Source organism: Oncorhynchus masou, chromosome 33 (assembly GCF_036934945.1).
Source record: "Oncorhynchus masou masou isolate Uvic2021 chromosome 33, UVic_Omas_1.1, whole genome shotgun sequence".
Classification (NCBI taxonomy): Eukaryota; Metazoa; Chordata; class Actinopteri; order Salmoniformes; family Salmonidae; genus Oncorhynchus; species Oncorhynchus masou.
In genome coordinates, this window is record NC_088244.1 from 10,722,670 (window position 1) to 10,866,848 (window position 144,179).

At 42.5% G+C, this 144,179-nt stretch overlaps 4 protein-coding genes and 1 long non-coding RNA gene across 10 annotated transcripts in view; 3 read left to right on the forward strand and 2 right to left on the reverse strand.

The window, feature by feature from the left end:
* Positions 1 to 3,582: 3,582 nt before the first annotated feature.
* On the reverse strand, positions 3,583 to 4,719 carry LOC135527653 (uncharacterized protein DDB_G0271670-like; the record flags this gene model as incomplete). The annotated part of the gene is made up of 1 exon (XM_064956136.1): positions 3,583 to 4,719. A coding segment is annotated over one exon (1,137 nt), but the record flags the coding sequence as incomplete, so codon positions are not given.
* Positions 4,720 to 19,985: 15,266 nt separating this feature from the next.
* On the reverse strand, positions 19,986 to 110,413 carry LOC135527814 (GRIP1-associated protein 1-like). Of its 5 annotated transcripts, none has more exons than XM_064956411.1 (28): positions 110,156 to 110,413; positions 108,966 to 109,032; positions 108,624 to 108,685; positions 108,446 to 108,472; positions 104,887 to 104,994; positions 104,545 to 104,701; positions 104,227 to 104,399; positions 103,747 to 103,807; positions 98,229 to 98,395; positions 97,072 to 97,119; positions 96,923 to 96,954; positions 96,300 to 96,347; positions 96,061 to 96,160; positions 95,736 to 95,813; positions 87,969 to 88,061; positions 87,404 to 87,538; positions 87,128 to 87,223; positions 86,553 to 86,765; positions 86,332 to 86,445; positions 85,326 to 85,403; positions 79,057 to 79,152; positions 77,395 to 77,451; positions 71,689 to 71,788; positions 64,788 to 64,921; positions 63,551 to 63,667; positions 62,175 to 62,268; positions 29,210 to 29,394; positions 19,986 to 23,386 (listed from the first exon to the last, which is right to left on the reverse strand). In XM_064956411.1, the coding sequence occupies exons 1-28, from the start codon at positions 110,195 to 110,197 to the stop codon at positions 23,309 to 23,311; spliced, it is 2,760 nt and encodes a 919-aa protein (XP_064812483.1). In that variant the 5' UTR covers positions 110,198 to 110,413; the 3' UTR covers positions 19,986 to 23,308. The 5 variants fall into 5 exon arrangements, with proteins under 5 accessions (XP_064812483.1, XP_064812484.1, XP_064812486.1 ...); XM_064956412.1 differs by having other exon boundaries at positions 103,747 to 103,795; positions 110,156 to 110,412; XM_064956414.1 differs by having other exon boundaries at positions 98,229 to 98,299; positions 110,156 to 110,412.
* On the forward strand, positions 104,367 to 105,168 carry LOC135527816 (uncharacterized). Its single transcript, XR_010453481.1, has 2 exons — positions 104,367 to 104,427; positions 104,564 to 105,168. It is a non-coding gene; the product is annotated as an uncharacterized LOC135527816 (long non-coding RNA).
* A 1,941-nt stretch (positions 110,414 to 112,354) lies between the features above and the next one.
* Positions 112,355 to 125,529, forward strand: ptpn18 (protein tyrosine phosphatase non-receptor type 18). The gene is made up of 15 exons (XM_064956416.1): positions 112,355 to 112,625; positions 118,705 to 118,813; positions 118,928 to 119,004; positions 119,101 to 119,196; positions 119,488 to 119,526; positions 119,673 to 119,741; positions 120,248 to 120,310; positions 120,514 to 120,656; positions 121,230 to 121,296; positions 121,536 to 121,613; positions 121,754 to 121,843; positions 122,462 to 122,547; positions 123,921 to 124,249; positions 124,604 to 124,693; positions 124,903 to 125,529. The coding sequence occupies exons 1-15, from the start codon at positions 112,542 to 112,544 to the stop codon at positions 124,974 to 124,976; spliced, it is 1,494 nt and encodes a 497-aa protein (XP_064812488.1). The 5' UTR covers positions 112,355 to 112,541; the 3' UTR covers positions 124,977 to 125,529.
* Positions 125,530 to 134,978: 9,449 nt separating this feature from the next.
* LOC135527818 (plexin A3-like) overlaps positions 134,979 to 144,179 on the forward strand; it is a 195,709-nt gene continuing 186,508 nt past the window's right edge. For both annotated transcript variants that reach the window (XM_064956417.1, XM_064956419.1), the window contains exons 1-2: positions 134,979 to 135,160; positions 141,763 to 143,034. In XM_064956417.1, the coding sequence (XP_064812489.1) occupies positions 141,850 to 143,034 (1,185 nt within the window). In that variant the 5' untranslated portion in view covers positions 134,979 to 135,160; positions 141,763 to 141,849. The remainder of the gene's footprint in view (positions 135,161 to 141,762; positions 143,035 to 144,179) is intronic.

Here is a 144,179-nt window from a genome sequence, read left to right on the forward strand (position 1 = left end):
CACACACACACACACACACACACACACACACACACACACACACACACACACACACACACACACACACACACACACACACACACACACAGTGTGACATAGTTAAAGTTGTAAATTACTATTGTAGCTGGAAATGGCTGATTTTTAAATGGGAATATCTCCATAGGCGTACATATGCCCATTATGAGCAACCATCACTCCTGTGTTCCAATGGCACGTTGTGTTAGCTAATCCAAATGTATAATTTTAAAAGGATAATTGATCATTTGAAAACCCTTTTGCAATGATGTTAGCACAGCTGAAAACTGTTGTTCTGATTAAAGAAGCAATAAAACGGGCCTTCTTTAGACTAGTTGAGTATCAGGAGCATCAGCATTTGTGGGTTCAATACAGGCTCAAAATGGCCAGAAACAAAGACCTTTCTTCTGAAACTCATCAGTCTATTCTTGCTCTGAGAAATGAAGGCTATTCCATGCGAGAAATTGCCAAGAAACTGAAGATCGTGTACAGCGCTGTGTACTACTCCCTTCAAAGAACAGCGCAAACTGGTTCTAACCAGAATAGAAAGAGGAGTGGTAGGCCCCGGTGCACAACTGAGCAAAAGGACAAGAACATTAGTGTCTGGTTTGAGAAACAGATTCCTCACAAGTTCTCAACTGGCAGCTTCATTAAATAGTACCCACAAAGCACCAGTCTCAACTGCAACAGTGAAGAGGCGACTCTGGGATGTTGGCCTTCTCGGCAGTTGCAAAGAAAACGCCATTTCTCAGAATGGCCAATAAAAATAAAAGATTTAGATGGGCAAAAGAACAAAGACACTGGACAGAGGAACTATTTTCTTTAAAAAACAAGGACATTTCTAAGTGACCCCAAACCTTTGAACGGTAGTGTCTATAACTTAGAAATACCTTGTGAGCTTAGTTCAACGGTCATATCCAATGAGAACCCAAAATAGGCTTGTTTTACTCCAATGTTTGTAAACAATGTAAATGTAAAAAAAACACTGTATAGCCTCAAAGCATGGTTAGAACTATCATTTTGACACCATATATCGTCAGTACTCGTATCCATAGCTCTGTCTATGAATTTGAGCAGTTACATTTTCTCCATGCTCATCCCTCAGTTTTTTACCAAAAATAAGAGGCAGGGGTGACTGCTTTGTTATTGTTTCAACTAAGGATTCTAGCTTACAATTTATTTCATTAAGACTCAATTCAGAGATCACAAATCAATTAGATCAATAAAGTACCATTAAATGTATTGAATGGGAATAGATTTTTCTTTCGGTTCTGTAATTCATTTGTCAATATAGATTTGTATGTGCATGAGAGTGAGTATACTATCCTACCTCTTTGAATGCAAGACAGATGAGGTGCATCACTGAGTAAGTTGAAAACCTATTTAGTTCATGAAACATCCGATTTGATCAGTGACCAATAGAAACCAGAACAATTGCCCTGCTCTAATTGGACCATACTGCAAAGCATCATGCAGAAGAGACTTGTAGGGCCAATTACTTGATTGTTTGTGACAACTGTTTACAAAATGTTCTCTTTAAATGTATAAATAGATTCAAGTACGTTTCAAACAGGTCAGTAGTACACTTCAAGTCCCCCCAGTTACCATAGTTCCTTTCTGTGTATTTTTACAGTATTGTAGGGTAGGTAAGAACAAGGACTAGTCAGGACATTATTAGAAGGCAATATGATCATGTGCCATTGTGCTTCATTGAAATCAATTAGATCAAATTCCATCTATGCATCAATATCACAGCCATTCAGTGATGAAGACTGTGCCCTGCCTTGCTGTGATATGTGTATCGGTTTCATACCCATGTCTGCCTGTGGCATGTCAACGTTTCTTAAGCATCAGGTAGCCCATGGATAATGGATTGAGCTGGGCACAACAACCTGGCTGGCACTAAAGCTATGGAACCTAATCTGCTAGAACCATGCTGCTGGCAGCGGCTGATACAGCAGACAGGTCTGGTGTTCATTCAGCCAAATGGCCCTGTTGTATTGGCACAGAGGTAAACAGTCAGCCCAACCATTATCTCAACAAACAGTGGGTGATACTGGAGGCCCAAGCCCACAAAAACAGCCAGGTAGGAGTCAGGGTGTTAATGGAGGCCCAAGCCCACAAAGACAGCCAGGTAGGAGTCAGGGTGTTAATGGAGGCCCAAGCCCACAAAGACAGCCAGGTAGGAGTCAGGGTGTTAATGGAGGCCCAAGCCCACAAAGACAGACAGGTAGGAGTCAGGGTGTTAATGGAGGCCCAAGCCCACAAAGACAGCCAGGTAGGAGTCAGGGTGTTAATGGAGGCCCAAGCCCACAAAGACAGCCAGGTAGGAGTCAGGGTGTTAATGGAGGCCCAAGCCCACAAAAACAGCCATGGTGATACTCAGTGATGTAAAGTACTAAAGTAAAAATACTTTAAAGTACTACTTAAGTCGGTTTTTGGGGTATCTGTACCATACTATTTATATTTTTTCCAACTTTTACTTCACTACATTCCTAAAGAAAATATTGTACTTTTTACTCCATACATTTTCCCTGACACCCAAAAGTACTTGTTACATTTTGACAGGAAAATGGTCCAATTCACACACTTATCAAGAGAACATCCCTGGTCATCCCTACTGCCTCTGATCTGGAGCACTCACTAAAACACAAATGCTTAGTTTGAAAATTATGTATGAGTATTGGAGTGTGCCCCTGGCTATCCATCATTTTTTTTTTGTAGGTGCCGTCTGTTTTGCTTAATATAAGGAATTTGAAATGGTTTCTACTTTTACTTTGAGTACATCTGAGCAATTCATTTACTTTTGATACTTAACTATATTTTAAACCAAATACTTTTAGACTTTTATTCAAGTAGTATTTTACTGGGTGACTTTCACTTTTACTTGAGTCATTTTCTATTAAGGTATCTTTACTTTTACTCAAATATGACAATTGAGTACTTTTCTACCACTGGTGATACTGGAGGCCAGAGCCCACAAAGACAGCCAGGCAGGAGTCCGGGTGATACTGGAGGCCAGAGCCCACAAAGACAGCCAGGCAGGAGTCATGGTGATACTGGAGGCCCAAGTCCACAAAGACAGCCAGGCTGGAGTCATGGTGATACTGGAGGCCCAAGTCCACAAAGACAGCCAGGCTGGAGTCCGGGTGATACTGGAGGCCAGAGCCCACAAAGACAGCCAAGCAGGAGCCAGGGTGATACTGGAGGGCCAAGTCCACAAAGGTAGTCAGGGTAATTCTGGAGGCCCAAGACCACAAAGAGCCATGTAGGAGTCACATGTTATCATGATCTGTTGGTTTCAACGTAAAATATTTTTTATTTATCTAGGCAAGTCAGTTAAGAACAAATTCGTATTTACAATGATGTCCCACACAGGCCAAACTTGGACAACGCTGGGCCAATTGTGCTCTGTTCGACGTCCAAGCGTCAGTCACTTCTACTGAGCAAATTAAATTAATCTGCCTTTTTTTGTTGAGTGCTCCAGCTCTTTTCTGCCTTGAATTAGTATTTTTTGAGTAGTAGTATTTACTACAACTACTGGTGCTACTACTAACCCTGGTGCTACTACTTACTGCTAGTACTACTCCTACTACTACTGCTGGTGCTACTACTACTACTAGTATTGGTGCTACTACTACCACTACTACTGGTGCTACTACTACTACTACTGGTGCTGCTACTACTACTACAGCTGGTGCTGGTGCTACTACAGCTACTACTACTACTGCTACTACTACTACTACAGCTGGTGCTACTACAGCTACTACTACTACTGCTACTACTACTACTACTACAGCTGGTGCTACTACAGCTACTACTACTACAGCTACTACTACTACTGCTACTACTACTACTACTACAGCTGGTGCTACTACAGCTACTACAGCTACTACTACTACAGCTACTACTACTACTACTACTACTACAGCTACTACTACAGCTACTACTACTGGTGCTACTACTACTACTACTGCTGCTACTACTAATACAGCTGGTGCTGGTGCTACTACAGCTACTACTACTACTGCTACTACTACTACTGCTACTACCACTACTACTACTACAGCTGGTGCTACTACAGCTACTACTACTACAGCTGGTGCTACTACAGCTACTACTACTACAGCTACTACTACTACTGCTACTACTACTACTACTACTACAGCTGGTGCTACTACAGCTACTACTACTACAGCTACTACTACTACTACTACTACTACAACTGGTGCTACTACAGCTACTACTACTGCTACTACTACTATTACTACAGCTGGTGCTACTACTACTACTGCTACTACTACTACTACTACAGCTGGTGCTACTACAGCTACTACTACTGGTGCTACTACTACTACTACTACTACTACAGCTGGTGCTGGTGCTACTACAGCTACTACTACGACTGCTACTACCACTACTACTACTACAGCTGGTGCTGGTGCTACTACAGCTACTACTACGACTACTACTACTACTACAGCTGGTGCTGGTGCTACTACAGCTACTACTGCTGGTGCTACTACTACTACAGCTGGTGCTGGTGCTACTACTACTACTACTGCTGCTACTACTACTACAGCTGGTGCTACTACAGCTACTACTACGACTGCTACTACTACTACTACTACTACAGCTGGTGCTGGTGCTACTACAGCTACTACTACTGGTGCTACTACTACTACAGCTGGTGATGGTGCTACTACTACTGGTGCTACTACTACTACAGCTGGTCCTGGTGCTACTACTACTACTACTGCTGCTACTACTACTACAGCTGGTGCTACTACAGCTACTACTACGACTGCTACTACTACTACTACTACTACAGCTGGTGCTGGTGCTACTACAGCTACTACTACTGGTGCTACTACTACTACTACAGCTGGTGATGGTGCTACTACTACTGCATTATAGATAGACTCCTGATGGTAAATTGAATGGACTGTTCCTACCAATATAATCACATCTCTAGTGAATCATAAGGCCTAGTTTACAAGCATGGCAGAGTAATGAAGTGGACACGTTGGAATAAGCCATCAGTGGACAGACAGACAGCGCACGTTGGCCCAGAGAAATGGACTATGCAGATTAATGAACTGTCCCGAGAGAACTATAAAGCAATGGTCATTACCAGTGGTTCCTGCAAAAACAGTTCATCTTTAAAATCCATTAAAATCCACCTTCTCATTTGACAATAAGGGCTATTTATTCCTAAGGGGGCAAGAACACATGGGGAAACATCTAAGCCAGCTAAAATAACATTTGATGTAAAACAAATCATTGAGGTTCGTCTAGTATTTTTCTTGACCCTAGGCACAAATGAATCACATCAATTGTTGGGACAGGCATGGGCTGTTCGGTCAGACAGCAGCTAAGCAAAATGTATGACAAATGCTTTACACTCATTCAAAAATATATAATTTGAGTTTGTACAACATGAATAAAGACATGTCCTACAGTATATAGTTATTAACCCTGACCTTTAAGACAAGAGCTATTCTAACACTTATTCCATGGGCTCAGATAGTAGGGGGGAAATCTTTCTCATCTCTTTTGGGATGTGAAAAGGTGATTGAGTGTATAATAAAACTCCAGGGAGGCCGTTTTCATGATCTCCAGACAACTACTGGAATGGATCAAACAGCACAAAGAGACATTTGGCAAATTTGACTCCTCTTTCCCCCCCTCTGATAAATGGTGTCTTCAAGAAAGACTGGATTTAAACCCTTCATTCTGAATTAGGAGACTCCCACACACACTCTCTGACAGCCTCCCACGCCGAATGGCCGTGTGCGTGCACTGCCTCAATGACACACTGCACACCCACTCTGGGGGCCAAAAAGAAAAGAAAAAACAAAGGCAGATTTCATTACACAGACACTTAGAAGGAGAATCAATACAGCCTTAGCAACATGTTACAGTGCTCTTCAAAACATCTCACATTGAAGGGCATGAGATAGCAACGTCTGCTGGTAGTAAGAGGGCACTGACGTAGGAAATTGGTTGCATCACAGGTTTCCCCTCCCTGGCTGGTGTTGAAAGAAGCTTGTGAGAGCTGGGATGATGCAGGGATGATGGCTGAAGAAAATGAAAGAAAACGAAAGAACTGAGACAGGAGCCCATTTAAGATGGTATAGAAGGGCCTACTGCAAATGTCATCATAGATTGCTAGTGATAGCCTATGTGGTCAAACAAAAAGTAATGGATTATATGATGTAATATCTGATATCAAAGACAATAGTCCCCTCCTGTACTCCCAAGACTGAGTGGCCAAGCAAGACTCCAACACCATCATTAAGTTTGTTGACGACACAACAGTGGTAGGCCTGATCACCGACAACGACGAGACAGCATATAGGGAAGTGGTCAGAGACTGGCAGTGTGGTGCCAGGACAACAACCTTTCCTTCAACGTGAGTAAGCTTTAACTTCATATAATGTCTTGAGATGTTGTTCATATAATTTTCCTCCCTCATGATTCCATCTATTTTGTGAAGTGCACCAGTCCCTCCTGCAGCAAAGCACCCCTACAACATGATGCTGCCACCCTTGTGCTTCACAGTTGGGATGGTGTTCTTCGGCTTGCAAGCCTCCCCCTTTTTCCTCCAAACATAACGATGGTCATTATGGCCAAATAGTTCTATTTTTGTTACATCAGACCAGAGGACATTTCTCCGAAAAGTACGATCTTTGTCCCCATGTGAAGTTATAAACCATAGTCTGGCTTTTTTATGGCGGTTTTGGAGGAGTGGCTTCTTCCTTGCTAAGCGGCCTTTTAGGTTATGTCGATATAGAACTCGTTTTACTGTGGATATAGATACTTTTGTTTCGGTTTCCTCCAGCATCTTCACAAGGTCCTTTGCTGTTGTTCTGGGATTGATTTGCACTTTTCAGACCAGAGTAAGTTCATCTCTAAGAGACATGTCCCCTTCCTGAGTGGTATGACGGCTGTGTGGTCCCATGGTGTTTATACTTGCGTACTATTGTTTGTACAGGTGAACGTGGTACCTTCAGGGGTTTGGAAATTGCTCCCAAGGATGAACCAGACTTGTGGATGTCTACAAATTTTTCTGAGGTCTCAGCTGATTTCTTTTGATTTCCCATGATGTCAAGCAAAGAGGCACAAATACATCCACAGGTACACCTCCAATTGACTCAGATGATGTCAATTAGCCTATCAGAGGCTTCTAAAGCCATGACGTCATTTTCTGGAATGGCACAGTCAACTTAGTATATGTAAACTTCTGACCCACTGGAATTGTGACACAGTGAATTATAAGTGAAATAATCTGCCTGTAAACAATTGTTGGAAAAATTAATTGCGTCATGCACAAAGTAGATGTCCTAACCGACTTGAAAAAACTATAGTTTGTTAACAAGACATTTGTGGAGTGGTTGAAAAACAAGTTTTCATGACTCCAACCTAAGTGTATGTAAAATTCCGACTTCAACTGTATATAGAGATGCCTTGGACTAAATAAAGTAATGTTACAGAGGGTATATGCAGTATGAAAGTATAGCAATAAAAGGTATAAACTGTCATTAAGGCACATCCCTGATACAACCTGTGAGACAAACCAACCTCCCAACAAGCTCAGGTTGTTGTGAGTTTGTTGTGACCTGACCTGAATGACCCGATAGGAAAGAACTAAGAGACCTGATACTTCAGACACCTGGGACAGCAACTCTACATCAATCAAAACCTGCTGGTAATGGAGAAGTGTGTGTGTGTAACTGGATAAGTATATTAGTGAGCAATGAGCTTCACAAAGAAAGCTGATTATGCGTCACTAAGGAGTAGGTAAGCTGTGCCTCCCAGTCTGCCAGGAGTGTCCCCTGGTTTGTTGGTTGGCATGCACCATTAAGGTTACATCTATAAATTACGAGTCGTACGCACTGTGTGGAAACACTGGACATAATGCAATGGGACACATGAGAACATAGCAGTAATTTACTAGTGTGTTTTTGACCTCTAAAATAAACTCCATGGACAGTTTATTAGGTACCCCATTCACAAAAATGGTTTGCGCCTACAGACAGTGAGTCACTTGGCTATATAAAGCAGGCAGACAGGCATCGAGGCAGTCAGTTACTGTTTGATTGAATGTTAGAATGGGCAAAACGAGTGATCTAAGCGATTTCGAGTGTGGTATGATCGTCGGTGCCAGGTGCGTCGCTTCCAGTATCTCAGAAATGGCCAGCCTCCTGGGCTTTTCACACACAATGCCTAGGGTTTACCGAGAACTGTGCAACAAAAAAACATCCAGTCAGCGAAAGTCTTGTGGGCGAAAACAGCTTGTTGATGAAAGAGGTCGAAGGAGAATGGCAAGAATTGTGCAAGCTAACAGGCGAGCATGAACAAACAAGTAAAGGCACAGTACAACAGTGGTGTGCTGAACGGTAAACCCGGAATGCACAACTCGTAGGTTCCTGTCACGGATTGGCCACTGCAGCAGACGACCACACAGGGTTCCACTCCTATCAGATCAGAACCAGAAGAAGCGGCTCCAGTCCACAACCACCAACACTGGGCAATTGAGGAGTAGAAAAACATGTCCTGGTCCACCGAATCTCGGTTCCTGTAGCGTCATGCTGATGGCAGAGTCAGGAGTTGGTGTAAACAGCGTGAGTCCATGGCCCCATCCTGCCTGGTGTCAACGGTACAGGCTGATGACAGAGTCAGGAGTTGGTGTAAACAGCGTGAGTCCATGGCCCCATCCTGCCTGGTGTCAACGGTACAGGCTGATGACAGAGTCAGGATTTGGTGTAAACAGCGTGAGTCCATGGCCCCATCCTGCCTGGTGTCAACGGTACAGGCTGATGACAGAGTCAGGAGTTGGTGTAAACAGCGTGAGTCCATGGCCCCATCCTGCCTGGTGTCAACGGTACAGGCTGATGACAGAGTCAGGAGTTGGTGTAAACAGCGTGAGTCCATGGCCCCATCCTGCCTGGTGTCAACGGTACAGGCTGATGGCAGAGTCAGGAGTTGGTGTAAACAGCGTGAGTCCATGGCCCCATCCTGCCTGGTGTCAACGGTACAGGCTGGTGGCGGTGGGGTAATGGTGTGGGGAATGTTTTCCTGGCACACATTAGGTCTCTTGATACCAATTGAGCAGCGTTGGAACACCATACCTTGTAGAATCCATGCCCCGTGAATTCAGGCTGTTCTGGGTGCAAAGGGGTGTCTGACCCGGTACTAAGTAAACTGGCCACTGGGTATGGGGGCTGACAGGGGCATACACAACAACACTGCTAAGGATGCTTAAATAGCCAAGTTTAGCCATTTGTTTGTAATGTGAGTAGCAAAGATCAGTTTCTCACAACACTGATACCAAGAGGATCCACCTGTCTGTACATAGCCATGTAAGTGTAAGAGAGCCATGCTATCACATCTCTAGCCCCCTCCAAAGAGGGACCTGATGGACGACTATCTGAAGAGCATGCAGATGCATCTAGGGATCAAAGTGCCCCTGCTGCAGGACACCGACAGCCTGGAGACTCAGCTCAGCACCCAGCTGACCAGGCTAAAGAACTCCATGCTACGAGACAGTCAGATGACCTCCTGCTTCTTCAAGCACTGAGTGAACGGGGCCGCCTTCCACACCCAGATTCTAATTCACAAGGCTCGAATGGAGAAGGGTATAGGGAACAATCGCATTTTATCACCTCCACTGATCCTCAACACGGGGCCCCCACAAGGGTGCGTGCTCAGCACCCTCCTGTACACACTGTTCACTGCGTGGCCATGCACGCCTCCAACTCAATCATCAAGTTTGCAGACAACAGTAGTAGGCCTGATTACCAACCATTACGAGACAGCCTACAGGGAGGAGGAGAGCACCCTGGGAGGGTGGTGACAGGAAAATAACAAAATGAGCTGATCATGGACTTCAGGAAACAGCAGAGGGAGCACGCCCCTATCCACATCGACGGTACAGTAGTGGAGAATGTGGAAAGCTTCAAGTTCCTCTGCGTACACATCACTGACGATCTGAAATGGTCCACCCACACACACAGTGTGGTGAAGAAGGTGTAACAGCGCATCTTCAACCTCAGGAGGGTGAAGAAATTTGACTTGGCTCCTAAAACCCTCACAAACTGGCTGTATCACAGCCTGGTACAGCAACTGCCCCAGCTGCAACTGCAGGGCTCTCCAGAGGGTAGTGAGGTCTGCCCAACACATCACCCGGGGCAAACTACCTGCCCTCAAAGACACCTACAGCACCCGATGTCACAGGAAGGCCAAACAGATCATCAAGGACAACAACCGCCATTGCCTGTTCACCCCGCTATCATCCAGAATGCGAGGTCAGTACAGGTGCATCAAAGATGGGACCAAGAGACTGAGAAACAGCTTCTATCTCAAGGCCATCAGACTAAAATAGCCATCACTAGCCGGCTTCCACACAGTTACGCAACCCTGCACCTCAGAGGATGCTGCCCTATTTACATAGACTTGGAATCAATGGTCACTTTAATAATGTTTAAATAATGATTAGATACTGATTACTCATCTCATATGTATATATTATATTCTATTCACTGTATTTTAGTCAATGTCACTCTGAATTTTCTCAATCTAATATTTATATATTTCTTAATTCCATTCTTTTACTTTTAGATGTGTGAATTTTTAGATACTAGCTCCAACAGTGCAGTAGTAACAGAAGCTTTTCACGACACCTGCAATAACATCTGCTAAATATGTGTATGTGACCAATAACATTTCATTTGATTTGAATGCACAAAAACAGGTGAGGAGATCCTGAGGCCTATCGTGTGGCCCATTTTCTTTAAGGTATCTGTGACCAACACATGCATATCTGTATTCCCAGTCATGTGAAATCCATAGATTAGGGCCTAATACATGTATTTCAATTGACTGATTATCATATGAACTGTAACTCATTAAAACCAATGAAATTGTTGCATTTATATTTTTGTTCAGTATATACACTACCAGTCAAACGTTTTAGAACACCTACTCATTCAAGGGTTTTTCTTGATTTTTACTATTATCTACGTAATAGCGAAGACATCAAAACTATGAAATAACACATATGGAATCATGTAGTAACCAAAAAAGTGTTAAACAAATCAAAATATATTTTATTTTTGAGATTCTTCAAATAGCCACCATTTTCCTTGATGACAGCTTTGAACACTCTAGGCATTCTCTCAACCAGCTTCAAGAGGAATGCTTTTCCAACAGTCTTGAAGGATTCCCCACATATGCTGAACAGTTGTCGGCTGCTTTTCCTTCACTCTATGGTCCGACTCATCTCAAACCATCTCAATTGGGTTGAGGTCTGGTGATTGTGGAGGCCAGGTCATCTGATGCAGCACTCCATCCCTCTCCTTCTTGGTAAAATAGCCCTTACACAGCCTGGAGGTTGTCATGGAAAATGACATAGTAACCATGCAATCCCGTGTTCTACTGTTTAAAGAATTGTCTCTTGTTATATGCTAGTGTTTTTGCTAACCTGATACAAACTTGTCTTTGTGGGACTTAGCTGTATGACTAAGATTCTTATGACTAAGTTCCGCTTGGGTGCGACATCCCATGGGTTTACTATCTACAGAAAGTCACATGTATGGAAACTTGCAGAAAATAGCACATTAAGGTGTTTTGCTGTTGTGAATGCAGTTAGACGGTTGAGCCCTCGGGTTATCAACCTTGTGCTACCATAAGTCTGCACAGACAACTAATGACCTTTAACACACTATCTGCTGACTGCCACGTAAACAGAAAGGGGTTGTATTTCCTCTATAAAAGCAGAGACCCGGCTATGTTTGTTAAGCTTTCAACTCTGAACCATTCTTGGTGATGGTTGATTTGCTTCATTTTGGAAAATCTTATAATAAAAGTGTTGTTTGAAAGAATCTGCAGTCTCTCTTCCCTTTGATTAGATATTCCACAACAAGGTGTGTTGGGTCATTGTCCTGTTGAAAAACAAAATGATAGTCCCACTAAGCCCAAACCAGATGGGATGGCGTAACGCTGCAGAATGCTGTGGTAGCCGTGCTGGTTAAGTGTAGCTTGAATTCTAAATAAATCACAGACAGTGTCACTAGCAAAGCATCCCCACACCATCACATCTCCTCTTCCATGCTTTACGGTGGGAAATACACATGTGGAGATCATCGTTTCAACCTACTCTGCATCTGCCATAGACATGGTGGTTGGAACCAAAAATCTCCAATTTGGATCCAGACCAAATTTCCACCGGTCTGATGTCCATTGCTCATGTTCCTTGGCCCAAGCAATTCTCTTCTTATTATTGGTGTCCATTAGTAGTGCTTTCCTGGCAGCAATTCAACCATGAAGGCCTGATTCACACAGTCTCCTCTGGACAGTTGATGTTGAGATTTGTCTGTTACTTGTACTCCGTGAAGCATTTAATTGGGCTGCAATTTCTGAGGCTGGTAATTCTAATGAACTTATCCTCTGCAGCAGAGGTAACTCTGGGTCTTCCTTTCCTGTTGTGGTCCTCATGAGAGCCAGTTAACTCTAATGAACTTATCCTCTGCAGCAAAGGTAACTCTGGGTCTTCCTTTCCTGTGGCGGTCCTCATGAGAGACAGTTTCATCATAGAGCTTGATGGTTTTTGCGACTGCACTTAATGAAACTTTCAAAGTTCTTGATATTTTCTGCATTGACTGACCTTCATGTCTTAGAGTAATGATGGACTGTCGTTTCTCTTTGCTTATTTGAGCTGTTCTTGCCATAATATGGACTTGGTATTTTACCAAATAGGGCTATCTTCTGTATACCCCCCCTAACTTGGCTCAGAAGCATAACACTTTTTACTTAAGGCACACATGTTAATTGAAATGAATTCGAGGTGACTACCTGATGAAGCTGGTTGAGAGAATGACATGAGTGTGCAAAGCTGTCAAGGCAAAGCGTGACTATTTGAAGAATCTCAAATATAAAATATATTTTGATTTGTTTAACATTTTTTTGCTTACTACATGATTCCATGTGTTATTTCATTGTTTTGATGTCGTCACTATTATTCTACAGTGTAGAAAATAGTACAAATAAAGAAAAACCCTTGAATGAGTAGGTGTTCTAAACTTTAACTTGTTCTGTATATATACAGTATATATATTTATTTAACAGTGGAAAGCTGCATTTTGTACCATGTACTGCATATGATGGCCAATCTTACCATCACAGAGATGACAGGTATTGATTTAGTTTAAGTATCAACATGTGTTGGGATATCAACATGTCTTACTCTATATTCCTTGTGGTTTCTCCCATCTTGTTGATAAGCTGAAATGTTCAGCTTTTATTTTGTATGGGTTGTGGGCTGGAGGGGAGGGTCAGCTGTTTGTGCTGGGATGCTGTTCAAAATGTAATTGCTCATTTATAGTTGGCAACTACAGCCCTAACTGGCCCGATAAATGTGTTGCTGAGACGACAGGAGGACAGCTTTTTTGTGCAATGTTGTTTTGATGTTAAATCTCTTTTCAAAAGGGAGGCAGTGAGAATAGACGAGAAGCACAAAATACACTGTGACAAAACAGACTGTGTTGTCTGCATGGCACTACTTTATACATCCTATTCATAGATAGATTTTAAAAAAGGTAAAAAAAAGAGGTATTGAATTCAAACACAGTAACACCAGTTGGCGCATTCATCTTGAAGTGGAAGCATAAAGTAGTTTCTCAAACTTTGTGCCAGGGACCGGCAAGGCATGGCCTTCTTCCGTGGGACCGCTTGGATAAAAAAATTGACAATCGCTTTTTTAAATTCAAAATACACATTTTTCTATGCGTTTCTCTATGATATCTACTATCCTAACACAGAATTGCTTAAGATAGTAATAACATGGACCATCAAACAATTTGATTAGCTATTTTAGGATCACCTCAGGGTATCAGAAACATTTTTGGGGATAAAACTAGAGTTTGGCCTCCCTGACATTATCTAAACAAATTCAAATAACATACAAAGATATGTCAAATCAGGTAGGCCAAATTTTAATTTGAAGGAATTATGGTTTGTGATTGAAATGCATCAGAAAGTATTGGGAAGTTCAGGAAAACGATCATCATGTAATTATTGTGTGTGTGTGTGTAGAAAATGCAATTTTCTAACAGTCCCTTCTAGCTTGTCCTGTGCGGCTTGTGAGCGTTAGCAAAGGGAAACAGAAGCAACACACGTGGTCATGGGAGTTACAGCTCTCAGGAATTGCTAATAGCCGACAGCTAAAGTTAGAGCGACATTCGTAGGATGAAAACAGACTCTGCTCTATCAACCGCTAAGCGGACATTGGAGGTTACTAACGTAACTGTGGTTCTATGAACTAAACATTCAGTGGATTTAGACAAACCAGTGCAATCAGCAGGACTTTTACATGAGGGATATGCCGCAGACCAACAGGCATTCCTCCACAGACCAGCGCCGGTCCACAGACCTGAGTTTGAGGCTGATTTCATGGAATTACTCACTATTGGGTGAACAGAGAACACAGGTCCAGAAGTAGCCCTGAGGTCAACATGAAGATATATTAACTGAAAAATTCAACGCTCAAGAGGAACACTTCATTCTACTGTTGAACCACCACTGTATGCCCACGTCAGTCCAATTACAAGAGTCAAGAGCCAGACGCCTCAGTGAATTGCGTTTAATTAAAAACAGATTAGAAAGGTTGGTACCATGACACTACAATTAACCCCAACAACCAAATTGTATTTATCTTTTCTAAATTAACTCAATAAAACTTGTCTTCACCTTTCGATACTTCATTTACCAGGGGGACATAAATACAAGAAAAGCAATTAGTGTAACAAAACATATGCAATTTAGAGACTATGACATAATATATCCCATTTAGCAGACGCTTTTGTCCAAAGCGACTTACAAGTCGGCTGGGGCCACTACTTTTACATATGGGTGGCCCTAGCGGGAATCGAACCCACGACGCTTGGCGTTGCAAGCGCCATGCTCTACCGACTGAGCCACAAACTCAGTGACATCAATAAAACAGTATATTCCATATTCTAAAAAACAACTATACACTAATGGTGGCTACACAACACATCAACTTTACATTTATTTATTCTCGGTCTCAAATCCCATAACTTAAACTGTCACTCAATTTGTAATCCGAACAGTGATTGGCGACAAAGCCAGCTAGTCTGTTTGCAAGTCACCTCCGGGGAACCTTGCAAGGTGGGCAAAGGTTGGGTTGCTTCACAAGCCTCTCTGTCAATCATCACTAAATCCAGTGCACACGCTTAACAAATCAGGCACACTGCTAACAATGTATTAAATCTCACAACGCTTACAGACATGTGTGCTACACGTGTTCACAGGCCAGATGTCTACTTCAGCTTTAAGCAAATCTATGAATTATACATGATTTCGAGATTTGTTTGGAGGTCAGTGAAAAACTCAAAATCTCTTGCACTTCCTGGTTCTATTTTGAAGTAGCGTATGTTTGTGTGCATTACTTTATCCAACTTCCAATGCCAAACAGCTCTCTAACAAGTACAGCATCCATTAGTTCACCTGGGTATGCAATGCCTCTCTATTTTTATGAAATTAGTACCACTACCCATTGTTTGTGTTTACATTTGTTTATTTATGAATAATGTACTCGGTTCACCTCTATGTTAATCTTCAATGGCCTCGCCTACTTCAGTGCTGCTAACCTTCTTCTCGCTCTCTTCCTGCATCCAATGTGTATACCATAAGATAGGTCTCAACCTCAGACCCAGAGGAGTGAATTCAATTCCATGCACCTATGAGGGCTTGCCAAAAGTGAGCCTCTGAAGGGTATAATTATCAGCGCTCAATAAATACACTGAACAAAAATATAAACGCAACAATTTCAAAGATTTTACTGAATTACAGTCAGGGGTGAAAGTAGATGTAATTTCTTACCGATACCGAGCGCGTTTTTTTTTATTATACTACAAAAATGACAGGGTAGCCTACTCTGCTGACACTGACAAACAGATGAATAACAACAATGCTGTCTGATCCATATAAATCGGCCTAAGAAAAAGGGAGACAAATACAACATGACATCCATCTTACCTGGAGGAGGAAATGATTGTTCAAAAACAAAACTATAAAGTGACCCAATGATAAAGACAGTGAATATGTACACTCACCGGAGATATGGGACATGTTCTCAGCTGGTGCCAATAAGACAGGCTACTGTTCGCTTAATTATGTTAAGAATAATGCTAACTAAAAGACAGATTGAAGTCTTTTCATTGTGATCTCTTTACAGCAATAGCTATTTATTTTCCAAACAGTTTTTCCACGATTGTATTTTTAAATATTGCGATATGCCTAGCTGGGTCTCTGCTTTTCACTGACAGTCGCAATTTAACAATCATCTATTTGGTATTTGAAGCGCGTGCTGCACAAATTGCGACCCCTTCCGACTGTAGGCTATGAGATTTAAAACAATCCACAGGTTATTGACTTATTTTAAGAAGCTAATAATCCTCTGTGTCAAAATCATGCTTTCTGGTGCAGTAGCCTACGTTTTAGGATTTGTATTAGTTTCTGTATGGACCAGGAGTAAGCAAATTAGGCGATATAATTTTGGCAATTCAATTTATTTTACTTCAGGGAAAGCTTAGCTTCCTCTAGCCTTATAGACAGCCGCCCATGCTTTATAATGTGGCATAAACAACCAGTCACAATGTTTTCATCTGAATGTCAAACAACCACTTAACAAAAGGCACCTCTGTAGGTAGGTTCCCCATGCACATTTGTTCACTCACAAAATGATTTCAGCATCCGAGCCCCAACAGTGCAGCAATTTGACGAATGGAAAGAAACATTGGTTATAAAACACCTACATGTATTGTACTGACATTTTGCGATTGTCATTAGTCCTACACACACTGAATTGATAGTATCCAAGTGCACCTTGATCTCGGCCACTCATCTTCACCTTGACAAAATGTAAGTGTTCTCCATAAACCACAACGCAATTTGGAGTGTATACCACCCGGTTTATCTGTGAATTCGAAAAATGTTCATGCTGCTTACATGCAATAATGTTAAATAATGGTGTAATCACCAAGAGTTTTTGGGGCATGTTGTGTGATAGGCTCACGTTTTACCAATACGGCAGTACCTGACCATATCGCCTTACTTTCACCCCTGGTTACAGTTCATATAAGGAAAGCAGTCAATTGAAATAAATTCATTAGGCCTTAATCTATGGATTTCACATGACTGGGAGAAAGGGTAGGGCGTGGATCAGAAAACACATCTCCTTCACATACGGTTGATCCGGCTGTTGATTGTGGCCTGTGGAATGTTGTTCCACTCCTCTTCAATGGCTGTGCGGAGTTGCTGGATATTGCCGGCAACTGGAACACGCTGTCGTACACGTCGAACCAGAGCATCCCAAACATGCTGAATGGATGGCATGTCTTGTGAGTATGCAGGCCATAGATGAACTGGGACATTTTCAGCTTACAGGAATTGTGTACAGATCCTTGTGACATGGGACTGTGCACTATCATGCTGATACATCAGGTGATGTCGGCGGATGAACGGAACAACAACGGGCCACAGGATCTCGTGCATTCAAATTGCCATCGATAAAATGCAATTGTGTTCGTTGTCCGTAGCTTATGCCCTGCCCATACCATAACCCCACCATGGAACACTCTGTTCACAATCGATGACACCACACGACGGCATGCATGCTGTCTGCCATCTACCCGGTACAGTTGTGAAGAGCACACTTCTCCAGTGTGCCAGTGGCCATCAAAGGCGTGCATTTTCCCACTGAAGTTGGTTATGACACCGAAATGCAGTCAGGACCCTGGTTAGGATGACAAGCACGTAGATGAGCTTTCCTGAGATGGTTTCTGACTGTTTGTGCAGAAATCCTTTGATGTTGCAAACCCAGTTTCATCAGCTTTCCAGGTGGCTGGTCTCAGACGATCCCGCAGGTGAAGAAGCTGGATGTGGGGGGAATCCTGGAAGGATATTGATCTCATCCCGTCAGTAGAGGATGCCTGGATATTTTTTTTAAATGCCTTCCTAACCATCTTCAATAAACATGCCCCATTCAAGAAATTTAGAACCAGGAACAGATATAGACCTTGGTTCTCCCCAGACCTGACTGCCCTTAACCAACACAAAAACATCCTATGGCGTTCTGCATTAGCATCGAACAGCCCCCGTGATATGCAGCTGTTCAGGGAAGCTAGAAACCATTATACACAGGAAGTTAGAAAAGCCAAGGCTAGCTTTTTCAAGCAGCTGCCCACTGCACTGAAGATAGGAAACACTGTCACCACTGATAAATCCACCATAATTGAGAATTTCAATAAGCATTTTTCTACGGCTGGCCATGCTTTCCACCTGGCTACTCCTACCCCGGTCAACAGCACTGCACCCCCCACAGCAACTCGCCCAAGCCTTCCCCATTTCTCCTTCTCCCAAATCCGTTCAGCTGATGTTCTGAAAGAGCTGCAAAATCTGGACCCCTACAAATCAGCCGGGCTTGACAATCTGGACCCTTTCTTTCTAAAATTATCTCCCGAAATTGTTGCCACCCCTATTACTAGCCTGTTCAACCTCTCTTTCGTGTCGTCTGAGATCCCCAAAGATTGGAAAGCAGCTGCGGTCATCCCCCTCTTCAAAGGGGGGGACACTTGACCCAAACTGCTACAGACCTATATCTATCCTACCATGCCTTTCTAAGGTCTTCGAAAGCCAAGTCAACAAACAGATTACCGACCATTTCGAATCTCACCATACCTTCTCTGCTATGCAATCTGGTTTCAGATCTGGTCATGGGTGCACCATAGCCACGCTCAAGGTCCTAAACGATATCTTAACCGCCATCAATAAGAACTGAGATGAACTGAGATGTTAAACTATATGGCAGGGAGACATACTGTGCCTCAGATAACTAGATCGTTTCAGGTCAACCTTGTGTTCTCTACAGGTATGAAAATAAATCGCTGTTTCGTTCTGAAATTACAAAAACACCAAAAGGGATGAAACATGGAATATATTTGAGACATTTTTATTGACAGTGGATACATACAGTAATCTTAAAGAAATGAATAGTCCACTGGGCACGCTGTTGAGTACTACTGCGATGTGTATTTTGAAACCCCTTGATGATTACATCTGTTATTATTTATGAGGACGTTGCTGCAGCCGAGTTTGGCAGTTCAAACACTTAAAGTAAATGTATAAAGTGGACAAGACTATTTAAATAAAGCACACAATCTTTAATCTACTGAAAAAGTGCAAAGTGTTACTCATCTGCTAAAATGTCTTTAATGGATGACTGGGCTTTTTAAAGACTGTTCCTGAACACATCTTCTGAACTTGCCTATGTAGGGGTATTTCACTGTAAACTGAACGATAGCATTACAAATAGATTACAGGTATAAATAAATGATCAGAAATTTAAAATGTTAAATATAAAAGTCTTAATGTTAAATGACAAATTAACTAATGACATACAATTACTGTATATCCTTGTTGATTTCAGATGGATATGTAGACAAGCCTTGTATTATAGGTCTGGGCGATATGACCTAAAAATCATATCTGTTTTTTTTTCTTCTAATTTATGGGCGATTCACGATATCGCTCTGGAATATTAAAAATATTTTCTCTAAATAAGTGCTGCTTATTTGACAAGTAAATGTCAATACACTACATTTCAAAGAGTCTGGAATAATCTAATGAATTCAGGGCTTTAAAAATTATACCTAAACTAAATGTCTTCCACAACCATAAAACCTACTAATAGTTTGACCAGCATTTTTGCAATAATCACTGACCTGGCTTTCACGTCTGTCAATAAAAATGTTTTGGGATTATTTTTTTGTACACAAAATTAACCAGAATAATGCACAGCCACCAACAATGACCAACTTCTTGTAGCAGGCATTACAGAAAATGAACACAGGTCTCATAAACAATCTCTCAAGCACAAGCCCACGTGCTCGTGAGGAGCCAGCTAATCTTTATTTACTGAACAAAAATATAAAACACAACATGCAAAGTGTTGGCCTCATGTTTCATGAGCTGAAATAAAAGATCCCCCAAATTTTCCATATGCACCAAAAACATATTTCTCTCACATTTTGGGCACAAATGTGTTTACATACCTGTTCGTGAGCATTTCTCCTTTTCCAGGATAATGAATCCACTTGACAGGTGTGGCATATCAAGAAGCTGATTAAACAGCATAATCATTACACCATTGCACCTTGTGCTGGGGACATTAAAAGACCACTCTAAAATGTGCAGTTTTGCCACAACACAGTACCACAGACGGCTTGTCAAATACAAATTTCAAAACACGTTTTTCTGCAAACATTTTGCAGAGTGACTTACATTTGGCACAGTGGTCTAAGGCACTGCATCACAGTTGCTAACTGAGCAACTAGAGATCCTGGTTTGAGTCCAGGCGGAGAGACCTATGGTGCAGCGCACAATTGGCCCAGCGTAGTCCGGGTTAGGGGAGGGTTTGGCCCAGCGTAGTCCGGGTTAGGGGAGGGTTTGGCCCAGCGTAGTCCGGGTTAGGGGAGGGTTTGGCCCAGCGTCGTCCGGGTTAGGGGAGGGTTTGGCCCAGCGTAGTCAGGGTTAGGGGAGGGTTTGGACCAGCGTCGTCCGGGTTAGGGGAGGGTTTGGCCCAGCGTAGTCCGGGTTAGGGGAGGGTTTGGACCAGCGTAGTCCGGGTTAGGGGAGGGTTTGGACACGGTGTTTCCTCCGAGACATTGGTGGGGCTGGCTTCCCGGGTTAAACAGGTGTTGTGTCAAGAAGCTGTGTGGCTTGGTTGGGTTGTGTTTCAGAGGACCATGACCTTCGCCTCTCCCGAGTCCGTACGGGAGTTGCAGCGATGAGACAAGACTGTAACTACCAATTGGATATCATAAAAGCATGGGCTTACCTTGGTCTCTCCTCACAAAATATCACTTTATTTTTATTTATTTTTACATGACAGCATTTCCACACCTTTGATGTGATGCAAATTGTTTGGGAAAAATATGAATTGTATTTTATACCGTTATATTTAAATGAATTTAATTCTTAGCCTATACAAAAATACTGTATATGTGTTGACTGATCAGGGTAGCCTAGTAAGTGTGCCTTGTCTGTTTACAGAACAAAATCACTATTGGTTTCATGTGCATGGCGCAGCCATTTAGAATATAGGCTGCACAGAACAGTTACATAATTTCAACTCAAAATATGCCATTCTATTCTTCTTGAAAACTTATTTTATTAGTCTTATGTCTCTTAGGACCTGCCAAAAACATATTTGTAATGGTGTACATTCAATTAATTTATTCAAATACACCTCCCACTCCTAATCTTGCTGGTATGTGCACGGGAGTCATAAAAGACTTATCTCGGCAAGAACGCAGCAAAAATTGGACTGTATGAATGTGGCTCTAAAAAACATGACCTGATTTTTTTTTTTTAACAAGCAAAATACCGTAAAGTCTGTCTGTAAAAAGGTATGAGATGAAGAAGTTATCTTTCGTGTTTGTTGTGAGTGGAGGGGGAGGGGCTTGGTGTCTGTGGAGTGAGAAGAGACCAAAAATACATCAAACGCTCATAAAAAAATGAACATAAAATAAAAACCTAGATTCTTGTGACATAGGCATTTGAAACATCGCGCCAAAAAATATATTTGAATATATCATATTAATTTGATATATCGCCCAGCCTTACTTACATTCTTGGGGGGGGGGGGCTTCCAATGACCAATCTGTTCGTTCCTAAACAAGTGTTCATGGAGGCCTGAATGAAGTGCATACATTCTCAGATAAGGGAAACATGTCTCAAAGTATAAGAGACTAACACAGGTAGGTATGCACACTGTGTTAGACCATCTGATCTGCCCAGCTACTGCTGTTCAGTCATGTTGAGAAGTTATTTAAAATAAGACATTTGCTACGTGAGTCAAAGACAGGTGAAATAGAAGGCACAGCTTCACATGATTCATGTTTCCCTCATCCTACAGGGCATGGGGCCAGTTCTTCTGACACACAGTAATGGCCAGGTCTTGATGGCAGATAATAAATATTGGTGATGAGTTTCCTGTCCATGTTGAACTCAGCGAGCACACTGATGAGCTTTGCCAGAGTGAAGGAAGAGTTGACAAGACAACTGACACTTGTTAGACCTCAGCCAGGGGGACAAATTAATCTGCTCATCACAGAGAATCCTCTGCTTCCTCTTATTTGGAATCTAATATTTTTAGAAAATATCAAAGTGGAGTTAAGCCGGAATTAAATGTGCAAATCTAACCACACCTGGAGTCTTAATTGGGGATAGAGAAAGCAGCCAAAGTGACATTTTGAAAGCGGGCCACAAAGCAGGCATCCAGCCAGTCTCTGTGGAGTTGGACATCATGTTCATGTTGATACCAGATGCTGAGCTGCCAAGGCCTCCTCCGTGCTTCTGCTGCAGTCACGGGACTGGTGCAGATTAAAAGGAAACGAGCACAGAGATCTAACCCAGTGAGTGGACACAGGGGTGGTGTGGTCCAGCGACCCAGAGATAGAAGTGGTTTTGTCCATTCCCCAAGAAGCAGCGGTGGTTTGGTCCAGTCCTCAACACTATGTTATTGAGTTTTTGTAAATATTTCTTTTTACTACTGGCTTTAGGATACTCACACTTTCCCCAGACAAACTCAAACTGGACATTTCAGCATCTAGAATGTATGACGGACATAAAACCTTTACAATCATTTTGGCTCATCTACAATACTGTAACGACCCTGCTGTTTCATTACAATACTTATTACTCTGAGAACAGTTCAATTACTACAGTTGATTTTTCATATTCATATATACAGGATTTATACAAACAAAAACAAGAGTTGCAGAGTTGAAAGTATAAAGAAATGAATAAGAGTACAGGCAAAACACAACAGCTTAAGCCTCTGTATGAGTAGGCAGAATGTCTCTTGTTATTCGCAACATTAAACAATCTCTTGAAGTCGTGAACCAGTAAAGCACTGTGTCCTGGCATCCAGACATTGTTGCCTTCTGCTATTCTTCAGATCACACCAGAGTGGGGAGGCAGAGAGTGCAGACAGACAGAAGTCAGATCACAATACCATATAAAGCACCAAGACATGTTACAGTAAGTACATTCAGTAGTAAAGCAGCTCCAAGAGCACGAACCCCTTCCTACCACCCTCTATCCCTCTCCTTTCATCTGTGTTCCCCGCCAGAGGTTCAGTCAGTCAGGTAATGTCCTCTTGTTGGCCACAGAAACAGGTGAAGAGAGAGGGGCTTGTTCCAGTCTTTTAGCCCGTAGCTGAGCCAGCTCCAGGACTTGAGTCTTTACTTAAACGGACAATCTCCTGAGACAGAACTTCAAGGTCCTAAAAAAAAGACAAACAAAAATTGCTATTTTAATACCACAAAGCTGAGTAGCAAACCAAAAACCTCTGTTCATTCCTCGCATTTTCATATCCAAAACTCTTTCATCCTCGCTCATTCTGAAGTACTGTAGCTAACGAAATACCAAACATCAGAGAGTTCATGCAAGGTGTTGGGAAACAACTGTAACATTGACAATTGTAGCATGGAGACTATATAATATCAACCGAATCAACATTTCCTCCAGCCAGGGTGCAGGGGAGCCATTTAGCAGACAGACTCAGGTTCAGCTGCAATCTCCTACCAGAAAAAGCCAATGTCCCTTCCTCTGTGTGCTCACTCTAAAGCAAGAGCCATCAAATATTAACAGGGCTGTTTGTTTCTGGGCTGGTGGCTCCAACAGGCACTGAATATTCATGACTCGCTGCTTGCTGCTGCCCACCAAATCCAGAGAGGAGACGGGGGGGGGGGGGGTCTTTGTCATTCTGCACTTTGTGGGCTGCAACACGGCTTCATCATGCTCCAGCACACGATTAGGAGCCCATGGCTGAAAGGCTACTTGGTAGCAGAGGTGAGGGACGGTGAGGGAGGGAGGGATGGGGAAGGAGGGACGGGGAAGGAGGGAAGGAGGGACCGGGGAAAGGAGGGACGGGGGAAGGAGGGACGGGGGAAGGAGGGACGGGGGAAGGAGGGAAGGTGAGAGTCGGACGGGGGAAGGAGGGAAGGGGGAAGGAGGGACGGGGAAAGGAGGGACGGGGAAAGGAGGGACGGGGAAAGGAGGGAAGGGGAAAGGAGGGACGGGGAAAGGAGGGACGGGGAAAGGAGGGACGGGGAAAGGAGGGAAGGTGAGAGTGGGACGGGGGAAGGAGGGACGGGGGAAGGAGGGAAGGTGAGAGTGGGACGGGAGAAGGAGGGACGGTGAGAGTGGGACGGGGGAAGGAAGGACGGTGAGAGCGGGACGGGGGAAGGAGGAAAGGGGAGGTGGAAGAGGAATGAGGGTGGCTCTACATGGTTGCTCTCCCCTACAGCATTCTCTCATAAGTGCTTAATTAGATCAGGATTTTCTCATTTAATTTGGATAAAAGCAAACAGCTACATTGCTGTTAACAAGTCTGGCACAACTAGCCACCAGCGTTGGGCTGCTTATATCAGAGCCTGCAGCCGCTTCTTCCACAACTAGCCACCAGCGTTGGGCTGCTTATATTTACATTTACATTTAAGTCATTTAGCAGACGCTCTTATCCAGAGCGACTTACAAATTGGATATCAGAGCCTGCAGCCGCTTCTTCCACAACTAGCCACCAGCGTTGGGCTGCTTATGTCAGAGCCTACAGCCGCTTCTTCCACAACTAGCCACCAGCGTTGGGCTGCTTATGTCAGAGCCTGCAGCCGCTTCTTCCACAACTAGCCACCAGCGTTGGACTGCTTATGTCAGAGCCTGCAGTCGCTTCTTCCACAACTAGCCTAATTTTTTGGGAACTGTAATTGAGCTCCCCTCCCATCTGCATAAAACAAATGCATGACGACGTTCCCAGAATATTTACCATGCTTAAATGATCATATTTACAATGGAGAACATCAAAGAGGATCATCGGCTGTCTGTAAATCAAAGATCCAGAGGAGGACGACCGGATATCAGACTTGATTTATTTTTATGGACACACTGACAGCTATTCTAAGTTATCTAGAAAATTAGCAGAGCCAGAGTGCCGGCAAGACCTGTCCCAAATTTCTCAGGTGTCTTCCAAGCCAAGGTTAAAGCCGGTTGTTTGTGTAACCTACAACTCCCCGTGGGAGTTACACACCACACAACCAAGAACCTAGACTGTCTCCAAGACCCTACTACAGCACTACATCCCTCACTGTAGCTAACCAGCACACACACACACACACTATAAATATCAACAGAGAACTGTATCATTGATGCAACAATAAACAGGGTCAGTTACCACCCCCACCACCGATTAGTTCAGCACAGTTCCTCAAAAGGCCAGGAGAAATTTGATAGGTTCATGTTCTGAGGTAATAATCTGCATGATGATGGAAACACCACACTGTAATCCAATCAAACAAGAGACTGCACCACCATACTTTGCTTGGAGGAGGTCCATTTCTATTCCTGCATATAAACCCATTTGAACATTAAGGCAGTGCGCCAAGGCCTTGGCCTGTGATGAATAATAACCTCTATGGTGCGCTAGTCTCAGGGCTGGATGACAGCAGGCAGGCAGGCCACCTACACAGTCACACTGACTGACTACACACATCTCTCAAAGTCACACATTTGGCCCTCGGTATGGATCCCCACACATCAACTCATCTGTAGTGCAGCCCGCCTACCTTCCGCAGTGCAGCCCGCCTACCTTCCGCAGTGCAGCCAGCCTACCTTCCGCAGTGCAGCCCGCCTACCTTCCGCAGTGCAGCCCGCCTACCTTCCGCAGTGCAGCCCGCCTACCTTCCGCAGTGCAGCCCGCCTACCTTCCGCAGTGCAGCCCGCCTACCTTCCGCAGTGCAGCCCGCCTACCTTCCGCAGTGCAGCCCGCCTACCTTCCGCAGTGCAGCCCGCCTACCTTCCGCAGTGCAGCCCGCCTACCTTCCGCAGTGCAGCCCGCCTACCTTCCGCAGTGCAGCCCGCCTACCTTCCGCAGTGCAGCCCGCCTACCTTCCGCAGTGCAGCCCGCCTACCTTCCGCAGTGCAGCCCGCCTACCTTCCGCAGTGCAGCCCGCCTACCTTCCGCAGTGCAGCCCGCCTACCTTCCGCAGTGCAGCCCGCCTACCTTCCGCAGTGCAGCCCGCCTACCTTCCGCAGTGCAGCCCGCCTACCTTCCGCAGTGCAGCCCGCCTACCTTCCGCAGTGCAGCCCGCCTACCTTCCGCAGTGCAGCCCGCCTACCTTCCGCAGTGCAGCCCGCCTACCTTCCGCAGTGCAGCCCGCCTACCTTCCGCAGTGCAGCCCGCCTACCTTCCGCAGTGCAGCCCGCCTACCTTCCAGTGCAGCCCGCCTACCTTCTACAGTGCAGCCCGCCTACCTTCTACAGTGCAGCCCGCCTACCTTCTACAGTGCAGCCCGCCTACCTTCTACAGTGCAGCCCGCCTACCTTCTACAGTGCAGCCCTGCCTACCTTCTACAGTGCAGCCCGCCTACCTTCTACAGTGCAGCCCGCCTACCTTCTAGTGTAGCCCGCCTACCTTCTAGTGTAGCCCGCCTACCTTCTACAGTGTAGCCCGCCTACCTTCTACAGTGTAGCCCACCTACCTTCTACAGTGTAGCCCACCTACCTTCTACAGTGTAGCCCACCTACCTTCTACAGTGTAGCCCACCTACCTTCTACAGTGTAGCCCACCTACCTTCTACAGTGTAGCCCACCTACCTTCTACAGTGTAGCCCACCTACCTTCTACAGTGTAGCCCACCTACCTTCTAGTGTAGCCCACCTACCTTCTAGTGTAGCCCACCTACCTTCTACAGTGTAGCCCGCCTACCTTCTACAGTGTAGCCCACCTACCTTCTACAGTGTAGCCCACCTACCTTCTACAGTGTAGCCCACCTACCTTCTACAGTGTAGCCCACCTACCTTCTACAGTGTAGCCCACCTACCTTCTACAGTGTAGCCCACCTACCTTCTACAGTGTAGCCCACCTACCTTCTACAGTGTAGCCCACCTACCTTCTAGTGTAGCCCACCTACCTTCTAGTGTAGCCCACCTACCTTCTACAGTGTAGCCCGCCTACCTTCTACAGTGCAGCCCACCTACCTTCTACAGTGTAGCCCGCCTACCTTCTACAGTGTAGCCCGCCTACCTTCTACAGTGTAGCCCACCTACCTTCTAGTGTAGCCCACCTACCTTCCACAGTGTAGCCCACCTACCTTCCGCAGTGTAGCCCACCTACCTTCCGCAGTGCAGCCCGCCTACCTTCCGCAGTGCAGCCCGCCTACCTTCTAGTGTAGCCCACCTACCTTCTACAGTGCAGCCCACCTACCTTCTACAGTGCAGCCCACCTACCTTCTACAGTGTAGCCCGCCTACCTTCTACAGTGTAGCCCGTCTACCTTCTACAGTGTAGCCCGTCTACCTTCTACAGTGTAGCCCGTCTACCTTCTAGTGTAGCCCACCTACCTTCTAGTGTAGCCCACCTACCTTCTGCAGTGCAGCCCACCTACCTTCTACAGTGCAGCCCACCTACCTTCTACAGTGCAGCCCACCTACCTTCTACAGTGCAGCCCACCTACCTTCTACAGTGCAGCCCTCCTACCTTCTACAGTGCAGCCCACCTACCTTCTAGTGTAGCCCACCTACCTTCTACAGTGTAGCCCGCCTACCTTCTACAGTGTAGCCCGCCTACCTTCTACAGTGTAGCCCGTCTACCTTCTACAGTGCAGCCCACCTACCTTCTACAGTGCAGCCCGCCTACCTTCTACAGTGCAGCCCACCTACCTTCTACAGTGTAGCCCACCTACCTTCTACAGTGTAGCCCGCCTACCTTCTACAGTGCAGCCCACCTACCTTCTACAGTGCAGCCCGCCTACCTTCTACAGTGCAGCCCACCTACCTTCTACAGTGCAGCCCGCCTACCTTCTACAGTGCAGCCCGCCTACCTTCTACAGTGCAGCCCGCCTACCTTCTACAGTGCAGCCCGCCTACCTTCTACAGTGCAGCCCGCCTACCTTCTACAGTGCAGCCCGCCTACCTTCTACAGTGCAGCCCGCCTACCTTCTACAGTGCAGCCCGCCTACCTTCTACAGTGCAGCCCGCCTACCTTCTGCAGTGTAGCCCGCATACCTTCTACAGTGCAGCCCACCTACCTTCTACAGTGTAGCCCACCTACCTTCTACAGTGTAGCCCGCCTACCTTCTACAGTGTAGCCCGCCTACCTTCTACAGTGTAGCCCACCTACCTTCTACAGTGTAGCCCACCTACCTTCTACAGTGTAGCCCACCTACCTTCTACAGTGTAGCCCACCTACCTTCTACAGTGCCGTGAAAAAGTATTTGCCCCCTTTTCTGATAATCAAGCATGTGCATATTTTTAATACTGAATGTTTTTCAGGTCTTCAACCAAAACCTAATAATAGATAAAGGGAACCTAATTTTACAAATAACAAAAAAAGTCCACTTGTTTTATTTATTTAATTAAAGTTATGTAACACTCAATTCCCCTGTGTGAAAAAGTAATTACCCCATTACACTCAATAACTGGCTGTGCCACCTTCAGCTAATGCTTTTTGCAGTTGTTGAGTAGTCTGTCACATCACTGTGGAAGAATTTTGGCCCATGAAGAACTGCTTTAACTTAGTGACATTTGTGGGTTTTCAAGCATGAACTGCTTGTTTCAAGTGCTGCCACAACATCAACTGGGATTAGGTCTGGACTTTAACTAGGCTATTCCAAAACTTCAAATTTGTTAATATTGAACCATTTAAGTGTTTGGAATATTGTATTGCTGCATTCAGTTTCAAAATGTTTTTATTTTTGTTGTTATTTGTAAACTCAGGTTCCCTTTATCTAATATTAGGTTTTGGTTGAGGATCTGAAAACATTCAGTATAAAAATAATTGAAAAAATCAGAAAGGAGGCAAATAGTTTTTCACCGCAGTGTACCTCCCGTAGTGTGGCCCACCTCCCGTAGTGTGGCCCACCTCCCGTAGTGTGGCCCACCTCCCGTAGTGTGGCCCACCTCCCGTAGTGTGGCCCACCTCCCGTAGTGTGGCCCACCTCCCGTAGTGTGGCCCACCTCCCGTAGTGTGGCCCACCTCCCGTAGTGTGGCCCACCTCCCGTAGTGTGGCCCACCTCCCGTAGTGTGGCCCACCTCCCGTAGTGTTTGCCTACCTTCTGTAAATGCATGTTCTTGGTCAGCTGTTCCTCCAGCATGTTCTGCAGCTTCTTGTTCATTTCCCGCATGTTCTCGTCCCCAGGCTTCACCAGGTCCCTGAGCACAGAGCCCAAGCCATGACCATGTCCCCCCACCTGGCCCACGTGATGGGCAACCGCCGTTGCACCATGTGCACCATGTGCTGCAGGGGAGAGAAGGTACACGTTACTCAAAGGGACAATTCACAGCCATGCTTCATTGAACAAGAGCCAGCAGTTGTTCCTCGAGACCAACCCAGGAAATAACCAAGGGCCCTAGTTAAAACTGCCTTATAAATTATATCTAATGTACATTTAATTTGTCAGTGATGCATGCAATTCATTCAATGTGAATCAGTTATAGTACATGTTGAGATCAATGTTCCAAATGCAGCAGTATCACCCATCCATTAGCCGACATCTCAATCACTTGATAACTTTATGCAGCAGGCCCATTACCATATGGTCTGTGAGTTGATTCTAGTCAGTCTATTCTGGGAGGAGTATGCCCTGCTGGAGATCCCTGGTTAGGGATCTAAAGGGACTGAGCAGTTATCTGTCTGACTAATGAGATATTGTTCCTCACGTCCGATACCATTTGAAAAGACAACGCTAGAGATGCTCTACAAGGCAGATATAGATCTATTGCCAAACAATGACAGTTGAGAAAAAATTGTGAACCTCCTGTGTGATAATGTGTTTAGGTCTTCCAGCATACCCATGGTAGACTTAAAAAACATACACTATGAATACAAAAGTATGTGGACACCCTTTCAAAATGCTAGATCCGTCTATTTCAGCCACAGCCGTTGCTGTCAGGTGTAGAAAATCAAGCACACAGCCATGCAATCTCCATAGACAAACATTGGCAGTAGAATGGCCTTACTGAAGAGCTCAGTGACTTTCAACATGACACTGTCATAACATGCCATCTTTCCAGTAAGTCAGTTGGTCAAATTTCTGCTTCGCTAGAGCTGCCCTGATCAACTGTAAGTGCTGTTCTTGTGAAGTGGAAAGGTTTAGGAACAACAACGGCTCTGCCACATAGGGGTAGACCACACAAGCTCACAGAACGGGAACACCGAGTGCTGAAGCGCGTACCGCATAAAAATCATCTGTCCTCGGTTGCAACTACCAAGTTCCAAACTGCCTCTGGAAGTAACGTCAGCACAATAACTGTTAATCGAGAGCTTCATGAAATGGGTTTCGATGGCCGAGCAGCCGCACACAAGCCTAAGATCACCAAGCGCAATGCATAGCATCAGCTGGAGTGGTGTAAAGCTTGCCACCATTGTACTCTGAAGCAGTGGAACCACGTTATCTGGAGTCATGACACGCTTCAGGATCTTGCAATTCGCTGGAGGAATCTGGGTTTTGCGGATGCCAGGAGAACGCCATCTCCATGAATGCATAGTGCCAAATGTAAAGATTGGTGGAGGAGGAATAATGGTCTGGGGCTGTTCTTCATGGTTCGGCTAGGCCCCTTACTTCCAGTGAAGGGAAATCTCAACTCTACAGGATACAATGACATTCTAGATAATAATGTAATTCCAACGTTGTGGCAACAGTTTGAGGAAGGACCTTTCCTGTTTCAGCATGACAATGCCCCCGTGCACAAACCAAAGGTCGACACCGAAATGCATCGGTGCGATTGGTATGGAAGAACTTGACTGGCATGCACAAAGCACTGACCTTAACCCCATCAAAAACCTTTGGGATGAATTGGAACGCTGACGGCGAGCCAGGCCTAATTTTGGTCATTTAGAGTATGATTTTACGGTTCCTTTAAACTAGGACCTACAGTTGAAGTCGGACATTTACATACACCTGAGCAAAATACATTTAAACTCAGTTTTTCACAATTCCTGATATTTAATCAGAGTAAAAAAATTCCCTGTCCTAGGTCAGTTAGGATCACCACTTTATTTTAAGAATGTGAAATGTCAGAATAAATAGTAGAGTGATTTATTTCAGCTTTTATTTCTTTCATCACATTCCCCAGTGGCTCAGAAGTTCACATACACTCAATTAGATTTGGTAGCATTGCCTTTAAATTGTTTAACTTGGGTCAAATATTTTGGGTAGCCTTCCACAAGATTCCCACAATAAGTTGGGTGAATTTTGGCCCATCCCTCCTGACAGAGCGCGTGTAACTGAGTCAGGTTTGTCGGCCTCCTTGCTCACATGTTTTTCAGTTCTGCCCATAAATGTTCTATAGGATTGAGGTCAGAGCTCTGTGATGGCCATTCCAATACCTTGACTTTGTTGTCCTTAAGCCATTTTGCCACAACTTGGGGTCATGCTTGGGGTCATTGTCCATTTGGAAGACCCATTTGCAACCAAGCTTTAACTTCCTGAATGATGTTTTGAGATGTTGCTTCAATATATCCACATAATTTCCCTCCCTTATGATGCCTTCTATTTTGTGAAGTGCACCAATCCCTCCTATAGCAAAGCACCCCCACAACATGATGCTGCCACGCCCGTGCTTCATGGTTGGGATGGTGTTCTTTGGCTTGCAAGCCTCCCCCTTTTCCTTCAAACATAACGATGGTCCTTACGGCCAAACAGTTCTATTTTTGTTTCATCAGATCAGAGGACATTTCTCCAAAAGGTACAATCTTTGTCACCATGTGCAGTTGTAAACCGTAGTCTGGCTTCTTTATGGCAGTTTCGGAGCAGTGTCTTCTTCCTTGCTGAGCGGCTTTTCAGGTTACGTCGATATAGGACTCGTTTTACTGTGGATAAAGGTACTTTTGTACCGGTTAACTCAGCATCTTCACAAGGTCCTTCCTGTTGTTCTGGGATTGATTTGCACTTTTCGCACCAAAGTACATTCATCTCTAAGAGACAGAACACATCTCTTTCCTGAGTGGTATGACAGCTGTGTGGTCCCATGGCGTTAATACATGCATACTATTGTTTGTGCAGATGAACGTAGTACCTTCAGGCATTTGGAAATTGCTCCCAAGGATGAACTAGACTTGTGTAGATTACAATTTTTTGATGAGGTCTTGGCTGATTTCTTTTGATTCTCCCATGATGTCAAGCAAAGAGACACTGAGTTTGAAGGTAGGCCTTGAAATACATCCACAGGTACAGCTCCAGTTGACTCAAATGATGTCAATTAGCCTATCAGAAGCTTCTAAAGCCATGACATAATTTTATGGAATTTAAAAGGCACAGTCAACTTAGTGTATGTAAACTTCTGACCCACTGGAATTATGATATAAATAAATAAATATTTATTTATTTATTTATAAGTGAAATAATCTGTCTAAACAATTGTTGGAAAAATGACTTGTGTCATGCACAAAGTAGATGTCCTAACCGACTTGCCAAAACTATAGTTTGTTAACAAGAAATTTGTGGAGTGGTTGAAAAACAAGTTTTAATGACTCCAACCTAAGTGTATGTAAACTTCCGACTTCAACTGTACGTATTTACAATGCATTACAAGGTCATCGAAAGTGTTTCTGGAAGTTTAAGTTGAATAAAGGAGTGAACTGTAGCTATTTAATGAAACATCAAAGTTGAGAAACTGTTCAAGGCCCGGGATGATACCAGTACTGCGATACTTTTTAGTACCGTGGCAAGAAAACAAAACACCAAGCGGAGTTAACTTCTTTAGGAAAATAGCCCTAGTACTGGAAACATGTTGTCACCCAGTCATATTTATTCATTTCCAAGCTATAGCACACAATATTTTACATACATTCGGTTTTTAAAAGGACCAAAGAGGTCCCCTGTTTTGATACAGGTGCATGATAACGGTAAATTCTAAATCAAAACAAATGTCACATATATTATTTAGTATATGTAAAGAAGATTAAATCAAGAATAGACTGATAGGTGACCATATCCCTTGTAATTGGCAACATTAATGGTTGTGATAAATAAGCCGTCTGATTTGATGGAAGATGGCGTTGAATATCTTAATGTCATTGTGCTTGGCTTTTTGTTGAGTTTAGTCACATCATTTCTCAGTTTGCAGTAAGTCAGCCAGTCAGCTGTGCAGCCAGACTTATCAGCCACTGCTTTTGCCCCATCTCTTTCAACCATACAGTTGTTCAATTCCTCATCAATCCACGGAGCCTGAACAGTTCTAACAGTCAGTTCCTTAACAGGTGCATGTTTATCAATAATTGGAAGAAGCCATTTCATAAATTCATCAAGTGCAGTGTCTGGATGCTCCTTATTAATCATATCAGACAAACAAATATTTTTATCATCATCCACATAAGAGTCACAGCAAAATCTTTTGTATGATCTATTATACACTATTTTAGGCCCAACATTTTGAAATGTGGCTTTCCTGGATATTGCTACTATATTGTGATCACTGCATCCAACGGGTACGGACACAGATTTAGAACAAAGTTCTACAGTATAAGTAAAAACGTGATCGATACATGTGGATCGTGTTGTTCCTGTAGTGTTTGTAAACACCCTGGTAGGTTGATTAATAAACTGAACCAGATTACAGGCACTGGAAACAGTGAGAAGCTTCCTGTTGAGCAGACAGCTTGATGATAACCAGTCAATGTTCAGGTCCCCAAGAAAGTGGACCTCTCTGTTTACATCACAAACACTATCAAGCATTTCACACATCTTATTTAGATACTGACTGTTAGCACTTGGTGGCCTACAGCAACACCCCAAAAGAAGGCTTGCAACCACAACACTTCAACACTTGACATAAGCTCTTCTCTAAGCATTAACTATCCGAGATAAGACACAATACTGAAAAGAGCAAACAAAGCAAGAGAAAAAAAAAAAGACATTCAGCAGTTCATTAATCAATTGGTGTGCGTGCTGTGGGGTTGAAGCTACGAACCCATAGGCTTGGCTCTCTCAATAAGGTTTGTATCACAACAAAAGTGGCCAAAAGGTCTTAAAATTAAGCACATTAATCCGCTTTACAAGGGGTGTAGAGCCTAACTGGCATTTTTAAGCAGCGTGCGAGTTTCAAGTTTGGGGAAGACAATTTTCAACATAAAAATGCACCTTTATAATAAAAGCATTAAATGCATAATTGCATTTGCTGTCAATTTTGATAATGGTGTTTTCCGCTAATGGAACAGTCACGCTTATAACCTACTACCACGTGTGCATCGCTGCGCTTATAATGTGAAGAAATAGCTTAATAGTTTAACCTAAACGTTCTGATCTGTTGTGTCAGCCACATTGCATAAAAAAAGTTTTTTTGATGCTAGTGGTTGTATTAATTTGGGATCTATAGCAACCCACAGCTGTCCCAGACTATGTTTGGAATATTTATTTCTCGCAGAGAATAGGTTGACTATAGGGGATAGTAGATTGACATAGGCTAGTGCTTTTGCTGTTGGTTAGACCTACTCATCTTGTTGGCTGACGAAAAGTAAATGTGGACAGTTCTTCCAATATCTTCAATATGCACCTCTGAATTGAATAAGGGCGTTCACAGTTGCCACAGCCCTAGTCAAAGCAGCTGTAACTCTAAACGCAGTAGGCTTTACTTAAAGATCATGACAGCCGCCATTGACGTGATATTGTAACTGGACAAGCTAATGGCATGATTAATTGAGGACATGTTTTCTATTGGGGGAGTTGATGACATTGTCAGCTCCTTGTAGACACAAGGTCCCCTACTTAAAGGGTGCAGAGAGCTCCGCCGGCCATGAAGTCAGCTCCCTGCTGAACTGTCACACTGCTAGGTTAACTTTCTCTAGACTAAATGTGTGTGTGTGTGTGTGTGTGTGTGTGTGTGTGTGTGTGTGTGTGTGTGTGTGTACATAGGTTCATGCAAGTCATGTGTGACACTTTGGAAATGTGTATTTAATATTTTAGAAAAGGTTCATTTTAGTTCACCGTGTTTCCCGTGACAAATCAATATTGTGTTTCAGTACTGTGGCTGATAAAGGAAGAGCTGTCTTAACAAGAAAAAGCTGCTCAGCAAAGTAAGTGACAACACATTGATAATGGAAACATTAGTTCCAACAGTTAAAGGTATACTTTGGGATTTTGGCAATGAAGCCCTTCATCTGACTCAGAGGAAGTAGATAAAGCCCTTCATTTGACTCAGGGGAAGTAGATAAAGCCCTTTATCTACTGACCCAGAGTCAGATAAAGCCCTTTATCTACTGACCCAGAGTCAGATAAAGCCCTTTATCTACTGACCCAGAGTCAGATAATGCCCTTTATCTACTGACCCAGAGTCAGATAATGCCCTTTATCTCCTGACCCAGAGTCAGATAAAGCCATTTATCTACTGACCCAGAGTCAGATAAAGCCATTTATCTACTGACCCAGAGTCAGATAAAGCCCTTTATCTACTGACCCAGAGTCAGATGAAGCCTTTTATCTACTGACCCAGAGTCAGATGAAATCATGGATAACATTTTTATGTCTCTGCATCCAGTAGGAAGGAAGTTAAGAGGTAGTTTTGCCAGCCGATGCTCAGCACAATGACTAGAAGTCTATGGTATCTACTAGCATCCTAGCAGTTTTATATACTTCCAGTCATTGAGCTAATGCATTGGGGCGGCAGGTAGCCTAGTGGTTAGAGTGTTGGGCCAGTAACCGAAAAAGTGATAGATTGAATCCCCAAGCGGACATGGTACAAATCTGTCATTCTGCCCCTGAACAAGGCAGTTAACCCACTGTTCCTAGGCCGTCATTGTAACAAATAATTTGTTCTAACTGACTTGCCTGGTTAAATAAAGTTTAAATATTTTTTATTTTTTTCAAATGCTAGTTAGCAACATCCTTTAAACTGCACGCAGAGATATAGAAATGGTATCCATGATCCATCTACTGAGGAAGTAGAAAATGGGCTTCATTGCCAAAATCCTGAGGTACCCTTTAAAAACTTCTTGGGGCTGAGACCCTGTTAACGGAATCGATATGACAACAGCCAGTGAAAGTGCAGGGCGCCAAATTCAAACAACAGTAATCTCACAATTAAAAAAATACAAGTATCTTATACCATTTTAAAGGTAATCTTGTTGTTAATCCCACCACAGTGTCCGATTTCAAATAGGCTTTACAGCGAAAGCACAACAAACGATTATGTTAGGTCAGAGCCAAGTCACAGAAAAACACAGCCATTTTTCCAGTCGAAGAGTGGGGTCACAAAAATCAGAAATAGAGATAGAATTAATCACTAACCTTTGATGATCTTCATCAGATGACACTAATAGGACTTCATGTTACACAATACATGTACGTTTTGTTCGCTAAAGTTCATATCTATATAAAAAAAAATCTCAGTACACATTGGCGCATTATGTTCACTAGTTCCAAAAACATCTGGTGATTTTGCAGAGAGCCACATGAATTTACAGAAATACTCATTATAAATGTTGATGAAAATACAAGTGTTATACATGAAACTTTAGATAAACTTCTCCGTAATGCAACCGCTGTGTCAGATTTTAAAAAAGCTTTACGGAAAAAGCAAACCATGCAATAATCTGAGTACGGCGCTCAGAGACCCAAGAAGCCAAAAAGATATCCGCCATATTGTGCAGTCAACAGAAGTCAGAAATAACATAAATATTCACATACCGTTGATGCTCTTCATCAGAATGCACTCCCAGGAATCCCAGTTCCACAATAAATGTTTGTTCTGTTCGATAATGTCCATCTATGTCCAAATAGCTACTTTTGTTAGCGCATTTTGTAAACAAATCCAACCTCGCGAAGCGCGGTCACTAGGAGCAGACAAAATGTCAAAAACTTCCGTTACAGTTCGTAGAAACATGTCAAACGATGTATAGAAACAATCTTTAGGATGTTTTTAACATAAATCTTCAATAATGTTCCAACCGGAGAATTCCTTTGTCTGTAGAAATGCAATGGAATGCGAGTTACCGCTCACGTGAACGAGCCTGTGGCACTCTGTCAGACCACTGACTGACTCAAAGAGCCCTTATGAGCCCCTCCTTTCCAGTAGAAGCCTCAAACAAGTTTCTAAAGACGGTTGACATCTAGTGGAAGCCTTAGGAAGTGTAACATGACCAATATCCCACTGTATCTTCAATAGGGAATGAGTTGAAAAACAACCAATCTCAGATTTCCCACTTCCTGGTTGGATTTTCTTCTCAGGTTTTTGCCTGCCATATGAGTTCTATGAATTCAAATGGTTTTATAAACTTCAGAGTGTTTTCTATCCAAATATACTAATATGCCTATATTAGCAACTAGGACTGAGTAGCAGGCCGTTTACTCTGGACACCTTATTCATCCAAGCTACACAATACTGCCCCCAGCCATAAGAAGTTAAAGATTAGCCAACCTTTGGTGGGATTGCCTTGCTTTTATTGTTCCAGGCTATGTTTGACATTTTTGTCACCCGTGAAGACTGACAGTAAACACCACAAGTAGACTGCCTTTCATTGCTATAATACAGTACAAAGATGCTGCGCTCGTGACGTTAACAAGTCACCCTCATCTTCATGTGATTCTAGTAAGAAATGTACTTAATAGGAAAATAAATACAATAGAAATACACATCAAAAAGCTATACTTGAATATAGCCTAGATGTACTTTATCTCCAATCCCATCTTTCCTTCTAGTACTAATGCGTGGATACTCGTTAAATAAAATAAATAAATCAAATCCGAGTCAAACAAGGCAAGTCAGTTTTAAGAACAAATTCTTAATTACAATGATGGCCTACCCCAGCCAAACCCTAACCCGGACGAAGCTGGGCCAATTGTGCGCCGCCCTATGGGACTCCCAATCACGGACGGTTGTGATGGAGTGACGCCTCTAGCACTGAGATGCAGTGCCTTAGCCTGCTGCGCCACTCGGGAGCCAAATGCAGAGCAGACTGCCATAACACAAAGTGACACAACATCTGCAACACCGACTCACTGATGCTGTAAGCCCAGTTTGAACCAGAGATGGAAGATAGACATTCTCACCTTCCTTTAACTAATGATACCTCCTGTTCAGAATCAAACACTGTTATTCTACTTTGCTCTGGTAAGGTTAGAATTCTACAGAACATTGATAAAACCTCGAAGATCTCTCTAATGGGTAAGAATGGCTCTTTTCTTGAATCATGGAAACCTTCCAGCTCTTTTCCTCCCATAAGAGAGGTTTGCTGCAGAAGTGCACTGAGATGCCAACATGGCCGAACATGGCCATGCTACTAGTCTCAGTGGCCCTGGTGCTACTGAACTGCTGAAGCAACACAGTGAGCCATGGCTGCCAGCCACCTCAGAGGCACTACAACTAACTGCAGCCCAGCCTGCTCTCAACTCCCACAGGATGAGAGTGGGCTAAGTGGAAACACTACCAGGAGATATACAGGCTAGATCTATAGAAACATTGATGCCCTGCCTGTTGAAAGTGTACAGTGTCTTCAGAAAGTATCCACACCACTTGAATTGCTCCTAAATGTGTTGTGTTAAAGCCTGAATTAAACATTTTGTCACTGGCCTTCACACAATACCTCATGATGTCAAAAGGGATTTATGCTTTTCAAAATTATACAAATTAATTAAAAATGAAATGCTGAACTGTCTTGAGTCAATAAATATTCAACCCCTTTGTTATGGCAAACCAAAATAAGTTCAGGAGGACAATTTAACAAGTCACAGACTCACCCTGTGTCCAATAATAGTTTTTAACAAGATTTTTGAACGACTACCTCACCTCTGTACCCCACACATACAATTATCTGTAAGGTCCCTCAGGCTAGCAGTGAATTTAAAACACAGATTCAACCAAAACCACAATGGATTTCCAATGCCTGGCAAAGAAGGGCACCTATTGGTGGATGGGTAAAACTGAGGATGGATCAACAACATTGTAGTTACTCCACAATACTAACCTAGTGAAAAGGAAGACTAGAGAACAAAAATTATTCCAACAAGGCACAAAAAGAAAAATCAGTCTCCTTTCCATCAGACTTTGTGAAATTAATAAACCTTTCAGCAGGACAATAACCTAAAACCCAAGGCCAAATCTACACTGGAGTTGATTACAAAGAAGTCAGTGAATATTCCTGAGTGGCCGAGTTACAGTTGACCTAAATCTACTTGAAAATGCAAGACCTGAAAATGGTTGTCTAGCTATGATTAACCAATTTGACAGTGATCGAAGAATTAAACAAATATTAATGAGCAAATGTTGCACAATCCAGGTGTGAAAAGCTCTTAGAGGCTTACCCAGAAAGACTCATCTGTAATCGCTGCCAAAGGTGCTTCTAACATGTACTGACTCAGGGGTGTGAAAACTTAAGTAAATTAGATACCTCTTCTGTATTTCCTTTTCAATACATTTACAAAAACATTTCTCTATTACATGTTTTCACTTTGTCATTATGGGGTATCGTGTGTAGATGGTAAGAAAACAATTTAATACATTTTGAAATCAGTCTGTAACACTGCAAAATGTGGAATATGTCAAGGGGTATGAATACTTTCTGAAGGCGCTGTACGTGTCGTTTCGTGTTATAGACGCTCAACATTAAACATGTTGTTTCGTGTTATAGACGCACTACATTACACATGTTATTTTGTGTTATAGACGCACTACATTACACATGTCGTTTTGTGTTATAGACGCACTACATTACACATGTCGTTTTGTGTTATAGACACACTACATTACACATGTCGTTTCGTGTTATAGACGCACTACATTACACATGTCGTTTCGTGTTATAGACGCACTACATTACACATGTCGTTTTGTGTTACGGATGCACTACATTACACATGTCGTTTCGTGTTATAGACGCACTACATTACACATGTCGTTTCGTGTTATAGACGCACTACATTACACATATCGTTTTGTGTTACGGATGCACTACATTACACATGTCATTTCCAGTGATAAATCATTCCTCTACAAGAGAGCAGATCTATACAATGTTTACTTGTAACAACTTCATTATTAAAAATGACTTTGTGTGGAGCAATCCCATGACATTGTTTCCATTAACAGGTTCAGAGAAAATAAATGAGGCTTTGTGAAAAAGAAAGGATGCAATAATCAACACGCTTCCCAAATTGATAAAGCACCTACTGTGATTTATCACATCCAATAAAACATCGACCTGTAGGCTGCTTCATTGTAGAAGGTTGGGCGTTTCTGGAGTTGTCCAAGCAGAACAAACAGTGTTGGATGAAAAGGTTAGACAGTGGCCTACGTCACGCAGCTGCAGCAGTGGTGTACAAGACGAGGGGGTTACAGACTGCAGCAGTATAAAACTTCTCTAGCAGGGAAGAGCACTTAACCAGGAGAGGAATCTAGTCTACGAATAAACTCCCTGTCCACACGACTGCAGCGCAGACCTGACTGACTGCCCCATTAACCAACTCCCATAATCCCTAGTACACTCCATCTCTCTCTCGCTCCATCTCTCTCTCGCTCCATCTCTCTCAATTCAATTCAAAGGGCATTATTGGCATGGGAAACATGTCTACATTGCCAAAGCAAGTGGAATAGATAAAAACAAAAGTGAAATAAACAATCAGAAATGAACAGTAAACATTACGCTCACAGAAGTTTCAAAAGAATAGAGACATTTCAAATGTTATATTATGGCTATTTGTAACCTTTGTGCAAACGGAAAATAAATATCCCGATAAATATGGGTTGTATTTACAATGGTGTTTGTTCTCCACTGGTTGCCCTTTTCTTGTGGCAACAGGTCACACATATTGCTGCTGTGAAGGCACACTGTGGTATTTCAACTAATAGATATGCAAGTTTATCAAAATTGGAATGGTTTAAAAAAAATTAGTGTGTCTAATCTGAGGGTGTAACTCACACTCTCTCTCTCTCCATTCATCGCTAAAGAAAAGCGCTGGAGTAATTAACTGACGTTTTAGGTGCTCCTTACCAAATTATATTTTGCATTGATATTTTTTTGCACATAATGTTTTCGCAATCATTTCCTATGACCTAAAAGAGCTTCTGGACATCAGAACACCAATCGATCACTCACCTCGATTTGGATGAGGATTTGTACTTTAATGAGTCGGAGGCAAAGGACATACTACTCAGTTTGCTAGTGCGGCAGGACCAAGTGATGATTTGATACAGTGTTGTTGCACTTCACTAGCAAAAAGCTCAAGTCAAGACAGATGGAGACGGAAGCAGACAGGGGGAGTAGATAGATGAATGTGATTGAAAGAACCTACATTTTCGTCAGGATATTTTCTACTGTTTTTATTTGTTGGCTTAAGGCCTATGTATTTGACTTAGTTGACGATGGAAGTACTAGGCCTACAGCTGCATCTCTACGCTGACGTTTCTTTGGTATCCAGTAGATCAATGTGCCCCTATGGCAGAGGCTAGTGCTCTCGGCATAGTTGAATTTAAACTTCTAGATTTTTTATCAAATTACTTTTGATTTTTTTTTTGATGAACCATGTGACAATGACTGAGAAACGAAAAACGATATTATTGAAATTAAACTATTCCAAGAAATGTCCAATATAAACATAACTGGCACACAGATCGGTAGAAATATTAGGACAAATTGTAAGCTTGCACAAACTTGAAACTCACGAGCTGCCTGTGGTCTTTACTAATAAAACCATTAAAACTAATGTGAAGGCACAAGCACTGCAGTCATAGGAGATCCGTGAAAAAACGTGCCCCCCCCTATGATAACCAAAGGCCCGTCGAACTGATTCATTCTGCCGCAGAGTCTTTACGGTTGTTATCATTAGCATAGTTGATCAGACTAAGAAATTGTCACGTTTATCTTCTCATACAGTTTAGCTGTAGGTTGCTGTATTATTTCTGTTTAGAGTTCTTGCTTGTGTAAATCTGGAGTGATGTGTTATCATGTTTGCTAAATAAATACCGGAGGACAGTGGAGCGGGGCACACTTTGCTAGATGATGCGCTTTGCGCCCACCCAGCGCAACCTGCGATTACCGTGAATCTGATCGGTCAAGACACAGAACAGAATGCACAGAACCTGAAGCACTCCAACATAAAAGGACAGATAGTGTGTAAGATGACAAACAAATCTTGAGTCACGTGACTCAAGTACGCATCTCTGATTAGCTGAATAGGGCCATAAGCAAACAAGAAAATGCTTAACAAGAAGCAGCACTCCTAGTGGCCAGTGATTTTAATGCTGGAAATCTGAAATCAGTCTTACCTAATTTCTACCCGCATGTCACCTGTGCAAATAGAGGCAAAAAAAAACAACAACTCTCGATCACCTTTACGCCACACACGGAGACGCATACAAAGCTCTCCCTCACACAAATCTGACCTTAACTTTATCCTCCTACTTCCAGTTTACAAGCAAATATTCATCTGATGGCATTGAGGAGTTTACCACATCAGTCACTGGCTTCATTAAAAAGTGCATCGACAACGTCATCCCCACAGTGACCGTTCCTACATCGTTCCAACCAGAAGCCATATATTAAAGGCTAGAGCTACCGCTTTTAAGTAGCGGGACACTAATCAAGACGTTTATAAGAAATCAGCGTCAATACAGGACCAAGATTGAATCCTACTCTTTTGGCTCTGATGTGCGTTTGCTGTGGCAGGGCTTGCAAACTATCCCGAAAAAAAAGGGAAACCCAGCCGCAACCTGCCCAGTGACGAGAACCTACCAGACAAGCTAAATGCCTTCTACGCTTGCAGTGAGGCAAGCAACACTGAACCATGCATGAGAGCACCAGCTGTTCCGGATGACTGAACACTCTTCATAGACGATGTAAGAACTTTAAACAGGTCAACATTCAAAAGGCTGCGGTGCCAGACAGATTACCAGGACGTGTACTCCGAGCATGCGCTGACCAGCTGGCCAGTGAAGTGTCTTCATTGATATTTTCAAACTCTCCCTGATATAGTCTATTGTAAAGTGGCTGTTCCACTGGATGTCAGAAGGTGAATTCACCAATTTGTAAGTCGCTCTGGATAAGAGCGTCTGCTAAATGACTTAAATGTAATGTTAAATGTAATACCTATATATTTCAAGCAGACCACCATAGTCCCCGTGTCAAGAACGCCAAGTTAAATTACTATTACCCCGTAGCACTCACATCTATAGCCATGAAGTGCTTTGAAAGGTTGGTCATGGCTCAAATCAACACCATCATCCCAGACCCACTCCAATTCGCACACTGCCACAACAGATCTACAGATGAGGCATTATCTATTGCACTCCACACAGACCTTTCCCACTTGGACAAAAGGAACACCAACGTGAGAATGCTGTTCATTGACTACAGCTCAGAGTTCAACACCATAGTGCCCTCCAAGCTCATCACTTAGCCTAGGACCATGGGACCATTAAACAACACCTTCTGCAACTGGACCCTGGACTTCCTGACGGGCCGCCCCCAGGTGGTGAGGGTAGGCAACAACACAGGCTGACCCTGTTTTGAGGTGTTTGAGCACCCGGAGGACCTCCTCTGCCACTTTCACGTCATCAGACAAGGTGACGATGACTGTTTTTTTCAGGGTCTTGTCTGTCAGTGCAGACTATACAGCTGCCTGCTGCTCAAGATGGCTCCAACATGTCATAAGTGGAGTTCCATGTTGTTGTGACATGGTGTATGAGCTTGTGGGTCGGTAGCTGGAACATTTCTTACTTGGTCTTAAGCACATGAGTGGCTGTTGAGCTTCGGTGGAAAAAGGAAACCACCTCCCTGATCCTCCCAAGGAGGCGGTCCATCTGGTTCACTGAGAGTTGGCTCCCGTCCCTGACACACCAGGGTGATGATTCTTTAGATGTGTGGCCATGCTCGATGTATTTCCATGATCAAGTCAAGATCTCTTGTGGCACAATGCCTACACACCGTAATGGTGTTGTCCACCACCCTTCTTCCGTCATCATATTTGACAGGGAAGCCAAAATTCTCACATATATGAGACTTGAATGAAGCGGGAGGCTTTTCCAGTTCTTCAGCTCCTCCGCTAGCCATGGCTGTCACTGCCCTTTCGTCTTCTTGGCTTTTTGCAACGCGAGCATCCAGGATTCAACAGGCCCCATTAACGTGAACAATACACACAACTGCTTTAAAAAAATAACAAAATCAACCTTCAGGCTTCAGAGTAAAACACAGCACACATATGTCTTGTCTTTATCTCTTCACTGCAACTCTGCATCGAGATTTAGGGAATTATTACTTTAAAAAGTAACCTTAAGAAGTTCTACAGCTTCACCATTGAGAGCATCTTGACTTGCTTTATCACCGGTTGATATGGAAACCACTTGGCATCCGTCCACAATGCGCTACAGAGGGTAGTGAGAAAGGTACAGTACATCACTGGGGCCGAACTTCCACTCATCCAGGTGTCAGAGGAAGGCTCTAAAAATTGTCAAAGACTCCAGCCACCCAAGTCATAAGACTGTTCTCTGTAGTACCGTACAGCAAGCGGTATCGGAGCGCCAAGTTTGGGACCAAAAGGCTCCTGAACAGCTTCTAACCCCAAGCCATAAGACGGCTGAACAGTTCATCAAATGGCCACCCGGACTATTTGCATTGACACCCGTTTTTTGCACTGACTCTCTTGCACTGGCTCTATCCAAAACCTCACACATACTCCAGTGACACTCCAACACACACACACACTCTGCTGCTACTCTGTCTATCCGGATTGCCTAGTCACTTTTACCCCGACCTACATGTACATATTACCTACATTTCTTCAACTGCCTTGTACCCCTTCACATTGACTCGGTACCGGCCTGGTTGGGAGAGTAAGAATTTCACGTTGAAGTCTACACTCGTTGTATTCTACGCATGTGACAAATATGACTCTTTATCGCTCTCTAACAATCACAATACAATTTATTGTCATGGGAGACATATGCCAAAGCAAGTGAAATATACAAAAAAAACTAAATGGAAATGAGTAGAAACGCAGTAGCAAACATTGAAAAGTAAAAAAAATAATAGGCATTTCAAATGTCATATTATTGATGATCTCCATTCGTCTCTCGCCCTCTGCCTTCAGAGCTGTCTAACACGTCAAGACATCTCTATTACACCAACTGATCACTCCTCAAAACTCTTCAGAAAGTATTCATACCACTTCACTTATTCCACATTTTGATGTGTTACAGCATGAATTCAAAATGTATTAAATTGTTTTTTTTTCTCACGCATCTACACACAATACCCCATAATAAACATGCTATTAGAAATGTTTGCAAATTTATTAACTTATGGCTGCAGGGGCAGTATTGAGTAGCTTGGATGAAAGCTGCCCAGAGTAAACTGCCTGCTCCTCAGTCCCAGATGCTAATATATTAATATTATTAGTAGTATTGGATAGAAAACACTCGAAAGTTTCTAAAACTGTTTGAATGATGTCTGTGAGTATAACACATGGCAGGCAAAAACATGAGAAGAAATCCTAACAGGAAGTGGGAAATCTGAAGTTGGTCGATTTTCAATCCAGCCCCTATTGAATACACAGTGGGATATTGGTTATGTTGCACTTCCTAAGGCTTCCACTAGATGTCAACCCATCTTTAGAAACTTGTTTGAGGATTCTACTGTGAATTGGGACCGAATGAGAGAGGAATGAGTCAGAGGTCTGCCAGCAGTCACGTGCTGGTCACGAGCATTTCACATGAGAGGTAGCTGTGTTCCTTTGCTTTCTGAAGACAAAGGAATTCTCTGGTTAGAATATTATTGAAGTTATGTTAAAAACATCCTAAAGATTGATTCCATACATCTTTTGCCATGTTTCTACGGACAGTAACGGAACTTTTTGACATTTCGTCTGCAACTAGGGAATGCGCTTCATGACTTTGGATTTGTTTACCAAATGTGCTAACAAAAGTAGCTCTTTGGACAGAAATTATGGACATTATTGAACAAAACAAACATTTAATGTGGAACTGGGATACCTGGGAGTGCATTCTGATGAAGATCATCAACGGTAAGTGAATATTTATAATGCCATTTATGACTAATGTTGACTGCACAATATGGCGGATATGTTTTTGGCTGCTTTGTTGTCTTTCTGAAAGCTGTACTCAGATTATTGCATGGTTTGCTTTTTTGAAATCTGACACAGCGGTTGCATTAAGGAGAAGTGTATCTATATTTCCTTGTCGAATAATTGTATTTTCATTGACATTTATAATGAGTATTTCTGTAAAATGATGTGGCTCTCTGCAATATCACCGTTTTTGGAACTAGTGAACATAACGCTCCAATGTATACTGAGACTTTTTTTATATAAATATGAACTTTATCGAACAAAACATACATGTATTGTGTAACATGAAGTCCTATGAGTGTCATCTGATGAAGATCATCAAAGGTTAGTGATTCATTCTCTCTCTATTTGTGCTTTTTGTGACTCCTCTCTTTGGCTGGAAAAATGGCTGTGTTTTTCTGTGGCTTGGCTCTGACCTAACAATCGTTTGTGGTGCTGTCGCTGTAAAGCCTATTTGAAATTGGACACTTTGGTGGGATTAACAATAAGATACATGTATCTTTGAGGAATTTTAATTATGAGATTTGTTGTTTGAATTTGGCGCTCTGTACTTTCACTGGTTGTCATATCAATCCCGTTAACGGGATTGCAGCCGTAAGAAATCAAATACAGAAGTCTTCACACCACTGAGTATATACGTTGTAGAATTACAGCTGTGAGTCTTTCTGGGTAAGTCACTAAGAGCTTTCCACACCTGGATTGTGCAACATTTGCCCATTATTCTGTTCAAAATACTCAAATTGATTGTTGATCATTGCTAGACAACCATTTTCAGGTCTTGCCATAGATTTCCAAGTAGATTTAAGTCAAAACTAGCTCGGCCACTCAGTAACATTCAGTCTTCTTTGGTCTTGTGTTTTAGGTTATTGTCCTGTTGAAAGATGATACTGAGTAAGGAAGGACGCCTGTATCTTTGTAGTGACTGAGTGTATTGATACACCATCCAAAGTGTAATTAATAACTTCACCATGCTCAAAGGGATATTCAATGTCTGTCGTTTTTTTACCCAACTATCAACAGGTGCCATTCTCTGCCAGGCATTGGAAAACCTCCCTGGTCTGTGTCGTTGAATCTGTGTTTGAAAATCACTGCTCAACTGAGGGACCTTACAGATAATTGTATGTGTGGGTTACAGAGATGAGGCAGTCATTAAAAAAATGTTAAACAATATTATTGCACACAGAGCAAGACCATGCAACTTATTAGGTCTTGTTAAGTAAATGTTTTCTCCTGAACTTATTTAGGCTCGCCATAAACAAAGGGGTTTATTACTGGAGGTATTCCAGCTTTTCATTTCTAACCGGGGGGGCGTTCTAGCAACTCCTTGTGGCAAGCCGGGCGCCTGCAGGATGACCTCGGTTGTCAGTTGAACAGTGTTTCCTACGACACACTGGCTTCCGGGTTCCGAGGGTGGGAGTGAATACTTTACTGTAGAATCATTCACACACTGTTAATGTGTGGAGAGTTTGGGGCTCATTACCCAGCAACCACTTCCATAAGCTGTGTAAGGTTCCTCAGACAAGTGAATAAAACCACTAAGGAAAGTAGGTTGGAAAATTGATTAATTAAATAATTGTCAACATGTACATTACCATTAGCTACAAGAACCTGACTTTATGTCACTTAGTTGCTGAAAGGACTATGTTACGATGCATGGTGCAGCAGAGCAGAGCAGACAGGCAGTGTGTGTGTGCGGGTGTTGACCAGGTAGGCAGCCAGGCACTAACATTACTGGGTGCTCCTCCTGTCCCGTTGCTGCCTGCGTCTCACCAGCAGTGCTGAGCAGAGGGCTGAGCAGAGGGCTGAGCAGAGGGCTGAGCAGAGGGCTGAGCAGAGGGCTGAGCAGAGGGCTGAGCCTGCTGCTGCATTATTGAAGATGAGTGTTGGGTTCACTGAGGCATGTCTGCATCCTGAATCATTTACATCCTGCTAATGTCAGCTCTCATCTACCACCAACGCCTTACTGCCTGCCTTCTACAGGTCAGGCCCCCATTCCTTAACCATGGCCTCTATAGCCTTCTCTGCTCTGTGGATCTGGCTGATGTTATGGAAGGGCAGGGTTTTTTCCAAAATATATGTTTGTCCTGAATAGAAAATGCTATGCCCCACCCTCACGCCTGTTGTACCAAAAAAACATCTGCACTGACAATACAGCACAGTTGTCTGTAAATATGACCATTGTAAGAAACGGTAGATCATTATAGGATCCAACTAATATCCGGTTTTGAGTGTCTTTTATGGGCTTTCCTTTGCCAGATGTGTACATTTTCATATCTAGCAATGATACAATGTGCTTTTAAATATTTACACAATGCATATTTTGAATACTCTATAGTGTCCCTGCTCTAGCTACCTTAAACAACATGCAAATAAACCAAATCTCAAGTGAAAACCAAAATTCTCTCTTCAAAGACATCGGCTAAGAATTTATTTTTTTCTCTCCCACTTCACCCCGTTGTTTACGCAGTCTGACAAGTCCAGGGAACAGGAGACCTTCAACCTTCATAGCACCACAATATGTACAATTGGAAGATGACAGCCTTAACAGAATCTAGCCTGGCATTCCAATGTTAAATCATTCAGTCGTGAAAGGAAAAACAGGAGGAGGAGAGCACACACAGAGGAGAGAAGGAAGCCACATCATCTCTTATATGCGGGGGATGGAAAGTCCAACTCACTTCCTGTAAATGAGGATGACTATGTTAAATAATGACCTCTTATTGTTAAAACCAAGGTTGTTACAGGGCACAAGAGGTACTAAGGATCCTACCTCCACCACTCTGCAAACTGGAGTCAGCGTGTGCGCGCGCGCGCCAAGCACTGTCCCTTGAGAGATGAGCACAGACTTCTTTATTAGGTCATATTAACCTCCACTCATCTCTGAGCTAGAAAAACAGCACTACTGACCATTGGACTTCTAGGCTCAATCCCGATAACCTCCTTTAGCCCTTCCCCTCCACTTTGCATGATCCAGCATCAAGCCGGAGTGGTGTTGAAAAGTCAACATTGAATGAGAGGTCGTGCCTTTTCAGGCCTCTAGTTGACCCTCCAAATGATGCGAATCGCCAGACTTCCTATCAAGTTGTTATCAAAACTCCCATAAAGCTCTATGAACCAAGGATCTAATGTTGCTTCAGGAAGATGGCTGACAAATGAAATGAAAGCAAATATAAGTAATTATAACTTAATAACAAATTGAAGATGGCGCTGTACTAGATGACCGCTAGCTCCGACCAAACTTTGCTTTTTTTTTTTTTTTTTTTTTTATGTATCCGCTGTCATTTCTTACAACCGAGAATAACTTTGAACATCAGATTGGCAGTTACCTCAATTCTGGTTTTAACTTCAACTCATCTGTCCTGGGCTCTGTCTGTAATTACAACTAACTTTTCGGGCTACCCAAGAGGAAATACCGACGTCACAGAGGCAAGAGAGGGGAGATCCTGGTGAGATTTAGGCGAAGGAAGAACCGGAAACCTCTTCCCCCCCATTCTATTGGCCAATGTACAGTCAGTTAATAAGATGGATGGCCTCAGATCACAGATTTGCTACCAACATGACTCTCGAAACAGAAATATTCTCAGCTTTTCTCAAACAAGCCTCTCAGACAATATATGGGACTTATTTGACTTGTTCCTGTCCTCTGCCGTAGCCTCAGGGTTGTCTGCGGTACCCCTATTCTTTAGCTATCCAACTCAATGGGTTCTTCATTCACCGTTCCGACAGGACAGTGGAGTTGGGGAAATGGGGGGGGTGGGGTTGCCTCTTCATCAACAACTGGTGTGCTGACTCGGGCGACATTGAAGTGTTGACTAACTGTTCACCGTCTTGGAAAACCTTATGGTCAAATGCCCACCCTTTTACCTCCCGAGGGAGTTTTCAGCTGTTATTGTGACTGTTGTATACATTCCACCTCAAAACAAGAAACATAACAGGCTGGCATTAAAAGGAACTGTATGAGGCTATAACCAAGCAGAACAACTTACATCCAGTGGCTGCTTTACTGGTTGTCGACGATTTTAACTCTGCTTCATTGAAAGGTGTGATGCCCAACTTCAACCAACACGCCTCCCTAGACTAGGAGAGATAAAGTCTTAGACTACCGTTAATCCACCCTCAAGCAAGCATACAAGGCTCTCCCTGTTCCGCCATTCGGCAAATCAGATCAGGTACTCCTGCTTCCTGTTTACAAGCCTACGCTCAAACAGGAATTACCCTGACTCACTCCATTGAGAAATGGTCTCCAGAACCAGAGATTATGCTACAGTGCTGCTTTGCTAGAGCTAAATTGGAATGTTTCGGGACTCCACCAATAACATTGACGAGCTAACCACCTCATTAGGAAATGCATCAGTGTTGTTGTCCCCACAGTTAAGGTTCACTAAACTAAAGGATAGGGGTACTGCAGACAACGGCAAAGGACAGGAACAAGAAGTCCCGCTACGACCTCCACAGAGTCATCAAACGACAAAAGGACAATATAGAAGTAAGGTGGAATCATATTACACAGGCTCCGACGTCCACAGCAGGGGCTACAGCCCATTTCGAATTAGAAAGGAAGAGCCAGCCATGATCTGCCCAACAATGCCTCTACTAAACAAACTCAATGCAATTTATGCTAGCTTTGACATTAACATAGTGCAGAGTGTGAGGGCTGCCACCAACCCAGAAGATTTGGGTCCGAGCGAGATCACCCATTGGTTATGGCACACAACGCTATCATCCCAGACCCACTCCAATTTGCATACCAACAGATCCATAGACGACGCAATCTCAATTGCACTCCACACTGCCCTCACCCACCTAGATAAGAGGGTGTGTGCTTAGTCGCTTCTTGTACTCCCTGTTCACCCTTGACTGCATGGCAACGCATGACTCCAACACCATCATCAAGTTTGCTGACGACAAGACGGTGGTAGGCCTGATCACCAGCGACAATGACACAGCCTACAGGAGGAGGTCAGAGACCTGGCAGTGGGGCTGGATCAACGTTTGTAAGACCGAGGATCGTGAACTACAGGAAACTGAGGGGCGAGCACACCCCCATCCACATTGACAGGGTGGCAGTGGAGCGGGTCGAGAGCTCCAAGTTCCTCGGTGTCCAAATCACTAAAAACTTAAAATGGTCCACATGCATAATCAAAAAGGCGGGACAGCACCTCTTCCCACTCAGGAGGTTGAGAACATTTGGCAGGGGCCTATCATGCCAAATAGTGTCCCCCTCTAAGTCACAATGGGATTCGATGAGTTCTAGCTTCTGTTGCTAGGACTGTTACTATAACTTGCAACATTCTGACTGGATTACATAATGAACCAAAGCGTCAGTTGCAATGCTGGTTGCTTGGCTCTATTTTACCTCATAGCACTCACAAAGGAAGGAGGATGCGGGCAGTTTTAGTTCTATTTCACCGCAATAATGCTCACTCAGTCCGCGCAAATAAATGACCTCTGAATGTCTCTCCAAGAACAGTGTTTTGGATGGTACACATTGTTAAATAGGAATAAATAATTTAAGCTGTTTTTAGTTTCCTGTTGCTAGCTACTGTACTTTCATAGACAGAGCCTGGACTCCAACCAGGATCTCTAGTGGCACAGCTAGCACTGCACTGCCTCAGACCACTGCGTCACTTGGGAGTACTATGAAGACACCACTGAGCTCGACGAGAAGCAACATTCAGAGAAAATCACAATTCAGGGTAACGTTAAGCAATTAGATAACTGGATGGATTTAGCTATGTACAACAATTTTTCACAACGATTTCCCGTCTAAGGTTAGCTAGTTGCTAGCTATACATATAGGTCAGTGGAGGCTGCTGATAATGTCTGAAATGGAGTAAATGGAATGGTATCAAACATGTGGTTTCCATGTGGTTGATACCATTCAATTGACTCCATTCCAGTCATCATTATGAGCCGTCCTCCCATCAGCAGCCTCCAACGATATAGTTATTTGTCTGTCATATTGAGGTGTCTAGCTAGAAGTTAAACCTGATCAGGGCAGCAGGAAGCCTCGTGGTTAGAGCATTGGACTAATAACCGAAAGGTTGCAAGATTGAATCCCCGAGCTGACAAGGCAAAAATCTTGTTCTGCCCCTGAACAAGGCAGTTAACCCACTGTTCTTTGGCCGTCATTGAAAATAAGTATTTGTTCTTAACTGACTTAACTAGTTAAATAAAACAATTTAAAAAATGGATAGGTGTAAACAATTATGGTAATTCCAAATGCCCTAAACCTGTTATCTATGGGGGCGCTATTTCATTATTGGATAAAAAAAACGTGCCTGTTTTAAGCGCACTATTTTGTCACAAAAAGATGCTTGACTATGCATATAATTGACAGCTTTGGAAAGAGGACACTGATGTTTCCAAAACTGCAAAGATATTGTCTGTGAATGAGCAGGATTTTTGAGGCTCTGTTTTTCATTGTCTCCTTATATGGCTGTGAATGCGCAAGGAATGAGCCTGCCCGATCTATCGTTTCCCCAAGGTGTCTGCAGCATTGTGACGTATTTGTAGGCATATCATTGGAAGATTGACCATAAGAGACTACATTTGCCAGGTGTCCGCCCGGTGTCCTCCGTCGAAATTGGTGCGTCATCTTCAACTGCACGTCTTTTTCCAAGCGATGCACCGGAGAAAGTAGACTACCACGAACGATATATCAATGAAAAGATATGTGAAAAACACATTGAGGATTGATTCTAAACAGCGTTTGCCGTGTTGTAGTCGATATTATGGAGTTAATTTGGAAAATAGTTCGCCGTTTTGATGACTGAATTTTCGGGGTTTTTTGGTCCCCAAACGTGATGTACAAAACGGAGCGATTTCTCCTACACAAAGAATCTTTCAGAAAAAAACTGAACATTTGCTATGTAACTGAGAGTCTCCTCATTGAAAACATCCGAAGTTCTTCAAAGGTTATTGATTTTATTTGAATCCTTTTCTGGTTTTTGTGCAAATGTTGCCCGCTAAATGCTAGGCTAAATGCTACGCTAGCTATCAATACTCCTACACAAATGCTTGTTTTGCTATGGTTCAAAAGCATATTTTGAAAATCTGAGATGACAGTGTTGTTAAGAAAAGGCTAAGCTTGAGAGCTAGCACATTCATTTCATTTCATTTGCGATTTTCATTTTTTTTTTACCTTTATTTTACTAGGCAAGTCAGTTAAGAACAAATTCTTATTTTCAATGACGGCCTAGGAACAGTGGGTTAACTGCCTGTTCAGGGGCAGAACGACAGATTTGTACCTTGTCAGCTCGGGGATTTGAACTTGCAACCTTTCGGTTACTAGTCCAACGCTCTAACCACTAGGCTACCCTGCCGCGATTTTCATAAATAGTTAACGTTACGTTATGCTAATGAGCTTGAGGCTATAAATAGGATCCCGGATCCGGGATTGCTCGACGCAAGAATTTAACTAGGTGATGTGGACTTGAGTATTTCAACAATTCTTCTCTTCAACTTGTTAGGCAATCATATCTATCTACGTGAAAAGGATGGCCAGCCACACAGGAGGGTGCTTTTTACTAAGGAGGTCATCTTGAATAACCAAAGTCATGGACGCTGGAACATACTTTGAGATCACTGAAACCCCACCTGATCTGGTGGAAGTTGTCGACCCAGATCAGAACACCTTCGAGTACTACCTTCAGGCACGGACTGAGAAGGTTATTGACCAGGTAAAAATTATTATCCGCTGATAATTTATTTTCTGTCCCTCAAAGAAATATCTGAGAAATGTATTTGTAATATGAACCATAATTGCATGTATTCCTGTCATCAATCAAGGTGAGACTGAGCATGGACAAGGTGCAGGAGAAACAGCTACCGGAGCAGAATCTAGAAGGAGACGAAGTGCTACGACACCGGGGCAAATGACTTGGTTTGGAAGAAGGACGAAAGAAAGGCGAGACCTGGGAATCCTCACTGCTCTTTCGCTCCTAACTGGGGTCACCATCTGTTAAAGTGAATATTTAAAAAAAACTCTGATAATAACTATTTGCATTTGCACACAAAATAACCTGAAGCTAGTTTTAGTTTCCCTAACACTGATATTTTTCTCTGTCTACCTAGGGTTACCTCTGTGGAAGCAGCTGGATGGTCAACCACTGGAAGCACTGACGCCCTACACTTTAGTGAAGCCCAATATACAAAGTATGTTCAGCTTTGAATGACATTTGAGAAAGCAGGAAAAATGGTAGTTATGCTAAGCTTATAAAAATGTACCCCTCAATTTCGCTCTCCAAATGACTTTAGGACCATCGAATGTCCGAGCCCCCCTGGAGGTATACCGCCCACCAGAACCAGCGAGTTCAGATTCGTCTGATTCTCTGTGCGCTGAGTCGGAGGGAGACCAGCTTGAGGTAGACTAGATCTTCCAAAAGCGTTGAAAAGTACATATCTCCCATTTATAACACTGCACTAATCCATCAAATTTCCTCCCAGTAAAGTGTAACCTGTGTGTTTGCTTGTTCACGTCTCTGTCCGCTACCCTGTTCCCGTCTCTGTCCGCTACCCTGTTCCCGTCTCTGTCCGCTACCCTGTTCCCGTCTCTGTCCGCTACCCTGTTCCCGTCTCTGTCCGCTACCCTGTTCCCGTCTCTGTCCGCTACCCTGTTCCCGTCTCTGTCCGCTACCCTGTTCCCGTCTCTGTCCGCTACCCTGTTCCCATTGGGTTCTGCCCAACACTCAGGCGTGGATCCACCGGAAGTCCTCAATTATCAACCACCCTCCAACTTTTCATTACATAATTTACAACTACTGTTGTTGTCATTATCTGCTAAGAAAGTTTTCTTGCTCTATCATACTGGGCACATAATATGTAAAATACACAGATTAACTAAAAACACTAGCACTGCAAACACCCATTTTCCCTCTTCGTCCCCCTTCTGAGACTGGCTGCCTGTTGAGAACAAGTAACAGGCCGAACCTCCCACCCACACAGCAACCACCACCTCTATATATTCCACACACCAGAATTCAGTATTTGATTCTATGATTGCCATCTGAGTGCACAAAAAAAATCTGTGAAAATTAATTAATGACACAACTGTACCAAAAACTATTGAAGTTCATGTATTAAAATCTTAAATATTGGCAGGTTGGTTTTCACAGCTGTTGTACGGTATCCTTTGATGTTATTTATTTGTTCCACATTATTCATTGTTGTATCCTGGGACCTACAATAGATCCATATATATTCAACTACAACGGTGTACTAATGAGCTATGAGATTTAAAAACAAACCATAATAGAGGACTGGTGAAATGATATTATTTCAGTGTAGACAAGGGAAGGGCAGCTTAATATAAACATGACAGGCAGACAAGCCTGTGTATGAATCAAACGGATTTGCACATGAATGGAGTGGAAAATAGCTGACTTCCTGGTCTGTAAGGTAAGTAACTAATGTGTCAAGCAGATTGCATGTTTTCTCTGCCATTTCCAAAACATAGCAATATTTAAGACATGGATTTCATGTTTTAATGTTAACACGGTACTCAAAAGTAGTTTGAAGTAATGTTTTCATTTCATTAGCTAAATAAAACCTGTATAAACAGTAACATTCACACGGAAATCAGCCTTGTTTGCATAGCAATGATGAAAAGAACGTCATTACGGCTGTAATGATTTCCAAAATTTTAATCATTAGGTCATCCCACCGCTGATATAGCAACGGACGCTAATAGTTTATCGAATCCCATTGTGACGTAGAGGTGGGCATTATTTGGCATGACAGGCCCTCAAATCCTCAAAAGGTTCTACAGCTATACCATTGAGAGCATCTGCTTGGTATGGCAAGAGCACTGCCGTCGATTGCATGGCGCTGCAGAGAGTGGTGCGGACAACCCAGTACCATCACTGGGGCCGAGCTTCTGGTCATCAAATCTGACTCCAACTGGCTCCTGAACAGCTTATCCCCATGCCATAAGACTGCTAAATAGCTAACTAAATAGCTAACTAAATGGCTACATGAACTGTCTGAGTTGACCTTTGCATTTTATTGTTGGACTGCACACAGGGCCATACATACTATGCACACATACTCCAACACACATTCAAACAATCCATTGTTTGCTCTCACACACATAACATACACACACATTTACACCGACTCTACACACACCCAATCACAATCATCATATACGCTGCTGCTACTTTGTTTATCATATATCCTGATGCCTAGTCACCTCACCCCTATACATATCTACCTCTATCGCTCCAGTATCCACGCACATTGTAAATATGGTACTGGTACTGACCCTATATATATAGTATGCTTACTTTATCGTGTTCTTCGTATTTCTATATTGTGTGTTTTTGTTCTACCTTGTTATTCTTAGTATTACATGATTATTCATTACTGTATTGTTGGGGTTAGAGCTTGCATTTGACTGTACTTGTGCATATGACATTAAAACTAGAAACTCGAATCATGCAACAACAAAAAATGTACAGTTAAGAGGAATGTGTTAGTTAATGTTGAGAAATGCATATTTACGGAAATAGATTTTTAAGTGCTTTTTAATAAGCTAGCTGTCTAGCTAACATTAGCCAACTAGCAAAACATATAGCTTGCTATAGACGTTTCACATTTGTATGAATGTGTTGTATAATGTTTTAGGGACTCCTAAGCAAACCAGTAAACCAGGCTGTCATCTTGTGAAATCCAGTGGATGTAAATAATCTATCCATCTAGCTAGCTACCTAAAGCATTTACTGCAAATTGAATGTACAATTTTGTAAGCTTGCCAACCCCTATCACAGAGTGATTCCATGTAACGTATGTGATTTGTTAAGCTAAATTTTACTCCTGAACTCATTTAAGTTTGCCTAAGCAAAGGGCCTGAATACTTGTTCAACGACTATATTTTAGGTAAGAATGTTAAAATATACATTACATTTTTCTTCCACATTGACAAGAGTATTTTCTGTAGGTTGTTGACAAAAAATCCATACCCCAAGCGACTTACAGCTGTAATCGCAGCAAAAGGTGGCGCTACAAAGTATTAACTTAAGGGGGCTGAATAATTTTGCACGCCCAATTTTTCACTTTTTGATTTGTTAAAAAAGTTTGAAATATCCAATAAATGTCGTTCCACTTCATGATTGTGTCTCACTTGTTGTTGATTCTTCACAAAAAAAATACAGTTTTATATCTTTATGTTTGAAGCCTGAAATGTGGCAAAAGGTCGCAAAGTTCAAGGGGGCCGAATACTTTCGCAAGGCACTGTATGTGGTAGTAGAGAAGTGGCCTGAGGGAACACAATGTGTTGTAGATATGTGGTAGTAGAGTAGTGGCCTGAGGGCACACAATGTGTTGTAGATATGAGGTAGTAGAGTAGTGGCCGGAGGGCACACAATGTGTTGCAGGTATGTGGTAGTAGAGTAGTGTCCTGACGGAACACAATGTGTTGTAGATATGTGGTAGTAGAGTAGTGGCCTGAGGGCACACAATGTGTTGTAGATATGTGGTAGTAGAGTAGTGGCCGGAGGGCACACAATGTGTTGTAGATATGTGGTAGTAGAGTAGTGTCCTGAAGGAACACAATGTGTTGTAGATATGTGGTAGTAGAGTAGTGGCCTGAGGGCACACAATGTGTTGCAGGTATGTGGTAGTAGAGTAGTGTCCTGAGGGAACACAATGTGTTGTAGATATGTGGTAGTAGAGTAGTGGCCTGAGGGAACACAATGTGTTGTGATATGTTGTAACTGTATTGTAACGTTTTTAAAACTGCCTTCATTTTGCTGGACCCCAGGAAGAGACAGCCTTGGCAGCAGCTAATGGGGATCCATAATAAATACAAATAGACGCAACGGAAAGACAATGTATTCCATTGAGCCCATTTCAGCCATTACCGGGGAGTGTTTGCCAGGTCATTATAATCATTTCCACGGTCGTAGATTTAACGGGGAAAAACAGCAGGCACGAGCAAGAAGAGCATGAAAGAGTCGCAGGAGTAAAACGAAAGCAATCAATCCAGCGAGATTTAAATGACAAGAGGTTTCTGCACCCCTCCGTCAAAGGAAATAGACAGATCTTCAGGTGGGTGGGTCATGCGCGTTGCTAGCAGTACAACTCAATCTCCTTTTCTCTCTCCCTCTCTCTGAGATTCATTGAACTGGGTTATAGAAGACGAGCACAGAAAGGATGCATCAGTCAAAGTTAAAAGTGAATTTGAATACTTCCAAGATTTAAGCTAAATATTCCAAGTGTAAGCATAAATGCCAATGTGAAATGAGCTTTAAACACTGTAGCATTTTAGAACATGGTGTAGAGTAAACACATTGCTTGGTTCAGAAATCTTGCCATTGTCCTTGCATCTTTCACCTCATATCTGTACTCTCTATGCCATGATTAACTTATGACACATTTCAACAAACAAGCTGTCTTTTCAGTATCATGTAACTAAGACTTGGCCTATATAAAAAAAGTCTTAATAATTCAATCAATCATTGCAGTAGTTACGGTTAAGGGGCACAGCATCTACAAAGAAAACGGTAATGATGAAAATATCCTCTCTAGCATCGCCAACAGGAGGACCATTATGAAGATCAAGAGAAAACATCCAAGGGTGAACGAGAGCTTTATTTGAGAGTGAACTACTTCAAATGTTTTTCTGCTAGTGCTTTCCTAAACGCATGCCCTGGAGTGTGCCCTCTGAGTGCAGTGCAGCACAGCCCTATCACGATGTTACAGGCCTTCACGAAACTAAAGCCTGATGATATCATTGAGCTTGAGCGCCTGCAGAGCTCACAATAAGGACGCCATTCCGACAGAGACCCAAGTCACTGATGACAAGTCCAGGTGGTGAAACTGGGTCAGTCTCTATTGAGCTTATGATACGTTTTAAAGCCCATCTACATCAGTTTAACGTGAAATGTTGCTAAGGTTGACGTTTTGGATCTGCGAAATATGCCATTTCGATTTGAATTTCTGAAACTGTCTTTACTACCAAGCCAGTAACACCACAGCTAGCATACTTAGCATGACTTTATTATATTTCACTGTGCTAATCATTCAAAAAAAAAGTGCTTGAATTTAATTCTGAATAGATGTTCTTGTAAACTCTGCCAGTTTCATATGGTAATGGAGCTCCATTTACCTCTCCACTCTACATAATGCCTCACGGACCTTAAATTAGCACGGATAATACTTCGAACGGAACTTGTGCTAATCTGGTCGAGGACAACAGCAGAACAGGGTGCAGAGGAATCTCAAATACACAGCCAGCCGAAACACCCTGACCTTATTAAAAGAAATAAACTAAATGTTAAGCAGAGCCCACAGCTTATCATGGAGTTATTATTTTGAACAAAGAGCTTTTTACCGTAAAATGAATTACCGTAAAATGTTAAACGCCGACTCTCAAATAGCCGCCTGTACCTTTTAATAGCCAAGCAATGGCAAACATTTCACCAAATAAACGCGCTGTCTAAATTAATTATTTACAAAGTTAACATGAATTACCATTAATTGTTTGTTACACTAAATAATTCAGTAATGACAAAAAAATGATGCCATTTTAAATCCCCAGTAAGAAACTGCTAGCCATTGGCTACTATCAGCTGAGCACTGCTAGCTAACTGGCAACCATAACAATCAACTTCGGGAGTACAGACCCCTAGAAATCGGCCGATCAACCTCTAAGAACTGCTGAAAAAGCATAGTCAAAGAAAATAATTATTCTGTCAAGGACATTGACTCTATTTAGAAAAAAATGTAATATACTAAGACATGATAACCGTGACAGTGTGTCAATGATAACACATAAGTGTTGAAGAAATTGCTGGAAGGGAATGCTGGAATTAAACAATTAACTATGCAAATGAGCAAAAGCTGTGTGCATCAAGGAAATAGAAGCTTGGCTGAAATAGAAGCCTGTCTCTAAAAAGTATCTGTTGTGTTCAGTGATTTAAGCACATAAACGTCAGGATATTAATTTAAGTTTTACAGAATTATAAATAGGAACAGAAAAGCATTTAAGAGTGGATTATAAAAGCAATACAGTGAGTCAGGTTCAAATGTAATAATATAATTGAATAAATCCCCCACTGTGAAGGAGCAGGATAGTGTCTATTTATGCAAGTAGTTAGAGAATAGGTTATTTACGGTGAAATACAATTTCTACTTTTGCCCTCGAGACATGAAACAAGATGTACTGGAATAATCAACAGTCAAGTCTAATCTTTAACTGCCATTTGTTTTTTGGTTCAACAGTCATAACGATAAACTCACAACTCGAAAAATAAATTACATGAACAGCGAAAATACGCTGTTACTTCCTAGTTGGGCTATATTTCAGCAGACAAAATTAAAGTAACTGGCTTTAAAACTTACATTGCCGTTCGACAGACAAAATACTAAGCAAAATATGTTGGCATACAGTTAACTTGGAAAGTATTAAGAGCCCTCGAGTTAGTCCACATTTTCTGATGTTAGTCGTATTTTAAAATAGATTAAATAAATAGAAACATCAACCAACACACAATACCCCATAATGACAAAGCGAAAACAGGTTTAGACATTTTTGCAAATGTAGTATATATAAAAAACAGAAATACCCTATTTATGTCAGTATTCAATCCATTTGCTATGAGACTGGAAATTGAGCTCAGGTGCATTCCGTTTCCATTGATCATCCTTGACATGTTTCTACAACTTGACTAGAGTCCACCTGTGGTCATTTCCATTGATTGAACATGATTTGGAAAGGCACACACCTGTCTATATAAAAGGTCCCACAGTTGACAGCACATGTCAGAGCAAGAACCAAGTCATGAGGTTGAAAGAATAGTTCGTATAGCTCCAAGACAGGAATGTGTCGAGGCACAGATCTGGGGAAGGGAACTGAAAAATGTCTGTAGCATTGAAGGTCCCCAAGAACACCGTGGCCTCCATCCTTATTAAATGGAAGAAGTTTGGAACCACAAAGACTCTTCCTAGAGCTGGCCGCCCGGGCAAACTGAACAATCGGGGGAGAAGGGTCTTGGTAAGGGAGGTGACCAAGAACCTGATGGTCATTCTGACAGAGGTCCAGAGTTCCTCTGTAGAGATGGGAGAACCTTCCAGAAGAACAACCATCTGTGTAGCATTCCACCAATCAGGCCTTTATGGTAGTGGCCAGACTGAAGCCACTCCTCAGTAAAAGGCACATGACAGACCGCTTAGAGAACTCTTAGACCATGAGAAACAAGATTCTCTGGTCTGATGAAACCTAGATTGAACTCTTTAGCCTGAATATCAAGCGTCACGTCTAGAGGAAACCTGGCACCATCCGTATACTGAAGCATGGTGGTGGCAGCATCATGCTTTGGGGATGTTTTTCAGGGGCAGGGACTGGAAGACTAGTCAGGATCAAGAGAATGATGAAGAATAGAGAGGTCATTGATGAAAACCTGCTCGAGAGCGCTCAGGACCTCAGACTGGGGCGAAGGTTCACCTTCCAAAAAAGACAACGACCCTTAGTGCACAGCCAAGACAATGCAGGAGTGGCTTCGGGATAAGTCTCAATGTCATTGAGTGGCCCAGCCAGAGCCCGGACTTGAACCCGATCAAACATCTCTGGAGAGACCTGAAAATAGCTGTGCAGCGACGCTCCCCATCCAACCTGACAGAACTTGAGAGAGGATCTGCAGAGAAGAATTGGAGCAGCTCCCCAAATACAGGTGTGCCAAGCTTGTAGCATCATACACAAGAAGACTCAAGGCTGTAATCACTGCCAAAAGGTGTTTTTATAAATGTGCAAACATTTCTATAAACCTGTTTTTGCTTTGTCATTATGGGGTAGTGTATAGATTGATGAGGGGGAAAAACACACATTTTAATCCATTTTAGTACAAGACTGTAATAAAATGTGGGAAAAGTCAAAGGGTCCAAATGCACTGTACTTAAAGTAGCTAGAAATATGAACATTTCTTGAAAAAGAACGGTATTGAAAAACCATCCTGTGGCTATTTCAAATTCCCCCTGGTATACAGTACGTCACCCAAGCTCAGAACGTTACCTATCCTGCTGTCCATGACATAGGTCTCGATGATAGAACTTTTCTTACAGATGTCATCAGCCATGGAGGAGCAGCTGACCTCTAGGTGTTTCACCTGCAAGCACAGTAGATACATATTAGATGCACCAGAACCACAGGAATAAATACATACTGTATACAAAGCACCCGTCACAGCTACCAGCATGTACCAAGTCCATCAATCATCTCTCACACAGAGCGGGCAGGCAGGCAGGCAGGCAGGCAGGCAGGCAGGCAGGCAGTGTAAGAATATAACATGATCTCGGGAAAAAATGTCCTAGGCTGCAAAACAGCCAGGCCAAGGCACAAAAACAGCAAAGCACGAAAACAAGCAAAAGGTTCCCGTTCAGTGCAGGTACAGACATATTCTGGTGCATTTCAAAGTGATTTAAAATCACCAGTAAAAGATGGTATCACAATTTCATTGGGAAATAAATCAATTCTAGTGGCCCAAAAATAAGGATTCATCACTGCCGCAGAGTCATAAATTGCAGAGAGGAACATTAACCTTATTCCACAACTTTCTTTCATGTCATCTCATTCTAAAATCATGGCCATTAATATGGAGTTGGTCCTCCCTTCGCTGCTTTAACAGCCTCCACTCTTCTGGGAAGGCTTTCCACTAGATGTCAGAACATTGCTGTGGGGACTTTTAGCATTTAGCCACAAGAGCGTTAGTGAGGTCGGCACTGATGTAGCGCAATTAGGCCTGGCTCGCAGTCGGCGCTCCAATTCATCCCAAAGATGTTCGATGGGGTTGAGGTCAGGGCTTAGTGCAGGCCAGTCAAATTCTTACACACCAATCTCGACAAACCATTTCTGTATGGACCTCGCTTTGTGCACGGGGGCTTTTTAAAGTTGAAACAGGAAAGAGCCTTCCCCAAACTGTTGCCAAAAAGTTGGAAGCACAGAATCGTCTAGAATGTCATTGTATGATGTAGCGTTAAGATTCTATACCCGTCGCGTGTCGCTGAATTAGCCAAAAAAAAGGGGTGTCCACATCATTTTGGCCATGTAGTGAGTATATATAGATAGTAGTATGCTATCTTATACGGTTTATAGTAGAGTAGTATAATATTATATTGTAACCTGGGTGGACCGAGTCCTGAATGCTGATTGGCTGACAGCCATGTTATATCAGACCGTATACAATGGGTATGCTAAAACATGTATTTTTACTGCTCCAACTACATTGGTAACCATTTTATAATAGAAACAAAGCACTTTGTGATATATATTGTGATATATGGCTAATATACCACAGCTAAGTGCTGTGTCCACACCTCCTCGAGCCCTTGCTGCTTATGTATACACTAGTATTATATTATAACTAAGTATGAACAGCGTAGAGATTCTACCTTCTCCTCCAACATCCACTTCTCCTGCTGCACCCCAGCCAGCCTCTGGAACAGCTCCCCAACCTCACCATCAGACAGGTCAGCAGGCCGCTGGGACTGGGGGCTGCCACTGGCGGACTGAGGACACACAGGACCAGACAGCACTGTTACACCTTCCCTACATGAACTTAGAGACAGAGTCAGACGGAGCGAGAAGCTATTTTGTGCAATCCGTTTATTATACTTCTCTCTTTATCAGTGACTGGGAGCTTGACAAGTCTAATGGAACAAGCTTATCTCTGTATTATACACACAGAACTGGAATACGTATTTGATCTGTTCAGTGGAAACAATTGGAGGATTCTAAATTGTATGGTTTAGATATTTTTTTTCTTTCCCTTTCCTTAACAATCCACATCCCTGGCAGAGAAACATTACAGAACATGTATTTATTCAAAGGATTCTAATTATAGTATTCACATTTCTTATAAAGCTATTCATAGCAGAGGAGCACATAAACATGAAATGCATGTGAGCTCCCTGTTGAGCTACCTGTCATGACTGTGGTTGCTGAAAGTTCAGCCTCTCATCTCTGCCTCGGTGTGTACTGTTTGTACTCTGTGCAGTTACCAACGCAATGTAAGAGGTAGTGTGTTGCTGCAGACAACATCATTGGTTCTCCTTGTGGTTCCATATATCAAAACATTTCTTATTATTCAATGGGTTGATTATGCAGTTTCATAACTCTTTCCCACCTCATTTGTACTCTTTACTGTCAAACATCGAGCTCATCAATACTCTGCGTACCATTGCTTTCACAAACTACATTGTATGTGCCTTGGCCAGTTCTGTGGACCCGTGTGCAGACTTGGTTTCCTGTCTCTAGCTGACTAGTGTAGTGTACTTTGTTGGTGCTTTGATGACTGATGTAGTCTACAGTACCTCGTTGGTGCTCTGTGCTGACTGATGTAGTCTACAGTACCTCGTTGGTGCTCTGTGCTGACTGATGTAGTCTACAGTACCTCGTTGATGCTCTGTGCTGACTGATGTAGTCTACAGTACCTTGTTGGTGCTGTGCTGACTGATGTAGTCTACAGTACCTCGTTGGTGCTCTGTGCTGACTGATGTAGTCTACAGTACCTCGTTGGTGCTCTGTGCTGACTGATGTAGTCTACAGTACCTCGTTGATGCTCTGTGCTGACTGATGTAGTCTACAGTACCTTGTTGGTGCTGTGCTGACTGATGTAGTCTACAGTACCTTGTTGATGCTCTGTGATGTGGCTCCCTCCTTCATGATCTCCCCGTAGCTGAAGGACGAGACACTGCTGCTATCTCCCCTCTGCTGCTTAGGACTAGGAGAGATGATCTCTGACAACACCAGCTCTTCCAGGCCTGGAAACACACACAAACACTCTCTCAATGGGGGAGTCTTACTGAAGAATTACAGCTGAAGTAATTATTTCTAAGTGGTGAAAAAAGTAGTCACCAAACACCTTCTGACGTGGTTAATATTCCCTTTCAGGACAAAGCAAGGGCACCCTGCTAACCATTTCAACCAGCTTACGTATGGCTGGTTTCCATAAGCTGCATTACTGTCCTCCCAACTGTAACTACAGAACATTGTACCACTACCAACATCCATTATGTGGCTTGGATAAGGAAACAAACACAGTAATTAAGTTAGGACCCAGGACATTGTGCATAGAGGGAAGCCTCAGTCCGTAGGCACTTATGGATTTCCATAGAAAACTAATGGCTGCTGTGGGAAGAACTTCTTGGCAGGCATATATATAGTTGAAGTGGGAAGTTTACATCCACTTAGGCTGGAGTCATTAAAACTCGTTTTTCAACCACTCCACAAATTTCTTGTTAATAAACTATAGTTTTGGCAAGTCGGTTAGGACATCTACTTTGTGCATGACAAGTAAATTTTCCAACAATTGTTTACAGACAGATTATTTAATTTATAATTCACCGTATCACAATTCCAGTGGGTCAGAAGTTTACATACACTAAGTTGACTGTGCCTTTAAACAGCTTGGAAAATTCCGGAAAATGATGTCATGGCTTTAGAAGCTTCTGCTAACTGACACCATTTGAGTCAATTGGAGGCATACCTGTGGATGTATTTCAAGGCCTACCTTCAAATTCAGTGCCTCTTTGCTTGACATCATGGGAAAAATCTAAAGAAATCAGCCAAGACCTCAAAAATAATTGTAGACCTCCACAAGTCTACTTGGGAGCAATTTCCAAACGCCTGAAGGTGCCACGTTCATATGAACAAACAATAGTACACAAGTATAAACACCATGGGCCCACGCAGCCGTCATACCGCTCAGGAAGGAGACGTGTTCTGTGTCCTGGAGATGAACATACTTTGGTGCGAGAAGTGCAAATCAATCCCAGAACAACACCAAAGGACCTTGTGAAGATGCTGGAGGAAACAGGTGCAAAAGTATCTATATCCACAGTAAAACTAGTCCTCTATCGACATAACCTGAAAGGCCACTCAGCAAGGAAGAAGCCACTGCTCTAAAACCACCATAAGAAGCCAGACTATGGTTTGAAACTGCACATGGGGACAAAGATCATACTTTTTGGAGAAATGTCCTCTGGTCTGATGAAACAAAAATAGAACTGTTTGGCCATAATGACCATCGTTATGTTTGGAGGAAAAAGGGGGAGGCTTGCAAGCCGAAGAACACCATCCCAACCATGAAGCACGGGGGTGGCATCATCATGTTGTAGGGGTGCGTTGCTGCAGGAGGGATTGGTGCACTTCACAAAATATATGGCGGAGGAAGGAAAATTATGTGGATATACTGAAGCAACATCTCATGACATCAGTCAGGAAGTTAAAGCTTCATTGCAAATGGGTCTTCCAAATGGACAATGACCCCAAGCATACTTCCAAAGTTGTGGCAAAATGGCTTAAGGACAACAAAGTCAAGGTATTGGAGTGGCCATCACAGAGTCCTGACGTCAATCTCATAGAACATTTGTGGGCTGAACTGAAAAAGTGCGTGCGAGTAAGAAGGCCTACAAACCTGACTCAGTTACACCAGCTCTGTCAGGAGGACTGGGCCAAAATTCACCCAACTTATTGTGGGAACCTTGTGGAAGGCTACCTGAAATGTTTGACCCAAGTTAAACAATTTAAAGGCAATGCTACCAAATACTAACTGAGTGTATGTAAACTTCTGACCCAGTGGGAATGTGATGAAAGAAATAAAAGCTGAAATAAATCTCTCTCTACTACTATTCTGACATTTCACATTCTTAAGATAAAGTGGTGATCCTAAATGACCTAAGACAATGAATCTTTACTAGGATTAAATGTCAGGAATTGTGAAAAACTGAGTATAAATATATTTGGCTAAGGTTGATGGAAACTTCTGACTTCAACTGTATGTAGGTATCTACTAACTTAGGACCCTTCTGGACTGGTGTTGGGTACAGTAGCCTTCTGGACAGAGATAACTCTCCCTACTTTAAAATGTCTGATTCTCAACATTCTGTAGAGAAACCATTAAACATTTAAGACCAGCTGGTAAATTATACATGGCCCAAAAGAGGCCCTGGCATCACCAACAACCTACGGAGAGAAAGTAAGAGCATGCATTGCTCTGTGGCACATTTTAAGAGGGGGCGCAACATAAAATATTACGATATCTTAATCTCATTGACCGTGTGTTTGGGGTGAGGTGGGGGGTGAAGGGGCTGTCCCCACAGGAGTAAATGTTTTTAATATACCACACTTTACTGAGAAAAACACAGGTACTGCAGTGGTTGTTTTGCTGTTTCTCATCTTTGGGTGCCACGTGTTCACTTTCTTTGTAAAAACAACAGGAACATTCAGAAGGTGACATCATGTTAAAGGAGAGGTGTGGCATAAACCACTTGCCAGTTGGCAAGTAAATATTTAATCCTCACTAGCTCTACATATCAATATCACGTTCAACAATCAGCTGCTCACCCACATATTTAGAAACACAGGTGTCTCTAGAAGCTAAGGGACAATAACACCGTTGGTTCTAAGCCATTACCAAATATATTTTACTTCTTCTATGTCTCGAACAATTCACACTCTCAGTTATAGATGCTGTATGATATTGGTGAACAATGCACCTCTTTGCCTCATTTCTCCCTGCCTGTAGCAAACCACACTGCGGACGTCGAGGTTGTCATCTCTGCAGACTCACTTCCCGGCGCTAAATGTTTCATGTCTGTGATGATGTAACATACGCTGCATCATAGTTCAGGGCATGAAAGGATGTCCTTCAAACCCAGTCAACCCCCCCCCCCCAAACACCAACAAATATTTCACATAGAACATGTAGCTGAAGAGCCTTCAGAAACTATTTCCATCCCTTGACTTAATATACATTCTTGTGTTACAGCCAGAATTCAAAATGGATTAGATGTATATTTTATGTAATCCATTTACACACAACATCCCATAATGACGTGAAAACGTGTTTTTAGAAATGTTTCAAATTTCACATTTATTGAAAACAGAAATTGTATTTACATAACTATTCGCAAGCCTGAATCAGTACATTGTAGCAGCAACATTTCTGGGAAACTCAATAACCAATAAGAGTCTAAACCCCATCTAAGCCAGGGGCACTGAATAACAGATTCACTATATAAAACCGGAAGTTTATTCTGAAGTGTCTGTCCTATATCTGAGAGATAAATATATGTAAACATTTGTTATATACAGTACCAGTCAAAAGTTTGGTCACACCTACTCACAGGTTTTTATTTATACCATTTTTAACATTGTAAAATAACAGTGAAGACATAACTATGAAATAACAGATATGGAATCATGTAGTAACCAAAAGTGTTAAAATATTAAATGTATTTTAATTTGTTAGATTCTTCAAAGTAGCCATCCTTTGCCCTGATGACAGCTTTGCACACTCTTGGCACTCTCTCAACCAGCTTCATGAGGTAGTCACCTGGAATGCATTTCAATTAACAGGCCTGCCTTTTCTTTCCTTCTTAATGCATTTGAGCCAATCAGTTGTGTTGTGACAAGGTAGGGTTGGGTATACAGAAAATAGCCTTATTTGGTAAAATACCAAGTCCATATTATGGCAAGGACAGCTCAAATAAGCAAAGAGAAATTACAGTCCATCATTACTTTAAGATGTGAAGGTCAGTCAATTCGGAAAATGTCAAGAAATGTTCCAGTTTCTTCAAGTGAAGTTGCAAAAACCATCAAGTGCAATGATGAAACTGGCTCTCATGAGGACCGCCACAGGAAAGGAAGACCCAGAGTTACCTCTGCTGCAGAGGATAAGTTCATTAGTTACCAGCCTCAGAAATTGCAGCCCAAATAAATGCTTCACAGAGTTCAAGTAACAGACATCTCAACATCAACTGTTCAGAAGACAGTGCGAATCAGTAGAAATCTGTTCTTTGGTCTGAAGAGTCCAAGTTTGAGATTTTTGGTTCCAACCATTGTGTCTTTGTGAGACTCAGAGTAGGTGAACGGATGACCTCCGCAGGTGTGGTTCCCACCGTGAAGCATGTAGGTGGTGTGATGGTGCTTTGCTGGTGACACTAATTTATTTAGAATTCAAGGCAGACTTAACCAGCATAGCTTCCACAGCATTCTGCAGTGACACGCCTTCCCATCTCGTTATCGTGTAGTGGGACTATCATTTGTTTTTCAACAGGACAATGAGCCAACACACCTCCAGGCTGCGTAAGTGCTATTTGACCAAGAAGGAGAGTGATGGAGTGCTACATCAGATGACCTGGCCTCCACAATCACCTGACCTCAACCCAATTGAGATGATTTGGGATGAGTTGGACCTCAGCCAACAAGTGCTCAGCATATGTGGGACCTCCTTCAAAGGTGTTGGAAAAGTATTTCAGGTGAAGCTGGTTGAGAGAATGCGAAGAGTGCGGTCTTCAAGGCAAAGGGTGGCTACTTTAACAAATCAAAATATTTTATATTTGAGATTCTTCAAACACTTTTGGTAACTGCATGATTCCATATGTGTTATATCAAAGTTGATGTCTTCACTATTATTCTACAATGTAGAAAATAGTACAAATAAAGGAAAACCCTTGAATGTGTGTGTGTGTGTATATTTTTTTTCTTCTTTTTCAGTTTTTGATTTGTTAAAAAAGTTTGAAATATCCAATAAATGTTGTTCCACTTCATGATTGTGTCCCACTTGTTGTTGATTCTTCACAAAAAAATACAGTTTTATATCTTTATGTTTGAAGCCTGAAATGTGGCAAAAGGTCGCAAAGTTCAAGAGGGCCGAATACTTTCGCAAGGAACTGTATATATATATATATATATATATATATATATTACACATATACATATACACACTGCTCAAAAAAATAAAGGGACCACTTAAACAACACAATGTAACTCCAAGTCAATCACACTTCTGTGAAATCAAACTGTCCACTTAGGAAGCAACACTGATTGACAATAAATTTCACATGCTGTTGTGCAAATGGAATAGACAACAGGTGGAAATTATAGGCAATTAGCAAGACACCCCCAATAAAGGAGTGGTTCTGCAGGTGGTGACCACAGACCACTTCTCAGTTCCTATGCTTCCTGGCTGATGTTTTGGTCACTTTTGAATGCTGGCGGTGCTTTCACTCTAGTGGTAGCATGAGACGGAGTCTACAACCCACACAAGTGGCTCAGGTAGTGCAGCTCATCCAGGATGGCACATCAATGTGAGCTGTGGCAAGAAGTTTTGCTGTGTCTGTCAATTCGCCACTGGCGCCCTGTGCTCTTCACAGGTGAAAGCACAGTTCACACTGAGCACATGTGACAGAGTCTGGAGACAGCGTGGAGAACGTTCTGCTGCCTGCAACATCCTCCAGCATGACCGGTTTGGCGGTGGGTCAGTCATGGTGCGGGGTGGCATTTCTTTGGGGGGCCGCACAGCCATCCATGTGCTCGCCAGAGGTAACCTGACTGCCATTAGTTACCGAGATGAGATCCTCAGACCCCTTGTGAGACCATATGCTGGTGCGGTTGGCCCTGGGTTCCTCCTAATGCAAGACAATGCTCGACCTCATGTGGCTGGAGTGTGTCAGCAGGCATTGATGCTATGGACTGGCCCGCCCGTTCCCCAGACCTGAATCCAATTAAGCACATCATGTCTCGCTCCATCCACCAACTCCACGTTGCACCACAGACTGTCCAGGAGTTGGCGGATGCTTTAGTCCAGGTCTGGGAGGAGATCCCTCAGGAGACCATCCGCCACCTCATCAGGAGCATGCCCAGGCGTTGTAGGGAGGTCATACAGGCACGTGGAGGCCACACACACAAATGAACCTCATTTTGACTTGTTTTAAGGACATTACATCAAAGTTAGATCAGCCTGTAGTGTGGTTTTCCACTTTAATTTTGAGTGTGACTCCAAATCCAGACCTCCATGGGTTGATAAATTTGATTTCCATTGATCATTTTTGTGTGATTTTGTTGTCAGCACATTCAACTATGTAAAGAAAAAAGTATTTAATAAGAATATTTCATTCATTCAGATCTAGGATGTGTTATTTTAGTGTTCCCTTTATTTTTTTGAGCAGTATATATATATATATATATATATATATATATATATATATATATATATATATATATATATATATATATATCTCAGTTGAAGTCAGAAGTTAACATACACCTTACACATCTGTTTTTTTCTGTTTGGAAAACCACTCTGGTCTTGTGGTTGAATCTGTGTTTGAAATTCACTGCTCGACTGAGGGTCCAGAGGAGGGAGTCATTCACAAATCATGTTAAACACTATGCAACTTAAGTGACTTGTTAAGCACATTTTTATCCCTAAAATTATTTAGTCTGGCCATAACAAAGGGGTTGAATACTTATTGACTCAAGATATTTTATTTTTATTTTATATTTCATTTTTTAAATTTAATTTGTAAAAATGTCAAAGAACATAATTCCATTTTGACATCATGGGGTATTGTGTGTAGGTCAGTGACCCCAAAAATAATGGTGTGTTGTATTCAGGCTGTAACACAACAACATTTGGAGAAAGTCGAGGGGTTTGAATACTTTCTGATGGCATCATATAGTGGTATATATAAACTTTTGCCTGATGACATGTGTGTAGGTCAAGCAGGTTGTCTCCTCTCACCTGTCCTGGTCTTAGTGTTGGTGAGGATCTCCTGTAGCCGCTCCTGGAGTTTATCAGCTCTCTTCCTCTCCAGCTGTAGCTGCCTCTTCAAGTCTTTCAGCTACAAACAACATTACAAAGCCCATGAGAGGAGAGTACACTACTTCATGTTTTCATTTTCTCTATGCATAGACAACAGCATACGGCTCAGGCAGAGGCAAAAGTCATCTTAGACAAGCATCTGATTAAGACCAAGAAAACAAATCAAATAAGATGAACCATCCTACCCTGAAAACTATTTAGATTGTAGCTGGAAAAAGGAGCTACAGAAAGCTCTCACGACCCCTATGCCTTACGACCCCTACGAAGCTTGCAATTATCTGCAGAACAAATACTTATCAAGGCAGGCAGACATCTGATAAGGGGTTACAAAGGGATCCTGAGTGGCGAAGAGGTCTAAGGCTTCGCAGCCCAGGGTTGGTCCCGGGCTGTATCACAACCGGCCGTGATCGGGAGTCCCATAGGGCAGCACACAATTTGCCCAGCGTCGTCCGGGTTAGGGGAGGGTTTGGCTGGGGTAGGCCATCATGGTAAATAGGAATTTGTTCTTAACTGACTTGCCTAGTAAGTTTAAAGAAACATTTAAAAACGTACATATCGAACAGGCTGCTCCAATTCTATTTTTCAAGAGAAGAGTGGGTGCGGCTGTATGAGTTGTCTGCCTACCTGCCACCTGTAAGTTAGAATTTACATTTCCACTCTGTACTAAATGGAATGGGAATGACTCATCAGTTTTCCTGCTCAGAAGTTAGTGGAGAGAGAGAGTGCTGAGAGAGAGAGCGGCAGCGAGGAGAGAGAGAGAGCGGCAGCGAGGAGAGAGAGAAACGGGGGAGAGAGAGAGAGAAACGGGGGAGAGAGAGAGGAGTAGCAGTATCTATATATATCTATATCTATATCTATATCTATATATATATATATATTTATTCAGGCAAACGGCAAAAGAAGCACAATTGAAATTGATAAAAAAACAAAAGATCACAGATGACAACTGGTTTGATGCAGATTGTAAAGTTATAAGGAAAAAACTTAGAACACTATCCAAACAAAAACACAGAGACCCAAATAATGGTGAATTCCATCTTCATTACTGTGAGACTTTAAATCTCTATAAATGTACACCCAGAACCAAAAAAAGCACAGTACAACAGCAAGCAGCTGACACTAATTGAGGAATCCATAAACACACACAACTTCTGGCAAAATTTTAAAAAAAGAAGAAAAAAACAAATCTAAACAAGAGGAATTAGCAATACAAAATGGTGACATATGGACAACCCATTTTGAAACACTCTACAACAACGTTCAAATTGACACAAACGCAGAACACCAAATTCATGAGAAGTTGATATAAGAAACTTTAGGCTCTCAAATGTAAAAAAGCATGCGGAACTGATGGCTTCCTAAATGAGATGCTCAGACTCACTAGTGCAACATTTCAATTGGCTATATTAAAACTGTGTAATTTGATCCTGAGTGTAGGTTATTTCCCTGACATCAAGGACTCATAACTTTGACACTAACAATGACAGAGGCATTTGCGTGAACAGTAACCTGGGGAAGGTTTTCTGTAGTATTATAAATGTAAGAGTTCTAAATTTCCTTAATAAGCACAATGTCTTGAGTAAAAGCCAAATTGGATTTATATCAAAACATCACACAACTCATCATATTTACACCCGACACACCCTGATAGATAAACATGTCCACCAAAATAATACCAAAATATACGCTTGCTTTATCGACTACCAAAAAGCATTTGATTCCAGTTGGCATACAGGACTGTTCTACAAAGTCATTGAAAGTGGTGTAGGGGGTAAAACATATGACATAACTAAATCAATATATACTGGCAATACATGCAGCATTAAAATTGGCAAAAAAATAACAAAATTCTTTAACCAGGGGTGGGGCCTTCGCCAGGGTTGCAATCTGAGCCCTGCACTCTTCAATATTTACATAAATGAATTGGCCACTATTCTAGAAAAATCCTCAGCCCCTGGTGTTAGTCTCCACAATTCAGAAGTTAAATGCCTACTCTTCACAGATGACCTATGCCTGCTGTCACCCACAGCACATGGCCTACAGCAGAGCCTGGACCTGCTAGAGCAGTACTGCCAGACCTGGGCCCTGGCAGTAAACCCCAAAAAGACTAAAATAATGATTTTCCAGAGAAGATCCAGATCTCAGGGAATTAGACCAAAGTTCTCAATTGGTACAAAATATATAGAGTACTGCACATACTACAATTACTTAGGTTTAAAAATAAGCTCAATTGGACACCTTAATGAAGCAGTGAATGAACTGAGGGCATTCTACACCATTAAAAAGCTAATTCAAATTGAAATACTGATTAAAATTGGGCTAAAACTAATTGAATATGTCATTGAACCAATTGAACTTTATGGCAGCGAGATGTGGGGTCCACTTGCAAAACAAGATTTCAGCAAATGTGACAAACACCCCATTGAAACCCTGCATTCTCCTTCGTGTCCAGAGGAAAACTACAAACAAAGCATGCAGGGCAGAATTAGGCCAATATCCACTAATAATAAAAACTCAAAAAAGAGCAATTAAGTTTTAGAAACATCTAAAATACAGTGACCCCCTCTCATATCATTACCAAGCCCTGCAATGCCAAGAGCTGAGCAAAGAAAAAAGAGTCCCCTCATCCAGCTGGTCCTGGGGTTCACAAACCTGTTCTACTAACGCACTGAAGCCTCAGGACCAGAACATCAAATCAATCAGAATAAGCCAAATTACAACACAGTCAAAACAAAACTATATTGCTTATTGGGAAACACAAGCACAAACACAATGCAAAATGCAGTGCTATTTAACCTAAAGTGACAGTACACTGTGGCTAAATATTTGACCATGGTTACTGATCAAAACCTTAGAAAAACCTTGACAAAGTACAGGCTCAGTGAACACACCCTTGCCATTGAGAAGGGTAGACACAGGAAAACCTGTCTCCCTGTAGAAGAAAGGCTATGCAACCACTGTACAACAGCAGAACCTGAGACAGAGCTGCATTTCCTGACAAAATGCCCCAAATATAAAACAATTACAGAGTGTCATTTCCCCAAATTTGAAAACCTTTTTCAAGGTTTCAAAGACCTCTCTGATGAGGATAGGCTACCCGTCCTGTTGGGGGAGAACGTAGAGAGAGAGAGACCTCTCTGATGAGGATAGGCTACCCGTCCTGTTGGGGGAGAACGAGAGAGAGAGACCTCTCTGATGAGGATAGGCTACCCGTCCTGTTGGGGGAGAACGTAGAGAGAGAGAGACCTCTCTGATGAGGATAGGCTACCCGTCCTGTTGGGGGAGAACGTAGAGAGAGAGAGACCTCTCTGATGAGGATAGGCTACCCGTCCTGTTGGGGGAGAACGTAGAGAGCTGTGGGTTGGCAGCGCACTACATTGCTGCCTGCCATAAGATGAGGGACAGTGTCTGACAGACCAATCAACCTGCACATGTGCTCTACTGTATGCTTCTAGTTATTGTTGAATGTATGGTTCTTTTGACACTAGGTTATTGTTGTTACTGTTGTCCCGTTGACAATTTTTATTCTCATTTTTATATTGTAAATATCCAAAATAAGCTTTGGCAATATGTAAATTGTTACGTCATGCCAATAAAGCAAATTGAATTGAGAGGCAGCGTAGAGAGAGAGGAGACAGCGTAGAGAGAGAGGAGACAGCGTAGAGAGAGAGGAGACAGCGTAGAGAGAGAGGAGAGACAGCGTAGAGAGAGAGGAGAGACAGCGTAGAGAGAGAGGAGAGACAGCGTAGAGAGAGAGGAGAGACAGCGTAGAGAGAGAGGAGAGACAGCGTAGAGAGAGAGGAGAGACAGCGTAGAGAGAGAGGAGAGACAGCGTAGAGAGAGGAGAGACAGCGTAGAGAGAGGAGAGACAGCGTAGAGAGAGGAGAGACAGCGTAGAGAGAGGAGAGACAGCGTAGAGAGAGGAGAGACAGCGTAGAGAGAGGAGAGACGGCGTAGAGAGAGGGGAGACGGCGTAGAGAGAGGAGACGGCGTAGAGAGAGGAGACGGCGTAAAGAGAGAGGAGGCGGCGTAATGAGAGAGGAGGCGGCGTAAAGAGAGAGGAGACGGCGTAGAGAGAGAGGAGACGGCGTAGAGAGAGAGGAGACGGCGTAGAGAGAGAGGAGACGGCGTAGAGAGAGAGGAGACGGCGTAGAGAGAGAGGAGACGGCGTAGAGAGAGAGGAGACGGCGTAGAGAGAGAGGAGACGGCGTAGAGAGAGAGGAGACGGCGTAGAGAGAGAGGAGACGGCGTAGAGAGAGAGAAGACGGCGTAGAGAGAGGAGACAGCGTAGAGAGAGACAGCGTTCAGAGAGAGGAGACAGCGTAGAGAGACGAGACAGCGTAGAGAGAGAGTAGACAGCGTAGAGAGAGAGGAGACAGCGTAGAGAGAGAGGAGACAGGGTAGAGAGAGACAGCGTTCAGAGAGAGGAGACAGCGTAAAGAGAGAGGAGACAGCGTAAAGAGAGAGGAGACAGCGTAAAGAGAGAGGAGACAGCGTAAAGAGAGAGGAGACAGCGTAAAGAGAGAGGAGACAGCGTAAAGAGAGGAGACAGCGTAGAGAGACGAGACAGCGTAGAGAGACGAGACAGCGTAGAGAGACGAGACAGCGTAGAGAGACGAGACAGCGTAGAGAGACGAGACAGCGTAGAGAGACGAGACAGCGTAGAGAGACGAGACAGCGTAGAGAGACGAGACAGCGTAGAGACGAGACAGCGTAGAGAGACGAGACAGCGTAGAGAGACGAGACAGCGTAGAGAGACGAGACAGCGTAGAGAGACGAGACAGCGTAGAGAGACGAGACAGCGTAGAGAGACGAGACAGCGTAGAGAGACGAGACAGCGTAGAGAGACGAGACAGCGTAGAGAGACGAGACAGCGTAGAGAGACGAGACAGCGTAGAGAGACGAGACAGCGTAGAGAGAGACAGCGTAGAGAGACGAGACAGCGTAGAGAGAGACAGCGTAGAGAGAGAGGAGACAGCGTAAAGAGAGAGGAGACAGCGTAGAGAGAGACAGCGTTCAGAGAGAGGAGACAGCGTAGAGAGAGACAGCGTTCAGAGAGAGGAGACAGCATAGAGAGAGACAGCGTAGCGAGAGAGGAGACAGCGTAGAGAGAGAGGAGACAGCGTAGAGAGAGAGGAGACAGCGTAAAGAGAGACGAGACAGCGTAGAGAGAGAGGAGACAGCGGAGAGAGAGAGGAGGCAGCGGAGAGAGAGAGGAGACAGCGTTCAGAGAGAGGAGACAGCGTTCAGAGAGAGGAGACAGCGTTCAGAGAGAGGAGACGGCGTAGAGAGAGAGGAGACGGCGTAGAGAGAGAGGAGACGGCGTAGAGAGAGAGGAGACGGCGTAGAGAGAGAGGAGACGGCGTAGAGAGAGAGGAGACGGCGTAGAGAGAGAGGAGACGGCGTAGAGAGAGAGGAGACGGCGTAGAGAGAGAGGAGACGGCGTAGAGAGAGAGGAGACGGCGTAGAGAGAGAGGAGACGGCGTAGAGAGAGAGGAGACGGCGTAGAGAGAGAGGAGACGGCGTAAAGAGAGAGGAGACAGTGTAAAGAGAGAGGAGACAGTGTAGAGAGAGAGGAGACAGCGTAGAGAGAGACAGCGTAAAGAGAGCGAGTGTTCAACTTACTGCTGAACTACCTTTCTTCTCCAGGATCCTCTGGCCACCCACCGTGTCTTTAATCTCCTGTACACCACAAAGACAGGGAGAGTACTTAATGGAGGCTCTAATGAGAACCATTACATGACCCCATTATTATACAGCTTCTAAACTCAGCAAAAAAAGTCCTCACTGTATTTTCAAGAAACTTAACATGTGTAAATATTTGTATGAACATAACAAGATTCAACAACTGAGACATAAACTGAACAAGTTCCACAGACACGTGACTAACAGAAATGGAATAATGTGTCCCTGAACAGGGGGGGGTCAAAATCAAAAGTAACAGTCAGTATCTGGCGTGGCCACCAGCTGCATTAAGTACTGCAGTGCATCTCCTCCTCCGGGACTGCACCAGATTTGCCCGTTCTTCCTGTGAGATGTTACCCCACTCTTCCACCAAGGCACCTGCAAGTTCACAGACATTTCTGGGGGGGGGGGTGGCCCTAGCCCTCACCCTCCGATCCAACAGGTCCCAGGCGTGCTCAATGGGATTGAGATCCGGGCTCCTCGCTGGCCATGGCAGAACACTGACATTCCTGTCTTGCAAGAAATCACGCACAGAACGAGCAGTATGGCTGGTGGCATTGTCATGCTGGAGGGTCATGTCTGGATGAGCCTGCAGGAAGGGAGGAGGATGTCTTCCCTGTAACGCACGGTGTTGAGATTGACAACAATCTTAGTCCAATGATGCTGTGACGCATCGCCCCAAACCATGACAGACCCTCCACCTCCAAATCGATCCTGCTCCAGAGTACAGGCATCGGTGTAACGCTCATTCCTTTGGCGATAAACAGGAATCCGACCATCACCCCTGGTGAGACAGAACCGCGAGTCGTCAGTGAAGAGCACTTTTTGCCAGTCCTGTCTGGTCCAGTGGCGGTGGGTTTGTGCCCATAGGCGACGTTGATGCCTGTGATGTCTGGTGAGGACCTGCCTTACAACAGGCCTACAAGCCCTCAGTCCAGCCTCTCTCAGCCTATTGCGGACAGTCTGAGCACTGATGGAGGGATTGTGCGTTCCTGGTGTAACTCGGGCAGTTGTTGCCATCTTCTACCTGTCCCGCAGGTGTGATGTTTGGATGTACCGATCCTGTGCAGGTGGTGTTACACATGGTCTGCCACTGCGAGGACGATCAGCAGTCCATCCTGTCTTCCTGTAGCTCTGTCTTAGGCGTCTCACAGTACGGACATTGCAATTTATTGCCCTGGCCACATCTGCAGTCCTCATGCCTCTTTGCAGCATGCCTAAGGCACGTTCACACAGATGAGCAGGGACCCTGAGCCAGTAGAAAGGTCAGTAGAAAGGCCTCTTTAGTGTCCTAAGTTTTCATAACTGTGACCTTAATTGCCTACCGTCGTTAAGCTGTTAGTGTCTTAACGACAGTTCCACAGGTGCATGTTTAAACCAACAATAATTGTTTAAACCCTTTACAATGAAGATCTGTGAAGTTATTTGGATTTTTCCAAATTCTCTTTGAAAGACAGGGTCCTGAAAAAGGGACGTTTCTTTATTTGCTGAGTTTGTGTGTGTACATGTACGGAACATTTCAAACAGTACTTTCCTCTGAAAACTTGATGGAAAAATAACTTTAATAGTAGTTTCTACCAGTTACAAAAAGGGTTAGTTTACCTGCTTCAGTTTTCCAATGGTTTCAAAATGCACATCCCTTTCCTTCTCTACCTCTGTCAACTGCAGCTTCACACCATCTATATCAGATGCCTTTCCCTGAATGAGAAACACAAAGAGCACGTATTCCGTTTCAGTTATTTTCACATATCCGATGTAAATCGAATCCGTTTCAACATAAGGTTACTAGTCACACCATGCGAATGGAAGATCTACAGTGATGACAAGATTAACACAACAGTTCCATTCAGAATTAACTTCATGATACTAACAGGATTTTAATGGAAACAGTAGGGGTTCAATTTCAAACAAGCATACCTGCCCAATTAGAGTTAGAAATAAACTCATAAGAAACACTTTTATAATGGCTAAATAAGTACAGTTCAATAAACATCAGGTACTCAGCAGACGAGAATAGCAATGTGAGTCATAGCTTCATCTACCTGAACACATACACTCCCAGTCAGTGTAGCATTTCCCCGGGCCAACTAGTGTTGTCACGATACCAGAATTGTCCCTTTCATACTGATAGCAGGTTTAGTATCACGATACTCGATATGATACTCCATGACACAACAACGAAACGGCCAAATTCACAGAATGGCACTTGATCCAAACAGAAACTATGTTCAATCGTTGGGCATCTTCAGAATTCAATATCATTACATTTGAAAAATTGTACATCCAGTTTATTTTTAACAGCCATATATGCATTAATTAATAAATCATACAATCAATATGACTTTGTTTTTACCAATCTAACTACAAAACATAAATGGTAATCATTTATTTGAATGGTACTGTAAATCTCCATTGATAAACTGGGTAAATAACGATATAGCCTCGGTCTATTTAAAATACAGGTGAATGCAGATTATTAAATGGGAGTGTGTGCATGCTTTGAGTTATTGAGCTTGTAAAATCTTATTTCATGGGGCTACAGATGACAAACAATCCCTCCCATTTAGAGTTATTTTATTGGCAACTGCTAGAAGAAAATATTCTATTGTACCGATCAATTCTCCATAGAAGAAGCCATCTCCTTTATAAAAGTCTTAAGGTACTGACATCATTGGCTGTGAAATGTGTCTTTGTGGCTATGGAATCTAGAGAAAACAGGAAGGGAGACGAGGGATCGGGGCCGGATTACCAAACGGGGACATGCTCTGGGACCCCCGACCTTCAGCAGGGCCCCAGATAGAAAAACTTGTAGGATTTCAGAAAATTAGCTTAAAAAAAAAAACTGCCAAAACATTTCTTAGTCTTCCAACAAAATGGGTAGAAATGGCATTATAAAACTGCAAGTTTCACAGGGCTGAGTTTGCTTTATGCTGATTTGCATCGAGCAGTCCTGCCCTATGCAACTGCAGGCCTAAATAAACATGTATTCACAGTCTATATCAGCTATTATGTTGATTGATCCATTCCAGTTAATCATTTTGGATTGAAAAAGGCTAGGCAGCCTAGTCAGTTCGAAGATAAAACTAATTTGATCCCATTCACATTTGAATACATAACGTTACCTTTACCCTGGCCAGAGGGACACAGTGAATAGTAGGTTAGACTATGGGCTATGAATACATAATGTTACCTTTACCCTGGCCAGAGGGACACAGTGAATAGTAGGTTAGACTATGGGCTATGAATACATAACGTTACCTTTACCCTGGCCAGAGGGACACAGTGAATAGTGGGTTAGACTATGGGCTATGAATACATAACGTTACCTTTACCCTGGCCAGAGGGACACAGTGAATAGTGGGTTAGACTATGGGCTATGAATACATAACGTTACCTTTACCCTGGCCAGAGGGACACAGTGAATAGTGGGTTAGACTATGGGCTATGAATACATAACGTTACCTTTACCCTGGCCAGAGGGACACAGTGAATAGTGGGTTAGACAATGGGCTATGAATACATAACGTTACCTTTACCCTGGCCAGAGGGACACAGTGAATAGTAGGTTAGACTATGGGCTATGAATACATAACGTTACCTTTACCCTGGCCAGAGGGACACAGTGAATAGTAGGTTAGACTATGGGCTATGAATACATAACGTTACCTTTACCCTGGCCAGAGGGACACAGTGAATAGTAGGTTAGACTATGGGCTATGAATACATAACGTTACCTTTACCCTGGCCAGAGGGACACAGTGAATAGTAGGTTAGACTATGGGCTATGAATACATAACGTTACCTTTACCCTGGCCAGAGGGACACAGTGAATAGTAGGTTAGACTATGGGCTATGAATACATAACGTTACCTTTACCCTGGCCAGAGGGACACAGTGAATAGTAGGTTAGACTATGGGCTATGAATACATAACGTTACCTTTACCCTGGCCAGAGGGACACAGTGAATAGTAGGTTAGACTATGGGCTATGAATACATAACGTTACCTTTACCCTGGCCAGAGGGACACAGTGAATAGTAGGTTAGACTATGGGCTATGAATACATAACGTTACCTTTACCCTGGCCAGAGGGACACAGTGAATAGTAGGTTAGACTATGGGCTATGAATACATAACGTTACCTTTACCCTGGCCAGAGGGACACAGTGAATAGTAGGTTAGACTATGGGCTATGAATACATAACGTTACCTTTACCCTGGCCAGAGGGACACAGTGAATAGTAGGTTAGACTATGGGCTATGAATACATAACGTTACCTTTACCCTGGCCAGAGGGACACAGTGAATAGTAGGTTAGACTATGGGCTATGAATACATAACGTTACCTTTACCCTGGCCAGAGGGACACAGTGAATAGTGGGTTAGACTATGGGCTATGAATACATAACGTTACCTTTACCCTGGCCAGAGGGACACAGTGAATAGTGGGTTAGACTATGGGCTATGAATACATAACGTTACCTTTACCCTGGCCAGAGGGACACAGTGAATAGTGGGTTAGACTATGGGCTATGAATACATAACGTTACCTTTACCCTGGCCAGAGGGACACAGTGAATAGTAGGTTAGACTATGGGCTATGAATACATAACGTTACCTTTACCCTGGCCAGAGGGACACAGTGAATAGTAGGTTAGACTATGGGCTATGAATACATAACGTTACCTTTACCCTGGCCAGAGGGACACAGTGAATAGTAGGTTAGACTATGGGCTATGAATACATAACGTTACCTTTACCCTGGCCAGAGGGACACAGTGAATAGTAGGTTAGACTATGGGCTATGAATACATAACGTTACCTTTACCCTGGCCAGAGGGACACAGTGAATAGTAGGTTAGACTATGGGCTATGAATACATAACGTTACCTTTACCCTGGCCAGAGGGACACAGTGAATAGTAGGTTAGACTATGGGCTATGAATACATAACGTTACCTTTACCCTGGCCAGAGGGACACAGTGAATAGTAGGTTAGACTATGGGCTATGAATACATAACGTTACCTTTACCCTGGCCAGAGGGACACAGTGAATAGTAGGTTAGACTATGGGCTATGAATACATAACGTTACCTTTACCCTGGCCAGAGGGACACAGTGAATAGTAGGTTAGACTATGGGCTATGAATACATAACGTTACCTTTACCCTGGCCAGAGGGACACAGTGAATAGTAGGTTAGACTATGGGCTATGAATACATAACGTTGCCTTTACCCTGGCCAGAGGGACACAGTGAATAGTAGGTTAGACTATGGGCTATGAATACATAACGTTACCTTTACCCTGGCCAGAGGGACACAGTGAATAGTAGGTTAGACTATGGGCTATGAATACATAACGTTACCTTTACCCTGGCCAGAGGGACACAGTGAATAGTAGGTTAGACTATGGGCTATGAATACATAACGTTACCTTTACCCTGGCCAGAGGGACACAGTGAATAGTAGGTTAGACTATGGGCTATGAATACATAACGTTACCTTTACCCTGGCCAGAGGGACACAGTGAATAGTAGGTTAGACTATGGGCTATGAATACATAACGTTACCTTTACCCTGGCCAGAGGGACACAGTGAATAGTGGGTTAGACTATGGGCTATGAATACATAACGTTACCTTTACCCTGACCAGAGGGACACAGTGAATAGTAGGTTAGACTATGGGCTATGAATACATAACGTTACCTTTACCCTGGCCAGAGGGACACAGTGAATAGTAGGTTAGACTATGGGCTATGAATACATAACGTTACCTTTACCCTGGCCAGAGGGACACAGTGAATAGTAGGTTAGACTATGGGCTATGAATACATAACGTTACCTTTACCCTGGCCAGAGGGACACAGTGAATAGTAGGTTAGACTATGGGCTATGAATACATAACGTTACCTTTACCCTGGCCAGAGGGACACAGTGAATAGTAGGTTAGACTATGGGCTATGAATACATAACGTTACCTTTACCCTGGCCAGAGGGACACAGTGAATAGTAGGTTAGACTATGGGCTATGAATACATAACGTTACCTTTACCCTGGCCAGAGGGACACAGTGAATAGTAGGTTAGACTATGGGCTATGAATACATAACGTTACCTTTACCCTGGCCAGAGGGACACAGTGAATAGTAGGTTAGACTATGGGCTATGAATACATAACGTTACCTTTACCCTGGCCAGAGGGACACAGTGAATAGTAGGTTAGACTATGGGCTATGAATACATAATGTTACCTTTACCCTGGCCAGAGGGACACAGTGAATAGTAGTTTAGACTATGGGCTATGAATACATAACGTTACCTTTACCCTGGCCAGAGGGACACAGTGAATAGTAGGTTAGACTATGGGCTATGAATACATAACGTTACCTTTACCCTGGCCAGAGGGACACAGTGAATAGTAGGTTAGACTATGGGCTATGAATACATAATGTTACCTTTACCCTGGCCAGAGGGACACAGTGAATAGTAGTTTAGACTATGGGCTATGAATACATAACGTTACCTTTACCCTGGCCAGAGGGACACAGTGAATAGTAGGTTAGACTATGGGCTATGAATACATAACGTTACCTTTACCCTGGCCAGAGGGACACAGTGAATAGTAGGTTAGACTATGGGCTATGAATACATAATGTTACCTTTACCCTGGCCAGAGGGACACAGTGAATAGTAGGTTAGACTATGGGCTATGAATACATAACGTTACCTTTACCCTGGCCAGAGGGACACAGTGAATAGTAGTTTAGACTATGGGCTATGAATACATAATGTTACCTTTACCCTGGCCAGAGGGACACAGTGAATAGTAGGTTAGACTATGGGCTATGAATACATAATGTTACCTTTACCCTGGCCAGAGGGACACAGTGAATAGTAGGTTAGACTATGGGCTATGAATACATAACGTTACCTTTACCCTGGCCAGAGGGACACAGTGAATAGTAGGTTAGACTATGGGCTATGAATACATAATGTTACCTTTACCCTGGCCAGAGGGACACAGTGAATAGTAGGTTAGACTATGGGCTATGAATACATAACGTTACCTTTACCCTGGCCAGAGGGACACAGTGAATAGTAGGTTAGACTATGGGCTATGAATACATAACGTTACCTTTACCCTGGCCAGAGGGACACAGTGAATAGTAGTTTAGACTATGCAGCAGCTGCTGTTGCTGTTTGTTTCCTTGCAATACAGCACGTCAGATCACTAGTGTTTAGGCTGCTACATTTATGGAAGAGTTTTCACTTGTGTCTGTCTGGAGTGGTGTGATCACATTCACTAAATAAAAGGCCTGAGGAAAGTGGAGAGCACGCACCTGAAGATTAATGCATTGTTCCATGAACCTGATTTGTCAAGAGCCTGCAACAGCACTCCAATGTGAAGGACAGAGAAATGGTGCTCGAGTTCAAAACTCCTAAGGCAAATCAGCCTAAATAAACCTCACTTCGCCCCTCTAACGCTTTGCGTCAATATATTTATTAAACTAAATCAAAAGTTGATTGAAAAGTGCTGTGGCAATGCATCCTCACCACAGGTTTTCCCCTGGAATGAGAAGGTGGAGCAGGCACTTTGCTCTTGGCGGTATAAAGGCTCTGCGGTGACAGACTTGACTCTCTCAATCACGTGAGACACTTGACGGAAGTACCGATCGTAACAAACAGTTGTTTTTTTCTCTCACAGACAGTAACAAAGTTTCGGTATACCGTGCAACACTAGGGCCAACTGCAGTGAACAAAGCCTACATGCACTCCCAGTCAGTATTCCCCTGGCCCGGAGGAAAGTGTCTGAGTGTGTTGCTGTGTACACCACTCTGCCGTGTCTGAGAAGAGAAAAACAAGTCAAACAACCTCCAGTTGGAGAGAGTGTTCTTCCTGCAGCTTCTCCGTGCTCTCCTGGTGCTCCAGACAGCTCTTCTCCATGCTCTCCTAAACACAGAGAGGAACGCCACACCACACACCACACATCAGCACACATGTATTTTTAGAATTCTTTAAAAAGGCTAAACTACTACACATATTTAAAGTCATTAATCACAGTAAATGCTAGAAAACAAAACAAATCTGAGCATAAATAAGTAAGAAGCACTACTGACACCTTGTGGTCAGTGTTACCGTGACGCCCCGCGGTCAGAGTTACCGTGACGCCCCGCGGTCAGAGTTACCGTGACGCCCCGCGGTCAGAGTTACCGTGACGCCCCGCGGTCTATGGGCTATGAATACATAACGTTACCGGTCAGTGTTACCGTGACGCCCCGCGGTCAGTGTTACCGTGACGCCCCGCGGTCAGTGTTACCGTGACGCCCCGCGGTCAGTGTTACCGTGACGCCCCGCGGTCAGTGTTACCGTGACGCCCCGCGGTCAGTGTTACCGTGACGCCCCGCGGTCAGTGTTACCGTGACGCCCCGCGGTCAGTGTTACCGTGACGCCCCGCGGTCAGTGTTACCGTGACGCCCCGCGGTCAGTGTTACCGTGACGCCCCGCGGGCAGTGTTACCGTGACGCCCCGCGGGCAGTGTTACCGTGACTCCCCGCGGGCAGTGTTACCGTGACTCCCCGTGGGCAGTGTTACCGTGACTCCCCGTGGGCAGTGTTACCGTGACTCCCCGTGGGCAGTGTTACCGTGACGCCCCGCGGGCAGTGTTACCGTGACAGGCTTTACTCCGGGCAGTGAAGAGCGCCTCTAACTGCCAGTATTGATCACTCATTAACCTCATCTCCAACAGCATTTCTGTATGTTCATGTACAAGCTTTAAAGTGTATAGTGGTACAACACAGTATAACTACACTACATATTCCAGTAAGTACTGGAATATTCTAGTGAATAAATCAATGTGAAAGTGAAGTTGGTCGTGTACCTCAGCATCTTTGAGTCTGCGTTCGAACCAGCCCTTCGTGTCCTCCATGGACTGGACCTGGGCCTGCAGCTCCTCCACACACTGCTGCAGACCCTCCAGCTCCTTATTGCGAGCCTAGAGGTCAAAGGTCACATTAATACACAAGCAGAGCACCTCATGTTCTCTCCCTTCTCGTTGGCTATGTGGCCCTGAATCTAAATGTGCCCCGCCCCCCCCTTCACCTTCTCGTCTCGGAGCTGTGAGCGGATCCCCTCCTCTGTGCGGTTCTTGTCCTCATGGAGTCCCCTCAGCTCCTTCTCGTAGCGTGCCCGCACCCCCAGCACCTCCTTCTCATGCTGCAGACGCACGTCGCTCAGCTCCTCCTTGTGCCGGGACTTCACTGTGATTATCTCCATGGCCAGTTCATCCAGCATGGCCTTCCGCTTGTCAGCTGTCTGCAGGGGGAGGGTGATGGAGACGGGAGGATAACTAATTTATTGTGATGATAGATGAACAATAACATTCATACTCATCCAGCACTGATTCACTGTTTCTTAAACAAACCATGAGTCTTTGAATCATAATCCTGAATTCATGTCAATTTGACTCAAAGATAACTCTGTGATAAGTCCAAGACTGGCACATATGCTAATTGAAGCTGTGCTGTCCATTTATGGCCTGTGACCCTGTGGGCAGAAGGAGTGAAGCTTGAGATCAGCACTGCCACCTTCACTGGCATACAGTAATGACAATTACTACAGTGCGATGTGTGTATGCCTCGTGTTCACTGTGTGTGTGTGGGTCACAGATAGCCCACCTTTTTAGCCTCCTCCAGCTCTTGCTGTAATCGGTCTTTCCATTGGTCCAATACAGTCAGCTGTTCCAACAGTCTGCTGTTGGCACGGTTTCCCTCCTACAGAGAAAAAAAAAGACAGCTAAAGAGAGGATAAAAATACATTTGCAACTCCATCTTTTTCCTCCTTGACCTACAATAGAAGCACTTTATCAAAGTCCTAACCACTGTAAAAGTGAGGTGTATTTCAGTGGTTCTCGGAGTATGCATGCATTAGGACAATGTAAGGGTCACACAAACCTGTAGCTGAGAGTTAAGGTCATCTCTCTGTGCCAGGAAGCTCTCCTGCTCTGTCCGTCTCTGCTGCAGCTCAACGTTCAGAGCCGTGTTTTGGTCACGCAAAAGGTTCATCTCCTGAGTCTTCACTGTCTGAATCTAATGACACACAACACCCACTAGTTAGGACACACTGAGCTTCACAATGGAACAACATTTGATTACGTTTTACAAAAAAAGGTATTTCTAGACTTTGTTTAATGAAACAAAGTGGATCAAATGTGTCAGAAGTGGAGAAAGTGAGACATGAAAAGCAGATGAGCAGAAGTTGAACGTCTTTGGATTAAAGCTTTGTAGGAAAAACAACAAACCGTTAGTATTATTGTAAGTAGCAGCATTTCATGTCTGAACTATTGAAATAATCACCATCCGTCAGTATGGTGAAAAATGTCTTTACCTCCCTGACTTTATTCACAACAGCTCGACTTGTCATAATGGTGATGCATCATGGGTAATGGCTGGTGAGTGGTGACAGTGGTAGAGTGAATAGTGATGAGGTTCCGTGGGGGGGGGGGTCAGAATACTATACCTGTTCCAGAGCGACTAGGTTAGTCCTGAGAGCATCGTTCTCAGTCAGGATACTCTCCACCTGCTCCTGACTCACAGCACTCTGACACGCTATCTGCATCACAGCACCACACACGGGGTAAACACAAGGGGGGGGCCACCCAGCACAGCCATGGAGGGAAGAGAGGAGAGACGGAGGAAAAAGACAACGAGGTGCCGATTGGCAGCACAACAATATGGATTGAAAGAGAAGGGGGGAAAGACGAGTTAGATTAATAGGATGGATCATCAACGGGGGTCGGCTGAAATTACCAGAAGAGGATCAGTGCGGCACGGACAACAGAATGAAAAACAAGAAGGATAAATGAGGTAAAGAAACAACAAAAGAACGGTGCCAGAAGCCAGATCAGAAAAAGAACGTCTGCATGACTTGCCAAAATGACTTGAAATAAAAAATATTTCCATATTGTAAAGCGAAAACAAAAAGAGAAGACAACAGCAGACCCAAAAATCCTTATCTTATTGTTGTCTGTTCAAAGCGGAGTTTGAGTTCATTAAGACGTGTGACATCACAGAGGACATAAGTGCCAAGTTATGACAAGTCCTAAGTTCTCATAACTGTGACCTTAATTGCCTACCGTCTGTAGGCTTTCCTTAACGACCGATCCACAGGTGCATGTCAATTAATTGTTAATGGCTCATTGAACAAATATGGGAAACAGTGTTTAAACCCTTTACAATGAAGATCAGTGAAGTTATTTGGATTTTTACGAATTATCTTTGAAAGACAGGGGCCTGTTGTTTTTTTGCCGAGTTTAATTCAACTAAACGTTGAGAGAAAATGTGAATAAGGTTTGCATGTCAGATGCCTTAATTGTTTTGAAACAAATATTTCCATATTACAGGAGCAGTGATGAACTCAGTTTATATAAATGAAAAAGCTCTACATTATACTACCTACAGTATGGGTAACATACTCTACTTCCATTATACTACCTACAGTATGGGTATCATACTCTATTCCATTATACTACCTACAGTATGGGTATCATACTCTACTTCCATTTAAGACCTACAGTATGGGTATCATACTCTATTCCATTATACTACCTACAGTATGGGTATCATACTCTATTCCATTATACTACCTACAGTATGGGTAACATACTCTACTTCCATTATACTACCTACAGTATGGGTATCATACTCTACTTCCATTATACTACCTACAGTATGGGTATCATACTCTACTTCCATTATACTACCTACAGTATGGGTATCATACTCTATTCCATTATACTACCTACAGTATGGGTATCATACTCTACTTCCATTTAAGACCTACAGTATGGGTAACATACTCTACTTCCATTATACTACCTACAGTATGGGTATCATACTCTATTCCATTATACTACCTACAGTATGGGTAACATACTCTACTTCCATTATACTACCTACAGTATGGGTATCATACTCTATTCCATTATACTACCTACAGTATGGGTAACATACTCTACTTCCATTATACTACCTACAGTATGGGTATCATACTCTATTCCATTATACTACCTACAGTATGGGTAACATACTCTACTTCCATTATACTACCTACAGTATGGGTATCATACTCTACTTCCATTATACTACCTACAGTATGGGTATCATACTCTACTTCCATTATACTACCTACAGTATGGGTATCATACTCTACTTCCATTTAAGACCTACAGTATGGGTATCATACTCTATTCCATTATACTACCTACAGTATGGGTAACATACTCTACTTCCATTATACTACCTACAGTATGGGTATCATACTCTATTCCATTATACTACCTACAGTATGGGTAACATACTCTACTTCCATTATACTACCTACAGTATGGGTATCATACTCTACTTCCATTATACTACCTACAGTATGGGTATCATACTCTACTTCCATTATACTACCTACAGTATGGGTATCATACTCTACTTCCATTATACTACCTACAGTATGGATATCATACTCTACTTCCATTATACTACCTACAGTATGGGTATCATACTCTATTCCATTATACTACCTACAGTATGGGTATCATACTCTACTTTCATTATACTACCTACAGTATGGGTATCATACTCTACTTCCATTATACTACCTACAGTATGGGTATCATACTCTATTCCATTATACTACCTACAGTATGGGTAACATACTCTACTTCCATTATACTACCTACAGTATGGGCATCATACTCTACTTCCATTATACTACCTACAGTATGGGTATCATACTCTATTCCATTATACTACCTACAGTATGGGTATCATACTCTACTTCCATTATACTACCTACAGTATGGGTATCATACTCTACTTCCATTATACTACCTACAGTATGGGTATCATACTCTACTCCATTATACTACCTACAGTATGGGTAACATACTCTACTTCCATTATACTACCTACAGTATGGGTATCATACTCTACTTCCATTATACTACCTACAGTATGGGTAACATACTCTACTTCCATTATACTACCTACAGTATGGGTATCATACTCTACTTCCATTATACTACAGTATGGGTAACATACTCTATTTCCATTATACTACCTACAGTATGGGTATCATACTCTACTTCCATTATACTACCTACAGTATGGGTATCATACTCTACTTCCATTTAAGACCTACAGTATGGGTAACATACTCTATTTCCATTAAACTACCTACAGTATGGGATCATACTCTACTTCCATTTACGACCTACAGTATGGGTATCATACTCTACTTCCATTATACGACCTACAGTATGGGTATCATACTCTACTTCAGGGGTGTCAAAGTCAAATGGACGGAGGGCCAAATAAAAAATTTAGCTACAAGCCGAGGGCCGGACTGTTCGAATGTTCATTGAAAAATTTTTAAATGACGCATATAGTCTAGTGAACCTAATTGAACCTACTGAAAACCTAACAAATATATTCCAATATGATCAGATAAATAAAGCAATATTTTCTTATGGCTCTGTCAGTAATCTTTAATTTTCAACAGACACAAAAGACAAATTTCCTTTATATAAAAATCCCCATAACATGAACATTAAATGAAAGAAACCGGTATTCAAGGCACCATCAGTAGCCTATATTTTCTATTTTAGCAAAAGTGGGCTAAATTTACTTCAAAGAAAAAAACAATAATAGCAATTTTCTATCATCCACTCAACTGAAATATTTTTAAAATATAATTGGATTGAAATACAATAAAATAAAGTGCAAAAATCTATTAATCAAAAACAACACTTTGTTTAAGGAGAAGTAACATGCAGTGAAAACAAATATTAAACTTTAACTTTTAAACTTGAACTGAGTAAAAACTCTAAATATGTGATTGCACAGTAATGTTCACTTGTTTGAGGTTGAGGGTGATACTTGGTGGTGTCCCATCTTTTCCACAAGTTCATCAATGTTCGGGGTAAGGCTCTGAGCTGAGGAAATCCTCAGAATTGAGTGGAGGTGTTCAGCAGTAAGTCGACTTCTGTGTGATGTTTTGTTCAGGTTCATCAAAGAAAAAAAGTTGTTCACACAGGTATGTGCTGCCAAACATAGACAACGTTTGAGCAGCCTGGATGCGCAGCTGGGGCATTGTGTCGGGGAGGAAACGGGCGAACTCCGCAGCACCCACTGCCGCATATTTTGCCCTCAGTGCATCATTGCATTGGAGGTCAATCAACTCCATTTGGAGGTTTGGTGGTGAGCTTTCCACGTCAACAGCAAATGGGTTACCGAGCAGTTCCAACCTGCTTTTTGTGCTTCAAAGTCAGCAAATCGGCGTCGAAAGTCAGCGGCAAGCATACCTATTTTATCAGCCAACTGTGCGCTCGGGAACGCACTGGTAGAGAGCTTCTCTTTCATGGTCTGGCAGCTGGGAAAGTGGCTCAAATTTTCTTTCCGCATCTGCGTCTCCCACAGAGTCAGTTTGGTTTTAAATGCCTTCACTGTACTGTACATATCAGAGATGACATGATCCCGACCCTGCAGCTGCAAGTTCATTGCATTCAGATGACTCGTAATGTCACACAGAAAAGCCATTTCACACAGAAACATTTCGTCTCGGAGTTGTGTTGTGTCTTTCCCTTTGCTGTCCAAGAACAGACAAATCTCCTCACGAAGCTCGAAACATCTTTGAAGCACCTTTCCCTGGCTTAGCCATCGCACCTCTGTGTGATAAGGCAAATCACCATGCTCCGTTTCTAACTCCGTCAGAAATGCCTTGAACTGGCGGTGATTCAAACCTTTGGCTCTGATAAAGTTAACTGTGCGCGTGATGATGCTCATTACATGCTCCATTTTCAAGGCTTTACCGCACAACGCTTCCTGGTGTATGATACAATGATAAGCTGTCAGCTCACCTGTCGCGTTTTCCTCTTGCATCTTTTCCCGTATCTTCGCCACCAGTCCGCTCCTGTGTCCACACATCGCAGGTGCTCCGTCGGTTGTCAAACCCACGAGTTTTTCCCAAGGCAGCTCCATCTCATTTACACATCTTGACACCTCTTCATACAAATCATGCCCCGTAGTTGTGCCATGCATAGGACGTAAAGCCAAAAACTCCTCTGTCACGCTTAGGCTGGAGTCCACTCCGCGGATGAAAATTGACAACTGGGCAATGTCAGAAATGTCGGTGCTCTCATCCACAGCCAAGGAATATGCAATGAAATCTTTTCCCTTTTTCACAAGCTGCTCTTTTAGATTGATGGACAACTGGTCTACTCTCTCGGCAATGGTGTTTCTGCTCAGACTCACATTTAAAAAGAGTTGCCTTTTTTCTGGGCAAACTTCGTCACAAACTTTAATCATGCAGTTTTTGATGAAATCCCCCTCCGTAAATGGCCGGGCTGATTTAGCGATCTCTTCTGCCAAAATAAAACTGGCCTTGACAGCAGCCTGGCCTTGTGATTTGGCTTTTTTGAACAGAGCCTGTCGAGATTTGAGGCCTCGTTTTAATTCCTCTGCCTTTTGTAGCCTTTGTTCCATGTCCATATTCTTGTTTTTGTCCGCGTGTTTCGTTTCGTCACCGTTGCATTGTGGGAAATGTAGTATTGGTGCGTGTAAAAGATCTGCGGGCTGCCGGCTTGCTGCGGTCTGCGGGCCGGTTCTAATAATAAATCAAGATCATCCCAGGGGCCGTAAAAAACCTTCTCGCGGGCCGGATGTGGCCCGCGGGCCTTGACTCTGACATATGTGCTCTACTTCCATTATACGACCTACAGTATGGGTATCATACTCTACTTCCATTATACGACCTACAGTATGGGTATCATACTCTACTTCCATTATACTACCTACAGTATGGGTATCATACTCTACTTCCATTATACTACCTACAGTATGGGTATCATACTCTACTTCCATTATACTACCTACAGTATGGGTATCATACTCTATTCCATTATACTACCTACAGTATGGGTATCATACTCTACTTTCATTATACTACCTACAGTATGGGTATCATACTCTACTTCCATTATACGACCTACAGTATGGGTATCATACTCTACTTCCATTATACTACCTACAGTATGGGTAACATACTCTACTTCCATTATACGACCTACAGTATGGGTATCATACTCTACTTCCATTATACTACCTACAGTATGGGTATCATACTCTACTTCCATTATACTACCTACAGTATGGGTATCATACTCTACTTCCATTATACTACCTACAGTATGGGTATCATACTCTACTTCCATTATACTACCTACAGTATGGGTATCATACTCTATTCCATTATACTACCTACAGTATGGGTATCATACTCTACTTCCATTATACTACCTACAGTATGGGTATCATACTCTATTCCATTATACTACCTACAGTATGGGTATCATACTCTATTTCCATTATACTACCTACAGTATGGGTAACATACTCTATTTCCATTATACTACCTACAGTATGGGTATCATACTCTACTTCCATTATACTACCTACAGTATGGGTATCATACTCTATTCCATTATACTACCTACAGTATGGGTAACATACTCTACTTCCATTATACTACCTACAGTATGGGTATCATACTCTACTTCCATTATACTACCTACAGTATGGGTAACATACTCTACTTCCATTATACTACCTACAGTATGGGTAGCATACTCTACTTCCATTATACGACCTACAGTATGGGTATCATACTCTACTTCCATTATACGACCTACAGTATGGGTATCGTACTCTATTTCCATTTACGACCTACAGTACAGTAACTAAGTATTTTGTCCCTTTCTGATTTTCACTATTTTTGCATATTTTTAATACTGAATGTCATCAGATGTTCAACCAAAATCTAATATTAGATAAAGGGAACCTGAGTTTACAAATAATTAAATAAAAATATATATTTTTGTTGTTAACAAAGTTATGCAACACCCAATTTCCCTGTGTGTGTTAAATAACCGTTTGGCGAAGTAGGCTATGATTCAATGATAAGTTAACAGGCACAGCATCGATATGCAACGCAGGACAAGCTAGATAAACTAGTAATATCATCAACCATGTTTAGTTAACTAGTGATAATGTTAAGGTTGATGGTTTTTTATAAGATACGTTTAATGCTAGCTATCACCTTACCTTGGCTCCATGCTGCACTTGTATGACAGGTAGTCACAGCCTGCCAAGCAGTCTCCTCGTGGAGTACAATGTAACCGCCATGATTGGTGTCCAAAAATGCAGATTACCGATGGTTATGAAAACTTGAAAATCAGCCATTCCGATTAAATCGGTCAACCTCTAGTTTCAAGTCCTGATTAGGTCTGGACTTTGACTCGGCCATTCCAAAACTTCAAATATTTAGATGTTTTCCCCCGACATTTTCATGTCGGCTTTTCACACAGGGGCATTGGGTGTTGCATAACTTTGTTTATGAAATAATGATGTAATTGTTGTGTTATTTGTTCACTCAGGTTCCTTTTTATCTAAGATTAGGTTTTGATTGAAGATCTGATAACATTCAGTATAAAAAAAAAATGCAAAACTTAGAAAGGGGCAAATCCTTTTTTTATGGCATAAAAACTATATAGAGCAAATTACGGTTAAAAGGTTTGAGTTTTACCTGATCTCAGTGGTGTGAACTAACCGATACTCCTCGTTTTACCTGATCTCAGTGGTGTGAACTAACCGATACTCCTCGTTTTACCTGATCTCAGTGGTGTGAACTAACCGATACTCCTCGTTTTACCTGATCTCAGTGGTGTGAACTAACCGATACTCCTCGTTTTACCTGATCTCAGTGGTGTGAACTAACCGATACTCCTCGTTTTACCTGATCTCAGTGGTGTGAACTAACCGATACTCCTCGTTTTACCTGATCTCAGTGGTGTGAACTAACCGATACTCCTCGTTTTACCTGATCTCAGTGGTGTGAACTAACCGATACTCCTCGTTTTACCTGATCTCAGTGGTGTGAACTAACCGATGCTCCTCGTTTTACTTGATCTCTGAGTGCATGTAGAACTAACTCATGCTCATTGTTTTACCTGATCTCTGAGTGCGTGTAGAACTAACTCATGCTCATTGTTTTACCTGATCTCTGAGTGCGTGTAGATCTAACTCATGCTCATTGTTTTACCTGATCTCTGAGTGCGTGTAGAACTAACTCATGCTCATTGTTTTACCTGATCTCTGAGTGCGTGTAGAACTAACTCATGCTCATTGTTTTACCTGATCTCTGAGTGCGTGTAGAACTAACTCATGCTCATTGTTTTACCTGATCTCTGAGTGTGTGTAGAACTAACTCATGCTCCTTCTGCCGGCTCTGTAGCTGCTCCTTCATCTCTCCAACACTCTAAAAAAAAACACAGGCAGCAAGAGTCAGCTTCAGCTTCCTACTAGATTCTGTCAGGCTGTCAATCATTTTAGGATATGGGTCTAGGGCATACCTACTACAACCCAGCTAGAAATCTGTTGTGAAGTTAATAAGGAGTATGTATTGTCATAATACAACAACATGAGTACTTCAGGTAGAATACCAATCATAAACAATATATTGATATTGATCTCATAACAGGACAGGCAATATCAGGATGTGTGACCTGGTTGGCTGACAGCAGATCTCCCTGTAACTTCTGGATGCGGATGTTCAATGACTTTAGCTCCTCCTCCTTCCTCTGTTGAATCTCATCGATTTTAGTCCTGGTGCAGAAATAATGTATTTTAATCAAATGGCATCTGGCTTTTTCTTCTCTATTTTTTACATAAAATTTTTAAAAACTCCTCCTTCAGAAGTTTGGTGAAAGTGAAAAACAAATTGAATCTTTATGCATGCCCTTACCTGCTGTCATTATAAAGGGCTTCTTTTTCACCTTGCGAACGCAGAAAGCTATAAAACAAATCATAAAAAGCCAGTGAGAAAACTGCTCCACCATGAAACCTCCCAGTAGAGAAGATATAAGAGACTTCAAGCGTGAGGCCAGGGCTCTGGAGGCCAGGGCTCTGGAGGCCAGGGCTCTGGAGGCCAGGGCTCTGGAGGCCAGGGCTCTGCCGGTGTGAAAAGAGCCCTTGAGGGGAGATTTGGGCAGACGTCTTTGCAGATACAGTAGATGATAGTGACTGCTGGAAAAACAAGTTGAGGTTCAGTCTCATTATTCCCGACTGCTGACTGTCCACGGAGCCGGTGCCTAGTGTCGCATTGCTATACTGAGCCTGAGACGGCTGCCCAATGATGACAGAGAAACAGCACTATAACAGGACAAGGCCCAGGTGCTTATCATTACTGTCATACTCTGATGTAGTTTATCACAGCCGAGCCAAGGAAACTCAAATACATTCATCCACATCGGCAAGGAAATACAATCCCATCTATCATGAAATTGTCTTTTAATGCTTTTTAAGTTTTACTTTGTGTAGAACCGAAGAAATGCCTTCATAACACTTGCAAGGTAAATAGAATCTTACCGGTCTTGTTTTTTCTTCAATTTATCAGAGAGCTAGAAAGCAACACATGGATGAAATCACTGTTCCATTACATGTAGGGGCCTAGATGCAATATACACTACAGCCTGGTCTATACAACGAAGAACACATCTGATCTTGTAGTTAGTTACCTTTGCTATTTCTTCTTGAAGTTGAGTGATGTCTGCCTGTTTGGATGACTGGAGGAGAGAAATTAAATATCTAAGTACATAGATGAAGAGACATATAAATAGCCAACAAATTGTTGTCTGTCCTTATTTGTGCCTTAGGGAAAGTCTGTCCACAGCGTATCATATTTACATAAACCCACATACACTCAATTAGCCTAGTAAATGGAGGAGGCAGGTAGTGACCATATTTTCTTTATGTACTCTCAGATACAGAGCTGCATATCTTACTGCTTCACTTTGAGGCACAAGGGCAGGTAACATAAAAACTGAATAAAATAAAAATAACAATACGTATAAATGTTTCTTAGCATAGAGAGCAATTATCACAAAAATCTGAGATCGTTTCTAGGAGAAATGGCCAATTAGTAAAGCATCACCCCGGGTCGTTAGCACCTAACCTAGGGTTGTATGGTGGGTCGTTAGCACCTAACCTAGGGTTGTGGGGTGGGCGTTAGCACCTAACCTAGGGTTGTGGGGTGGGTCGCTAGCACCTAACCTAGGGTTGTAGGGTGGGTCGCTAGCACCTAACCTAGGGTTGTAGGGTGGGTCGCTAGCACCTAACCTAGGGTTGTAGGGTGGGTCGTTAGCACCTAACCTAGGGTTGTAGGGTGGGTCGTTAGCACCTAACCTAGGGTTGTAGGGTGGGTCGTTAGCACCTAACCTAGGGTTGTAGGGTGGGTCGCTAGCACCTAACCTAGGGTTGTAGGGTGGGTCGCTAGCACCTAACCTAGGGTTGTAGGGTGGGTCGTTAGCACCTAACCTAGGGTTGTAGGGTGGGTCGTTAGCACCTAACCTAGGGTTGTAGGGTGGGTCATTAGCACCTAACCTAGGGTTGTAGGGTGGGTCGTTAGCACCTAACCTAGGGTTGTATGGTGGGTCGTTGGCACCTAACCTGGGGTTGTAGGGTGTGTCATTAGCACCAAACCTAGGGTTGTACGGTGGGTCGTTAGCACCTAACCTAGGGTTGTGGGATGGGTCGTTAGCACCTAACCTAGGGTTGAGGGATGGGTTGTTTGCACCTAACCTAGGGTTGTGGGATGGGTTGTTAGCACCTAACCTAGGGTTGTTCATGGTTCGTTAGGATCTAACCTAGGGTTGTAAAATGGGTTAATAATTACCTCTAGTGCTTGGAGCTGCTCCTTCAGTAGGCGCTTCTCCTCCACCTCAGTGTGCAGCTGCAGCTCCACCTCTGGCCCAAAGCATTGCGTTATTGGATTTGGACACAGTGCTGACCACCTAAGAGCATCCTGTTTCATAACTAGCCCGGGAGTCCTCACTGCAGGTCCTGCAGGGCATGCAGGTAGTCCAGCTCAGTCTTAAATCACAGTACCCCGACTCACATGGTCATCACTTTCTGGGCAAGTGGCAAAAGCATTGACTCTGTCTATTTCTACAATGCATCTTCTTAACTGATTTGGAACCTAACATTAACCCTAACCACACTGCTAACCTTATGCCTAACCCTAACCACACTGCTAACCTTATGCCTAACCCTAACCACACTGCTAACCTTAACCACACTGCTAAGCTTATGCCTAACCCTAACCACACTGCTAAGCTTATGCCTAACCCTAACCACACTGCTAACCTTATGCCTAACCACACTACTAACCTTATGCCTAACCACACAACTAACCTTATGCCTAACCACACTACTAACCTTATGCCTAACCACACTACTAACCTTATGCCTAACCACACTACTAACCTTATGCCTAACCACACTACTAACCTTATGCCTAACCACACTACTAACCTTATGCCTAACCACACTACTAACCTTATGCCTAACCACACTACTAACCTTATGCCTAACCACACTACTAACCTTATGCCTAACCACACTGCCAAGCTTATGCCTAACCACACTACTAACCTTATGCCTAACCACACTACTAACCTTATGCCTAACCACACTACTAACCTTATGCCTAACCACACTACTAACCTTATGCCTACCACACTACTAACCTTATGCCTAACCACACTACTAACCTTATGCCTAACCACACTACTAACCTTATGCCTAACCACACTACTAACCTTATGCCTAACCACACTGCTAACCTTATGCCTAACCACACTGCTAACCTTACGCCTAACCACACTGCTAACCTTACGCCTAACCACACTGCTAACCTTACGCCTAACCACACTGCTAACCTTATGCCTAACCACACTGCTAACCTTATGCCTAACCACACTGCTAACCTTATGCCTAACCACACTGCTAACCTTATGCCTAACCCTAACCACACTGCCAAGCTTATGCCTAACCCTAATCTAGAGGTGAAAGAAACGCACACCTACTTAGGCGAGGTGCTGGCTAGTGGAGTAGAACACTTCAAAAACAAAAGGAGAGCCCCACTCTAGGAGCTCAGATGCAAAGATGTGTTAAAAGGTGTCTGTAATCATGGCCAGGTGTGGCCTGATATCATTGGTTAATTCTCATATTAAAATAGCATACAAAAAAACATAAATGGATAACATCTGATCACAGATAATACATAAGCCTACAAACATTTACAATGAATAGCAAAATCACATTAATCACAATGGCGGCTTCAGATCAAAGTCTACGTTGAGACCGAAGGGAGCAAGGTTCTTTAAATTACAGATCCAGGCAGCCTCTCGTTTTAACAATAAATTGTTGAGGTCACCCCCTCTCCTAGGGAAGATAACATGTTCGATGCCAATATAACGGAGACGAAATCCAGTGGTTTGATTCCAAAAAGTGGGCCGCAACTGGTTAAGTCCAGTTTTTGCACTTGATGGTGCTACGATATGTACTTTTAATTTGCGCTTTGTTTTAGCCACATCATTTACACCACAAGGACAAGTTAGAAGATTATTAACTGCCTTAGTGGAGCACGTAATGACACCTTTGATTGGGATCTGTTTCCCTGTTTGGGAATGTTTGAAGAATCTACATTTATAAGTGCCACTGCATTGAGCACAGCCATTACATAGTTTCCATCCAGTAGGGGCGCAAATACACGCTGTGCAGGGATATCTTGGGGTGGTAAATCAGAGCTTACCAATTGATCTCTGAGGTTTCTGCCCCGCGAGAATACGACCAGGGGAAGGTCCGAAAACACATTACCAATACTATCAACGGATCTTAGAATGTGTCAATGTTTGTGAACGATTCACTTAATTTGTTCAAAGCACTTTGAATAGTAGGCAGTTAGAACGCAAGAATGCTTCTTTTTGCGAGACTGACCTTGAAAGAGGTCATGTCTCATATTGCTTTGAATTTTCTCAATGGCAGTATTAAATCTGACCATTTTTGTACCCCCTCTCCTTGAATTTTCTTTGAGTCTCGGCCATATTTCTGTCGAAATCTGATTGTTTTTTACAATTTTTTTTGATTTGACAGAATTGGCTGTAGGGCAAACTGTTTTTCAAGGGAAATGGGTGACAAATATTAGCGCTCAACAAACTGTTAGGATCAGTAGGTTTCCTGTAAAGATCAGTGTATAAAACATTATCTTCACACAAGATCAGAAGATCAAGAAAACTGATTTGACGTGTATCAGATTGCATAGTAAATCTCAGATGATCAGAACAGGAGTTAAGAAGCATGGAATGCCTGGAGCTGTTTAACATCACCCCTCCATACAACAAAAATATCATCAATATACCGTTTCCAAATAATGATGTTAGGCAAGAAAACATTTTTGAGAGGATTGAAAATAGACTTTCTCCATGTAACCATATACAAATTAGCATAGTTAGGAGCCATGGGGGATCCCATAGCACTACCATTCGTCTGAATAAAGAAATCATTTAGAAACATTAAATAGTTATGTGTGAGTACTATTTCAGCCCAATTTTATAATGCAGGCACTGGAAGGTAGTTCATTAGGGTCACGTTGCAGAAGAAAATGTTCCATAGCTTCAATACTGCCCTCGTGTGGAATATTTGTGTATAACGACTCAACATCAAAAGTAACTTTTTATTTTTTTTATTTTTTTACCTTTATTTTACTAGGCAAGTCAGTTAAGAACAAATTCTTATTTTCAATGACTGCCTAGGAACAGTGGGTTAACTGCCTGTTCAGGGGCAGAACGACAGATTAGTACCTTGTCAGCTCGGGGATTTGAACTAGGCTACCCTGCCGCCCCAACTAACAAAGTATTATCAGGGAGAGGAAGGATCAAGAGATTCAATGATAGAGATCATACTGCTGGTGTCTTTTACAAAGGAGGGGAGCTGTTCTGAGATCATACTGCTGGTGTTCTTTACAAAGGAGGGGAGCTGTTCTGAGATCATACTGCTGGTGTTCTTTACAAAGGAGGGGAGCTGTTCTGAGATCATACTGCTGGTGTTCTTTACAAAGGAGGGGAGCTATTCTGAGATCATACTACTGGTGTCTTTACAAAGGAGGGGAGCTGTTCTGAGATCATACTGCTGGTGTTCTTTACAAAGGAGGGGAGCTGTTCTGAGATCATACTGCTGGTGTTCTTTACAAAGGAGGGGAGCTGTTCTGAGATCATACTGCTGGTGTTCTTTACAAAGGAGGGGAGCTATTCTGAGATCATACTGCTGGTGTCTTTACAAAGGAGGGGAGCTGTTCTGCGAGTGGTCTAATAAATAAATAACTGCATCAATGCCCGCTACAATAGAGCGCCCTGGAGGTTTTGTAATATTCTTGTAATAATTTTGGCTAAGTATAAAAAGTGGCAATTTTAGGGTGTTGAATAGCCAAAAAGCAGTGTTCTTTTTCGGTTATCTGACCAGAACTTAAATACCCATCTAAGGACAGTAAAGATCGTGTTCTGAAATTGGGCCGTTGGGTCACTTTTGAGTTTCTTGTAAAAGATTAACCACACTGCTAACATTGTGCCAAACCCTAAATTAAGATAAAAACAGTGATTTTTGTTTTCAAACATTTTTACAATTTATCCAGTTTTGACTTAACCACTTGCCCATCTAGTGCGAAACCGGTCGCACGCTCCTGACTGGTCTCAAAAGCTAGATGCCTGCTGGACACATGCCCCACACAGCCTGCATTGGGGAGCAGTGAACTGGACTATGTCCTATCCGATTGGTAGGAAACCAGCGGTTAAATTATTTAAGCAACAATTGGTGCTGGGTAGAGGTCGACCGATTAATCTGAATAATTAGTTCTGATTTCAAGTTTTCATAACAATCGGTATGTTTGGACGCCGATTACATTGCAACCCACGAGGAGACAGCGTGGCAGGCTGACCACCTGTTACTCCACGAGGAGACATCGTGGCAGGCTGACCACCTGTTACTCCACGAGGAGACAGCGTGGCAGGCTGACCACCTGTTACTCCACGAGGAGACAGCGTGGCAGGCTGACCACCTGTTACTCCACGAGGAGACAGCGTGGCAGGCTGACCACCTGTTACGAGAGTGCAGGCAGCAAGGAGCCGTGGTAAGTTGCTAGCTAGCATTAAACTTATATTATAAATATTCTTAACATAGTCACTAATAAACTACACATGGTTGATATTACTAGTTTAACTAGCTTGTCCTTCGTTGCATATAAGCAATGCGGTGCCTGAAATTGTGTCACTTCTCTTGTGTTCAGTGTAAGCAGAGTCAGGGTATATGCAGCAGTTTGGGCCGCTTGGCTCGTTGCGAACTGTGTAAAGACCATTTCTTCCTAACAAAGACCATAATTAATCTGCCAGAATTGTACATAATTATGACATAACATTGAAGGTTGTACAATGTAACAGCAATATTTAGACTTAGGGATGCCACCAGTTAGATAAAATACGGAACGGTTCCATATTTCACTGAAAGAATAAACGTTTTGTTTTCAAAATTATAGTTTCCGGATTTGACCATATTAATGATCTAAGGCTCGTATTTCTGTGTGTTATTATAGTATAATTAAGTCTATGATTTGATAGAGCAGTCTGACTGAGCAATGGTAGGCAGCAGGCTCGTAAGCATTCATTCAAACAGCACTTTCATCCGTTTGCTTTATGACTTCAAGCCTATCAACTCCCGAGATTAGGCTGGCAATACTAAAGCACCTATTAGAACATCCAATAGTCAAAGGTATATGACATTCAAATGGTAGAGAGAGAAATAGTCCTATAATAACTACAACCTAAAACTTCTTACCTGGGAATATTGAAGACTCATGTTAAAAAGAACCACCACCTTTCATATGTTCTCATGTTCTGAGCAAGGAACTCAAACTTTAGCTTTTTTTACATAGCACATATTGCACTTTTCCTTTCTTCTCCAACACTGCTTTTTTGTATTCTTTAAACCAAATTGAACATGTTTCATTATTTATTTGAGACTAAATTGATTTTAGTTATGTATTATAGTAAGTTAAAATAAAAGTGTTCAATGTTCATTCAATATTGTTGTAAAGCTTATTATTCTAAATATATATATATATTTTTAAATGGTATAGGCTTTTTTGGTCCGCCAATAATTGGTATCGGTGTTGAAAAATCATAATCTGTCGACCTCTAGTGCTGGGAGTCAACATTGTTAACAAAGATGTCAATTAATTAAGTCAATCAATCTTGGAAAGTAGCACAACATCCAAGGGGGAACGATTCAAGTTTATTATTGCTCTACTAGGCTTTCCAGACTATTTCTGAAGATATATTCTCCATAAGAAAGACTCAACTCACCACTTAGCTCAGCCACTCGCTGTTCCAGTTTTGCACACTTTGCCTCTGCCTGGGAAAAAAACTAAAGGAAATTAATTTAAAGACAACTCAACACAATGCCATACTGCATCCATAATTCAAACCCGTAATCTAAATATGGGGTTGTTTGTGAAATAATCTTGTAATTAAATAACAAATAAACATAAAACCAACCACCATGTATAACACAAAGGCTTGATCTAAATAGGGGCTGATTCATGTGTTGAAATACGCCAGTTTGCATTCCATACTGTAACGGTTTAATATGATGTAAAAACATACAGGCACAACATAATGGACAGAATAAACAGAGCCTTTTGTATGTTGAATAGAGCAACCAGCTCAATAATGAACAACAACGACCGGTGTATACATTTATGTATGCCTGATACAACAGTGGACGTGTATCTGAGGATATTTTCAAAATGGCAGTTCCTTTGAAAAATGTGTTTATGATGTCACCTGTTCCAGTCTGTCATTGGTTCCGGCTGCAGAGTCCTCCCTGGTCTCACTGACGTCAGAGTGCAACCGGACACCGTTGGTGTCAGCCAGGCCATCTGTCTCTGAGGCTTTGGTTTCACTGACCTCCGCTCCCCTCTGGCTCTTTATCTCACTCTCATGGCGCTCCTGAAGGGCTGAGGGAAAAACACAGCGATGTAAAGGGTTAGTAGAGATTTTTGTTTTTAAACTGATGATGTGTTGCCATTACCAGATACATCTCATCTAAGAAATGCCTTTGAAAATGTTGATTTTCTACAACGATAACCAACATAAGCATACCCGTCATCTTTTTCTGAAGGGCAGCGTTCTCTGCCTGGAGGCGCAGTAACTCTCCATCCACAGACATGGAGATGGTAGCGGAGGATTCAGCCTGCAGCCCCTTGCCATCCTTTAGCTCTTTGATTTCATGTTGTAGCTCCTCTATCTGAGTACATAACTAAACGAGGGAATGCAATAAATGAAATATATTTCTGTAATATAATCATGAAATGTGATCAGGAAGGTGGGGCCTTTATGTTATACAAGCTAGACAAAGGATAGGCCTATATCAAATCTTAATTTACAAGGACATTCCCCTCTTCTGAACCAGTGGCATGTGCGGGAGCAGGGGACATCCAGTACCTTGGACAGCTCCTGCATCAGGGTGCTGTTTTGCAGTCTGAAGTCATCCTCTTGGCTGTGCAGCTTGCCTTGCAGCATCTCGTTCTCGCTGAGTAATGCATCCACCTCCTGAGCGCACACACCAGACAACCAGTCCATGTAAACAGGAAGTAGGCACTCTCACACAGGATGACGACTTTATCATCCGCACATTTCTAGATTGTTAGCGTGTTTTTTGTAAGAGTATTCAATGTACTTTGCTGATTAGAAATAATGGTGAATAAATTGGAGGACATTGCTCTACTTCAATATCATACTTTGATGTGCCGCCACAAATCAGATTTTCCAAAACATTTCCAAATGATCTAAAATACTCTGGGGAAAGGTCAAATATGCATATTTAAACTGCATTAATACAACATTAATTATAAATCAGGCCCATACACATCATATACCTATGCTACAGTCACTGAAGATGTGGAAGAACCTAATGAGTAAATGCATGAAATGAAGTTGACGAAAGGAGTGTGTCCTATGTTCTCTACATGTACTTGGGAATAATCTCTCTATCCATTAAGTTTTACTTGTCACATGCACAAGTACAATGATATGCTTAACTTGCAAGCCCTACCCAACAGCGCAGTATTCAATATAAAAAAACTAATAGTATAACTAATGAAATAAAACTAAAATAAGAGAGCAAGAGATATATATCTATATAGGGTCAGTGCCAGTACCAATTTTAAAATGTGCAGGGATTACAGGATTATTTGAGGGAAATAAGAGTATGTGCATGTGGGCTGGAATTAGCAGAAAGTGACTGGTAGTAGGATAAATAACTATAATAATAGTAAACAGTATGGCAGCAGCATAAAGACGTCCGCATGTTTCCCATCTCAAAGGGAAGGTTTTTCCCCGGCTGTTCGTGCACATGTAATTATTTCTCGAGCCAAGCCGTAGTCAGTAGCCGAAGTCTACGCCCCTTCATTGGTGATTGGTTAAAAGTTGGGATTCTTCAATTAAGTGTTTGTTATTGTTCAACGAGAGATGAATTGTTTTCATGCTCATTCCTTTTTTCACCAAACAACATCTTAGTTAGATGTCACATTGCGCGACTAAAGCCTCTTGACAAAAACAAACTTTTTTTAAATGTAATTTTTATTTAACTAGGCAAGTCAGTTAAGAACAAATTCTTATTTACAATGACAGCCTACTGGGGAACAGTGGGTTAACTGCCTTGTTCAGGAGCAAAACGACAGATTTACTTTGTCAGCTTGGGGAATTCGATACACTTTTTCCTCGTTTTTGAAGTCAAGGTCTTTAAGGGGGCATGTGAGCACACACGTCCTGTTCGCCAACGGCTAAGCGCCAGCCCAACCGAAGCATGCAGAAGACTTAAGTGTTGGGTGGGTTTGTGCGTGGTGGTGAGTGTAACATTGTCAGTGTAGGCGTGATAGGTGGATATACATGTAAACAGTGCTGAAAGTGACTGGTAGAAATATAAATCATTTTCAAAATCAAAAACACATTCTATTGGTTACATGCGCCGAATACAACAGATGTAGAATTTATCATGAAATGTTTACTTACGAGCCCACTCCCAACAAAGCAGAGTTAAAAAGTAAGAAAAATAGTAACAATGAAATAACAATAAAGTTATATACAAGGAGTACCAGTACCGATTAAACTTGCCGGGATACGAGGTAGTCGAGGTAACACAGTATGTACACGTAGATACATACATTTAAACTCCGTTTTTGACAATTCCAGATATTTAATCATACTTCGGTCAGTTAGGATCACCACTTTATTTTAAGAATGTGAAATGTCAGAATAATAGTAGAGTGATTTATTTCATCCTTTATTTCTTTCATCACATTCCCACTGGGTCAGAAGTTTACATACACTCAATTTGTATTTGGTAGCATTGCCTTTAAATTGTTTAACTTGGATCAAACGTTTCAGGTAGCCTTCTACAAGCTTCCCACAATAAGTTGGGTGAATTTTGGCCCATTCCTCCTGACAGAGCGCGTGTAACTGAGTCAGGTTTGCCTCCTTGCTCACACACGCTTTTTCAGTTCTGCCCACAAATTTTCAATAGGATTGAGGTCAGGGCTCTGTGATGGCAACTCCAATACCTTGACTTTGTTGTCCTTAAGCCATTTTGCCACAACTTTGGAAGTATGCTTGGGGTCATTGTCCATTTAGAAAACCCATTTGCGACCAAGCGTTAACTTCCTGACAGATGTCAAGATATTGCTTCAATATATCCACATAATTTTCTATCCTAATAATGCCATTTATTTTGTGAAGTGCACCAGTACCTCCTGCAGCAAAGCACCCCCACAACATGATGCCACCCTTGTGCTTCATGGTTGGGATGGTGTTCTTTGGCTTGCAAGCCTCCCCTTTTTCCTCCAAACAAAACAATGGTCATTATGGCAAAAAAAGTTATATTTTGTTCCATCAGACCAGAGGACATTTCTCCAAAAAGTATGATATTTGTCCCCATGTGCAGTTGCAAACTGTATTCTGGCTTTTTTATGGCGGTTTTGGAGCAGTGGCTTCTTCCTCGCTGAGCGGCCTTTTAGGCTATGTCAATAGAGGTCTCATTTTAATGTGGATATAGACACTTTTGTACCGGTTTCCTCCAGCATCTTCACAAGGTCCTTTGCGGTTGTTCTGGGATTGATTTGCACTTTTCGTACCAAAGTACGTTCATCTCTAGGAGACAGAACGCGTCTCCTTCCTGAGTGGTATGACGGCTGCATGGTCCCATGGTGTTTATACTTGTGTACTATTGTTTGTACAGATGGACGTGAAACCTTCAGGCGTTTGGAAATTGCTCCCAAGGACAAACCAGACTTGTGGAGGTTACACATTTTCTTCTGAGGTCTTGGCTGATTTCTTTTCATTTTCCCATGATGTCAAGCAAAAAGGCACTGAGTTTGAAGGTAGGCCTTGAAATACATCCACAGGTACACCTCCAATTGCCTCAAATGATGTCAATTAGCCTATCAGAAGCTTCGAAAGCCATGACATAATTTTCTGGAATTTTCCAAGCTGTTTAAAGGCACAGTAAACTTCTGACCCACTGGAATTGTGATACAGTGAATTATAAGTTAAATAATCTGTCTGTAAACAATTGTTGGAAAAATGACTTGTGTCATGCAAAAAGTGAATGTCCTAACCGAATTGCCAAAATTATAGTTTGTTAACAAGAAATTTGTGGAGTGGGTGAAAAACTAGTTTTAATGACTCCAACCTAAGTGTATGTAAAATTCCGACTTCAACTGTATAATAAACAGAGCAGCAGAAGCATATGTTAAAAGTGAGAAAGTATGTTTGGGTGACGGAGTGTCAATATAGTATGTGTGATTGCATGGCTAGTGTCTAGTGAGTGTCCCTCGAGCCAGTTCAAAACAAATTACAATTAAAAAGTATATGGTAATTTATGCACATGTAAACTGGAGTAATGGCTCTAATGGCATATAACATGTATAGCAAGCTAATGTTCATACTATCTTGTCAAGATCATTTGACAGCTTTGAAATAGTTTTAGAAGATGCAAGTAACCCACCTGAGCTTTCTTGCTTTTATTCAGAGCCTGAAGACAAAACAAAAAGCTAATCAGAATAGAATCACAAACAAAGGTACCTTTTATTCTGTCTCAAACATGATGCCTTGAGTTTCAGTGCATTGAACTCCACAGCTCTATTATCACGGTTTTAATCTAAATGTAGATTTGCTTGCTATACCTTCTGTGCTTTGATGTAATCTTTCTCCAAGGTAACAGTCTTCAGACGAACAGCATTCAGCTCTGGAAAATAAATCAACACTAAAATATTGAATATCCCCAGAGCCTAGTATTTTCTTTTCAATCACTGAGACATAACTAACCCATTTTGAAGTTAGATACAGTGCATCACATGGGTTACTACACACACCACACACTTGCATTAGGAGGGAGACTAAATCGGAAGTCCATCCTGGAGCTGCATTGAATTGCTCTTTTCATTTTAGCAGTAAATATTGATCCCAATTCAAGGGCACCAACTGGGCTCCAGAACATATTTATATTACGAGCTGCTGCTCCTTACCAGTTGTGTTCTTCCGCAGGTCATCTGAAAGTTGGTAGTTCTGTGTCCTCAGCTCTAAAAGCTGAGCCTGGAAAACAACAAAAAGGTTATAGAAGGAGGGGATGACATTGCACTAAAACACGTAAAAGCCTTTGACCAGTTAGCCTTGTCAGAGCTAGAACGGCACACAGGACATAGGCCAATCTCCTGTTTCTGTAAGGTGGGGCAGCCTAATGTACAAGTATACCCCCTGGACAGGAAGCTAGTCTGTAGCAGGGCCTTACCCCCAGTCCATCTCCTTAATTCTGAGTGCCGAGTAGAAAGGCATCAGGTCCCATGTTTTGACTCTTTGGTAAGGGACACTAACCACAAGGCCACGGAGTTGGTTTAAGCCTGTATAAAGGGTCAACTTAATTAAACATTAAAACATCTGACTGTACACATACTCTGATTCAGGTGACTTCAGATGAACAAGCAATGCATTATTTGGGCTAGCTAGCCATGGGGACTATCTGGTTTGGAATACTGAACACACCCACTATAATAAACAGTGAATGGCGTCCAGTCCCTAAAGGCTGCGAGCAGGCATGAGGCTAACGTTGAATGACCAAACCCGTGACCCATAAGAAGTCTCGGAAAGCTATTAGTTACGCGAAATTAACTAGCTAGCTAACGTTAGTTTTCACCGAATGTATTGATTTAAAACATTTAACAAAAACAGCACACAACTATCAGACACGGATGTTTGAAATCAATAACAGGAAGATAACTTTTCCATTAATAAAGATATTGTCGTAAAGATTAATGAAGACCAGAGTATGTCATTTCAAGCTAACTAGCTAGCCATTTAAGCTAGTTAACTCGCAACCCAGCTAACGTTAGCTAGCTGTTAAACTATCTGTTATTTGAACATAAAGCAAACTATTGGGATTATCACATTTGCATGTTTGTATAGAAAACTAAAACGATATGACCAACTGCCTGTTGCTTTTGGAATAGCCATTTTTGCTGACACTATCAACATAGCTAGCCACATCCCTGGGTTGCAATGTTGGCTTAGCTAGTAAAGGAAGCTACCACGTATGCTTTACCGTTAGGTCGTTTAGCTCTGGACAGGTTGACGGAAAATCCCATTTTCAGAAAATACTCTGAAGGTGACAACAAATTTGAAACAACGGGCATTAAAAATGGACATCTGTCAACCTAGCTACCTGCATCCGATGGAACTCCTCCTCTGATAGTGCCTGCGCCATCTTCACTCAAGCAGCTCGGAAGGACTCTGCTATTAGCAGAGGTCCTGTGTGATAAAAGTGCCCCTGGGAATAGGCTATACTTTCATGCCTTTCTGTATATCCTTATGGAAAACACGACGTAGTTGTAAATAGAAATGTAAATGTATCGGACGACTTGGCTTTTAGATGAGGGAGGGAGGGAGTGCACTATCATCATTTTCCATAATCTAAACATTACTCCATAGCTAGGTATTGTCATTGCAATAACCACACCTGTCCAGTAGGTGGAGTCCAGATTCAAAACGCCATTTTATAAACTGGGTGGTTTGAGCCCTGAATTCTGATTGGCTGAAAGCCTGGGCTTATCAGACCGTATAACAGGGTATGACAAAACATTTAGTTGTACTGCTATAATTAAGTTGGTGACCTGTTTATAATAGCAATAAGGTTCCGCAGGGGTTTGTGATATATGGCCAATATACCACGGCTAAGGGCTGTATCCAGGCACTCTGCATTGTATAAGAACAGCGCTTAGCCGTGGTATATTGGCCATCTACCACACCTCCTCCAGACTTATTGCTTAAGTGACACAATGGAGGTGCCTCTAGCACTGATTTAGCACGTGATTGTAAACTGTGAGCTTATTAGTCAACTTTAAGTAATTATTTGTTGCTGTGATTGGTTGTAGGTGTTATGATACTGATGGTTTGTTGAGACTGATTGTTTGTATGGTTGTGGCTAGTGGATAATAGTTGTTGCCAACTGTAGCTTAAAAAAAATGTAACCAGGCAAGTCAGCTAAGAACTAATTCTTATTTACAATTGTGCGCAGCCTTATGGGACTCCAAATCACGGGCAGGTGTGATATAAGCCTGGATTCGAACCAATTATCCCATGCTGCTAAGTAAAGTCATGTCTGTTCGTAGCTGGGTTATGCTTCGCTCAAATGTTGCAGTTGTCAACAAACCATCAGTATCACCGCACAAGTATGACGAGAATGCACCTCAACCTATTATTTACTATGCCGGTGCGTTTTTCAGAGGCAGAGGGGAAGTGTTGCACAGCGATTGTGTTTGAACCAACATTTCAGTGTCACAGTTCAGTTGACAATCGTTTTTACGGTCTCTGTTTTGAGTGTATGCCTAACTGGTGGCTGTGTGAATTTGGAGACAGATAGGCTAGCCATTTTCGTTTTAACATTGCATCTGAGAAAAGAAATCACGTGTTATTGATGAGGCATGTTCTGATGGAACCGTTACAGTTTCAATAAACCATGCATCGATATGCCGCCCTTCTCCAATACGAAGTGTAGGCTATAGCAGTAGAATAAACACTCATATAATACAGACATAGTAAAATCACTGGTTTCCTGGCGGTGAATTGTCTGCACGTTGGTTTCATCTGCTCAGAAAACTAGCCGAGCACACCTTGGAATACAACAACAATCGGCTGATCCTCATCTCTGACGTGTTTACTAATCTATGGACAATGTAAATAACCACATAGGATATATTTTTTTAGAAAGTGTCACGCTAATTAATATCCCTGGGAATATTATCAGGCTGCAAGTTTTAGGACTCCCTATTAGTCTAAATGTGATTCATGCATAGATAGCCTGCTTGATAACTTTATTATAACACATTATTTAACTGTACAACTAACGTAAAATAATAGAGCTTTTGAAGATGCGTTTAATGTCTTTTGAAGATGCGTTGGATGCCTTTTGAAGATGCGTTTAAAATGCGTTGAATGTCTTTTGAAGATGCTTTGAAAATGCGTTGAATGCCTTTTGAAGATGCTTTGAAAATGCGTTGAATGCCTTTTGAAAATGCGTTGAATGCCTTTTGAAAATGCGTTGAATGCCTTTTGAAAATGCGTTGAATGCCTTTTGAAGATGCGTTGAATGCCTTTTGAAGATGCTTTGAAAATGCGTTGAATGCCTTTTGAAGATGCGTTCAATGCCTTTTGAAGATGCTTTGAAAATGCGTTGAATGCCTTTTGAAGATGCGTTCAATGCCTTTTGAAGATACTTTGAAAATTCTTGTTGGCAAAGAATAAATATGCTATACATTTTTTCCATCTGTTGTAATAGTAGTGTATTGGAGTTTATGTGAAAGTTCCTCCCCTGTGTTGACGCCAATAAATAAGCCAGTAGCTTTCGATGCGGAAATGTACATGACTTGCCTCACAGTGACAATGACATAAGGAACGTTCCAAGAGGTACACGCGGAACCTAGACTAATCATCGCACTAGAGATTGGTGCGGCAAGGCGCTCTGCGTTTGTTTAGAATTGTTGTATTGATATAGTGGCCGCCCACTGCCTGCCATTTAGAAAGTTAAATTGACATCCCTAGCCGCAGCACGGATGGAGCATCTATCGAGGTTCGTAGGTCAGATGTCCTTGACAGATGACAGCAGAGCAGAGGGCATCATCTCATCGGAGTATAGTGTAAGTGAGAATCACCATACCTGTATATCAAATCAAATCAACTGTTATTGGTCACATGCACATGGTATATTCTCGGGTTATAATTAATTCCCATAGAAAGACAATAAGACCAGGTGATATTTTCAGATGAAAAAAAAGTATGATTTAAGGCATGTGCAAAGCACTTCGTGGGACTTTCACATTGCAATTGTATTAATCTATTGATTGCAAATAACTGGTTGAATAATGGCTAAAGATTGTGTGTACGCTGTGCATGATGTACTACATCACAGGCTGCACACCATACACTGGTCCAGTTGTAGATAAGGGTAGTAAGCCTGAGAGGTTTGATGAGTAAATAAAGGAAAAGTAGGCTACTGAATTGTTTGTTTGAATGTTATATGTGCAAATCATGTTGGCTACTTGTTTTCTGTATAGTATGATACAATGCATGTTGTAACTTGCTTTCTGTATAGTATAATACAATGCATGTTGTAACTTGAATGCAGTTGACAAAAACCTTCTTTCAATTCAGTGGCATCTCTCTTTAAGGCACATGCAGAAGTGAACCTTGGTTATTTAGTTTTGTTTTGACATTACACTGAACTGAATAGCAACATTTGCAGAAGTATATTTTGTTAAACTACTGTAGGCTATTGCTCTTCTTACATGTGAACCTCTGTAAGTGTTAAGATACAGTAGGTAGGCTAGTCCTTTTTTTTCCTAATTTAGCTTCCAAAGTTCAAAACTAAGTTATTTATTAACACTGAGGCCACTATGGGAAACATTTCCTTGTTGCAGCTAGTAACTGTTGCGTAAGATTCTTTATTGACAATGTTCCATTGTGAGGGGTGGCAGTGCTTTTATATGCCAGCATCAGATTGTTTTCAATAAACATGATTCTGTTGACTGTTTGTAGCTTGAATTAATGACAGCAATGATCGAAATAGTAATACATGTGAACTATTTTCTAACCAGCCTCATTCAAATCAAATCGAATTGTATTTGTCACATGCGTCGAATACAACAACCTTACAGTGAAATGCTTACTTACAAGCCCTTAACCAACAATGCAGTTTCAAGTATAAAATAAATAAATAAAAGTAGCTAATAATTAAAGAGCAGCAGGAAAATAACAATAGCGAGGCTAGGTACAGGGGGTACCGGTACCGGAGTCAATGTGAGGGGCACCGGTTAGTTGAGGTAATTGAGGTAATATGTACATGTAGGTAGAGTTATTAAAGTGACTTGGCATTGACAATAACAGAGAGTAGCAGCAGCGTAAAAGAGGGGGGGGGGGGCAATGCAAATAGTCTGGGTGGCCATTTGATTAGATGTTCAGGAGTATTATGGCTTTGGGGTAGAAGCAGTTTAGAAGCTTCTTGGACCTAGAATTGGCGCTTCAGTACAGCTTGCCGTGCGGTAACAGATAGAACAGTCTATGACTAGGGTGACGGAGTCTTTGACCATTTTTAGGACCTTTCCCTGGTGTAGATGGCCTGGATGGCAGGAAGCTTGGCCCCATGTACTGGGCCGTACGCACTACCCTCTGTAGTGCCTTGCAGTCAGAGGCCGAGTAGTTGCCATTCCAGGCAGTGATGCAACTCGTCAGGATGCTCTCGATGGTGCAGCTGTAGAACCTTTTGAGATCTGAGGACCCATGCCAAGTCTTTTCAGTCTCCTGAGGGGGAAATTATTTTTGTTGTGCCCTCTTCACGACTGTCTTGGTGTGCTTGGACCATGTTAGTTTGTTAGAGACTAAGAGACTAAGGATGTGCCAAGTGAGAAATGGTGGTAATGTAATAATGTAATTATGTCTATATTATGGCATGAAGAAAGCTGTGATATTGTATCAGTATTACTTCAGTCCCTATCTTCACCCCAATCTGGTCTTGAACTAGGGACCCTATGAACACAGCAACTGCCTCCCACGGAGCATCGTTACCTGTTGCTCGACAAAAGCCGCAGTGCAGGGGAATCAACCAGTTCAAGGTCTCAGCGCTAGTGACGTCAGCGATTGAACTGCCACTAGCGCACACAGCAAACTAGCCATTTCACACCGGTTACGTTATTACATGCAGGGCCTTCAGAAAGTATTCACACTCCTTGATTTTTTTACACATTTTGTTGTGTTAAAGCCTGAATTTAAAATGGATTACATTTCTAAATGTTTACAAATGAATTGAAACTGAAAAGCTGAAATCTCATGAGTCAATAAGTCTTGAACCCCTTTGTTAGAACAAGCCTAAATCAGTTCAGGAGTAAACATGTGCTTAACAAGTCACATAATAAGTTGCATGGACTCACTCTGTGTGCAATAATAGTGTTTATCATGATTTTTGAATGTCTACCTCATCTTTGTAACCCACACATACAACTATCTGTATTCTGTAAGGTCCCTCAGTCATGCAGTGAATTTCAAACACAGATTCAACCACAAAGACCAGGGAGGTTTTCCGATGCCTTGCAAAGGGCACCTATTGGTAATAAAAAAAAATAATAATAATATCCCTTTGAGCATGGTAAAGTTATGAATTACACTTTGGATGGTGTATCAATACACCCAGTCACTACAAAGATACGGGTGTCTGTCCTTCCTAACTCAGTTGCCGGAGAGGAAGGAAACCGCTCAGGGATTTCACCCCAATGGTGACTTTAAAACAGTCACAAAGTTTAATGACTGTGATAGGAGAAAACTAAGGATGGATCAGCAACATTGTAGTTACTCCACAGTACCTACCTAATTTACAAAGTGAATATAAGGAAGCTTGTACAGAATAAAAATATTCCAAAACGTGCATCCTGTTTGCAACAAGGCACTAAAGTACGGCTCTCCAACCATGTTCCTGGAGAGCTACTGTCCTGTAGGTTTATACCAGGGCTCTCCAACCCTGTTCCTGGAGAGCTACTGTCCTGTAGGTTTATACCAGGGCTCTCCAACCATGTTCCTGGAGAGCTACTGTCCTGTAGGTTTATACCAGGGCTCTCCAACCATGTTCCTGGAGAGCTACTGTCCTGTAGGTTTATACCAGGGCTCTCCAACCCTGTTCCTGGAGAGCTACTGTCCTGTAGGTTTATACCAGGGCTCTCCAACCCTGTTCCTGGAGAGCTACTGTCCTGTAGGTTTATACCAGGGCTCTCCAACCATGTTCCTGGAGAGCTACTGTCCTGTAGGTTTATACCAGGGCTCTCCAACCATGTTCCTGGAGAGCTACTGTCCTGTAGGTTTATACCAGAGCTCTCCAACCTTGTTCCTGGAGAGCTACTGTCCTGTAGGTTTATACCAGGGCTCTCCAACCATGTTCCTGGAGAGCTACTGTCCTGTAGGTTTATACCAGGGCTCTCCAACCCTGTTCCTGGAGAGCTACTGTCCTGTAGGTTTATACCAGGGCTCTCCAACCATGTTCCTGGAGAGCTACTGTCCTGTAGGTTTATACCAGGGCTCTCCAACCCTGTTCCTGGAGAGCTACTGTCCTGTAGGTTTATACCAGGGCTCTCCAACCATGTTCCTGGAGAGCTACTGTCCTGTAGGTTTATACCAGGGCTCTCCAACCATTTTCCTGGAGAGCTACTGTCCTGTAGGTTTATACCAGGGCTCTCCAACCATGTTCCTGGAGAGATACTGTCCTGTAGGTTTATACCAGGGCTCTCCAACCCTGTTCCTGGAGAGATACTGTCCTGTAGGTTTATACCAGGGCTCTCCAACCCTGTTCCTGGAGAGCTACTGTCCTGTAGGTTTATACCAGGGCTCTCCAACCCTGTTCCTGGAGAGATACTGTCCTGTAGGTTTATACCAGGGCTCTCCAACCATGTTCCTGGAGAGCTACTGTCCTGTAGGTTTATACCAGGGCTCTCCAACCATTTTCCTGGAGAGCTACTGTCCTGTAGGTTTATACCAGGGCTCTCCAACCATGTTCCTGGAGAGATACTGTCCTGTAGGTTTATACCAGGGCTCTCCAACCCTGTTCCTGGAGAGCTACTGTCCTGTAGGTTTATACCAGGGCTCTCCAACCATGTTCCTGGAGAGCTACTGTCCTGTAGGTTTATACCAGGGCTCTCCAACCATGTTCCTGGAGAGCTACTGTCCTGTAGGTTTATACCAGGGCTCTCCAACCATGTTCCTGGAGAGCTACTGTCCTGTAGGTTTATACCAGGGCTCTCCAACCATGTTCCTGGAGAGCTACTGTCCTGTAGGTTTATACCAGGGCTCTCCAACCATTTTCCTGGAGAGCTACTGTCCTGTAGGTTTATACCAGGGCTCTCCAACCATGTTCCTGGAGAGATACTGTCCTGTAGGTTTATACCAGGGCTCTCCAACCCTGTTCCTGGAGAGCTACTGTCCTGTAGGTTTATACCAGGGCTCTCCAACCATGTTCCTGGAGAGCTACTGTCCTGTAGGTTTATACCAGGGCTCTCCAACCATGTTCCTGGAGAGCTACTGTCCTGTAGGTTTATACCAGGGCTCTCCAACCATGTTCCTGGAGAGCTACTGTCCTGTAGGTTTATACCAGGGCTCTCCAACCATGTTCCTGGAGAGCTACTGTCCTGTAGGTTTATACCAGGGCTCTCCAACCCTGTTCCTGGAGAGCTACTGTCCTGTAGGTTTATACCAGGGCTCTCCAACCATGTTCCTGGAGAGCTACTGTCCTGTAGGTTTATACCAGGGCTCTCCAACCCTGTTCCTGGAGAGCTACTGTCCTGTAGGTTTATACCAGGGCTCTCCAACCATGTTCCTGGAGAGCTACTGTCCTGTAGGTTTATACCAGGGCTCTCCAACCCTGTTCCTGGAGAGCTACTGTCCTGTAGGTTTATACCAGGGCTCTCCAACCATGTTCCTGGAGAGCTACTGTCCTGTAGGTTTATACCAGGGCTCTCCAACCCTGTTCCTGGAGAGCTACTGTCCTGTAGGTTTATACCAGGGCTCTCCAACCCTGTTCCTGGAGAGCTACTGTCCTGTAGGTTTATACCAGGGCTCTCCAACCATGTTCCTGGAGAGCTACTGTCCTGTAGGTTTATACCAGGGCTCTCCAACCATGTTCCTGGAGAGCTACTGTCCTGTAGGTTTTAACTTTTACCCTAATTTAGCCCACCTGATTCTAATATTTATCTTCAACTGGGGTTGGAGTGAAAACCTACGGGAGGGTAGCTCTCCAGGAACAGGGTTGTAAAAACACTAAAGTAATACACAGGGTTGCAAAACACTAAAGTAATATTGCAAAACATTTGGCAAAACAATTACGTTTTTGTCCTGAATACAAAGTGTTATGTTTTGGGCAAATCAAATACAACACATTACTGAGTACCACTTTCCATATTTTCAAGCATCATGTTATGGGTATGCTTGTAATCGTTAAGGACTGGGATGTTTTTCAGGATAAAAAAGAAACGTATTGGAGCTAAGAGCAGGCAAAATTCTAGAGGAAAACGTGATTCAGTCTGCTTTCCACCAGACACTGGGAGATGAATTCACCTTTCAGCAGGACAATAACCTAAAGGACAAGTCCAAATTTTCACTGGATTTGCTTACCAAGAGGATATTGAATGTTCCTGAATGGCCTAGTTACAGTTTTAACTAAAATCGTCTTGAAAATCTATGACAAGACTTGAAAATGGCTGTCTAGCAATGATCAACAACCAAGTTGACAGTGCTTGAAAAAAATGTACAAGAACAATTTGCAAATATTGTAAGATCCTGGTGTATAAAGCTCTTAGAGGCTTACCCAGAAAGACTCACAGCTAGAATCGCTGCCAAAAGTGATTCTAACATGTATTGACTCAGGGGATTGAATACTTATTTAATCAAGATATATTTGTCATTTATTTATGATTCATATTTAACAAACGTTTTAATTTTTCTTCCACTTCAACATTACAGAGTATTTTGTGTAGATCATTTTTTTTGTGACAAAAGGGCTGAGGGAATATGGCTAGTACAGTATGTGGTTACTAATGTGTAAAGATTGGTTTCGTTGGACCCTACCTGAGATTTCCTACATTCAAGGTTTCTGCTCTCAATTTACCTCTCTTTTAATTACAGTTTCACAATCATGAAAGTTGCTTCCAACCTCATCTCAGCTTCCGTGTCTCTTTGTGTTTGTAGAATATCCGTGATCGAACTTCCATCATCAAGAAAGATCTTGGCCTCACGACGAAAGCCGGGGCACTGAAGGACAATGTAAAGAAGAATCGTTACAAAGACATTTTACCATGTAAGCACAATGATGGAGACTTAAAAAACGTTAGTGGTTTTTACTCTAATTGAAAATTAGATTCTTGCTTAATATTAAACTTATCTGAACAAAAACTCATATATTTTTATATAGATGACCAGACCCGTGTTCCCCTAACTCTACTGACGAATGACAATGATTCTGACTATATCAACGCCAGCTTCATTAAAGTACGGTATTGCCCTCTCTCATTCAGTAAGTCCTATTGCATTTCACTCAGCTTGGTCTGATGCTGATTATTCTGCTATATCTCGTCTGTCCTCTAGGGTGCAACAGAGACCAGAAAATACATAGCGACCCAAGGACCTCTGTTGCACACTTTGGTTGACTTCTGGCAAATGATTTGGCAGTATGATGTAAAGGTAAGGAAGATTTGTATTCAGCTTTCCTATAAATGTAGTAGCGCAGCTCTGTTGCACAGATGAAGAATGGGCAAATTGTCTCAATCTACAAGTCAGTTAAAAACAAATTCTTATTTTCAATGACAACCTAGGAACAGTGAGTTAACTGCCTGTTCAGGGGCAGAACGACAGATTTGTACCTTGTCAGCTCGGGGATTTGAACTTGCAACCTTCCGGTTACTAGTCCAACGCTCTAACCACTAAGCAACCCTGCTGCCCCTAATGTTTCCTCTATTCCTATCCCTGTTCTAGGTTATAATCATGGCTTGCAGAGAGATTGAAATGGGAAAGGTAAATGCCCTTTTAGTAACATTTTAATAAAAAAAGGTACAGTAGAAGTGTGAACATATTATTGTACTGTATAATTGATCAACTTTGGTGCTGGTCTCCACTTGACTCATAATGTTGTTGTTTTTTTCACTGTCTGTCTTTTTTAGAAAAAGTGTGAGCGCTATTGGACAACTGTCAAGGAAACAACCCCCTTTGGTCCCTTTATTGTCTCAAATGTACGTCTTTGTCAATATATCTTCATTATATTGTATACTGTGAAGGTACACAGACCACAGAGAAGTTGTAGCAGCATTGACACAACTTTCAGTTGATCCAGATTTATCTTCTTAGTTGTATTACTATTCAGGAGTCGTCCCAGACAGATGGGTTGCCTCCCACAATGTCACCAATATTCCAGCATGCACAGAGTGCTGTCCCACTAGGCACAGATGTCAATTTAACATATATTCCACATTGGTTAAGTGACATATTGAAATTATTCAACCAGTGTTTGCCCAGTGGGGTTGTTTTATAGTCTGGGTTTTCAGAGAATATTCAAGAAGACTTCCCTTTTTACACAACATCCTCCACAGATGATGTGTCAGTTCCTGTGTACTAAGTTTACTCAGTTTGGTTATTTCATGGCATATTGACTCACATGTTGTTGTCTGCATAAAATCACAGGCACCTGTTTCAGGAAACACTAGAAGATTTTTAATTGAAATGTTATCATGTTTTACAGCTTGAAGAATCCAACCCAAATGAGGAAGTAGTCTTGAGGACTCTGACTGTGAGATTTCATAATGTAAGTGTCCAACTGTGAAACGGGTATTATTTTAGGTTGTTTTCCATCAGCAGCACTAGTCAAATAATTATTCAATATCGTAGAAAAACAAGTCAGTGTTATTATCCACATTGGATAATCTCATATTATTTGTTGGTATCCAGGAAGTTGAATGAGCGGGAGCCCGTGAAGTCATATGCAAACCATGTTTTCTGTTTGTCTAGGAAACACGGACTATCTCTCAATTCCAATACACAGCTTGGCCTGATCATGACATTCCATACACAGCTGGTGGTATTTTAGAAATGATGGATATGGCTCGCAAAGCCCAGGGAAACAACACTAGCCCTGTTCTCATCCACTGCAGGTCTGTTTGTCCCCTATATATGACATACAGCACATACAGCACAGCCCCTATGATTACTGTCTGCCCAGTGGACTTGTTGTGCTCCGAGAGGAAATTGTCGCACACAGAGATCTATATATAAAATTCATCAATGCATATCATTCAATGTTGTTTATCACAAGGCCACATGTACTCCTTGAGCTCCATGTGTTTTAATAATGCCATTTAGCTGGACTCCTGAGTGGCTCAGAGGTAAAAGGAACTGCATCTCAGTGCCAGAGGCATCACTACAGACTCTGGTTCAATCCTGGGGTGTATCACTACTGGACGTTATTGGGAGTCCCATAGGGCGGTGCACAATTGGCCCAGCATCGTCTGGGTTTGGCCTGGGTAGGGGTTATTGTATATAAGAATTTGTTCTTACCTGACCTGCATAGTTAAATCAAGATAAATTGCGATATGTTAAATATTCAGGACCTGATGGGGTCTACTGTGTCATATCCAGACTTGGGAACTTCTCTGGTAATGTTTGAGTACTGCTGTCAGAGACTGAATGGAGCAGACCATGTATTTGGTTGTGTTTTGTATTTCCAGTGCTGGTTGTGGAAGAACAGGGGTGATTTGTGCCCTGGATTATGTTCATGATCTTCTTGTCACAAAGGTATATTATGTTCATGATCTTCTTGTCACAAAGGTAGTACTGCATTACATTGATGCATTACATTGATGCATTACATTGATGCATTACATTGATGACATCATTTAGGGAATTGGTTTTACAAGACCTTTGTAGACTGCAACTAAAAACAATAATACTTGTAAAAAAAAAAAAGATATATTTTTTTAAATATTGGTGGGTATGAGTGTTTTGACTAATGCATTCTCATATTTCTCCACCAGCAAATCAAAGAAGATTTCAATATCATGAAGATTGTAGTGGAACTAAGGAGACAAAGGCCATCAGCTGTTCAGACAAAGGTATTTTATTATCAGACAGAATTACATATGAGAAATTGTGTTTATTTTCTGCAGGGTGTTATATATCATGCAATAAATACTGTAATTCTCTCCTGTGGAAATGTTGGCTTCAATCATCTTTTTTCTATCCTTCCAACCAGGAGCAGTATCAGTTTGTGTTTTCTGCCGTGGCTTATATGTTTGAGAAGGCTTTACGTTCCCCTGAGAACAACTACCAGAATCTCACCAAGGTAAGACAGAAACAATTATCATGTTTTTGTAATTGCTATCTCCAACCGACAGATGTCAGCCTTTCTAAAGGCAACACAGTATTCAACACATGCCGTACTAGCATTCAGGTTCAAGCAAGCTTTACTAGAACAATAAGACATGAGAGGGTATGGAGTATTATTGGGGATTATTGACACATCTGTTTTGCGGTCAGATGCTGCGTTTACACAGGCAGCCCAATTCAGATCTTTTGCCCGGTCAGATCAGATCTTTTGCCAATAATTGGTCAAAAGATCAGAATTGGGTGGCCTGCACAGCCAGAGGTACAAGGCAAAGCTGACAAAAGATGTCAGTTTGTCTGTTATTAAAAATAGAAACTAACAAAGGCCCCGTCTTTTCCTTGTGTCCTCCATTCAATCTGATCATATTATACTTCCGTCTGACATTTCAATGTGATGAGTGGAGTAAAAAGAACATTTAAAAAAATGTTACGCAGGAAACCAGCCATCACGCTTCCTCTCTATGCAAATATTGGCACATTGAAGATGATTGTTCACACATTTTCATACAGAGCCTGAGCTTTAGAGACACAGTCCTATACCTCTCTGGTCCTTAACGACGTATTTTGCTGTTTATAGAGCAACCAACCTCTCTATGATGACGTTGAGTCTGTGAAGACCTCTCCACCGATAACATCAGCCATCACTCAGCCACTTGTAAAAAGGTAGGAGCGACAATTCTTTCTTTGTTCAGTCTGATGTGTGATGTGCATCAACATACACACAATAACAACAGTTTCTGACTTCAATAAGCAGCCTGAGATAATGGTATAATGGTATAATGGTATACCATGGTAAGGTTGTGGAGATGTGGAGATGTTAACTTTCAGTTTGTGAGAGCGAGAAAGAGAGAGAGAGGGAGAGAAAGAGAGAGAGTGAGAGAGAGGCAGATAGAGAGAGAGAGAGAGAGAGAGAGAGAGAGAGAGAGAGAGAGATTTAGGGAGCTTCCTGTTTTGTACAAGTGAATCCATTGTCATCTATTTCAGTTGGCTGTACAACAGTGTTTTGTGTTTGTTGGGTGTGTAGGTTTAGTGTACATAAGCTTATCGATACTAAGTCATTTATTCATATTTTTACAATAGATATGATATGTACCTGCCTTGACAATGAAGCAAACACTATTAAAGTTGCAGTATGTAACTGTTGTGGACAAATATACACTACCATAGAAATGTCCTTGTTTTGAAAGAAAAGCACATTTTCTTGTCTATTAAAATCACATCAAATTGATCAGAAATACAGTGTAGACATTGTTAATGTTGTAAATGACTATTATAGCTGGAAACGGCAGATTTTTTTATGGAATATCTTCATAGGCGTACAGAGACCCATTATCAGCAACCATATATTTCAAGCGGTTTAGTACAATGATTCAATGACACTATACTCGCTTGTTTTATCACAGAAACTGAAATTAGGCTAGTTTTAGCAACCAGGAAATGGCTGAGCGATATCTGTGTAGTGCACCTTTAATATTGCTAAATGTACTGTATATTCAAATACTGTGTTGTCATACACGTTGAAGATCTTGAAGTGAAAGGGACTTTAAGCCAGTTATTGTTAGTTACATTTTACAGAACTTTAGGGAAACATGATTCATGAATCAGAAGGATGTCACCATTCCTGTACTACTAAACATTCATCATGCTGCAGAGGAAGTGACACACAGGGCTGTTAAACATCACTTTCACATCCTATTTCCTCCGTTCCATATGTTCAACTGTTTCCAAGAACCCGTCAGCTCGTATCACAGGCTTAAACACAAATGATCTATATCTCTGTAAACATGGTCAAAGACTCCGTAGGAAATCAGTATTGTAACATTGACATTTTTAATCAATCTTAATTTCTATACCGATATACTAATGGTAAAAATCCACTGTGGAAGCCCCAGAAAGAAAACGGACTAGATAATGAAAATTCAGTCATACGTATAATAGTTATGGCCATCTAGTGTGTAGAGCAGAAACAATAAGGCCACATATGTACTTTTTGCTTCTCACTGTTGATGGAATTGTGGATGTCTACTCCTCTTTAGAAATTCTAGTGTGCAGCCCAGAGCGCCTCAACTGTGCCAGCAGACGATGGATGACACCTATGCTGTGGTCAACAAGTCCAAACAGCTTCCGTCACCAGCCTCTTCCTCAGCTCCTCCGGCCGCTCTCCATCACTATGACAACGCAGAGCTGGGCACCCTGAAATGCCCCGCCACTGCTCTCTACAGCACGGTCAAGCCCAAGAGCAGGTGTCCTCCTGTCAATCCACCTCCAGAGGCCTCACCCATATATGACACAGCTAGACCGGCCAATCACAGGCTAGCTGAGGCCACATTAGGGAAGGAACAGAGTGGCTATGAACTGGTCACAGGTGAGAGCATTTTAGGGAGACCAATCTGAGGCCAGCTCTGATTTTGTTTTAGTCGTTATGCCTTGCAAAGAATATCCAGTCTTTTAGAAGAGCATTGTAATCTAGATCTAGTAACTTCAGTCCAATACTGTGAAACTGGGGAAATTGTGTAATGTTTATTTACGACGGCATACACTGTCCTTTTAAGTATTAAATCAATGCGAAAAGTCATTTGAGTCCTACATTGACCACAAAGGAGCAATATTTGTTTTCCATCTTCATTCAGTTTCTTGCCAGTAACAATTCCTTGACAGCCATATTGAGCTGTTTATGTGGAAAATGTTTGACTGATTCTTACGGTTTGCTTTTCTCTAGCTGAGCATCATTCCTCGATGGGAGATGACTATGAATATGTTTCAAATCCCATCAAAGACCTGACCAACAGCTGTACTCCTGGTAGCATGGGTGAATATCTGCTCGTGTTTGTGATACTGTTATCCAATGACATTTACTGTTACTATCCCGTGCCATTATAGCTACCCAATGTAATATCCATTTCCTCAGAATCTCATGATAATTGTGACTGGATGTCAAAACAAGGCTATGTAAAACTGTTAGTTGTACTTGCAGGTGCCTTCAACTAATCCCAAACACATTTCTCAACTGTCCCTCAGGGTTCAACTGTCGCATTAAGAAACCCAAAGGGCCCCGGGATACCCCGGCAGAGTGGAGTCATGTGGAGAGATGATACAGCAACCACATACCAGGCCTGGGAATGGGCTCTTTCTTTTGTAACCCGTTTGAGTTGGTATATTTTTCAGATCTGTTGTACCACTTCTTTATTTATTGTGATTGATATTACTGATGGAAAAAAATATATATATATTATGAAACATCTTTCCATTCTGAGACAGGTATTGTTTTTGGATACTACATAGGTTTTGGATCTTCAGCTGTCCCCATTGGAGAAGCCTTTTAAATAACCATTTTTGGTTCCAGGTAGAACCCTTTCCACAGAGGAACCCTGAAGGATTCCACCTGTAACCAGAAATGATTCTTCAAAGGGTTCTCCTATGTGGACAGTCGAAGAAGCCTTTCGGAACTTTTTTTTTCTAAGAGTGTATTTACCAAGTTATGGTGTGGTGGCCCTAACCACCAGGGGCACTATAGTAACATGGGATAATGAGCTTTTCAATATTAACGAAACAGGTATTGTAAAATGTTTTTTCACAGGTATTTTTTTAATATCTCTACTCATTTCTGGTGACAAGGACTTACAATAAAGACAACAATTTATTCAAGGTTCTTTGAAATAAATCTTTGTATTAGGCCTGCTAACTTACCACAGTCAATGCAGCATACATGTAGATACAACAAATGTTCTGGTGATCACATTAAAAACAATGTGCTTTACTTGAAAACACTTTGCTGGACATTCTGTGCTGGAAATACCAGCTTTGAAGATTGACCTCTGATTTCTGTGGCTACGCTGATATTATGTTTCAGTCCCGGAAATCTTCTTACACTCTGAAATTAACATCTGTGTATCTGCCAGATACCAAGCTGATACTCTGTCTGTCAAAAGCAACAACAAAAAAACTGAGAGAAGTCTCTCTGGAGATTAATGATTAAGTCAGCAATGCACTCAAATAGCTAACATTATAGCTATGTTTTTGTTTGCCTTTATTTAACTAGGCAAGTCAGTTAAGAACAAATTCTTAAATACAATGACAACCTACACCAGCCAAACCCGGATGACGCTGGACCAATTGTGCGCCGCCCTCCCAATCACGGCCGGTTGTGATACAGCCTGGATTCAAACCAGGGTGTCGGTAGTGACACCTCTAGCATTAAGATGCAGTGCCTTAGACCACTGTGCCACTCAGGATTTTAGATGTGTGGTCCTATGTCATGTTCCTATAGAAAGTTGCCCATAAGAACTTATTTTTTTTAAACCCAGCCGTGGAGACCCAACGCTGGGACGAGCGTGTGTGATAGACAATTGAGGGGGTGTTGCTAATGGCCACTCTGTGTTCTAGTTGGCAGTGCATGTGGGATGTCAAGGGTTTAAACTCGGCTGGATGGCTAATCCCATTCAACAGATGCTAATGTGAAAAGACAATCTAATGACCTGTACCATGGCTTCTCAACCCAAACCTCCAGCCATCTCATAGCAACCCTTCACCCAGATTTAGCCACCACACACACACACACACACACACACACACACACACACACACACACACACACACACACACACACACACACACACACACACACACACACACACACACACACACACACACACACACACATTAAAATGCACTAAAGCAAATCAATATTTTGACCTTTTTTCATTATTATTTGCTGCTGTGTCTGATGTATTGACTGGTGATATTAAATCTCCCTTTAGGAGATCAATAGAAACCTTACCTTATCTTATTATAAACTCATGAAAATGAATCAGAACAAAATGAGCCTCTACAAATTATAGTAACTGTCATACTGAGTGGGACGTATTTAATACATCAGACTAAGAAAAGTAGATACAGATGTAGGATCTTAATTTGATCACTCTTTTGTTGCTGAGTATTTTCCTGCACCAAAATGCAGATGAGCTTTGTGATTTACATAGATTCACTGAAAACCCACACTAACACATGGTTGCATTAACAGTATTTAACTTTTTTATGTAGCCTATACTTTTGGCCAGCTAAAAGCCTTACCACCGATCAAGCAACATTATGGACTAAACGTTCAAGTCCATTTGCTACAAGATTGTTTTGCTGTGACGATATAGGTCATGTTAAGATCCTACATATGTATCTGGATAGCATTACATTAAAATGTCACAAGTTTTTTTCCATTTTTTAACGATTTAAAATGGATGTTTCAGAAGTTTGTTCATGTTTCCGGAGAGTACAACACAGAGAAAGAGTAAATACCGCCCTCTTAGGACACAATTGTTTCTCGTTATAACCAAGTTAACTAAAACTGTTAACAATAGTCTGTGACCATTGTGTAAACTCCAGACGTATTAGGGTAGGCACTTGGAAATTGATCCTGATCTGTTTAGTCTTTTTACGAGCAAAAAAGTATTGATTGGTCGATACCTTGCATCTGATTTAATTTCCCATCTGTTTTCTTACTGAAATTACCATTCATTACATTCAGACAAATACATTTTACAGTAAGACCTTTACCATCTTTCAGATCAAATATCAAGGAAAGAAATCCATATATGAATATAGAAAAATAACATTCTGTGTGAAATGAGTCTAAGGGAATTGGAGAGGGAGGGTGAGATTCCAACATGAGCCCAGGCCTTTGTGACTAGGTGTGTTGATATGGAGTGAATAGGCCAAGTTTTGGATGTATCTTGCTCTGAGCTGCAGAGGGTTAGAGCCAGAAGAAGTGAAGTAGGGGGATGCAGGGGTGAAAGGGAGTGAGTTTGGACCGGTGTCAAAAGGTCTGTGAGACAGGAGGGAGAGAGGGGAAGAGGCTGCTTTCAATTAAAGACCTGGCAGGACTGGACGCTCAGTAGTTTGACTCTGGTGAAAAGAGGCCAAAGTTCAATAGCTGTAATGTAATCCACATAATTACATGTATTATTTATTTTACATTATGACACTTCCAAACCAACAGAAAGTCCACTGGATTACGCCATAGCGATGGAATGTGCCGTGAGTGACAGTGCACCTTTAAGGATTGCCAGGATCTGGGCATTATGTAGCGTTCTCAGAATAACTCTGAGATAAAACATTGTCCAAGGAATGAAACATGTTTATAAAGAGTAAACACAGAAGATAAATATTTGGTAATTGGCAACAGTGTGCTTCTTTATTTTGTTCATCTAACATGTGCAGTGCAGTATCACTCAGCTCCACAGTGTTTTCATTTGAAGACGACTAAACAAACACCTCTTTTTGAACAAGTATGCTAGGCCTCCCTTCCTGTTGTCTCCGTGTTCACTGACTCGCTCCTCTCTGTCTCAATGTTTTCCTGTCTCAGGGCCTTTGTCAGTTCCCCCTAGCCTTCAAAATGTAATCTAAAATGTGTCACCATCCCTGGATGTGTTTTTTCATTAATCAATTGATATGGGATTAAGCAAAATGACAGCGTAGAGCCGATGACTAACTGACTCCTCTCCTCTTCAGTTTGATAATGCCTGTGAGTTGGCCTCTCTGGGGCAAAGAGCTGGTGTGTAGGAGGTTTGGGAATGTACTTTGATTACAGCAAAGGATGCTGGTAGAGCAGGCAGGACCTGTGGTTACAGTGGATTATACTCCCGCTGAAATGTATACATACTGTGCTCTGCCCTGCCTCATTCCCCCATCTCTCTCTCTCTCTCTCTCTCTCTCTCTCTGATATCTCTCTCTCTCTCTGTCCATCATTCTCTCTCTTCAACCACAAAGTACAGCTCTGTAGCTGAAGCAGAGGGGTGGCACAGAGAGCTGGAACAGGGTGAGTGTGCTGCGTGGCAGTGGCTTTGTGGATGCAGCTCCAAGACTTGGGCTGTTGGCTCGAAGAGTGGAAAGGAGACCACAGGCATGAATTGGATTTCAAGTGGAAAGGCCTGTGTATCAGTGAACGACAGCTGCTTACCAAATTGCCACTCACTTAACCATCCCTGATACCAGCCATTACCTACTGTCCAATACCTATGACATGACGCCCTGAGCATAGACAATCTTTATTGAACGATCACCATACATAGATAGGTATGAGTGGATTGCAAAATTTCGGGAACTTTCAATAAATTCCATGGTTTCCCAGCAATCCTGGTTGGAGATTTCTGGATTTCCTGCTTAGTCCCTTCTTATTCTGGGGATCCTCCAACCGGGATTTCAGAAAAACCAAGGAATTTTGCAACCCTATGTATGACCCTATGTACCTCCATTATGATCTCTATAGCAAAAATACATCTGTGTTTTCTGCATCAACAATACTCCATTTGTTGAGCCGTTGTTTATCGTTGGCTTTAGCCTATTAGCATTCCCAATATCACTGTATAAGATACTGCTGTATTTTCTGTAGATCACAGGTGATTGATGGCACCTTAACTGGGGAGGACGGCTCATAGTAATGGCTGGAACAGAATACATGGAATGCCATCGGAACACATCAAACACGTGTTTGACAACATTCTATTCACACCATTCCAGACATTATTATGAACCGTCCTCCCCTCAGCAGCCTCCTGTGCTGCAGATTCTTTTGGCATCTCAGGTTGTGAGTTTGACTCAATATATTGCCACAAGAAATGTCTTGTCAATTGAGTAGCAAAACGCATGGATAACTTTACAGAGTTTAGTGCGAACTGAAAAGTAATCCCCCCCCCCCCCCCGGAATATCCAACAAACTGGAATAGTGGGAATATTGTTGTTACTGTTGTTGCTTAGCAACTGTTTCAGCTCTACTTCAAAGTTTTCTTGATTTTTTTTTTTTTTGTTGCTATAAGATTTAAACTTTAGTGAACTGCAGTGATATGGTGCATTATGAGACACAGTGCATTACACTTTTATTTATTTATTACTGTGCATCGTCACACTTGATAAGTGGTCTCTCATGTTACATTTTGAGTTTGAGTTTGAGATCAGTTGTTTTCCATTACAAACTCAGGCAAACAAACACATTCGAAAGAAAATGAGCACATAAACCACTGCAGGAAAGGCCCCAAAAATATGCCTGTACGATGATACAGGACTACTGGCTTGGTTTTAACAAGACCTTTCATGAGATACAGGCTCAACCAGTCAAATTGTTCCCTCTCCACCTCGCTGTGGTTTGGGGAGGAGGAGGGTGCTCTCTGTGGTCTGGACCCTCTAAACTACACACATGATTTCACTAACAGCTGTAGTGGCTTATTGAGGCCAGATGTGAGGCTCATGGGGCTGAAGCTGCAGCGCTGGGGAAAGAGCAGGCTGGGGACAGGCCTAAGCACTCAGAAGTCAATAGAGAGGGGCATTGTCATGCATGCTGCAACCCTTTTTATGGTGACTTGAGCAAATTAACAGGGAGTAGGCATCAATTTACATGTAGATTCCTCCGTAATAGTAAAATGTTTTGTTTGTCAAGTCTCTCTCTCTCTCTCTCTCTCACTCTCTCTGTGTGTGTGTGTGTGTGTGTGTGTGTGTGTGTGTGTGTGTGTGTGTGTGTGTGTGTGTGTGTGTGTGTGCGTGCGTGCGTGCGTGCGTGCGTGCGTGCGTGTGCGCGCTTGTGTGTGTGTGTGTGTGTGTGTGTGTGTGTGTGTGTGTGTGTGTGTGTGTGTGTGTGTGTGTGTGTGTGTGTGTGTGTGTGTGTAGGTGTGTGTGTGTGTGTGTGTGTGTGTGTAGGTGTGTGTGTGTGTGTGTGTGTGTGTGTGTGTGTGTGTGTGTGTGTGTGTGTGTGTGTGTGTGTGTGTGTGTGTGTGTGTGTGTGTGTGTGTGTGTGTGTGTGTGTGTGTGTGTGTGTGTGTGTGTGTGTGTGTGTGTGTGTGTGTGTGTGTGTGTGTGTGTAGGTGTGTGTGTGTGCGTGCTTGTCAGGAACATTTCCAACTTGTTTTTCAACAACAGGGGAATGATAATTTCCGTTTGATCCCTGGAAATGCCTAATTAACCATTTTGGATGTAAAAATATGATGTGAGAGTTGAACTCGGCAGAGCAGTTTGGAACCCTCTTTCTTATTTGTCTATTAACTCATTTACTGCCTGGTGACGCCAGGCAGGCCACAACTCCAGGAAAACTTTTCAGGCTGTCTTTTCAAACACCTCTGACACTAATTTTCACAATTTCACAGTATTATTCCAACATCATAGAGTGAAAATATAAAACTCAGGGCCTTTAAGATTTGTCTACAATACAGCAACGTCTCAAGTCGTTTTCAGACGCAGGCGATGGCTGGGTGTGTAGGTTTGCTTCTGTACCAGCATGATGCTTTAAAATTATATTCTAGTACAGCTGAAGGTTTTGGCAAAGACAGAGAAGAGCTGAGGATGTCTGTTTCACTCAGTGACCATTTTTGTTATTGATTAAATAATCCAAACACATTCTGTCAGCACAAGAAGAATGTTTGTTGTCTTACCCTGGAGACATTTGACTATCTGCTATGACTGAGTGTGCAAAGCCGTCATCCAGGAAAATGGTGGCTACTTGGAAGAATCTAATCTATTGGAAAATATATTTTTATTTTGTTTTGTTACTACATGATTCCATATGTGTTATTTCATAGTTTTGATGTCTTCACTATTCTTCTAACTATTATTCTACAATTTAGAAAATAGTTTTAAAAAATAAAGAAACCCCTTGAATGAGTAGGTGTGTCCAAACTTTTGACTGGTACTGTATATATGAACTAATTTGTTTGATTTTTCACTCCTATAGCCACTGGGGGGCAGTGGTGGCTTCTATGGGGTAGAGTGCAGTTTCAACCACATCACCCAAACAGAGGCAGCCTCTCAGGCTGACTGACTGACTACAACACAGGCTAATGTTTAACATTGGCCATAATGTTTCCAGCCTCTGAAATTACCATCATAATATCTCATTTCAAAGGCTGAATTGAAAATATTAATGGGCGCTTAAATTATTTATTGATATTGAGGTTAATGAAGTTTAAATGCAGCAATCATAACAATATACACTATATTTACAAAAGCACGTGGACATCCCTTCAAATTAGTGGATTCGTCTATTTTATCCATACCTGTTGCTGACAGTTGTATTAAATTGAGCACACACCCATGCAATCTCCATAGACAAACATTGGCAGTAGAATAGCCTTACTGAAGAGCTCAGTGACTTTCAACGTGACACCGTCATAGGATGCTACCTTTCCAACAAGTCAGTTCATAACATTTCTGCCCTGCTAGAGCTGCCCCAGTCAACTTTAAGTGCTGTTACTTTGAAGTAGGAGCAACAACAGCTCAGCCACAACGTGGTAGGCCACACAAGCTCACAGAGCGGGACCACCAAGTGCTGAAGCGCATAGCAGTTGCAACACTCATTACCAAGTTCCAAACTGCCTCTGGAACCAACGTCAGCACAACAACTGTTTGTCGGGCGCTTCATGAAATGGGTTTCCATGGCCGAGCAGCCGCAGACAAGCCTAAGATCACCATGCACAATGCCAAGCGTCGACTGGAGTGGTGTTAAGCTCACCACCATTGAACTCTGTCGCAGTTGAACGCGTTCTCTGGAGTGATGAATCACACTTCACGATCTCGGCAGTCTGACGGACGAATCTGGCTTTAGCGGATGCCAGGTTGTCCACAGACTTCTGGTCATTCAGTGTAACACTCATGACATGTGTGTCTCTCATACACCCTGGCTCCACTCCAACCCCATGAGTAGGCAGGACCCATAGGGGATTACTGCTTCTGAACTGCACGCTCATGAAATTGCCAGAGTCTAATAATGTACAGTATGCAATCTAATTAATAAGGATATTTCCAGGGAGAACCTGACATCATCAGAAATGACAGACTCCACCTAGAGGCTATTTCATTCTATCAAATGGTAAATTAATATTACAGAACTGGACTGAGACCATATCCGGCGCTATAAAGACCTTATACCGTAGCCCTGTGTGAAAAATGCCTCCCAATATCATTCTGGTTTCCATTTTTTGTGACTGGCATGTTATCATTGTCCCATGATGATAGTACTGCCTGGCATGTTATCATTGTCCCATGATGATAGTACTGCCTGGCATGTTATCATTGTCCCATGATGATAGTACTGCCTGGCATGTTATCATTGTCCCATGGTGATAGTACTGCCTGTCATGTTATCATTGTTCCATGATGATAGTACTGCCTGGCATGTTATCATTGTCCCATGATGATAGTACTGCCTGATTTGTAGACTGATATAAGGATATTCATTTTTGAATTGCTTAGATCTTTGGAAACACAACAATTAGGATTGCAAAATTTCTGAGCATGCAATAAATTCCCTGGTCATTTAATAAAAGTTACAAAAATGGTGCAACCATAATTCTAGTAGCTCCAACCCATCTTGGAAGAACACCCGACAGCAAAAATGATTGGAGGATGGCTCCAGTAAAGAAGATGGGGTCTCTGTGATGAGGGTCGTGTTTTTCAAAGGAAACCATATGGTCGTTTCATCTACACCAGGGGGTTCATGGTCCTGTATTTCCTCTGCTCACATCTCCTAGCCTTCGGCAGGGGCCCGTTCTCCGAAAGCACAGTGTGGTCGAGGAACTTAGGAAGAAGTTCTGTCTTCCTCAAGTGGCTTCAATTAGAGACAGTCACAATTACAGAGGGAGGGAGTACAAGTGGTCAAACCTGCCAAGCTCAAACTCCAACTGGATTACAGGGACAGGGACATGGAGGCTACCAAAGCGAGTGAGGCTACTTGGTGATTCCTAACCCACCCAACCAAGGGTTATTTTAGGAACTCTCCGGTTTCTGTGTCTGGACTGATCTAATTTCACTCCGTTCAACCCAATGACTGATTCAACCTCTTCAGACTAGAATACCATACTGCCGTAGGATGATGCAAATGTTTGTTTTGTATGGTTTCACTTCCAAGGCCCCATGAAGGCCCTTATATGTTGATAAATACAAATGCTTTCAACACTATTAATCTATACCACAACAAAGAGCACTATAGTTTGTGGTGATTTGTATTCTGCTTTAGCCAAATTGTCTTTACTGCACTGTGGGATTGCAAGTGTCATTCCTCCTAAACTGGCTATTATTTGACACATGATTTGAATAAGTGTATTGCTTTGTTGCTTGCTGGTGGATGGCATGAAACCACATAACTGGTGAACGACAGACAACGTTGGTAGATTATAACTCCCAATAAGGTGCACATTGCAGCTTTAGAATAAGTTAATATTGAATGTCTTATATATTTACACTGTACAGAGCAAATGCTAGTCTAAAGTAATTTGTATTTTTCAGTTTTCTCCATGTACTGTATTTCTGCATGTTAACAATATAGTGAACAACTTGTTTACAGTGACACTGTTTTGATATTGTCCCCAAGCATCCTGTCTCTTGTTTGAAATGTCTGTTTTTACAATATCAAACTACATATCCTTTAATATTGGTTTTATATTGAGGAATAAACATTAGGTTTATGAAATTGAAACCTACTTATTTCTGTCTTAACATCTATAACTTATCAGGTTATGACTTCAAGGAACTCTCTGTTCTTCATTAAAATAAATATGTCAATCATATTATCAAATTTTTTTTTTACTCCGAATAGTAGCAGATCTATAACGTTAATTCAGATCTCTTGGAACGGGAAGGTGTGCGGTTTATAAACGTTTATAACTGTTTTATTGCATGTTTTAATAACAAAGTGACGATTATGTCCACGTGAGGGAGTTTAGATTTTTTATTTTTTATTCTGCAACATATTTAACTTTCACATTTTTCTCTTCCTTATTTTGTATCAAACATCTCTATCCGCCTTGAAAATCCAGCCTTCTCTCTAACATCTGGGTTTGGTAGAAAAATACTCGTTTATGGGCGAGCCTTTTCCAACTACTATTAGGGTAGATTTAAGCGCATGCCAAATGTGATCATATATAATCATTATTCAAAAACACCAAATGTGAAGACAAAACGGTATTGTAATTAAATCCATGTAATAATGCATTAGTAACTTAATGTAGCAATTATATTTGATCTTATTCTATGGTTTAGTGAGCAATAATGAGTTTGAATTCCCTTGTTGAAAGTGGTACGTTCCATAAAGGGATAGCTACCAGCCTTGCTCATCCAGGAGAAAATAAGACCGTTCCTAATGTGTAGAGAGTGCCATGCGATTCAAGCAGTGAGTGCTCTGTTGGTTTATTTCGAGGATTTTGCGCAGAATTATAACTAATTAACAAATAATTATAGGCCTATATGATAACCGCGGGAAAAAGAACTGCACGTGGTTGTGGATGTAACTGTTGCACTTTAAGTACAGGTAGGTCCACGAGCCTGTGTTTCGTTACTGATCTCATTTCACGATGCTGCTGAAACATAGTGGCTAGCGTTTGAATCCGAAGCATGCTTTTTAAACCATGACTGGGCTTTATAAGACTTTTAAAACATCATGCAGTTTGTATGCTGAAAGTGTCGATAACACATTCATAAGCAATAGTCAGTAGGACTGCATGCTTTAGTTGTATAATGCTTTTAGAAAGGGTGCATGAGGTCTTTGGCTGGATATGTAAGCAGTATAGTGTGATGCAAGGAGCCGCCGCCGCTCCTTTCAGAACAAAGCCAAAGGGGCGTTAAAAACATTAGTTATCTGATGGAAAAACAGATCCATTTGCCTTGTGATCAGTTCATTTAACATGTGAACGCCCTAGTCTTCATACATAGTTCTTTTTTTTTGCCAAACGAAACGTTAATTATATTCCTCCATGTGCATCTATCTAATAACATCATGGATATTTTCCTAGAGTTTATTAAACCAAAACACAGACAGTAGACTAACTATCATGTAGGTTAATTGTCAACATTAACGTTTATCTTGGCAGATGAATGTTATCAAATTGACTAAAATAGTCTTCCAAGCAGGTCCTAACGTTACCAATTGGATTACTCTGGCTGCTTCACGAACAGGGTGTATTCGGCTCCGGGTTGTTTTCACATATAGGCTACCGTCTGACACATCTGTAACAGCTCCGGTGAAATATGGTCACGTGACCTCACGTTTTTATCAGAAAAATATGCATATGAATTAGAAACATATTCCATTCTGTGAATAATTATCATGTAATTGTGTACCCATTGCTTGTGATGTCCTTCTCAATAATTAAGACAACGGATTTCTTCATAATGCAATTTCAAATCACGTAGCCTATTTTATCCCAATGGAGTATTGATGGTTTCATAAGGGAGGAAACTGCAGGTGATACAATGTGTATCTTCACAACAATGAAGAGTATAGCCAAAGTTGGCAACAATGATGTTTAAATAACAGGTTAAAGGGAGATTGCATTTTACACAGGGTCAACACACGGGCAGCCTTGCACATGTGTCACAAAACATTTGTCTCTTGTCTGATATCTGGTTGTCTTTTTTGTTATCATGGCAGCATAAGGCCCCGTTTCCAGACTAATCACGATAGTTTGAGATTATTGGGGAAATAAACTAATGTAGGGACAACCTTTCACCCTCACTTAACCCCCCCCCCCCTATTAGCCTATTCCCACAGGTTAAAGCACTAACAGCTGTATCTGCAGCATTCATGAATGGGAAAATTGGTTGTGGAAAAAAGGGCTATGGAACCCCTAATACACTAAATTGCAGACCTCAAAACCTATTGTCTCAGCTATATCAGAGAGCAGATATGGCCAGCCAGGTCAGGCATGGGATCTTGAAATCACAGCAGCAAGATTCCACCCTGCATTTGTCATTGTATAAGCTTACAAAGGGGCATTAAGAGTTTCATGATATCATTGACTGAGTAAGTGTCCAGGCTTAGTTGGTCAGGGACAGTCATAGACATTGGTAATCACTGAGCAATAGCTTCTGTCTACAAGCCGTTTCTCAATTTAATGTCATCCTCTCCATTGTCTGCTGCTGCTCTGCCATGAAGGCAACACACTTAGCTTTTATCTTTAATGACATCTGTCTTTTTCCCCCTCGGCAGGTGATTGCTGTCCCCCTCTTCCCAAAGGTAATGGGGGAGGTTTTTGAATGGATACACCCTCCAGACGAGGTTACATATGATAGGTTACATGTAGAGTAGAAACACATTGAGTTTATTTATTGTTAAATAAAGGTTAAAACATGTTTTATTATAATGTGAACCTCATGTGTTGAGGCTCATGCTCACAGTAAGCTTTATCTTGGCAATTGTAATGGATAAAGTAATGGTACCCATTCATTAATTGTCTGACCAAATACCAAAGGGAGCATCCCAATGGGAACACTCTGGTTTTCCATACCACTATCTGTGGCTGTGCAATGGAATATCCATTCCATACCCATGTTGTCCCTTAGCTCAATTTGTGGCACTGTTTAATAAGCTGTGTAATAAGCTAGTTTCCCTGAAGTTATGTGAGTGGTGTTTGGAGATCGGTTTGCAACGCCAGGATAGTTGGTTCGATTCCCTGGAACACCCATACTCGTTAGGATAAAAGTGTCTGCTAAATGGCACATGTTATTATTTATTCATTATGGACAACATTGGGCCAGTGTCTCAGCCAGTATGCCTGTTCTCATGTCTGGTGTAACAGTGGGAGAACAGAGGGAACTACTGACCTTGGAATCATACAGAATGATAAACAGGACTAAAATAACAGGCAGAGGAAACAATCACATGACACTTAAGAGTTCCTCTTTCCTCCTCTGTGATGAACTTCGCACCATTGAGATAGAACCGTTCCAGAGCTTCACAGAACCCAGAAGCCTGATTTAGATGTAGTCATGTGTAATGTATGCCAATGCCTAGTGCATACTCAGATCTAGTCTTTAGTTTGGGTGGATGTTTTAACAATTCACCACATACTGTAAGTGCTAATGGACTTATTCTTAAAATAGATGCAAGCTCTATTCCTCCCAAAACATTTACATTTTTTCTGGCAAAAATATAACTTAATGATGAAAGGAAACATCTTGGTGTTCATGCCCCATCTGCAGTAGTTTACTGTATGCAGTAAGGGGCAACGTATCATTATGTGAACTAAGGACAGTTGAGTAGGGGTGAGTGCCTTTGAAAAGAAACTCTCAAATATTCTTGGTTTTGGTCATCTGTAGCCATGTGTGGACACCATCTTCAGTAGGAAACAGAGCAATTCTTTTTTTTAAATCAAGTGCTGTTGACCCTCATTAGAGAAGTACTGGTGACAAGAGAGTGGTGTTTTCAGAGTCCTTGATTAGGTGAAATGGTGATTGCCCTGATTGCTTCTTTGTGTTCACGTTTCACATACACTCCACAGACTCTTTTCATTCCTAACGGTTTATCTAAAAACATGGCCCCCTCTCATCTCCTCCTTTAAAGGAGATTGTGTTTGATAACAGTCAGCAGTAACTAGTCAGTATTTGGGGACCGAGTGGCGCAGAAGTCTAAGGCGTCACTACAGACCCGGGTTCATCCCGGGCTGTATCACAACCGGCCGCGATGGGGAGTCTCATAGGGCGGACAAGCGCCGTCCGGGTTAGGGCAGGGTTTGTGTTCTCAGACTGACTTGTCTAGTTAAATAAAGGTTAAATACATACAAACTTTTTTAAAAGGATTATTCTGATGTTCTCATCCCCTCCATCTTTCAATTGATCCAACTACACTAGCAGCTAGTTGTTAATGTACATAATGGTGTAATGGAGAAAGTGAGGAGTTGGGCTGAGGCTTGAAATTGCATAACCTGAATGCGCTTGTTAATTTTTATTAAGTAATCAGAAGATTGCCATTTAATATTGGGTGTGTGATCTGTCCCGTAATGGTTTAGATGTCACGACCCAAACAAAGCCATTGGTAGGTATTGAGTAATAGCCTAGTGAAGCTATCACATATTACAAATCGCATCACATACCCTAGGCTATGCTCCACACTAGTAAGTCTTCAACTAAACCTTATCTCTGTCAAATGAGCTTGCTCTCGGGTGGTTAGGGGTTGCACCATATACGCGTACATGGACACGCACACACACACACAACACACACACACACGCACGCACGCACACACGCACGCACGCACGCACGCACACACACAACACACACACACACACACACACACACACACACACACACACACACACACACACACACACACACACACACACACACACACACACACACACACACACACACACACACACACACACACACACTCCCTCTCTCTCTCTTTCTTTCTCTCTCTACTGTAAAGATTATTGAATGAACTTGAGCCTGTAAAACCTGTAATTATTCTCACTGTTCGGGCAGGGAGGTCTTATTTCCCGCTGAGGTTTCAAATGTTATTTACAGTTGTTATTTAAGTCAATCACGAGAGTCTGCTTTTTAATTCAGCTGCAGCACCATCTCTGCTTTGGAATTCTGAACCTTCAGGTCAAGATTCTCAGCTTTAGAATTCTGAACCTTCAGGTCCAGATTCTCTCCTTTGGAATTCTGAACCTTCAGGTCGAGATTCTCTGCTTTAGAATTCTGAACCTTCAGGTCGAGATTCTCTGCTTTAGAATTCTGAACCTTCAGGTCGAGATTCTCTGCTTTAGAATTCTGAACCTTCAGGTCGAGATTCTCTGCTTTGGAATTCTGAACCTTCAGGTCGAGATTCTCTGCTTTGGCATTCTGAACCTTCAGGTCGAGATTCTCTGCTTTAGAATTCTGAACCTTCAGGTCGAGATTCTCTGCTTTAGAATACTGAACCTTCAGGTCGAGATTCTCTGCTTTGGAATTCTGAACCTTCAGGTCGAGATTCTCTGCTTTAGAATTCTGAACCTTCAGGTCGAGATTCTCTGCTAAAGGAATTTAGCTGCTACTGGCACCAGTCAGTGCTCCTCTCTATTCTGTGGTAATGAAATCATTGTGACTGCTGCTCAATAGTAATCCCCAAGTCAGGAAATGTACTACAATACAGCATTGTATTGCAATGGGCAATGACTGGGGGGTTTGCGCTGAATTTAAAGGCAGCAAGTGGCCTCGTCTATTCTATTTCTGACCATTGTGAGGGCTTTCTGTAGTCACAGACGTGTAAGGGAAGGGTGCAAACTCAAGCTTCAGAATTGCTTGTTGCTCAATTTATTTTTCCTATCGATCCCTGTGCATTTTCACAGCCGATAGATATTTTGCATGCATTGAAACCTTCTAACATTTGTTATGAAATTGAAAACAGATTTATCAAACGGTGGCTGCTAATGAGAACGTGTTGCGCTGATCTGTGCAGCTGTAATGATTCTATCCGTTTGAGGTATTCATGAAGCATATTTCATTGTCATGAGTGGATGAAAGAAAGAAAAGCATGGGGAATGTCTCTTTTCACACCAGACTATCACTGTCATTCTTGTCCACGTTGATCCATTCAGACCTCTGGGCACAACTGAATCATTTTCTCCATAAGGGTAATCAGTTTGGATAAAGGTGCTATTTTGGCATGCATGCATTTGCGAAACAAAGGATTTGATATTCCCAACCGTTATTGGATGTGGAATAAAAATGCATTAAAGGAGAGTACTGCCAGTAAAACTAAACTATATAATAAAACAAAATAAACGATGAGATGGATGATTGGATTTGTGATGAGTTCTGTGTTTTCCTGCCCTCTCTGTGACTAATACGTGAAGACTCATAATCAGTGAGGTCAGAGGCAACCTGACAAAGATACTTTTGTTATTACTGAAACTCACCAAACACTGTGGACACACTAAATGAGTTGACGGGCAGAATATCAAGCACCCCTCACGCAGAGAACAAGTAGTGCTTAGTAAGAGCTAGAGGTGTTGTCTGTCTCTGTCTGTCTGTCTGTTTGTCTGTCTGTCTCTGTCTGTCTGTCTGTCTGTCTGTCTGTCTGTCTGTCTGTCTGTCTGTCTGTCTGTCTGTCTGTCTGTCTGTCTCTGTCTGTCTGTCTGTCTGTCTGTCTGTCTGTCTGTCTGTCTGTCTGTCTGTCTGTCTGTATGTCTCTGTCTGTCTGTCTGTGTGCTGCTAATACCTGAAACCCCAAACTGCTGAAATGTGTCAGATGATTAAAGAACCATTCTTCCTGTGTTCCTACTTCCTATCCCAGTCCTGGCCCAGGCTGTTGAGGTGCAATAAGGGTCTTTTCCTATCCCAGTCCTGGCCCAGGCTGTTGAGGTGCAATAAGGGTCTTTTCCTATCCCAGTCCTGGCCCAGGCTGTTGAGGTGCAATAAGGGTCTTTTCCTATCCCAGTCCTGGCCCAGGCTGTTGAGGTGCAATAAGGGTCTTTTCCTATCCCAGTCCTGGCCCAGGCTGTTGAGGTGCAATAAGGGTCTTTTCCTATCCCAGTCCTGGCCCAGGCTGTTGAGGTGCAATAAGGGTCTTTTCCTATCCCAGTCCTGGCCCAGGCTGTTGAGGTGCAATAAGGGTCTTTTCCTATCCCAGTCCTGGCCCAGGCTGTTGAGGTCCATGAGCAGTGGAGCGATGTCTGACCCACTGATCACCATGGCATTACCCTGTGGTCTGCTACAAATATATCGCAGCGCATCCTAATTTTCCACTGTTTGTTTGTATATTTTCCGTTGTTGTCATGTTCTCTTTTCCTAGTAGCCATACTTCCTAATTAACAAATGTGCTCAGGATTAGTGTTAGTGATGGCTATAAAGGTTTATTAGCAATCCATTGAGTGAAGGTAGTGGGACAGACAAGCCCTGGCACCAGCCCTACAATCAATACACTCCCCCAAACCTCCCTCACACTCACAGCTGTGTCAGTGGCTGACTTGCACATTCAGTCATTAATATCTCAAAATCGACGACAGTCAGGAGTTGGTGGTGGGGGGAGGGGGACACTGAAAAGTGATGAAAATTGAACGAGATTTTTCTCCATCTACTTTGAGGGGACACTACTTACTCATGTATTCAATACTGCAATCCATCCTAACCAACATATCTTTTTAATTTCAGACATGAACCACTGAACTGAGACAGACAAAGGACTGCAATAAGCTCACGTGACGAGCTCTATTCTCCCACCACCAAAAGATCTCCATCATGACACCCAAATGGCTGGTGATATTTGTCCTTTTTCTCCACTCTGGGACTAACAATACATTCCCCATGGTCCCGACCGAGCTCCCCCCTGAGACAGGCACCTACAGGGTCACAGACACCAGCCTGACTCATCTCACAGTGCACAGCCGGACGGGAGAGGTCTATGTGGGAGCAGTGAACCGCGTCTTCAAGCTGTCTGCCAACCTAACAGAGCTGCGTTCACACATGACTGGCCCCGTGGATGACAACGCCAAATGTTACCCCCCTCCCAGCGTCCGAGCCTGTGCACATAAACTGGAATCCTCTGATAACGTCAACAAGTTGCTGCTGGTTGATTACGCTGGCAACCGCCTGGTAGCATGTGGAAGCATCTGGCAGGGAGTGTGTCAGTTCCTGCGACTGGAGGACCTCTTCAAGCTGGGAGAGCCCCATCACCGCAAGGAGCACTACCTCTCTGGAGCCAGGGAGGCTGACGGCATGGCAGGAGTGGTGGTTGACAGTACAGAAGGGAAGTGGAAGAATGAGAAGAAGGGGGGCAGCCGGCTGTTTATCGGGGCAGCCATCGATGGCAAGTCAGAGTATTTCCCTACCCTGTCCAGCCGTAAACTGGTCACTGATGAAGAGAGTGTTAACATGTTCAGTCTGGTCTACCAGGATGAGTTTGTGTCATCACAAATCAAGATACCCTCCGACACCCTGTCCCTCTACCCGGCGTTTGACATTTACTACGTGTATGGATTCTCCAGCCGGACCTACATCTATTTCCTGACATTGCAGCTGGACACACAGCTCACCCAGATGGATGCCACCGGTGAAAAGTTCTTCACCTCCAAGATAGTGCGGATGTGTTCCAACGACACCGAGTTCTACTCTTACGTGGAGTTCCCCCTGGGCTGCACCAAGGATGGGGTGGAGTACCGGCTGGTCCAGTCCGCCTACAAGCACCGTCCAGGTCGGATGCTGGCCCAGGCTTTGGGGCTGTCTGAGGATGAGGATGTGCTGTTTGTGGTGTTCTCCCAGGGCCAGAAGAACCGGGCCAACCCGCCTCGGGAAACGGTCCTGTGTCTCTTTACCCTGCATCAGATCAACCTGGCTATGAGGGAGAGGATCAAGTCATGTTACCGTGGGGAGGGCAAGCTGTCCCTGCCCTGGCTGCTCAACAAGGAGCTCCCCTGCATCAACACGGTGAGTCATCACCATTTCATTTCAGTAGTTCCGCTCAAATCAAGTACTTCTATCCTGCCTCAGGCCCCAGCCCCAGAGCAGGCAATATTCTGCTGGGTTTGCATTCATATTTCATCCATACCTCATTAACTTCAATAGCCCAAATTCTCCATGAATATATTGAAACATTTAACAGGCTTGCAAACACGTTCTTGGCATAGGATATCTTAGCCAGTCTCCACCTTGTGACGCTTTGGTGTTTTTACATCCAGAAACATATTTCGAGTGACTATACAACATGAAAAGTCACAGCTGATCTATACTATGTTTGATAAAATTGAAGAATTTATATTCCAGTAAACGTTATCTGGGATAAACCGTAAGACAGAGCAGTTTATGTCGATGGAGGGTTTTCTCCTATGAAGCTGACTCCAGTCATATCACTGTACTGTGAGGCAACTCGTGAAACAGACAGTGAAGTAGTGATCCATCTAAATACTGTGCAGCAGGCAGGGTATTTAAACGGATGCATCTTATAAGGGCACCTCTCTCAAGGATTTAAATCAAGAACAGTTCAAGAGCTGCTGCCAAAACTGTACTTATAAGATGTTCTGTCAAGGCCTGTGTATAAAGGTACATTTCCCTCCCTCCTTGTGCCCTAATGGCTGATGGCACCCCGTTAGTTTTTGGGTCAGACCTGGGCGGATGGAGAGGAGAACTACGAGTATCAGTAGCTGACCTGGGTCCTATAAGGAAGCGGGGGATTGTTTTTATTAGGAGCAACAGGGCCCCCTGTAGCTGATGCAAATCTGCTCTTGATGATGGCCTGGTTCATGGACATCATTAGCCCCTTCTCATGCGCAGCAATAGCTCTTGCCCACATCATGAGAGTGTGCGTGCCAGACACTGGCACAGGCCTTGTTTGATATAGTTATCCTTCATGAAGGCTCAACAACAATAATCGTTTGTTCCTCTGACACCGGCATGTTTTTAATTGATTCAGATTTGTTTTGAATCAATATACATGCCAAGAATTCACCGGTGCTTTTTATTACATTTCTTATCATAGTAATTGATGACATGTTCATGTTTCTTTATGTATGTTAGAGGTGTAGTGAAACTCCCAAATTCTATTAGCGTTTTGTGTATTCCAGGCCCTAAATGAT

Excerpts from the sequence above, each read along its gene's own strand:
- LOC135527814 (XM_064956411.1), bottom strand. The coding sequence starts at position 110,197 with ATGGCGCAGGCACTATCAGAGGAGGAGTTCCATCGGATGCAG. Across the intron at positions 104,400-104,544 it reads CCTTCAGAAAAAGATGACGG|CCCTTCAGGAGCGCCATGAG; the intron begins GTATGCTTATGT and ends TTTTTCCCTCAG. Across the intron at positions 97,120-98,228 it reads AGCAGCTCCAAGCACTAGAG|TCATCCAAACAGGCAGACAT; the intron begins GTAATTATTAAC and ends TCTCTCCTCCAG.
- ptpn18 (XM_064956416.1), top strand. The coding sequence starts at position 112,542 with ATGGAGCATCTATCGAGGTTCGTAGGTCAGATGTCCTTGACAGATGAC. Across the intron at positions 119,197-119,487 it reads TTTGGCAGTATGATGTAAAG|GTTATAATCATGGCTTGCAG; the intron begins GTAAGGAAGATT and ends TCCCTGTTCTAG. Across the intron at positions 124,250-124,603 it reads TGGCTATGAACTGGTCACAG|CTGAGCATCATTCCTCGATG; the intron begins GTGAGAGCATTT and ends GCTTTTCTCTAG.